General features: G+C 40.0%; 5 protein-coding genes, 2 long non-coding RNA genes and 1 pseudogene across 16 annotated transcripts; 4 read left to right on the top strand and 4 right to left on the bottom strand.

Moving 5' to 3' along the window:
• Nucleotides 1-5,208: 5,208 nt before the first annotated feature.
• On the top strand, nucleotides 5,209-21,697 carry atat1 (alpha tubulin acetyltransferase 1). 4 transcript variants are annotated; one of them, XM_034601213.1, is made up of 11 exons: nucleotides 5,212-5,592; nucleotides 5,885-5,945; nucleotides 6,407-6,498; nucleotides 6,751-6,808; nucleotides 6,940-7,053; nucleotides 9,698-9,799; nucleotides 12,320-12,365; nucleotides 17,014-17,088; nucleotides 17,844-18,057; nucleotides 19,684-19,773; nucleotides 21,658-21,697. In XM_034601213.1, exons 1-11 carry the CDS (start codon nucleotides 5,498-5,500, stop codon nucleotides 21,671-21,673), a joined length of 963 nt encoding a protein of 320 aa, XP_034457104.1. In that variant the 5' UTR covers nucleotides 5,212-5,497; the 3' UTR covers nucleotides 21,674-21,697. The 4 variants fall into 4 exon arrangements, 3 of the variants coding, with proteins under 3 accessions (XP_034457106.1, XP_034457104.1, XP_034457105.1); XR_004615511.1 differs by lacking the exons at nucleotides 19,684-19,773; nucleotides 21,658-21,697 and adding an exon at nucleotides 18,869-18,971 and having other exon boundaries at nucleotides 17,844-18,120; XM_034601214.1 differs by lacking the exons at nucleotides 19,684-19,773; nucleotides 21,658-21,697 and adding an exon at nucleotides 19,037-19,301.
• A 13,263-nt stretch (nucleotides 21,698-34,960) lies between these two features.
• On the bottom strand, nucleotides 34,961-36,349 carry LOC117771139 (annotated as a pseudogene).
• A 4,082-nt stretch (nucleotides 36,350-40,431) lies between these two features.
• On the bottom strand, nucleotides 40,432-50,723 carry ppp1r10 (protein phosphatase 1, regulatory subunit 10). Of its 5 annotated transcripts, none has more exons than XM_034601157.1 (19): nucleotides 50,707-50,723; nucleotides 50,265-50,545; nucleotides 46,830-46,938; nucleotides 46,650-46,736; nucleotides 46,236-46,371; nucleotides 46,100-46,151; nucleotides 45,919-46,008; nucleotides 45,698-45,826; nucleotides 45,497-45,602; nucleotides 45,162-45,265; nucleotides 44,947-45,074; nucleotides 44,474-44,633; nucleotides 44,199-44,342; nucleotides 43,834-44,080; nucleotides 43,646-43,720; nucleotides 43,309-43,531; nucleotides 42,585-42,699; nucleotides 42,111-42,476; nucleotides 40,432-41,723 (listed from the first exon to the last, which is right to left on the bottom strand). In XM_034601157.1, exons 3-19 carry the CDS (start codon nucleotides 46,934-46,936, stop codon nucleotides 41,572-41,574), a joined length of 2,421 nt encoding a protein of 806 aa, XP_034457048.1. In that variant the 5' UTR covers nucleotides 46,937-46,938; nucleotides 50,265-50,545; nucleotides 50,707-50,723; the 3' UTR covers nucleotides 40,432-41,571. The 5 variants fall into 5 exon arrangements, with proteins under 5 accessions (XP_034457048.1, XP_034457046.1, XP_034457049.1 ...); XM_034601160.1 differs by having other exon boundaries at nucleotides 40,962-41,723; nucleotides 43,309-43,527; nucleotides 43,645-43,720; XM_034601155.1 differs by lacking the exon at nucleotides 50,707-50,723 and having other exon boundaries at nucleotides 50,474-50,545.
• Nucleotides 50,724-50,807: 84 nt separating this feature from the next.
• On the top strand, nucleotides 50,808-56,135 carry mrps18b (mitochondrial ribosomal protein S18B). The gene is made up of 7 exons (XM_034601241.1): nucleotides 50,808-51,369; nucleotides 51,833-51,983; nucleotides 52,372-52,469; nucleotides 52,563-52,631; nucleotides 54,952-55,018; nucleotides 55,111-55,170; nucleotides 55,844-56,135. The coding sequence occupies exons 1-7, from the start codon at nucleotides 51,289-51,291 to the stop codon at nucleotides 56,038-56,040; spliced, it is 723 nt and encodes a 240-aa protein (XP_034457132.1). The 5' UTR covers nucleotides 50,808-51,288; the 3' UTR covers nucleotides 56,041-56,135.
• A 206-nt stretch (nucleotides 56,136-56,341) lies between these two features.
• Nucleotides 56,342-99,608, bottom strand: abcf1 (ATP-binding cassette, sub-family F (GCN20), member 1). 3 transcript variants are annotated; one of them, XM_034601162.1, is made up of 26 exons: nucleotides 99,420-99,608; nucleotides 98,548-98,594; nucleotides 98,344-98,420; nucleotides 96,257-96,378; nucleotides 96,145-96,171; nucleotides 95,962-96,045; nucleotides 92,282-92,368; nucleotides 88,413-88,472; nucleotides 88,238-88,315; nucleotides 88,064-88,159; nucleotides 87,776-87,898; nucleotides 87,529-87,629; nucleotides 81,974-82,059; nucleotides 81,744-81,883; nucleotides 72,254-72,402; nucleotides 72,080-72,163; nucleotides 68,466-68,590; nucleotides 66,997-67,109; nucleotides 63,170-63,344; nucleotides 62,623-62,697; nucleotides 61,488-61,558; nucleotides 60,232-60,264; nucleotides 57,713-57,881; nucleotides 57,569-57,633; nucleotides 57,423-57,495; nucleotides 56,342-56,550 (listed from the first exon to the last, which is right to left on the bottom strand). In XM_034601162.1, exons 4-26 carry the CDS (start codon nucleotides 96,263-96,265, stop codon nucleotides 56,384-56,386), a joined length of 2,190 nt encoding a protein of 729 aa, XP_034457053.1. In that variant the 5' UTR covers nucleotides 96,266-96,378; nucleotides 98,344-98,420; nucleotides 98,548-98,594; nucleotides 99,420-99,608; the 3' UTR covers nucleotides 56,342-56,383. The 3 variants fall into 3 exon arrangements, with proteins under 3 accessions (XP_034457053.1, XP_034457055.1, XP_034457054.1); XM_034601164.1 differs by lacking the exon at nucleotides 92,282-92,368; XM_034601163.1 differs by lacking the exons at nucleotides 98,344-98,420; nucleotides 98,548-98,594; nucleotides 99,420-99,608 and adding an exon at nucleotides 97,045-97,055.
• On the top strand, nucleotides 79,257-105,080 carry LOC117771163. The gene is made up of 3 exons (XR_004615524.1): nucleotides 79,257-79,268; nucleotides 89,456-89,465; nucleotides 104,935-105,080. It is a non-coding gene; the product is annotated as an uncharacterized LOC117771163 (long non-coding RNA).
• A 795-nt stretch (nucleotides 105,081-105,875) lies between these two features.
• On the bottom strand, nucleotides 105,876-106,051 carry LOC117771156. The gene is made up of 2 exons (XR_004615516.1): nucleotides 106,016-106,051; nucleotides 105,876-105,975 (listed from the first exon to the last, which is right to left on the bottom strand). It is a non-coding gene; the product is annotated as an uncharacterized LOC117771156 (long non-coding RNA).
• A 3,177-nt stretch (nucleotides 106,052-109,228) lies between these two features.
• On the top strand, nucleotides 109,229-113,599 carry agr2 (anterior gradient 2). Its single transcript, XM_034601245.1, is given in 10 exon segments — nucleotides 109,229-109,279; nucleotides 110,682-110,777; nucleotides 110,780-110,800; nucleotides 110,922-110,985; nucleotides 111,084-111,136; nucleotides 111,332-111,405; nucleotides 111,670-111,678; nucleotides 111,680-111,734; nucleotides 113,111-113,194; nucleotides 113,319-113,599. Coding segments are annotated over 9 exon segments (495 nt in total). The 5' UTR covers nucleotides 109,229-109,279; nucleotides 110,682-110,692; the 3' UTR covers nucleotides 113,369-113,599.
• The last annotated feature ends 2,980 nt before the right edge of the window (nucleotides 113,600-116,579 follow it).

Here is a 116,579-nt window from a genome sequence, read left to right as displayed (position 1 = left end):
ACCTGCTACAAATTTCTACTTCTTCTACAAATTTCATGGGATCGACCTGACATTTAATATATGAGACTTTCTGATTAAAAGTTATATAAAGTTTTTGTTAGGGGGCGTGGCCGTGGCGGCGAATTTTGATGATTTGCCAGAAAACAATAAGTGCTTATAACTACCATGTATATATTGTCCAACCTGCCTCAAACCACATATGTACAACAAAAGTCCTGACCCGAACAGCTCCATATGAAAATATTCAATAGTAGTCATAGCGCCCTAGCGTGATATTATGAAACTTAAACCTCTATGCTGAATGATGATGGCGTGCATCACCAACAAACAGGAAGTGGTTAACCCTTTACATCGAAACACAACGGCGTGCATTTCGATGGAAAGCAAACAAACGTCACTGCACATGCTCCAATCTTCCTCAAAATGGACATGTACTGTACAATGAGAGTCACTATGTGTCACTCTTTAGTGGAAACTAGAAGTTGTCACCCTGCTTCAAGAATCATTTGCATGACCTGAATTTTTCCCATCCGACTCCAGACATCGTAGCTGAATTGTGAGACTTGATCAGCGAGCATTCTCCGGCCCCACCCATTGGACATGGGGGCACGCTCTGGCATCCTTCCCCTCGATTCCCAAGCGAATGCCTCTTCCTGGGGATGATGGGGGGACGTGGTCGCCTCGGCCTGGTCGCGTCACTCCCCCATGGTCGTGAGGCTCGGAACAGCATCTTATTTGCTTGCAAGTCTAGTAAACTCCCGAGCACGACTGTACAAGGACCTATTGTTAAAGCTCTGGTTATTATTTTTCTTCGTTATTACAATTTTTGGCATATTGAAATGCTTTTTTGATAAATGCAACATACTCAAAAAGTCACCAAATTCCGCGGGCATGCCATGTCTGGTGAAAATGTACGTATTTTAATGTGGTCAAGAACGTGTGTCCAAAAATGGCTCAATAGTGCCCCCTACAAATTTTCAAGAAGAAAAACTAGGCTTGCAAGCAGCTACGATGCGGTCCCGAGCGTTGCGACTGCAGGGAAGCGATGCGACTGCAGGGAAGCGATGCGACTGCGGCGAGGCGGCCCTGTCCCCACAAAGAGGTGTTCGCTCGGGACTCGACGGGAAGGATGTCAGAGCGTGCCCCCGCGTCCACTAGGTGGCGCCGGAGAAAGCTCGCTGATCATGTCTCACGATTCAGCTTAGATTTTGAGTCGGCTGTGAAAAATTTAGGTTATTCCAATGAGGTTTGAACCACAGGGACTATATGGCATGATATACTGTACATGTGTGCTGATTTTTATAACTCTAGGCGAAAGTAAATGAATAGGAAGACCCTCATTGAAAATGTATAGGGGGCGCTATTGAGCTATTTTTGGACGCACATTCCAAGAGATTAAAAGATTAAAAATACGTACATTTTCATGAGACCTTATGCGCTTGTGGAATTTGGTGAGTTTTCGAGTATGATAAGTCCCCTAAAAAGGCATTACAATATGCAGAAGAAGAAGGTAATAACTACTGAAAACAATAGGTCCTTGCACTGTTGTGCTCGGGACTTAACTAGACTTGCGTGCAAGTACGATGCGGTCCCGAAGCCTTGCGACCGAGGGGAAGCCCAAAAAGTATTTTAATATGAAGAAAAACTAAGAAAAATAATAATCAGAGCGAAAACAATAGTTAATTTCACTTCGTGCTCCGGACCTAAATAAAAATCCTAGCAAAAACAATAGGTCCTTGCACTGTCGTGCTCGGGACCTAATGATCAACACAGATTCAATAGGGTCCTTGCACTGTCGTGCTCGGGCCCTAAAAAGAAAAACCGGACCAATTTCAATAGGGCCTTGGCATTGTCGGTGCTTGGGCCCTATTAATAATTATTCAAATTTAATTAGGGCTTTCACACTGTCAGTGCTCGGGCCCTAATTAACCCAATGCCTTTTGGCTGCGGCGCACTCGGAGAAGACAGGGGCTGCTCTTTGAGTTTAAGGGTCAGACAGTTGGCAATAACAGGTCCAGTTTTATGGCAATAAAACTCTTTTGAGTTGAGCAACCTGGATTTACTCTGCGGAGCCGGAGTATAACAAGGCTTTTTAACAGAGACTGACGGAAAAAAAGTCTTGTGAGTCAGCACATACTCATCGGCCAATACAGCAACGGAGGAGAGTGAATTTACCTTCTGCTCATTAATGTGCACCATAACACAATCAGGCAAGCAGTTCTTAAAGTCTTCCAACAATATTAACTCTCTAAGAGAACACAGATTATTTGCTTGGCATGTTGTGCTCCATTTATCAAAGAGTGTTCCCTTTTCCCTGGTGAACTCAACTTAAGTTTGATTTGTATTTTTTGGGGGGGTTTTGGAATTTTTGTTTGTATGCTGCGGGAACAAATTCATATGCCGTAAAATTGCTGCTTTAACAAAGTCATAATTAAGACTGTCCTCCACAGGGAACGCAGCTACAGCTTCTTGGGCTTTCCCGTGAATTTTGTATTGTAACAAAATAGGTCAAACTTCAGATGGCCACTGCATAGCTGTAGCGATGCATTCCAATGTGCCAAAAGTGGAATCTACCTCAGTTTCATGAAATATGGGGACTAAAGCAATGTGCTTGCCAATGTCAAATGTACTACGCGATAAAGTGGTGGAAGAGGAAGACATACTGTACCTAAGGCATCGGCAGATGCACTCAGCGCCTGAGTCTCCTATTTTTTGAGAACTCAATGCATACAAGGTCCAGCACACAAACAATGATAAAGTGACAGTGTATTGTTGGCCTGTTTGAGGTGAACTCAGTAATGCCAAGGAATAATTCTGAGGTAGGATCTTAAGCGTATCAAAGAAGCATCATTCTTAAAATTATAATAGACGTGCTATTTACAATATGGAAAGGAGAGATAAAACAGAGATTGTTAAGAGCATTTTATCTGTTCAATAATTCCAGAAATCTCTGTCCATCACAGATCTTTGTGGCACACGTTCAGGATTCTGTGCACCGAGTCCAGAATTTTTTTTTTATTTGCAGCCTTGTATATGTCCTGTTTACATTGTGTTTATTTTTGCTATTTTTACATTTCCTCATGTTTATATTGCATACTTACTTATTTATTTAATTTTTAACTGATGCTTTTTATTTTAACAATGTCTTTTTTATCTTATCTTGTCTAATGTTATGTTATCTTATGTTATCTTGTCTTGTCTTATTGTTAAAAAAAAAAGCTGCATTTGGGTGCAGTGAATCAATGTAAAAATAGTGAAGCTCTGCCGGAAAAGCTTCCTGCCGTCTTCATCCATATTACATTAAAACTAAATAAATTTCCATATCAAAAGTTGTAAAATAATTTAAGTCTTTTTTTATTATTTTATTTGAAGAGGACAGAGAGAGAGTACGGGTCAGACTCGAACCCAGGCCGCTACGGGTTTTTTCTGATATGCACATCAACGTAATGAGTTTTGTAGTTATTTACCAGATTTATGCCACTGTTTTATACACAAAGGTTAAATAACAAATGGCAAAACTATCAAAATTCATACAGATGGGGCCAGAGACCCTAAAGCTGTAAAATCAGGATTTGTATCCCATTCCAGTTCTACAATATATATATAAAAAATATATAGGTGCTTTGGTACTTCAGTGTAACAAAAGAACATTCTCATTCTGGGGGATAGGGAAGAATTCTTTCACACACATTACATTTTCTTTTACAGGTGCCCTTCCAAAAAGAGATCATCTGCCAGAAATTGATCCCCATCCGCAGGAGTGCGCATGCTGCCGGTTAAAGTTGTATCACCTTGTTTATATGCGTCTACAGCTGCTTTTATCTAAATCAAACTGTTATAATGTGCAAATACACATACGTTTATTTCCACGATGATATCGAAGGTATGTTTTTGTGAAACATTTAATGTTTATCGTAACCGAATAATCACAATTAAGGCCATAGAAGTTAATTGCATAGTCAGACATGACAGTATGGTAATCATAGACTACACTATAGTATATACTATAGTATATATACTATATACTATATATTTTCTATGATATTTAGATATCGTAGTATTTTCTACGCCTATTATACATGTTTACGCAATATTTGGAAACCAGACTGTAACTAACCAGATTTATGGATGGTTTACATGTAAAATAAAGAAATTCTCTTTTTTTTACCATAATCCCTATGACTATGACCTGCTCTGAGCCCAAATGATTAGCCAATCCTGTCTGTAGGAGCAAGTTATGGATGTTTGAAATACACTTCTTTTTTAAATATCCTTTTCCTCTTGCCAAGTAATTGCAGTACCTGGTTTGTAACTTTTTTCTGCCTTAAAATGGCTTGATTTCATTCATGAAAGCCAATATTACCTGCTGAAATACCTGAAAATGGCTTTCACAACACAACATTTATTTTTTCTCCTTTCCAAAAAATGATTGCAGCTCCTGGTTTCTAAGTAGAAGTGTTTTTCTGCCTTGATTTCATTCAAAATTGTGATCATTCGGTTACGATAAACGTAAAAAATTTCACAAATACATACATTCATTATCACCGCGGAAATAAACTTATGTGTATGTGCACGTTATGACACTTTGATTCCGGTAAAAGCAGCTGTAACACATATAAATGAGGTGATACAACTTTAACAAACAGCGCGCGCGCTCCCGCGGACGGCGAGCAGTTTCTGGAAGACGATCACTTTTTGGCACGACACCTGGAGGTGACTCACAACCAGGGTTGCCAGGTCAGCGATTTTATTTCCGCGAAATTGGCCTAATTCGTGTTGCTGCCGGTTGCCCTTCAGACACAGTATATTAATCATAAATAAACTCTGAGAATGTGGTGACAAATTGACTGAGTATACATATCTTTGCTATCATTACCCTTCCTCATCCACCCTGCCTGAATGACATGCATTTGCTGTTCATAGGTCTTATATATTAACTATAATTAATGCAATACCTTATTTCAACTGATTCATTGTGTCTAATTATACAAGGTTATTTTAGGACCTTGGATTAAGAACTGTTTCTGCTTTTTATGCTGGCACACTAAATATTTATGTTTTTCATGCTATCTTTGTAGATATTACAACACATTTGACAATAATAGAAATGCTGTTGTGTATGGTATAGCAGTGGCATATTTTGAGTTCTGGTATTGGGCTGTTGATTTTGAGTTCTTTTGATTGGCCACTGGGCTGGTTTTCTCAGACCTGGCAACCCTGCTCACTGCCACACGGACACAATGGAACTGCTGTGACAATATCTAGCAGACATCCCTTGTTGTAACAGAGTCGTGTCTCCGTCTGTCAGTGCAACGTTGAATAGGTGTTGTCTTTAGACTGCTAACAGCTAGCTTACTGTCATTTTTGCGTTAACGAATTAGCTTGGTGAGAGCGCTAATATTAGCTAGCTAAGCAGCTGCTTGAGCTCTGCTCCTTGGTTTGGTTATATTCCCTCAGATACATTATTGCTCTCCAACTAATCTGATTGAGAGGGATTATGGCGTTTCCTTTTGATATTAACCAGTTATTCCCCGAGAGGGTCACGCTCTTGGACCAGACTCTTGTTGCGGAAAATCGTAAATCAACAGAAAGGTGAGTTAGAAGATCCGATGTTCCTCTTTGTAATTAGTTTGTGTTTTACATAGTACCTACTGACATATAGTACTGTGTCTGGATCTCTTAAGTGGAGAGAATGTCACATCTAATTTCAGAAGTCTCAATTTAAGGTGTCATGCGGATGTAATTGAAACCTTTCCTATGTGTTTTCACATTATTCTCTCTGGCCATTGTCATACAAAAGATAATGTCTTAGCTGTTTTACAACAATGCCCAATTGCCTCTTCTTATTTTATCATATTTTGTTCTACCATGTTCACCTTTGCAGACCAGATCTTTTGGCACACATAGTAACGGTCATTGATGAACTTGGAAGAGCCTCAGCAAAGGTGAGTTTCTGTAGGTGTTTTTTATGATTTTATGTTTTTAAGTATGTTAAAGCACAGTTTATTTTGTAGAGATATATACTCAGTGACCACAGAAATAGAACACTTATTGCTGAGAACTGCCTTTTGCCCTGATAGTAATTCTTGACAGAATCATTAGCATTTCGTGTGTATAATCACACCCTTTCAAAGAGCAATGCACTTTTAATGAATATTCTGTATGACATTTGAATTAGAATGAATAATAATAAATAATATATAATAGCGGAAATACTAGATCTGTAACCACACCCATCGACAGTGATGTCAAGGTGTTCTGACATAACCTTGAGTTCAGTTCTTCATCGCCACAGCTAGGGCGCTTGATATTGTTGATAGTAGTTATTTCTAAAAAATGTCCAAGGTGATGTCAGCCCTTTATGCTGGGTAATGTACTCATCCGTGTGGTTCCTTGTTTTCCACAGGCCCAACAACTCACAACTCCAATAACAAGTGCTTCCAAACTACAGTCCCAGAAGCATCAGCTGTATCTGCTGAAGGACGTAGAAAGCAACAGGTATATCTTGTTTTGTCCCTCAGCTTTAACGTATTTCACACACACACACACACACACACACACACACACACACACACACACACACACACACACACACACACACACTCTAGTCTCTGGACTTACTTCTTCAGTCATACTCTGCATTTACTATAGTGAGAGAAATTATTCATAGCAGAGAGTCTTGATCACTGCACTTAACTGTACAACCCCCTCCATCCCTTTTGAATTTGCTAACCCTCCTTTCTCCTACAGAGGACATGGTATGGTTGTGGGATTTCTCAAGGTCGGCTACAAGAAGTTATTTCTTCTTGTGAGTCACCTATTTTCCTCTTTTTGTTAAAGAATTCTGTCTTTTCAGGCCAGCTATAACTCTACATGTTAATATCTGGTTGAACTTCCTTTATCAACTGTACAGTTATGCTTGTTGCTCTTCCTCCACAGGACCGACAGGGTGTGCACATAGAGGCAGAGCCACTGTGTGTTTTGGATTTCTACATTGCAGAGAACTTTCAGAGACATGGCTACGGATCAGAGCTGTTTGACTTCATGTTGCAGGTGAACCATTTCTCTCTTGGCCAAATTATTTGAACATCGACAGACAAGGTGTGATGGGACAAGACAACACAGATCTTGTTGATGGGAGATACTGCATGTTTTGTTATCTTGTAGGATAATTAGAAAATGGGAAAAGTGGAATCAGTGTTGACCGAACAGGTGACCAGGGGCCTCATTTATAACCGTTGTGTACGACTAAAAAGAAAGATGCGTACGCCACTTCTAACGCAACGTTGGGATCTATAAAAACAGCCTTTATGGGAGACTGTGCGCACTTGTGCCCTAACTCTGACCCATGCGTGTGAACATTTTGGAGACAGGAAAATAGTGATGCAGACGTAAGGTGGTGAACTAAAGTCGGATTATTGATCCAATTCATCATTAACATTAAAACCAACAGCGTTATTTGTGCTTGCAAGACATAACTGTTCTATAAGAACCTTCAATTGAAGAAGATATAAATCAACTTACAGCAAATTATGTTCAGATTCCATTAAACAGTGTAGTTGCAGAGCCAAGTCATTAATAGTTTTTAATATCTTCTAACACTGTGCGTGTATGTACAAGAAGGAGTGTGTGTAAAATCACTGCAGTGAACGTTACTGTGCCATCAGGCGCACAGAGCGCACTGGAGATTACTTACCAAAAAAAAATGATATCCCAAAGTGGAGGTTAGAATCCCACTTGTTGAGAAATTTTTGACCATCCTCACACATTACTGTATATGCCACTATATAATGTATATTTTATATTATATCTATACAGGAGAATAGCGCCTGTCTAATTCCACAGATACTCCCTTCTCTCTTTGAGCAGTACCCAAGGTCAGGTTATAGATAAAGGGCCAACCAACAATGCATTGTAGTGTCTACGTTAAGGGACTTTCATATCTAACTCAGATGCCCCAGATAGAGAGGCACCAACTTCAACTCTTTATCAGTAGCAAGACGTAAGGACACAATGTGATTTAGGAATGCATACTATAGGCTTATCTCTCCAATAGAATACAAACATCTACAGCAATTCTAGCCATTCATGGATGTGCTGTTAGAACGGGTGATGCAGCTGCTGCCTGAGTTCTCCTTTCACCAGCTTCCAGAAAACTTCCATAACACCACTGATGTGTGAAGTAACAAGTCCAATTGCTCTTGATATATAAATACTGCGGTGACACTCTGGCATAATGCACTGGCACTGATAGAGGAGTGCAGAGAGGATTAGGAGGAAACAAGTGCTCAGCGATCACAAAGATTTTTTGTCCCATGATGATGACTGACTAATCAGCTGATATAGATTCTATAGATCTGTGATCTTGGATCTTTGTGCTGAACTGAGTCCAGTATTACACAGATTGACCCGACAGAACCGAACCTGCACAAACACAAGTACTCACCACTCATTAGCCGACAGGTCTGTGTGTGGTATGATTAACACTGTATAATATTTACCTTTCTACGTAGAGCCTCTTTTAATCATTAAAAAAAAACCAATTCTGTTAAATTCTATAGAATGGGGATATCACAGCTGTCCCTGAATTTAATAATCCTTCAGTTTTGGATGATTAAAATATGCACAGGCAATACAACAAGTTCCCTCACATTCTAACAGTGCCAAGCGATTATTTTTTTGCCTCCATGTCAGACATACGCTTTTAGTATGTTTTATAAATGAGGCCCCTGGTGTTTTTTTAGGATTTAATGCAGTTTCCATGCAAGTTCTTCTAGATCCTTTATGTGCATTTGTTGATCTCTCCAATTTATTTGTGTTCAGTGTTTCCCAACACAGGAAAACAGAAATCTCATGGAACTTAACAAAACTATAGGTTGATAAGTCCTATTTTTTTCAACCATGGTGAATGGCTCAAAGTAAAATGAAACCAAGGTCCCAGTATGCTTTTAACAACCTCCTCAAGGGTGAAAAGCCTGCTGTTGAAGGTATTCAAAATGGCACACACCTTCATTCTCTTCATTCATTGCACTCGGTGACACACAAGAGGTGGCAGTAAAATTAATGATACAATTAAATTTGATGTTTATTTATGAGTTACATTGTTTTGATTTATTCATCTTTGATAATTACGGTAATTCAAAGTTCAAAGTTTAATGTCCATCCAAGCCTTGAATTTGCTTCATCTGTCAGTCACCTTCATTTTTGAAGTTGGAAATGAACAGGATGGTTGTGCTGGGAGACCCTGGGTGGCAAGGGACTTTGCCACAGTCGCACCCAACACAACCTGACGACAGCCACTTCTGACTAAGCATCTTTTATTAATGTAATCAAAAACATGAACTCATTAATCACTTACAATCACAACATAAATTGCCCAGGACGTAACCTCCTTGGCAGCACAGAGATCTACTCTGGCTCTGTGTTTCTCCAGTCCATGACACAGTCTCTCCAGGTGTGTCAGTCCCCTCTGTGTATCAGTCTCCATTTGTGGCAGCTCTCTGCTACATTTTAAACCAACTAGATTCAGCTGTGCCAATTGCCATCCCTTTTACAGCTGGAGGTGCTTTGATGAGCAACCTCCATGAATGCATTTTTTAAATTAGTTGAGAGAAATTAAAAAACTTTACCCTTAAACAAAGTTCATTGCTATGTGCTGTTTATCACTAATGGCATGTTTTCTCTTTCTCTACTTTAGCACAATAATTTAGAGCCGGTGCTGATGGCTTACGACAGGCCCTCGGCAAAATTTCTGTCGTTCCTGGCAAAGAATTACTGGCTGACACAAAGTGTCCCACAGGTATAATCTTCACTTTCCTATATATTATGAATGGGGTTAGGGTTAATGATTAGTTCTCTTTTCCAGTTCTACTAATGAGATATCTCTTCAATATCACTTTTCCCTAAGGGGGCACAAAGACAACAACATGCGCTTTAATCAGACTTTTTAATAGGGCAGTGCATAACCCAAGTGTCCTGCATGTTGACCTGCTGTTCAGGGGGGTTGCGGGAAGGGTGGGTCTACAAAGCAGCACTCAGTTTATGGTATAAATAACTCATAAAAACATTTTGTTCAATATATTGTGTATTATAGACTGAAATGCATGCTATGTTGTAACATGCGTCTACTGATGCACTTGGACACATCATCAGTGGTAGCACCTGGGGTCATCGGGTGTTACGGGTCTTTCAACTTCAGACACCCTTGCACATTGATCAGTTCCACTGTTTGTCCCTCATTGATCCACAACCATTGTGACACTGCCTCTGAAGCTCTCCCAATGGCTATACTAGGCTGAGACTACTAATTCACTAACCCTTCTCCTACTCTCTCTGTCAATGTAGAGTGTTGTTAATAGGGTTTACCGATGTTTTCTTTCCTTAATGGTACTGGTAGCATTTTTTTTTTTTTTTACCACCAAAACAAAGAAAAAAGAGGTTATTACCAATAATATGGTGGGCTTATACTCTGATTTGATTAAACCAAGACTGAACTGTTTGACCTCAATTCTTAGTGTCATGTGGAGTAAGCGAGGCAGTGGGCATCGCTTGCCCAATGCTATCCCAGCGATGGAGCATGGGGATAGCGGCATCATGTTCCACATTATGAGGGAGATTATTCAGGATTGAGTTTTTCCTTTTTTAATAAATGTGTGAAAATGTTTTAAGTTTTGTTTGTGCTATGTCATTATGGGATATTCGGTGTAGATTGACAAGAGCCAAATTTAATTATAACAGTTTTCAGCATATGGCTGCAACATAAGAAAATTTGTAAAGAGTAAAGTGGTCAAAATGCTCTGTCAGTAGCCCATGTCTGCTTTTATAGCCAATAATAATAATAATACAATTATTATTACACAACTCTCTAAATTACATTGGAAAGGACAGTAGGCCTTGTTAGCTATTAACCTGAAAACTGAAACATGTTTTTGTTGATCATTCCACCTGTTCATACTGGTTATTAAAGAATATCCTCTTGGTTTGCTTTCAATGTGAGTGATGGGGTCAGAATTCTCATACAACAGGCCGTCATATTAGAGTAAGATGAGTTTAAGAGCATATTTTATTCAGAATGAGGAGAGGACTTGTCCCAGTCAGTTATATAGAGTGTATTTTACGAATTTTAGTGCTGAAAAGTTGTATAAATGAAATAGCCTTGCCATGTAGCACAATGAAAAAAAAACAAGACATGACACACACGTAGAGAGGATGTCAAGAGAGTTAGTGGTGAAAGGAGCTGACACTGGTGTCTGTGAAAGAAAATCGGTCTGCTGCACCCAGCTGCTCCACCTCTCACCTGAAAAATGCGGGGGATTGATGTTGTTGTGAACGCGTCTTTGCAGAGAACCTCCGACTGTGTAGTGCTTGTGTGAAAGGCAAACTCTGGGTAAACGTCATAGCCAATGGGTCAGCAGTAGTGGCCAAATCACTGCCACTCTCCTACCGGTTTCCAGCTAATATCCTCTATTTTATGCCAGAGCCAAAAGGAGGCTCTCTCTGCCACTTCTCCCAACCTCTGAACAGCAGTTTTTCTCTTCTGCCCTCTTACTCCTACTTTTGTCATCAGATTCCACAATGATTGAGCTGCGAATCCATGACACCTTACCTCCACTGTAAACAGCCTTGTTGTCCACCCTTTGTCCCGACACTCATGGACCAGCTGTTGCTACTTTCATTTTTTTTCTCTTTGCTGCTTCCTCACAACCCTCCTCCCACTGGATTGTTAGCTCTAGCAAGATGACTTTCCTTCCCTCCTGAGACCACATGACGATATCTGGTCTCAGGGTTGTAGATAGCATCTCCTTTGGGAAGAGTTTTCTCCCCTGGGTGGACTGCAGAAGGGTTTTGTTTTGCTCCTCCTGGGCCAGCGGGCTTCTGACCCTTTTTCACGAAGTTGATGGTACTCAGCAGTGGTTTTGTTTTGGCTGGGAGTTTGTTTCATCTTCCCTGCTTCATGATGTCAGCAAGCGTTATCAACACTTATATTCTTATACTGTATATAGATTCTTGGTGTTCTGTGTTTGTACCCCCATGGTTCAATGCAATTATTGGAAGTCGCTTTGGATAAAAGTGTCAGCTAAATGATAAGTAATGTTAATGTAATGTAATGTAACACTTTATCATGGCGCCACCCAAAGCATATTTAAGTTTTGAAAGACAGAACCCCTCCCACAAGGATACAGGCAGACGAAAACTGAAGGTAAACTGAGTGTGTAATATTTGTATTTTGTATTTAAAAAATCTTGATCTACTTCTTCCCTTTTTTTATCAACCTTATATCAAGGCCCGTTTTTGTTGTCTTTCTGTTTATTCTATCCAGGTCAATAACTTTGTGGTGTTTGAGGGATTCTTCCTCAACAAAACAGGTAACATTTTCACTGAGTAATATGAGCTTAAAATTATATTATACAGTGTGTTGTCATTAAGTTCAGTTACATAACATTTGCAGCTTCAAACTTCCTTTGTCCAATAATTAGGTCTAAATTTATGTATGATGCTTGGTCTATAAAGAAGGGTCTACCTGCAGCTTGCTGTCTACAAAAATATGGCCAGTACAAAGCCAGTGGTAAAACTCCAACCCTGCAGAGACAGGCACACCCCCATGTTTTGTTTTTTAAGTACTGAAATTGGCAAAGCAGAAAAGACTAAAAAGGTGTCATGGTAATTTTTTTTTTAAATTAACAGCTAGCTAGAAATGTGTAAAATCCTGATGTCACATCAGCTCCTGTTCCATCAATTTTCTGACACTGTCTGAAACTTCTGAAATGCCTTTCTAGCAAAAAAAACATGATTCAAAGATAATGAGTATTTCTTTATAAATAGTTGCTGTTACAATTACAAACCTTCATGGTTTAATTTAAGTTGTTGTTTCTTCTGATATTTATCAACATCCTTAGAATATTATCTTCCCAGATTTCGAACTTCAATTTCGTATTATTAACATCATTAACATGCAAGCTTCGAGTTTTACATTAGAAGTTTCTCTTCTCAAGAGAGGACACTTGTTTTCCCTATTCCGCATGCTGAAGTGTTCTAGGGCAAGAAACTAAACCCCTAAATCGCCTATTCTAAAAAAGAAAGTGTTGCACAAGGGATGCACTGATGAAAAAAAAAAAAAGAACAGTACTGTAGGGCGCTTTGAGTGGTCATCAAGACCAGAACAGCACTATATAAATACAGACCATTAACCATTTATTCAAACTTGTTAACACTTAACTTGCCAGAACTAATGTCTGATTCACATCATTTAATAAATGAACACAAATATGATCATCCTATATTAATATATTTATTTCAAACTTTTTTATGTGAACCCAAATTCAAATCAAAGTTATTTGCATTTTTATTGCTTGTTTATTGGCTATTTTGTACCACCTTTTGAATGGGATATCAGCATGTTTTGTAGTAACATGGCCTAAGGTTTAGAAATGCAGTAGCAAATTGCAGAAAGACTAATGTATTCCAAACACGGGACAGGGTGTAAGGTCGCTAGTCAATGTCTAAATTTAAGAAACATTGGCATGGCTGGTGTAAGATTGAGGCTGCTTATAACTGTGAATTTTTTGAGAGAAAGTCAGGAGCTAGATATTTTGATGATACATAGTCTACACTTGGTTTCAAGTTAAAGTTTTAAATCTGCTTTGAGCAGTATGAGATTTCAAGACCAGTATGTAGATTGTGCCTTAGGGTGGATTCCCTTTATAAGATTTCACAAGCCTTGTCAGCCTTCTCCACCAGCTAATCTTAGGCAGTTCTCTTTCTTAGCATTCGTTACGATGTCTCACTATGGGATACGCCCCTCGCGCGTATTCACAGAAGCACTTATACCAATTCGCCAGCCCTGATTGGCTAGCAGTCATGACGTCCACATCAAGGTGCCTTAAATACGGTGGACGCGGCGTCACACGTCATTCAAACACCTCTTCTCGCTTCACAAACAAACTACTTTGATCTGCGTCGATGCTAACTAGCTGCTGTCCATAGACTAGTGGTAAGAAACGCCCATCCGACTGCCTTCACCATAGGTAGTAGTTTTATTTTTTTTATTGAAACCAGCTAACGCGTTAACTTCCTAGCAAGCTAATGGCACCGGGAGCCTGCGGTCACCACACTGCCTGCCACTGGAGCTAGCTAACAGAGATTATCACTCCAGATAATTTGATCCCCTTTAGCACACCAAGCTAAATGGACCAAGCTGTCAAGCTTCCCTCCACCTCGCAACTAGGCGATGGCCATCGCCTGTGCACCTGTGGAAATAAAATCTCGAGCAAAGACATACATCAGGTCTGCTCAGCGTGTCTCGGGCTGGAACATGCCCGCGCCGGGGCTCCACACTGGATATGCTGAACCCGCTAATGGAGCCACCCCTGTTGTTGGATTACGATGAGGAGGATGAGTCCGACGGCGAGGATTGATTTTCTGGTGTTGGATGGTGACGACGAGGATTATGAATCCTCCTTCGTACCACCTGCACAGGCTCTCAGCTCTCCAAGCCCGGCAAAGGGCTCGGGTGAGGCGATTATGCCCCAGCCTAGCGGCGATATGCACGATGTGTGTAAACGCGCCGCGGAGAGACTGAAGATTCCATGGCCCGCGGCCGTGGCGGACGCCACAAGGTCCCCCTACGAGGAGAAGAAATTACCCCAAGCTAAAAGGGCCGGGAAACAGCTTCTCCCGGTGTTCCCGGAGCTCCTGGAATAAGTTACCGTCTCATGGAAGAAAAACCCTTACTCCAGCAAAATCACCATTCAAGGTGCGTCTTCCCTGGATGTTGAAGGGATGGCATGCCATGGAGCCCCTGGTGGCAGCTCACCTTCACCAACGGCTGTCAGCTGCCTCATCCAGTGCCCCCACCCTCCCCACGAAAGCTTCCAATCCGCCATGACTGAGCAAGCGTATAAAGCGGCAGCTTTGACAGTGAGGGCTCTCAATGTCACCTCCATGTTGTCAGCTTACCAACCGGAGATGTCTGAATCTGACCAATCTGTCAGATAGAGAAAAGGAGAACATCCTGGACAAGCCTATCGTCCCCGAGGGCGTCTTTGGCTCCGCTCTCGCCTCAATGCAAAAGCGCTGCGGGGCGAAGAAAAAGGAGGATGAGGCTCTACAGCTCTGCCTTCCGAGGAAAACACCTGCCGCGGCGCAACCACCCCACCCGCAGACTTTCGCTCAGGTTGCCTCTAGGAGCGCCCCCCCTGCTTTCTGCATCCCGAAGCGCCCCAGGGCTCAATTACCGGGTGCGAGCACCAACGGCACCCCGGACACCAAGCCCGCTTGGCCTAAAAAGCCCTCTAGTCAACCCAGGCTGCTCAACCGGCTACAGGCTTCAATTCGCCACAATACCCCCCCCGTTTCAACAGTCTCATCGCTTCCCGTGGAGAGTCGGCCCAGGTGTTACGGGAAGAAATATCAGCTCTATTAAACAAAAGTGCCATACGAATAGTGACACACAAGCAGAGGCTGGAGGGTTTCTATTCAAGGTATTTCCTGGTCCCAAAGAAAGGGGGGACCTGTTTACGTCCCATCCTGGACTTTTGCATTTTGAACTTGTATCTCAGGAGATACAAGTTTCGCATGCTAACACACACAACGCTGATACGTTTGATACAGCCGGGGGACTTGTTCACATCAGTCGATCTGAAAGACGCATATTTTCACATTCCCATTTATCCTCCGCACAGGAAATATCTGAGGTTCGCTTTTCAGGACATAGTGTACGAGTACCTAGTACTCCCATTTGGCCTGTCACTGAGCCCGAGGGTGTTTGTGAAATGTGTCGACGCCGCTATAGCCCCCCTCAGGGAGCGGGGTATACGCTTGGCCACTTATCTGGACGACTGGCTGCTGCTGGCGCGCTCAGAGCAAGAGGCTGCGGTGCACACAGGCCTTGTGCTGACACACCTGGCCGATCTGGGTTTTGTGGTGAACAGGGAAAAGAGTGTGTTAACACCGAGACAGGACATTGCCTTTCTGGGTCTCACGTTAAATTCACTGACCTACACGGCTCGCCTATCAGCCGAGAGAGTGGACACTTTCAGGTCCACTCTCTCATTTTGCCATAACACGTCGGGTCACGTATGGACTGTGCCTCAGGTTACTGGGACTGATGGCCTCAACAATATTGGTGGTGAGGCTGGGCAGGCTGTACATGAGAGATTTCCAGCGTTGGGTTGCTTCTCTCAGACTGGATCTTGTGCGCCACAGACGCCGCAGGGTAACGGTGTGCGCGTCGTGCGTCCTCACGCTGCGACCCTGGCAACAGCTTTCTTTCTTGACAGCGGGGGTGCGCATGGGCGCAATATCTGCCAGAAAGGTAGTGACAACGGACGCCAGCCTGTCAGGCTGGGGCGGTGTGTTCGAGGGCAGATCCGCAAATGGGGTGTGGAGCACGGCTCTCCGACATAATCATATAAATTAGCTGGAGCTGATGGCAGTGTTTCTGACGCTGAAACGTTTTCTGCCGTTCCTCCGGGGACATCATGTCCCCTTTTGTCCAGGGGAAATCCTCTCTACGCGGAGTGGACACTTCATCCGGCTGTAGTAGATCAGATTTGGTCACGTTTCGGCCGCGCGACAGTGGATCTGTTCGCATCGAGGGGGAATGCACATTGCCCACTGTTCTTCTCCCTGCACGACCAGAGCGCATGGATGCGTTCGCTCATGAGTGGCCGCGCGTCCCGCTTTACACGTTTCCACCTCTGGCTTACCACCAGACTGCCCTTCTTGCTACTGGGGTGAAGCGAGAAGAGGTGTGCTTGTTTTGAATGAGCATATTTAAGGTGTGGCACCTTGAAGCGGATGTCACGACTGCCAGCCAATAAGGCTGGCGAATTGGTATAAGTGCTTCTGTGAATACGCGCGAGGGGCGTATCCCATAGTGAGACATCTCACTCATGCTACTCAGAGAACCGGGGTTACGACAGTAACCTAAAGTTTTGCAGGGTGGGGGGAAGGAGGGAGTGAGACTCTATCATGTTCTGTTTTTGGCCCTGCTGAGTGTGTTCTCCTCTACAGTTGCCCAGTTGAGAAAGGTTCCCCTGAAAAAACCAGACGGAGAGATCAAACCCTACTCTGTAATGGAGAGAGAAGGTACAATCATTTCACTCAGCCATACACAGAAATTAAACAAATGCATTCAACAGAAGGAAACATTGGTGTCTGAAAACCGTTCAGCCATGTTACCAGCAAGGCAAATCATAGTGACAGTATGTGAGAGCAAAAGATGAATGTATTGTACAAACCCATAACATAAATATTAATAATCAATTAAAATAGATTTATTTTTAATGAGGTTACCTATCGTGCCTTCTACCGTTTTGCATTCGGATTGCATTGTTATACTGTGGTCTAATTGGCCTCTGCACTATACCATGTAGATATAAGAGTTAATTATTTGTTATAGCTGTGCATTGCAAAAGCATGTCTAGTGTCAGACAAGATCTAACTTATGACCAGTTAAAAAATTAACTGAGAAAAGAACAATTCTTTTAGATATGAAGAACAACAATTAGATTAACACCCACACATTTTTGTGTCTTACAAACAATTGTAAAGGTTCAAACTAAATGCTGTTTTTAGATTTACAATTATTTTCCATTGTATTCACTGTTGTTTTTGTTATAAGTTAATTATACTTGATGGAAATTGATTGCACACCCTGCTCAGGTGGACGAGTAAAACATGTCTTAAAATTGTTACAAATTTGACTACAGCCTAGATCACTGAAGTCATGTGCCACAAACATATAAACAGATATATGCATCTTCTCCATGATAGAAACAGAAAAAGTTCTTTCATGTTTTCATATAAATGAATTTACTACATAGAAACACTTTACTGTACAGTTGTAAATCAGGAGCAGAGGGCTCTTCCTTGGCCATTCCCTCTGCCTCACTCCCCCCAGCGGTCAGTATCGTCCCAGAGCTCCAATTCCCTCAGTGTGGGATCCTCCCCCAGCAGGGTGCCCCTTCAAGTCACCTCAGCTTCTGCAGTTGCAGGCAACAGAGACAACAGCCCACAGTCCCCTCTCACTGAGCATTGCAGGGCAAGACGCACCAGGTAAGAAATGGCATACATCCCGTCCTTCCTAGGTACAATGTGATATGTTTTTGCTGGGAATCTTTTAAAATAATTCACATGTAACTCCAGGATAGATCGAGAGCGATAAATTCTGTGATTCTGTCATTAATTGCTTGTGGACTGTATCTAGCAAACTTCCTGCAGTTCTCAAATGCCTGCTGGATAGGCACTGCTGACAGACTCTAAAGTGATTTATCAGATTGGTAGTGTTGAAATTTGCAAATGTTTTCCCCCTTTCGGAACCTTGGCACATTTGTTGCAAATTGCAATCCTACAGTCACTCTCAGAAAGTGTGAAAAACTTCCACACCGGGGACACAGTTTTCAGTTCAGACCCTATGGTTCAGACGTAAAACCATCACGCTGGTATGGACAGGCCCGGATGTATGATGTCATGAGCGCGACCAGGCGCGCTGTGTTTATCGGATGTTTTATCGGCTCTAATTACCGATTCCGATAAATAAATAATAATATAAAATTCCCATTATTGAGCCCATAATATATCAGACCGATATATATTTTGCATCCCTCCACAAAAGTATTTTAAAACTGCAAACACACAGGATGGTGGTTTCAGTTTGATCCGGATCGAGACCATCCTTTTTGGAGGGACTCAATTTAATTATTTGGGTCTGGACTGTTGCCCGAGGCATCTGTTATTTTGGTTGTCACTAAACTGAAAAGTCAAAAGGTCTCGACCAAAAGTGTTTGAACCCTTATAAGGGTGATAACATTTCTCTAATAAATCACTTAATTGTGTCCAGCATAAAGAAGCAATACCTGCTCTCGCCTGTCTATTTATTCTACTATTCCACAACTTTCTAAACACTGTCTCTTTCTCTCTCTTCCCCTTCCCCATCATTGTGTTGTTAAACCATTCCACCCCATTTATCTGCTATTACCTCTTGATAAATGTTGTTATCTCAACCTAACACTGTCCTCATCAACCACTAATACAGTTCTCTTAATAGATCTAAACTGGACTTCCATTGATCAGCCACTGATTTGCACCATAGGATTCTTCCCTTTGAAGAATTGGTTCTGGTGTCTTAGTTTACTAGATAGCCTGTTTCTTTTATGTGGAGAAAGAGACTAATGTTGATTATTGGACCGAAATCAGGAGAAGCTCTCTTAGGCCTTTTAGAAACATACATGTACTCCCCTCCTAGCAGCAGAGGGGAACTTGATAGGTCTGTGTTATCTACTTACTTTTGTTTTTTTTTAGAACCAATTAAATCTTGTGCCACACAACTGCAATTGAGATTGCCTTTTGTCATACAACAATCATGTACATGCATTAACCATTGTTAGTAACCAAACAATACTAATTATTGTTAAATGATAGGGATTATTCCATTCTGTGGCTTTTTATTTTTTATGTTTGGTGGCATTGATACACCCTGAATGCATTGTTTTCTCTTTGTTTTGTAATTATGTCCTTTTTTTCCCATTCTTCACTTTTTTGTTTGCCGTTGTCTTACTTAACTGTCCTTTGGATTGCACTATTCTCCCTTCTTCTACTCTTGTCCTTTTTTTTTTACCATGTTCTCTATATTTTTGGTTTTCTTCTCATCCTCCTTGCTTGCTGTTGCCATCTCCCCTATAGCCAACAGGGTCTAGCTGCTAGATGCAGCCTGTACCATTGGCACTTGGACACCAGAGCTGTTGGACTGCTCGACAGACATACACATGCCAGGTAAGATTCAGTATAGATGTTAACTTCAGTCAAAAACCTTGTTAGACTCATACATGGAAGTCATACTGATGCTTGATTATTTGCATCCTGCCTTCAAATGCACCTCATAGTTACGATATTGGAAATTCATGTGGTTTAGTCGTGTAAAACAGTGCTGCAAGGCTACGGCAACATGGACACTGATGTTGCAAGCTGGCAGGCATGTAATGTAATGCAGGAAATGCAAAGGCATAATGATTGAGGGAAAAGATGAAGCTGTTGAAAATATATTGGGAAATATATATTCCTCATAGTGTTGTAAAATTTTGAAGGAAAACTCAATCCAACTAACATTGCTAAAATAATCATCCATACAACAAAAAAAGAACTTTGGCCTTTGCCATTTCTTTAAAACAAACATCGCACAACCTGTTCTGAGGTCTAAGGCTGTAAACACCACAAGGCGGGGGTGTTAATATGGACTCTGTGGTAAACATGACCCCATTTACATGTGGCAATATGCTTACTGTGTTATACTGGTCATCATGTTTTAGTATAACATGGTTCACGATTCTGCACACTTGATCGCTACACTTTATCAATGTAGCTCTCCTCAGATCCTCTTCAGATGTTCAAAGGACTGTAAAGCAGAACATTTTTTATAAAACGTAGAGTACAGTGTGCTCAGGATTCTTTGGTTTCCTCAGTCAAAATGCTTCAGTTCTACGCATTTCTCAATAAGACTAGGATGTTAGGCGGTATTTGAGTAACAACATAGCATCCTCGCCTGTGTTTATCTGGCTCTAATTTCCAACACTTCAAACTAATATTCCAAATTAATGGTAAACAGTTGCAGCATATTTAGCAGCTGTCAGTTAAAAATGTATTTAATGCCTGTTCACTCCCAGAAACAGTTTAATAGACCCAGAGGTATACGATTCTAATTTCAATGCTGGCCTCTAAGGTCCATCTAAAGGTTAGCCTACTTATTAAATATTATCTCTGCAACTAAAATTTCATATAGTATAATTTGAGGACCATATATGTGATTTTAAATCACCATATTGCAGAAATAGTGAATGATAACCTCAGTACTTCCAGGACAGTGGTCTAGGGCTGCACGATATTAGGAAAACATGCGATATGCGATAACCATGTTGAATATCGCAATGACGATATGACTTGCGAATTTCTCCACAGAGAAGGTGTACAGCCCGGCCGCAGCACCATCTAGTCCAGTGTCCACAGACACACAGGGAGCCATGCACAGCTCCATTAAGTCCACATACAGTGTTAATTTTTCATACATTGGATCGTGAAATGTTATTATTTTTACAGTTTTTAGCGGTTACATCAGTAATTTACTGCTCCTCTCTGTGTCTTTATCATTTGCGCTGCCCACTGCGACAAAAGCGTCAAAACAAACCAAGCATGCAATCGCAGTGTGTATGTGTGTGTGTGAATATTTAATTCGTCAATTATCTCTGTTATAAGGTGCTCAATCGCTTTATAATGATAGTTGTATATTTTTTTTTTGTCTACGTTTAATAATGATATTGGCCTATAATCCCCACAATATTCCGTGTCCCTTCCTTGTTTTGGAATAACTGTTGTTATTGCTTCCTTCCATCAATCAAATTGTATTTGCATAGCCCATATTCACAAATCACAATTTGTCTCATAGGGCTTTAACAAGATGTAACATCCTCTGCCCTTAACCCTCAACAAGAGTAAGGAAAAACAAAAAACAAGAAAAGAAGTGCAATAGATGACATGTGTAATGGAGCACATCAGAAAGATAAGGGTATTTACAGCATTGGCTAGAATAAACAGTTTGTAGCATAATGGAAGGTAAATGAATTGTTAGTAATGGTCGAGTATCTGAGTAGACATATTGTATATCAGGCATGTCTTGTTGTAATCATAGTCCATGGTCAGCAGCCACCACGATCAGGATCCACCATCAAGATCGGATGCCTCTATAGTCCACAATCATGATCCACTGCTGCCATCAGGATCCACCATCAGCTGCCACCTCGATCGTGGTCCACCACCATTATCAGATGCCAACAAGATACAGGATCCGCAACTGTTATCACGATCAGCCAGCACGATGCAGGGTCCGCCAATATGATCACGATCCACCATCATAATCCACGATGTGGCCGCAGCCGCGGTCCTGGGTCTGCGGACGATAAGGCATAAGGACACCGAGGAAGAAGTCAAGTCAGTAACATGTATTGATGAGACATTAATTTCTTTGATGTGATAAGGAGGGAGAAGATGAAAGAGAAGCTGGAAAGAGAAGCTCCGTGTGTCATGTGTCCCCCGACCTTCTAGACCTATAGCAGCATAACTAAGAGCAGATCTAAGACAAGCCTGGACCGGCTCTAACTATAAGCTTTATCGTAAAGGAAGGTTTTAAGCCTACTCTTAAACGTACAGATGGTGTCTGCCTCCCGAACTGAAAGTGGGAGATGATTCCACAGGAGAGGAGCTTGATAGCTGAAAGCTCTGGCTCCTACTCTACTTTTAGAGACTTTAGGGACGACAAGTAAGCCTGAATTCTGGGAGCTCAGTGCTCTAGTGGGGTGATAAGGTACTATCAGCTCTTTGAGGTATAATGGTGCCATATTATTAAGGGCCTTGAAGGTGAGGAGGAGAATTTAAAATTCTATCTCCAGATTTAACTGGAAGCCAGTGTAGCGAAGCTAATACAGGAGAAATGTGTTCTCTTTTCCTGGTTCTTGTCAGGACACGTGCTGCAGCATTTTGGACAAGCTGCAGAGTCTTTAACGACTTACTGCTGGAGCCTGATAATAAGGAATTACAATAATCAAGTCTGGATGTAACAAAGGAGTGAACTAGTTTTTCTGCATCTTTTTGAGATTGGACATGTCTGATTTTTTAGATGTTACGCAAGTGAAAGAAGGCGGACCTAGAAATTAGTTTTAAGTGAGAATTATAGGACAAATCGGGATCGAAGATGATTCCCAAGTTCCTGACTGTTTCATTGGAAGCAAGGGCAATGTCATCTAGCGCAGCTATATCATTAGATAATGTATCTCTAAGGTGATTAGGGCCAAGTATTAGAACCTCTGTTTTACCTGAGTTTAATAAGAGAAAATTGCGGGTCATCCAGGTTTTTATGTCCTTGAGACATGCTTGGAGTTTAGTTAATTGAGAATAAAATTGGGCCGAGCACAGAACCCTGTGGAACACCGTGGTTAACTTTGGTGCACTTAGATGACTCATCATTAATTTGCACAAATTGGAATTGATCTGAAAAATATGATTTAAACCAGTTTGGGGCGGTTCCTTTAATGCCAATTAACTTTTCTAGTCTCTGTAATAATATTTGATGGTCAAGAGTGTTGAATGCTCCTCGATCCAACAGAACGAGGACAGACACAAATCCCTGATCTGAAGCTATTAGAAGGTCATTAGTGACTTTTGCCAGGGCTGTCTCCGTGCTGTGATTGGCTCTAAACCCCGACTGAAAGTCTTCATATCAATACTTTCCTGGAGAAACTCACACAGCTGATTGGATACAAACTACTCAAGGATTTTACTGTAGACAGGAAGAGGAGGTTGGATATCGGTCTGTAGTTTGCTAAAACCTCTGGGTCCAGAGTGTGTTTTTTGAGAAGGGGTTTGATTACAGCTAGTTTAAAGGACTGTGGTACATATCCTGATGATAAGGAGAGATTCATTGTGTTCAGTAACGTACTATCAATTAGGGGCAGAATTTCTTTAAGTAATTTTGTAGGAATGGGATCTAAGATACAAGTTGTGGGTTGAGAAGATGAGATTATTTTAGTCAGCTGATCCAGGGTGATCAGAGAGAATCTGTCTAAATAATTGGTTTCTCAGCTGTTTCTGAGATTTCTGTTCTTGATGGGGTATTAGTGCCAACTGAGGGCAGGAGATGGTTGATTTTATTTCTAATAGTTAGAATTTTATCATTAAAGAAGGTCATAAAGATATTGCTATTCAGGGATTGAGGGACACTGGGTTCGGTGGAGCTGTGACTCTCTGTCAGCCTGGCTACAGTGCTGAAGAGAAACTTGGGGTTGTTTTTATTTTCTTCTATTAATGTGGAGTAGTAGGCAGCTCTATGAAGAATCTCTTATTAAAAGGAACACCTAACCCCAAGACCAATTAGCTTAATGGGATGTGACACAAAAATCCTTTGTAAAGCGCTTTCTAGAACACGTTTGAAAGTAGCAGTGAAATTGTTTGAAAAAAATATAGAAGTTTTTATTATATTTATTTAACTTCCCAATCTCAGATGGTATTATATGGCTGCCCAGCTGACCTCAGCATCATATTATTTCTGTATAACAGAGCCGCAGAATGTACATAACTCCTGTCAAGCTCCATCATATGCTAATATTCCAGATGTTTGTACAAAATGTTTAGATGAGAAAGGTACTTTATTTCATTATATATGTGAATGTCCAAAGATCAAAAACTTCTGGAAAGTTGTTTTAAAACTTGTGTCAGAAATGTTTAATATCAAAGTCCCTTTAAATGTCAAACTCTGTGTACTTGTTATTTATCTTAAGGACTTTATATAAACATCGAAACAGACCAAACCTCTGGACTTTGGAATTATTCAAGCCAGGAGAACTATTGCACTCTGTTGGAAGAGTGTGGATGCACCATCATTGAGAATGTTTATACAGGAGCTTTCGGACTGTATCAGTCTGGAAAGACTAACTTGCATTGCTAAGGGCAAGCGGAAACACTTTGTTCAGCTCTGGGAACCATACATGAACATCATGATAGATGGAAGTCTAGGCTTTACCTGGAAGTAAATTGTAAACAAAGTAGGGAAATACTGTATTTCATCTTATTTGTATTCTATCTGGTATCGATGCAGGGTGAATGTGCGTGTGAGTTTGGATATGTATGTCTATGTCTTGTACTTACTTCTGGTCTCAAATTGTTGTTGATGTATGTTTTTAATGTGATGTTATAAGAAAATGACAATAAACATTGTGGGGGGAAAAAACAGTAACTCATTTAATTGTTTCAGTAAGGATGAGCAAATTTGTTACTGGAAAGCTACAAAGGTTGAAAAGTTTGCTCTGTTGTAGTATTAGGTTGGAATGAAAACCTGCATCCTCTGCAGCTTTCCAGGAACATGTCTTATCACGTTTAGTTTGCACTAAGGGCAAGCTTTTTTTATTTCAACCACATCATGTCTTTGTCAACCAGCTACGTACCACAAGCTTTTAAGGAAGCAGTAATTAAACCTCTGCTTAAATAGTCCACTCTTGATCTTTAGCTAATTATAAACCCATATCAAACCTGCCCTTCATTTCCAAAATCCTTGAAAAAGCTGTTGCTAACCAGCTGTGTTATTACTTAGTTAGTGATGGTTTGTTGGAAGACTTTCAGTCAGTTTTTTAGAATCCATCACAGCAAGGAAATAGCACTATTAAAAGTTACTAATGACCTTTTCATGGCATCAGATAATGGACTTGTCTCTATACTCGTCCTGTTAGATCTTATTGCAGCATTTGACACCATAGATCATAAGATTGTGGAACAACATGTAGAGATTAAAGGAACGGCATTAGGCTGGTTTAAATCATATTTATCAGATAGATTTGAATTTGTTAATGTTAACACTGACTCCTCCATGCATACACAAGTTAGTCACAGAGTTCCACAAGGTTCTGTCCTTGGACCGATATATGCTCCCTTTAGACAACATCATCAGAAAGCACCACGTATACTTCCATTGTTACGCAGACGACACTCAGCTGTACATATCTATGAAGCCTGATGAATCTAATCACATAGTTCAACTTCAGGAAAGTCTCAAGAACATTAAGGCCTGGATGACCCAAAACTTCTTACTTCTAAATTCAGACAAAACTGAGGTCATTGTTATTGGCCCTAAACATCAGAGAAACACTGTCTGACCAGGTAGTCACCTTGGATGTATTAGTTTGGCCCCTAGCTCCACTGTGGAGTTATGTTTGACCAGGACATCTCATTTGACCCACATATAAAACAAGTCTCTCGGACAGCTTTCTTCCACCTGCGCAATGTTCTGTCTCAGAAGCATGCTGAGAAACTTGTCCACGCATTTGTTACCTCTAGACTAGATTACTGTAATTCTTTATTATCAGAATGTCACAGTAGGTTTGTGAAAATCCTCCAAGATTGTTTTCATTATAACTAGTCAGAGCTGAAACCTGATGGTGCACAAGTGTTCCTGGTCTCTCTCTCCTCTCTCTCAACAGCACCAAAAGGGTCCTCTGGAAGTTTTGCAGGACACCCTTCTTTAGCCAGTTCATGATAGGAAAGTGAGTAGTGAGATTTAAGGGGTTACAGTTAGGTGATAATAATTCAAAAAGAAAAGTTGCCAAAATTTGTGTTTTAAAAGCACAGACTTTCAGCTTTAATTTGAGGGTACTTGCATGCTATTGTCAGTCACTTAATTAACAAGTCATGCTTGTAATGTAGCTATTATAATGAAATCAATTTGACCAGGGATCCGGTGTGTGCGTTCCATGGCTCTGTGACATTTTTTTGACCATCTGGCATGTCAGATTTGACACACAATACTTTGATGTGTTGTCCTCCATGTTCAGTTCTTTCTAGTCCACCAGCTGTACCAAAGCTGTCTTCAAGGGGTAATTGACTCAGGCATTCACCTCAGACCACACATGGTTCTGTGTAGGTTTAAAAAATAGTAAGTCTCTTTGCCGCAGTCAACTCCGACCAGGTTCCCATAGACCATAGGTTGTAACGAGCCAGCACACTCCTGTCGCCATGGTAACGCTCCGGTCTCTGTTAAACAACGCCACACAGCGTTACATGGCGTCTTCCTGCAAACGCTCACCGGAGTCAGAGGGTGTGAGATGTGTCGGCAAAATAGTCCGCAAACCGCGTTAAAGTGAGAAAGTCGAAGTTGTTTAGTCCCTCTCAATTCTCCACGAGTGACGGATGATAACCGGAATGATTAAACTGGACGTGAGTGATGTACAGTTTGCTGGCTGTGACTCAACCTACTGCTCACTGTTGACTGATGCGATTGCCGTGTGACTTTTAACGCTGGTTCAGGAGTACTCTTCTCTCCTCACAAAAACGGGAAATCAGGGGTTCAAACATGACTATTTGTGTTGCTGATGAACAAAAAAAGTTACACAGGATGTTATTTATATACTGTTTGTTTATTAACTGAAAAATGTACTCTTAATACCACCAAAGTGGAAATTGCTTTGTTATTTGTTAAGTTGAAAGTGTCTTGGTTCCCAATCAGTGCGGAGGAGAAAACAACTGACATGCAGGTATGGCTGGAATTGCCCACAGCCAGCAGCTCACGATGGGTGACAGGGCCCGACTGAAGTAGGGAGCCCCCACCCCCACATTCCTGGCATCAGTGTCCACGATGAAAGGCTTTTGGGCATTGGGGGTGGGCCAGACTGGGGCTTCAGTTAGGGTTGCCTTGATCGGGTGAAGGCTGCAGCACATGCATCATCCCAGTCGAATGGTTATCCCTTTTCAGTCAGGCGGTGAAGTTGGCTGGTGATGGTGGCAAAGTCTTGGACGAAGCGGGGGTAGTATGAAGCCAGGCCCATAAAGCTCTGCAGTTCAGAGTGCTGACAACATGGCCCAGGAACTACTTTGCAGGGTTCAACTGCAGCCCAGCCTGGCAGATGGGGGTGAAGTCTCCACGCAAGTTGGACAGGGCTCCTTTTAAGTTGGCATGCATCAGCAGGTCGTCAAGGTACACAACACAACGGCTCCAGGGCACATCCATCAACACCCTCTGCATCAACCTCTCAAACGTCTCTGGTGCGTTCCAGAGCCCGAAGGCATGACCAGGAAGTGCCACAGCCCCTGTCCGGCCGCCAGGAGCCAACTCCACCTGCCGGTAGCCACTTCGCAGATCAAGGGAGCTGAACCAGCTGGATCCTGCGATGTAGTCAATGGCATCATCAATATGAGGAAGTGGATAAGAGTCCTTCTTTGTGACAGTATTCAATCGCCGATAATCCACACAGAAACCAGCTGTCATCCTTCTTCCTCACCAAGACTGCATGAGCTGCCCATGGGCTATTGGAAGGCTAAATCACCACAGCCACAGCTATCTCACTGATCTCGTCCTCAGCTGCCTGTCGTATAGCAAGGGCCAGCTAATGGGGGCGTAGGCAGATGGGCTTGGCGGAGCCCGTCTCTATACTGTGCTGGACCAGCCCAGTCTGCTTGCAGTCTACATCTCTTGCAGAGAGGATACACATGTAGTCATCGAGGAGGCCTTTCAGCTGGTGGCGCTGTTCGGGGTCTAGGCCGTCACTGCTGCGTTGGCATAGGTTATGTATTGTTACATGGAGAGAATGTGGTCGGAGGTTCATTACCCTTGAAGACAGCTTTGGTACAGCTGGTGGACCAGGAAGAAGAACAAAACAACAAAACAACATGATTTTTTTTACATTCAAATTATGCATTTGTATTTTTTTCAGTCTTCAAATTTTCAATATGAGTTTTTCACTTTTATTTTTCAATGTTCACAAATTTAGAATCAAAAATTTGTTTTTTAAATTCTAAGTATATACATTCAACTGCTAAAATTAATTTGCAAAAATTCAGATTAAACATCCGGGATATCACGCAAAAGCAATCGATTATCTCACATCGAACCAATACTTCGGTCAATCAGGTCATGTTTCAGTGGTCATGTGACTGCGCCATACTGTCAGCTATGCTACGCCAGCAATGGCAACAAACCAGCATGATGGTGCGTTTGAGAGTGTATTAACTCTTTTATTTGGCTTTTGTGTCATTTGTTTGTAAGATTCATTAACAGGTACCTAACACTATTGCCACATCCAGACTCAGTTAAATCGGATTTTGCTGTTACTTTTTCATCAGTTCAGCGCACCTGCAGAGCACCTACTGCCCCACACTTAACCCAGCAAACCATGGAGTTGCTCCTGTGGGCTGCTCTGGCAGCCTGCAGAACGGGAGCTGAGAGCACTGCTGCAGAATTCCCTTTCTATCACCTTTCATGGCTTCCACAAATATATTGGGTTTTGAAGGCCTATTATGATGAAAATGATCAACTCTTGACTTAAATGGAACGTGCTGAGAGTATGTAGTACAGTGCAAGGTTTTTCTATATTTATCAATGTCATGCAAGACAATCTTCAAATATGCCTCTCCTAACATTATAATATTTGTGTGTAATTAGAACAAACAGATAATGTGATAGTAGTGATAGTTCATGTTTTAACACTCTTTATTTTCTATTGGTCCTGTCCAGGTATTTTTACCAAGGGCAAAGGGAAAAGGCACTTTCCTGCTGCAAATCTTGTTCCTGCAAAGAGACTTAAACCACTTGAAGTGGTTATCTATTTGCTGCCAAAGTAGTGTGAGAAAACTGTCTATATGCAGGCAGGGCTGGGCCATAGGACTGCTCATTTAGATGAGAGCACAACACATGAAGATGTAATCTCATGAAATGATTATGTTAATTAATTATGACCACACATGAACACACCTCAAATAGGTTGGGGGGACAGTCATGGTTACTTTAGTAAAATGAACAAAACTATGGGTTAGGGTTTTATGAAATAGGATAGGCCTCTGTTCAGAGCTTCTCTTTTATTTGACGTTAGTTTTTTTACACAGATTACGGTCAGGTGGTGCTTCATACGTGTTTCAGAGTATTAAGCTTTAATAAAAATAAATGTAAAATTGTTTATATTTACTTTGTCATGTGTGTGATACACGCTATTTTTGATATTGATGATTTAAATGTTTTGAGCTTACATTGTGTACTCTTTTGCTTAGAGTTATGTGATGCACTCAACATTAACAGCAGTGTTAATGTTGCACATTCTTAAAAAAGTGCAGAAACTGACTGCACTTTGTGCAATGCACATTGTTACTTTATTTTAACAGATTATACCGAAATAAAACCTTGAAAGATTATAGTCAAATCTCTGTACATTTATTGTTAAGCCTATCTATATTGACAATAAACATTTTGGTGAACATTTATTAGGTCATGTCTTACTGTAAATCAGCAACTGCACACTAATTGTTTAATTTAAAAGTCAAGTCAAACAACTTGGACTTCTTGTTTTGTCTTCAAAACTCATTTAGATGACCTCTTAAGTCTGGACTGTAATCAGTCAAGAGGTCTGGTTGCTTTGACTTAACTTCTAGGAATAATTTATACCTGATAAACTGTTAAAAGTTTGTATCTAATTTTCGTCTGCATTATTTTCCACAGCCGGATGGGGTAGCCGAAAACTCTGTCTTGTGGCTCCTAATGATACTGGCTATACAGGCAGGATCTTAAAGGCTGCAAGTCGTGGGGGTCAAAATCTGTTCATAGCCCCTGCTCAAGAAGAACTCAGCACAAATGCTAATGAAGCATTCAGAAGCATGCCAAAAGCCACATGTCAGAAGTATGGAATAGCAATTCCCCAGCAGCTCCTGACGGAACACATCAAGTATTGTGTTGTCATAATGTTGACCGTGTCTATAACCTGGGTAATGTGGAAAGTGGTGAGCCTGAAGAGTGAGAAAGTAAGAATATCGCTTTTTTTTAGCATATAATATAGTATTAAGCAACAGAAGAAATTCAGAGACAGTTTGTTTGAAAACGACACTGTTGCTCTTGTTTGAAACTTCAATTTTTCAACAGCAGCTATGCAGCAATGTTCTGTCTGTTCATATACTGTACATATACTAAACTGTATATATAATGAATAAATTGATTTTATTTTGTTATGCTCAAATAAGGGTTGATGGCTTTAACTTGTGATTTGAATCTTTATGTTTAAGTTATTTTTGTATTAATTCAGGCTGGTTAACTATCAGTGACACTACCAAGGCCATATCTCAGTGTGTGATTCATTTTCTCCCTATTCATGAAATGGAGAGTCCCTTACTTCTCAGCATGGACATCAGAACAACTCCTGCTAAATAGGACTTGGCCCTTATCTCCTTCTACAAGCGGCCTAATGTGGAATGGGCAAGACCCCTAAATTGCAGACTTGAAAGTAGCTCCAAGTTACAGTTAGTCAAAAAATAATTAAAGTATTTCCTTTTTCTTTATTCTGTCAAACCTTAAATTATGCTACAGGAGATGCTGCCATTGGACAGGTTGTAAATCACTTTTTCTTCATAACAAAATGGAAATCTGAAGTACACGACTTTGGCCATCTATTCCCGTCAGCCTCTTGTCAGTTGTCTTGTCATGTTGTTTTTTTATGCACAATGACTCATACTTTTTTATTGTATCCACCATCCTTGATGGGTCATAGAGTGACATTTATATATGGCCAGCTCAACTTTGTCAAATGAAGAGGAAGTGAATCCGATTTGTGATACACAAATAATCCTGATTGTACAGCCACTTAAATGCCAATAATCTGTAAATAAAATTGAGGGTGGAGTGTTATATTCAGCACTTTTTACAAGTGTACATAGTATCTAGCATTACACATTTTGTTCTATCTAATTTGCTTCCCTCTGTCTTGAAGCTTGAAGGTGAATCCAGACTCTCAGATAAGGACAAAGTAAGTGTCCAGGACTTGGCCTTTGCCTGGGACCTTCCCTAACTGAGAACAACAGGAGATGGTTATTTGAGAAGCTGTTGATCCATGCTGTGAGTGAATGTTTGCAAAAATTGATTTCCTAAAGTAGAAGTGGCAATTCTTTTTATTAATTGTGTGATATACTCCCAGCAAAGTTTATCAAAAATTGGTTTGAAAACATTAAATTATTCCACTATTCTGGTTCGTCTATTCCAAAGGGGAAAATAATCATGGTCAATGATTTGAAATGCATCGCTTCCTATATGCCAAATTATTTTCTTGGAAACATAAAAGATTGTGGGTGGTTTGTTATACTGCAAATGCAAGGAGTTACAGGTTTTTTTTAGCAAGAGAATAGGATCAGTATTACCTTATTCACCAGTGGATAGGAAAACAAATTATTTAAATGCCTCAACAAATTTCAGTGCTTGGAAATATGTACTTGAAAATATTCCTTTTCTAATATACTACTCATACTGTTCGAGCTTGCTTTATATTAAGGGATGCTATGTGTTCTACCTTCTCTGTCTTATTACTATCAAAAGGTAATTGGATGTGTCACAAAACAAATTAAGCAGCTGAAACAAGGTCTTAAAGAAACCCCAATATGGACAGTGCTGACCCAAACACCTGACACAGTTGGCTTACTTTTTCCAGAAGAGGGAGCAGGGAATTTTAGCCCTGAGGTAATTTTTAATTACTCTGATCTTATAATGTTTTTTTCTTAGTATGCCTTTGTCGAATACTAGTAAATATTAGAACTCATACCTGGTCAGCATCCATTATGGTCCATTTTCAATCTTATTCTTGTTATTTCTGTCTTCCTACATACTAGTGATATGTGATCAAAGAACGACAGAAGATTACATAAGTCAGGGGTCTTCAACGTTTTTCAGGCCAAGGACCCCAAACTGATGGAGAGATGGAGCAGGGACCCCCTACTATATAAATTGTATAAAATTGTGCTTTATATTAAACTGGGCCTAGTGCCATGTATAAACATAGCTACCCTGTTATTGTGCATTCAAATAATACACAGGTTCATATATTCATGTTTTTATTATTGTGTGTCGCTGAATGTGTGCATTACTGACTGAAAGAGAACGTCTTCTGCCTCCATTTATCCGTTCGCTACAATATGTTGGATTCATGTTAATGTGTATTTAAAGACATTTAAATTTGTGGGAAAAAAATTGGTTGGAAAAAAAATAAAAAATTAAGAAAATATAAAAATTGTCTAATCAACCAACAATTTCGCGACCCCCCTGCAGTACCTCCGCGGACCCCCTGTTGAAGACCTCTGACATAAGTGATATGCAATAAAAGAATGTTAAGGTGGAAAATTATTCAAGCCTTTCTCATGCTTTTTTCCAATTAACATACTCTTTCAGCGAATCACCTGGCCATGTGAGGATGATGACGATGCTGATGATTGTTCAGTTTTAACCAAATGCTGCATGTTTGGCTATCTTTGACAACTTATTGCTAAAGGTAGGTAAATGGAGTACACTTGGATGTTCTATTTAAATATTATTTGCCAGTTAGCGACATAAGTTACATAACTGTTAAAATATTCAATATAAACTTCACGTCGGGATGTATTTTATTTATTATAAATGTTGTCATGTTGCAGTTTTCAGTTTAATAGTCGTCTAACTGGTCTCATTCTAAAAAATTACTTCGACCAACTTATCTCAAGGGTTACACTAATCTTCTATTGAGTGTAAAATGTTAGTGCAATAGTTGGTCATTTATGCTGATGACTAGTAAAGTCAAATTAGTTTAAAATTTAAGTTTTCTTGTTAATAATTTGATGTACCCATTTATGTAATCAATTTTAATCTATTCCATAGCAGCACCAACTGAACTGACCAGTCTTGTCAAATTCTGGACTGGATGGGAGATTCTATCACCAAGTTTCTCTGTAGAGGTAGTCGAGGGCAGATACCCAACAGCCTCCACCTGATTTGAGACCTTGCGCATCCCAGGGCATTACAAGAATTACACATCTTTTAAGAGTGACATCCTTGCCTGTATAAGCACTTAACAGACAAGATAAGTTCATGCACTAGAAATATTGTAATGTTTTGTTGGTAAATAAAAAGTCAAAGACTGGGCCCGACTTCCTATCTAACACATATATTCTATTACTACTGGAGTCTTCAGTTGTTGGTCGAAATAATTCTCTGGAGATGGTCATAGTTCAATGCAGTAGAGTTTATTATTTTACAAGCAATAACCCCGAGCAGGCTCCTGAACCTAACCAAAGACCGATCTTCAAACCTTTTGTTTTATATGTTTCATTGCCTGTTCGGTTGGAGCTTTTTCCCACTCCTTCCTCGTTTATAGCTTCTGATTCGTCCTGAATCTAACGGTGTCACCCTTTCATTGTAGATTTTTGGCTTTAGATCACTCAGTCATGGGCAGTGGTGTATAAAGTACTTGAAAGCCATACTTGAGTAAAAGTACAGATATCTTACCTGAAAGTGACACCGGTAAAAGTAAAAGTCACCCGTAAGAAAATGACTTGAGTAAAAGTCTTACAGTAGCTCATATTAAATGTACTTAAGTATCAAAAGTATCTGGTGTTGAAATGTACTTAAGTATCAAAAGTAAAAGTACAAGTACCAAACTTAAAAATGCAAAGTGCTTTTTATAGTAGGCCTATACAGACACAAAACAACCCAAAATTGTTCTCTTCAGGCTTTATTTCTACTGACTGAAAAATTATAACAAAAATATACATATAATGTATAATTTTACAAATTTTGAACACTCAGTAAGTTCAGTAATAAAAAAATAATTCTCAGAACATTTTGCCAAGCAGCTTTGTTGAACTCACAGTGCTAATGTAATGCAAATACTTTTTTCATACCTGTCAATGTTTGAACTATGAATTCAATATGAACAAGAACAATACAACAACTTGGTGGAAGGATGTGAAAAAGAGAACCCATTACATTTTGTTACAGATCCATGATTTTCTTCATCTCTTCATTGAACACTGTGAGACAAGAGGTTTTTCGACATATTTACAGATTTCGCAAATAATAATTCATGGATCTTGAGAAAGAAAAAGAATCAGGCAAACAGACTGATATCTATGAGTGTGTAAAATTTGGTGCAGCCTGATTTAATTTAATTGGACTGAATACCTGCACGTCTGGAGACAGTGGTCCCAACACGGTAAGGTCTCAAAACAAAGGTGGGGACTCGATGAAAAGTCGACTCTGTCTCTGTCGTCACTACAGTGTTTTGTTTACCAGGCATCAGTGCTGAGACTCATTGAATGTTGGAGCAGACGCTGTGTTTGACTGAGCTGCACACTGCAGAATTTATCTTTATTGCAACACTTGTTTTCCACAAGACTTGAGCTGAAGCCTCAGTTTCAATTTAGGCTCTTGATGCAGGAAGTGGTGAATCTGTCTGGTTGGCATCAGTCTGGTTGAAGCACTCAATAATGTCCCTTTGGCGATTTGCTTTCATGATAAACACATGTCTCTCCTGTTTAGATTTCAAAATAAAATCAACTTGGCCTGTTTTACTGCAGCAGAAGCAGAAATTTCCCTCGTATCACCTCACATAGAATTGATTAACATGGTCGCAAATGCAAAATCCTTCACAGCCGGTGCTCATTAAATGTCAGACTTCTTCATCGTCTTTTTGATCCAGCTAAGTTGTTCCTCTGTGAGATACATGTACACTCCTGGCTTGTCAATCAGGCCACACCCGATTCCGAAAGAAGTGACTCCAACCAGAACCTCCGCTGCACATCAGTGGGCCTCCTGAATCCCCCTACAGAGAAAACCACGATCACTGAAAGGCAGTCCAGAAACTGACAGGAGGGACGGCAGTTAAATCCCTGCAAACAAACATTCACCGTTACTTACCTGACAGGTGTCAGCTCTATTTTTCCCATCTGAACCGGCACATATCATGTCGCTGGTGATCACGGGTTTGCTGTTGTAATATTCAAGAGAGTTGCACTTCACTCTGTCGACCACAGTCACATTGACGGACATCAAGACGTCGGACACATACTCGTTGTTTGTTCGGCCCCATCCTGCCACCATGCAGCTGGTCCCAGCTGCCGGATCACCCAACTTAAGATACTTCACCGTCTTGGTTTCCTTCACAGATTTGTCAAGCTGAAATAAGAAAAGAACAAAATGTATTAATAAATAGACACCAGTGAAGTTATGATAAGTAAACATAAGATACTTGTAAGTGCAAGGAAACACAAATGAACTAGTTTGTAAACAGAATATATACAGTGGGAGAGTATATGCCTCATTAGATTGATTGTATTACAGTGATCATGTGCGTCCAGTATGATAAAGTAACTGTGATTAAGTCATAATTAGTTTATGCATTCAGATCATGTTAACATATTATTGTATCCAACACATTTGCATCGGCAAATAAATCTGAAAGAAACATAATGCTGCATTTTCTATAACCACATAAAATTTCTTAGATTTTAACCAGTACATAATGTCTTTTATGCTGTCCATTGGAAATGAAGATTATTGTTGGCGCATGTTCTGAAATGTTGTAATTATGGTAACGCACACTTCACAGCGGGCAGCGGTCAGGACCCATGATTTATCGATTAGTATCCCTCCACAGACTGGTATGGGTTTCTCAAGCAGAGCCATGTACGGCAGCGAGTGGGGCTTCACTTCTTTCCCATCGATAATCTCAGAGCCATCACCTAAAACCAAAATTCAGATGATACATTTGAAAAAAAAAAGAAAGAAAAAGTAGTAGCTGAAATATTTAAATCAGAAATATTCTACTCACTTGAGTGGACGATGAGGAGGACCATGCAGGAGAGGAGACCGGTGAAAGCCCCCAGGCAGGACATGTCTTCTTTTCTCTCTCTTTGATGTGATGGTGAGATGCACTGAAGCCCCCCTCAGTGCTCACACTCGTCTTTATGTCCTGAAGTCAAAGGATGTGGTCTGACCATGGAAACTCACGAGTCAGCGTATTGGACGCAATCTTCCCATGAGATCTGATGTCCACTATCTCTGTGCAGAAGTCTGTGGTAACCGCTGTTATCATTTACCGCTCATCTGGTCGGGTGGAGACCATAAGTGATGCGTTTTTTTAATCAGTACAAAATGTAAAACAGGCACATAACACTAACAGCTAGTAAACTGTGGGATAGCAACCAAATATGAAAAACTAATCAGTGAGCATTAGGCATGGTTCCTATAGTCTTTATACTGGATACGATAATTAGCAGCTGACTGAAGCTTCACCTTTATTGTACAGGTAAGAGAGTGGTAATACTTTCACTAACTCTCTGTCAGAAAGAAAATGAGCATCATGTTCTTTAATAATCTTCAAATGAACAGAACACATCAATCAAGTCATCAATCTTACTGCATTAGTTAATTCTTACTGACACAGTTTGCCACCACAGACACTAACAAATTGCTTTCTGATTACACCATACCTACACATCGTCAGGTATGACGGGGGAAACAGCTTTTAGTGTAAGTGTAGGTCTTAGAGAGTGAATATAACTCTGGTACAGTACATTTCTACTTGGAGAGGTTCTAGAACAGGGGTCTTCAACTAAAATTGCAAGAGGTCCAGACATCAACCCTCCTCCCCTTCTGGGATCCGGATAATTAGAGACATACAAATATGGGCTCTGACTAAATCAGCTTAATTAACATTTTTATTGCACGAGGTTGCTTTTGTAACGATACAAAATCAAACACAAACTGGCAAAAATACAATGCCTATTCTGAACAAACATGAAACAAAGTGCAATAAACATTCTGTCTTGGAATTTGCATATAGGCCTACATTCCTTTTAACCATCAAAGATGTAACATCCTCAAAGACACATAAAGTGCTTTAGGTTGAACTGAGTTTAACAACCACTTAAAGATTGAAGCAAAAACTTCTTAGAAAAAGTAACAATAAATCATTTTCATAGGTTCATTCACATGTCGCCTATTGTCTGTAGGCCTACTTCCCTAATTCAGTGGGAGAAATTGGCTTTAGCTTTCTCTGCTAGTATTTTGAACCTCGGGAGGAATGGGGTCAGTGTCATTCTCAAACAGGAATGTAAATGTAAAAGAATGTCATTCTTGAACGGTATTTGGTCTTGCGTTGAGAATGCGGATTCGCAACTGTATGTGGAGCCAAACATTGTCAAGGTGTGTACTGCCACTTTCATGAGACCAGGGAAAACTTTCTCAGGTACAGTCTGTAGCCAGAAGCTGGCAGCATCACTAACTCCACACTGCTCTTTCAGCACTACATTTGCTTGCAGGTCAACAAGTTCCATCTGTAGAGATGCCATATCTACCCACTTGAGGGTAATTTTAGCCTCCTGTGAAAACGTGGTCACATTTTTTACTAGAAAAGGATTCTGAATGAAAAGAAGGACCTGTTCTTCCAGGCTGAAGTCATCAAAACGATCACTGAAGTTTCCAATCAGTTTTTCTAATGAACTCAACGTGAGAGGAAATATCTCTCTCACCCTGAATTTGCTTCATTGCTGGAAAATGTGTAAAGTTCTCTTGGAGATCCACTTTGAAAATCTCCAACTTCCGCTGGAAAGACTGGACAGCTGCTACCAAATCACACACAGAGTTGATCTTGCCCTGCAGTTTTAAGTTGAGGTCATTTAGGTTCTGAGGTTATGTCAACTAAGAAGGCCATACAATCTTTTTTTCTCTCATCTTCCAAAAACTGAGCAATCTGTCTGGCCTTATGATTCTTCTGTTGTTCCAGGAACATTTTTATTTCATTTCTAATGGCCCAAACGCGTGCTAGAACTCTGCCTTGGCTCAACCATCTCACATTGCAGTGCAGCAGTAGGTCATTTGAATTTACATCAACTTCCGTCAGGAATTCTCGAAGGAGGCGATGTTTATGTGATGACGATGCCCTGAGAAAGTTGATAAGTTTCATCACAGTATTCATAACCTCTGCATACTCTTCTGAAAGAGTAGAACACAGAACAGACTGATGGATAATGTGATAGGAGGAGAGGTCTGGGTTGTCCTCTCTCACTCGAGTTACTGCCCCTTTTTTTTTACCCATCATTGAGGGAGCTCCATCGGTGGTGATGGACACATCTTTCATACTGATACCTCTGTGTGTTAACATTTCTTTTATAGCTAAGTATATGTCTTCCCCTCTGGTGTGTGTTGTTACTGCTGTGATGCCTAAAATGTCCTCATGCGGGTCCGAGTCTTCAAAGTGTCTTCTTTGGTTTCATAATGGCGTTTTAAATTGCCGCTTTTGACAACCGCAACAGACTCAGAGCAAATGAGACGCACCGGTCTTGTTGAGCTCACTGCAGAAAGAACAAACACATACTTTTCTGTCCACTCTGCTCGAAAGACTCGGTTTTAAACGTCAACTTTCCCTAACTTTTGATAACGCCATATTTCGCCTTCATCTCCGTCTGCGTGCTTCTCTCTGCCTAGCAACCCGGCTACACAGTATATGATAGCAACACATAGGACCAAAGCGGCTCCACTGGGCTGGCGTCATTATGCCTGATTAAAAGTCTCTTAAATGTCAAACAAGGCCGCCGATGTATTTATACTTTTTTTTTTTTAATGGAGAGTCGCGGTCCGGATGGAAACCTCTCGCGGTCCGGATTTGGACCGGAGTCGGAAGTAAAACTCTTAACAAAGTTTCTGAAGGTGAACCTGCGGAGGGATCATTACCAGTACAGCCTGCTCGACCCCGGTCTACCAAGGCAACCCGACCAACCTCCGGACGCTCAGGGTCTCGCGCTGCCCCCAGAAGACAAACGCGCCGCGCGCCGTGCGCAAACCTCCGCTGCTCAAGTAACGAGACAGTTTTGATAATATAAGAAGTAGAAAGTACAGAAATTTGTGTTCAAATGTATCGAGTAAAGTAAAAAGTCGTCAGGAAAATAAATACTCAAGTAGATTTTTCACACATCTGTACTTTACTTAAGTACAGTAACGAAGTATTTGTACTTCGTTACCTCCCACCACTGAGGAAAAGTGGTTCAGAAAGAATTGAAGGCCACAATGTACAGTGCCTCTTCTTACCACAAGGTTAATTATGTTTCACAGTTTGATTATTTTCCAATGGTTGATGAACACAATGATCGGTTAGGCACAGCTCTTTTTTTCATGACACTGGATTTGATCATGGGCTACTGGCAGACTCCTTTGTCACCAGATTCCAAGAAAAAGATGGTTTTCTTAACTTTGCATACCAATTTGGGCCAATTCCATTTGGGTTCTTTAGTGCACCAGCCACCTCATGTGCTTCCTCATGCTGCATATACTGACGCCAACTTGGATGACATCATCATGCACAGTGACAGCTGAACATTTCATGTGCAGTGTGTGGCGGCAGTGCTCGAGTCACTGAGGCTGGTAAGACTCACAGGCAACCTGAAGAAGTGTCCAGTTGAATGGCGGGACATACGATATCTACGATACAACTTTTGACTAGCAATTGCTGCCTGCCCGAGGGCCAAGACCAGAAAAAAGGTGGGATGGTTCTTGGGGCTGGCCAGTTATTAATGCTAGTTCATTCCGGCTTTCATGGATCTGACCAGCCATAAGATCTCAACCATAAGGGTTCCTCTGTCCAGTGAATGGAGCGGTGCCAGCTGGCGTTTGAGAGGATGAAACAAAGCCTCTATTGGGACCCACACCCTCAAACACCTTATTTATGGCTCCCTTTCATTTTGCAGATCGATGCCTCAATCAGGAAGCAGAGGGTGGTTCTGTCTCAGCAGGGGGAGGTTGTTGAGTGGCCTGTGCTTTACATCAGCTGGATACTTTTGGAGAGGGAGTCTCGTTACAGCACGATTGAGGTGGGCCTGGTGATCCGGTGGGCAGTTGACGCCCATTGACCCTATTTTCTGACCATGCTCCCTTTCAGTCCCGTTAGTAGCTGGCTTTATAGTCACAGGCCAGGGGCACAGATGGCCTTGGCTGACTTCCTCCTGGATGCAAAATAGCCAAGAAGTTGAATCTAAACCTTTGGCTCCCATTGTTGACAACTGAGTTGAAATTAGATTGGATCACTTTGTGGCCAGTGTGAAGAGGAGGAGTGATTGAAAACACTGAACACAGCAACATTTATATTTGGGCATTTATTCAATACACTGTGTACAAAAGATTTCAACTGAATATATGATTTAAAAAACATGGAGGGTGGAGAGCAACAAAAACATGCTATTCTTACTGTCCCACAAGAGACTTTAAGGTCATTGTTTTCACTGAAAACATTTAAAATAGATGAACTAGAAAGCATTTTACCATCATCTGACTCTAACACTGACACGTAAACCCCTTCTAAGTTCAGATGGGAGTACAGAAGACACAGCCAGCAGCTTTCCCAACCAGGGAGAAGCTGCTTTTATGACAGGTCACAGCATGTTTGAACATGACTGTCGCACTACACAACACATCAAGCTGATGGTCAGACTGCAAGCTGCTGAGCCAGAGTGCACATTATATACAAGCTGCTGTAAGAAAAGGAAAAAACGCAAGACCCTCCCTATCAGCTTAGCAGAGTTCATTTCCTACATTTTTCTCAAGACTGAGTGAAGTGAAGCAGGTGAAATTGCATGTAGCTCTTTTTCAGTCCTTGTTTTAATAAATCATTGCTGTTACTAAATTATGTTGGCCTTTATCCTCATAAAGTGCTTAATTTTTTTTGTCAAACATTTAAGAATCATGAAAATGGAACACATAACAGAACTGGGACAAACAAAAAGTAATATGAAAGCAACATCAAACGTAGGTGCACAGTACAACAGCAACAATGAAAAGGTAATTCAAGCATGGAAATTCAGTCGTGTGGAAAGCTTTCTGCTGAGTAGGAGTTCCCCTTGGTCAACCATGTTCATGGTGTGGAAAGTAACAGCACACAGGCAGCTAGCTGCAGCAACTCAGACATAGTGGTCAAGTGTGGAGGCTTGTTTTAGTCTCAGTTAAAAATTATCACATTAAAAAACAGCCCCATTAGTGATTAAACAGCGTCAGTCCCTCTTGTTCAGGTTGTTCTTGTTCTTAGATGAGGCAAAGCTCACTGCTTGCGGTCAGTCACCAGCAGAATGACTTCAGACCCTACAGACTGTGGGACACTGCATCCTTCTCTTTCTATGCTTGTGTAGTAAACTGCGGCGCCCACATCCGGCAGGGGTTTAATCAAAGGATGGCTCTTCTAAAGGTTCACAGTTGACAGAGAGTTTATCCCATGGCAGCAGTGTCACCTAGTGTCCATGCTGTGGATGCTGGTTGTTAGCAGGGTGGTTTGGAGGCAGCGGTGGTCCGTTTACGCCAGGGTGGTAGAAAGCACAGTTGCTCTCATACCTGCAGCTTCCTTTCATCATGAAGTGACGACACACAGGCCTCTTGGACATGTCTGATATGAGAAGATATAGTAGCATTAACCCCACATGACACAGACATGGAGATCTTTAAATTCTTAACTGTAGAGAGGGGTCTTTATTTTGAAAGACAATTAAGTAGTAGTAAACTCTGTAATTAATTGAATAAAAATGAAAATCACATAAACTGTTTTTATTGTTTAAGACATTTTACTCCACATCTCAGTGTCAACTTTACACTTGTTATGGAGCTTTCTACTGAACTGCAATCATCATTGACAGAATGCTCTACTACAAGTAATATAACTGGATCTGTGTTAAAAAGAGAAAGTGTGAGCAGAGTGAAGACTATGACACGACTGTCGTTGTACTTTGATATTTAGAAAATTGTGGGTAACTCCCAAACTTAATGTTTAATGTACCGTTCATGTTGTTGTGTCCTCCTCTGGGCCCTCCTCGTCCTCGTCCCCTGAAGCCTGGGTCTCCTCCTCTCCCCCGTCCTCCTCGGTGGAAGTGACCCCCTCTGTGGGGCCCTCCTCTCATGGAGTCGTCTCCCCAGTAATTGCCATTGTCTCCTCGGCCCTGGCCTGGTGGCGGCCCCATCATGCGAGGGCCTACACTGGCATTAAAAGGTGGTCCGTGGTTGTGAGGGGGTGGGGGGTGGTTGAAGCGGGGAACACCGGGTGGGTTGTTGGGTGGGTAGCCACCATTCATGGGCATCTGCATGTGCATGTTCATGTTGTTCATATTGTTCATGCCTGGACCGTGGCCTAGTAAACCCTGGTTGACTAGATATAGAGGAAAAACTGGCTTAAAACGAGTAACACAAGAAAGAGAACATGTGGACTTCAGCAGGAGACCTGTAGTTCTACAATAAAATAAAATGTTGAGGTTACCTGGTGGAGGTCCGCCCTGGTTCTGGTTCTGCAGGGAGCCAAGTAGTTGTTTAATCTTGTCTGAGAAGTCAGGCTGCTTGATCAAGTCTTCAGTAGACTGGTTACCAGAAGCACCCTAATGAAAGACAGATGGTATAAGCTACACATTATAACTACAAACAACATCCAACTGCTGAGATATAAAACAAAGGAATAGTAGGGTCCAAGCAAAAAACTAAATAGATAAAAATGTGTCACTAGTATATTCAATGTAGTGATATATCAACTAACGTAAAAGTTATTTGTAGCCATTTGTTGACAAACATTCTGTGTTACCCTCAAAGCCCCCTTGATTTTCCTATTTGGCCAACTTACTATTGAAATTGAAAAGCCCAGATCAAGGTGTTGGGCTTACTGTAGCTACATGACCAGTGAACAACCTTGTTAGGTCAAACATTGTATTTTATAATAGACACAGTCAGCACAGCACAGTCTGATTGCTACTTTTTGATCGTTACGGAGTAATGGAGCTGTCTGATAAATGTATTATATTAAAACAATTTCTTAATGTATCCAGGATGTAATTACGGTATAAGTTACAAAAGTTAAATGGTGTGTAAAAGAAGAAACTGTTATTAGTAGATGCTCTGTCTTTGTTAAACTGTTAATGTATAATCTATCAGTTCCACCAGTTTTTATGTATTGGTATCAACCCCAACATAACTATATTATCCGATATATCTACCATGATGGATGAGAGCAGCTCCTGTACATTGACAGAGGGAGCAACCGGGTTGTTGACTGTGTTTGTAGTTTGCGGGCTGCGAGTGGTGTTGCTTAGGTTGACCATGAGGTTGGCCAGGACAGGCGGCAACTTGGAGCTCTCATTCTGAGCCACAGCAGAGCCCTGCTGTGAAGTGGAGTCCATGGGCTCAACAAAACTGTCGTCCAGCATGGAAGAGTCCTGCGGGAAGAAAGGACTGATAGCTTAGCCGGCAAGGAAAGGTATTACACACACATAAACAATATGAGAGAATATAGGAATATATAAGAGAGAGACAGACAGTGAGTGCGTGTTCACCTCGTCCAGTGGAATGAGACGGGGAGGCATAGGTTCATATGGCTCTGGGTCTGGCTCATGTGGACTGTCAGGCACACTAGTGATAAGTAAGAATAGAAAAACATTCAGTACAGGCCCTCAGTAAGGGTGAAATTCTAGGAAGCTTACACACTACCGAATATACACCAGTTTTTCCCCCAAGAATTCTACCTCTCTTTGCTGAGGAAGATCTCCTGCAGAATGCCCATCTCGCGATCTCTCTGGGTAAGTTTCTCTGTGCTGTTAGCCCCAGTGATGACCAGGCTACCAACTAGTGTCAAGGGCCTTGGGGGTGTCCAGGGAACCCTCTCTTCCATAGTGTCATGGGAGAGCCGACGCGCCATCTCAAACGTCTGCCTGTCCATCATTAGCTCTCGTTTGGCAGCCTCACCAAAGTCTTTGATCTTGTTGACGTTGACTGTGAGTTAATTTAAATAATAAAATTAATAATTCATATTTTTTACAGACCATCTGGTGTCAGGGAAAAATAAACATCCAACTTAGACACGTTTGATATTTACAAACACATGCCATACCTCTCTCTGTCTCATCCAGATCAAAGTAGAAGTAATGTTTAAGCTGCTCCTCCTCAGCCCAGTGAACTGTCTTCTTCTTCTTTCCCTTTTTGGTCATGCTTTCTTCTTCTCCACGTGGTTCTGACAGAGCATTAGGCTTCTCACCTACAAATAACAAAAGAATGTAATATGTTAAGAGAATGGAAATTTGTTAAGAGACCGAGATACTAAATTTCAAACTACAAAAACACATACATAAGAAATGTACTGTCACATCATCAAGAAGTAGATCTTACTGTTGTCAGAGGCCTCAAGATCCTCAGAGGGAATAGGGGTCCCAGGCTGCTCCGGCTCCTGATTTTCATCAGTGGGAGTGGTGGAGGCAGCGGTTTCGGGAGATGATGGTTTCGCAGTAGATGAAGAATACGTAGAAGTTTTGCTTTCAAATGGACTTGCCTGAGAACAAAAAAAGATCACGAGTAAGCATTTGATAAGTAGAAAGACAAATATACTGAAAACTAATGCTTCCTTATTCTCAAAAAGTCTTGGATGAGGAGCTAAGGCCAATGCTCTGATTCAGCCAATTTCTTAATTATTTACAACAGTTATTGACATCATTAGCATCAGTACATCATGTTTTACTGTTTAACACAATTTGATTGATTATGAGGATATGGGTGAAACTCATTGATGATTAAAATCCAAATGAGGACATTTTGGATTGACAATAATACATACTGATACTAGGTCCAAATAAATCAGTCATTACCTTGTTGGATGTAGGGGAGACAGCCTTGGTATTTGTTGTAGTACAGGTACTTTGTTTTTTCTTCTTTATCTTAATCCCTGGCACTGGGGCAGAGTTCAGAGCATCTAAAAACCCAGTTCCCTCCATCGCTGAAGTGAGGATAAAAGACAGACATGAGTACTACAGCACCCACAGCACTTCCATTTCTTTGAAATATGATGTATGTTTGAACTCACGCTGTGCTGGAATAATTTTGACTTTTATTTCTTTGGCAGAGTTGGTGGGGGTATTAAGAGGTTTGTATTTTTTCTCCTGAGGTGGAGCATCTGATGGGCCAGAGCTGTCGAGTGAAAATGAGGATAAAATTAAATGTGACTATTATCAGCCACCTGATAGCAGCAATGAGCAAACTGCATGACTATACCACATGGAAGCTATGGTTTCTGTTGGAAGGGTGAGAACATGTGAAGTTAACCTAATTAGTACACAAACGATTGCAATGTGATCATATGCCAGGGGGGCAGGAGGTCAGAGTCTGAGGATATATGTACTGATGGGAAAGGTACAGTACCTAGGCCTCTTTAGAACTGGTGGCTTAATGTTGTACTTGTCACCCAGCTGCGGGGCAATGGGTGCCTTCTTAGCAGGGGCTGGGTTGGTCATGTCCATCTCCAATCCTACCCAACACAAAACATAGTTATTATTTCATACAGTACTTGACATACGGATCCAAAAACATCACTCCATCATCAGTCTGTCCATTAAGGTTTACCTATGGAGCGAATCTTTGTGTGGCTGGGTGCATAGGCTTTAGGTTTCTCCTTCTTCTTATCCTCATCTCCACTCTTTTCTTTCAAATCGCGGACGGGCAACTTACTCTCCTCTTTCTTCTTTTTCTTATCTAGCAGATTAATATATATTGTGTTACAAACTGCTGCAAGGAAAGCCACAGTAAAACAGAGAATTGTTTAAAGTAAAACAATGAGCTTGTACCTGCAGGTGAGTTGCCACTGCTTGAGACACTCTGGGACCGTATTGTTGCCATCCAGCCATCTACGAGCACCGATGCCAACTTCCTGAGGTCTAATAAATAAATAAGAAACAATAATATTAGTGGGATATACAGCGCAGCCTGCCCATTGAGTATGGATTTTTGATGTAAAAGCCAACCGACCATCAGTCTCTGCGCTCCTGGTCAGCTGCTTCACCAGCTTGGCTGTGTTGTTCTAGAATAATATGAAAGCAGATAGAATTGCTAAAGTTGCCTGTATAATGTTGCATAAGTGTGTTTTGGTGGATAAACTGAGTACCTGTTTGAGGTGGTCCACTTTAAGAGGCAGCTTCTGCAGGATGAGAAGAATGAGCTGCAACAGAGGGCTATTGTTGGTAGTTTTGGAGTAGGTGAGCCAGGAGTTGAGCAGCCTGTAGCCACCGACTCTGATAAAACTGGATAAAGGAGGGAACAACCAATATATAATGAGGGAGGCCTGGAGTGAAGGCTTTTGTCTGTGCTAAAGAAATTATCCGAAGCACAGAGGTTCAAGACTTAGCAGTCTTTGAATAAAAATACAATACTTGTTAGGACACATTAGAGTTTAGACCTAGTAGAGCATTTCAAAGTACACTAAGGTAAATAGTGTACTTTACAGGTGACTATGACTATTTATTAATACATACATTGAGACAAAATAATACAACAGTTGTACTATCATATTCAAGCTTACCGGTTAAGAACATCGTGAGATTTCGTCTGCAGCAGAATGTTCAGGTACATACATCTGCTGACCATCTTGGTAGAAGCTTTCATGAGGCTGCATTGAAAGATATGAGCCATGAGTGAACTGTTAAATAAAAGGTTTAACAATTAGGGCACACAAATGTCATGTTTAGTTTCATTTCCTCACCTAAACACCTTTGGGACTCCCTCCAGGCTGCGTAGTTCTCCATCCTTCCCCAGCAGAGCCTCCACACCCTTCAAAATCTCTCTGGGGTCCATTGGTCCATCTGCCATATCTGAAACATATACCTCAAGAGTTAATACACATGCCAAGCAGACAAAATTATTTGCTGGTGTGTACAGCAGTATTTGCTCTTTGTTAATAGAAATCAAACTGCTGTTTATGGCTGGCTATTTGCTTGCAAACTAGAAATGATACAAAAATCCACCCAGGTTCTCACGCCAAAAAATCCATTAAGGCTCAAAAGCAGGTTCACATCAAACATACAAATAAAGTGCATAAAGCCAAAAAAACAAGGCTAATCAGAGTCAGGATCACCTCACCACCAAGCACCATCCATATTTCATTTTGAATCATATCACATTAGTGACTCTGTGAAAAACTGCACCAGTCTGTTTATATCAAAGTCATCTGACACAATTCACACAAATAAATCAGGAAATCAACACCAAGAGGTGGACATGGTCTCATCAGATTTACATTGGGTTTGAGCATCAGTTGTTCATCAAACTGCCAAACACACCTATTTACAAATGAATGAAAATGCCATCCTGAGTTCTTGTCAGCAAGGCATTTTCAGTGACATTAGTGTAACTAATAAGTGACCACTAGTCTTGATGAGTGGCCATCAAGACTTGAAAAGCGCAATATAAATACAGACCATTTACATGTTCAAACATATTACTAACACTTCCGACAATAGTGTTTTCTTCCAGCCACACTTTACTTTTTGCTCTGGTCGAAAAACATCCTCAGTGTATTGTGGCTTCTGTGTGCTGCCTCAAAATTCTCATTTTTCTGGACCGTTTCATAGGGCCAACTTGACACCAGTTGAACAGGAATATGCGGGGTGGGGGGTGGGGTGTTTACTTGCAGGAGAAGGCAAACGGGGAAAAGTCTGTTATGTTCGCCTTGGGTGAGGTACAGTTCGTTCCACTTCAGGCTATATTTAAGAGACAGCAGCAATGCAGAAAATGAAACTGCACGTTTACAAATTGATGCACACTATGTTACACTTTTAATTTGAGCTATTTACCTAATCATTCTTTCTAACCATTTTCCAACTAGTAGTGCATATTATAGATAACTATTAATTAACAACTCCATTTATTTTACGCTTAATAAAAACAAGGGGAAAGGTCAAAGTTTTATAGGAAAAAGAAAGCCAAAAAAGAAATTTATGCAAGTTACTAATCATTACTTATCAACTTTTTAATAGCATACATCTATCACAATAATTGCCAAAGTACAAATTCAGGTTATACACTCCAGCAAATTAAAACAGGATTGGCAACAGTATGAAATGCTTATAACTGCAGTTAGTTAGTCAAATATTTATCAGTGTCCTTTCAAATGCAATCATCAGACTGAAGGCATCTCTATACTGAGGTCGTGGTAGTAATGGCATCGCTGTCATATCGGACAGCCACAGGTTACAGATCAGGTCACTTAATGCCACCTACAGGCTAGTTCAGTGCCACACTGACTCTACATGAGAGCATTAGAAGTTATTTCGACTTTTCTGCAGCATCACAACAATGGTGTGATCTGCGACAGTTATCTGACTGCAAAACAAACTTGTGACTTATAGACACTGGATTTTTCATGATTTTATAAAATGGTTTAAAGTCATAGTATCTTTGACATGTCTAACCTGATCCAAAAGAACTACATATTCTGCGCTCTATGAATGCCTTTACGTTTATGGATTTTTAAAATGATCATGACAAAAGGTTTTATGAATAACCTTCAAATTGTTCATTGTATAATTTCTTGGCTGAACCCTGTAACCATGCACTCTTTTCCATGTTTCTGCATTCACTAATGAAACCATTTTTGTATCCGTCCATCAATTCATGTACAGAATCTGCAATTCTGGTGGAAATCAATCCACTGGAAATGTTACAATGTGAGGAATCAGTCAAGTCTTACCCGGGTAACTGCAGTAGAAGTTTTATATAGTCTCAGACCTCCACAACACTGCAAATAACCAACACTCCTGTAAATGTCAATTGTCACACATGACCCTGGTTTAGTGGGGGAAGAAGATTACTTGTGCAGTCAAACAAGTCTAGTTACATATTACTAGTGAATCATGGCAAAACAATTCGACAGTACTCGACGACCAAGCCTCACTTAAAACAAAAATTACCTACCTACCTATACATATGTATGTATGTATGTATGTATGTATGTATGTATATATATATATATATATATATATATACACACACACACATATATATATATATATATATACACATATACATATATATATACACAGACACACACACACACATATATATACATATATATATATATATGTGTGTGTGTGTGTGCTTGTTGAAGGTGAGAAAGAAATGTGTGTAACCAGGAACACACAGATCCAATCAACTTACAGTTTAACACTCCTTCAATTTTATAAGTGCAAAGCAAGCAGCCTACAAAAGGTCTGACATTTGTCATAGCTGAGTTCAGGCCTGCTGCTGTGGCTTAACTGTCCGACAAAGGGGGAGGGAGGTGGGTTCTGACTGCTAATCAGGTCCCTCCCCGTTAACCACTTCGACGACGGCACAGCGACTATTCAAAACAACAATGGCCATCTGAGCAACGGCCGTGTTGGTTGATAAAAAACAAGGCGACCCAGCACCACTTGCATGTTTAATCATATGCGTAAACCAGACAGTGCGATGAACATCAGTCTGCACATGTTCAGCACATGAATTACGTACAAACCAGAAATCCCAAATGTTACTTCGAAAACAATGCTAATCCCCAGAGCTATCCGAGGACGAAAAGCAAACCGCAACTAGTCCATCACATTTGCAAAATCCCGACTGTTTTTGCTTCGGAGGATCTAGTCATCCTGCAATCTTTATCCACAGATTGCCGAGCACATGATGCGGATTTCCGGAAAATCACTGTGCTAAAATTGTCAACACTTCAACATAGTTTCAGGAAATACGTCCGCAATCCTCAAACTAATGCAATCTTTATGTGCAGATTGCGGTGAATGATAATTCCGTAGAGCAGCCCTTACAAAAACTAGCAGGCGAAAAATCCGACTACATGCTCTGGAATTTTTTCTCTATGCCTACGGCAATCTTTATGATTAGATTGCTTATAGTTCTGCGATTATTTATTATCTCTATTTATTAAATTAGCCCATTTCGTCTCACACACAAAGAAACGGAGCTTTGTGTCTCCGTTCACTTTCACGTGTGAGCTCATACTACAATAATGATCTTTTCAAATTGTTTGCCAAGAACCAAGTTAACTCACGGTCCCTGCTAGCAAGCTACCAATAGCTAGCATATTATTTACGATTCTCTTTTCTCATTTGATGAATTTCGAGTCAATTTAACTTCAAAATCAACTTACTATATATTTCATAGATCCAAGCGTCTCGGGAATATGATAACGTGCTTTTCTGGCATTTATACAACTTATTTAATAAATTTTATGTCGTCAACCTTCATGGTTTTAATATAAACTTAAAGACTTCGTATGGGTGGGGCTGTGGTAGGTAAAAGCTAGCCTTTCCTTCAGGAACACACTGGAGGCAAAAATAGTAATCAAATGTCCATTACTTGAAGAAAAAATGTGAATTTGAGTTGTTGAAAGTCCCCGATGGTTCAGTCTTCGGCAAACCGTATTCATACCTGTAATCACACAAAAAAACATACATTTAATGTCGATTCATATAAATTCCTAAGACTTTAGTCTGTATTAAAGTCTTTTGTTGGTTTCTGAATACATTAGTTATGTATTTCGCATTTAACATGGTGAAAACAAGCCTCGACGTATTTCCAACCGGACTTACCTCTGACAAAATCCAGGAATGAGCTCTAGGGGTGGGACTGTGCTTTTATACTATGTGACGGTTTTTACGTCACGGACAGCGTTTTTTCTCTGTTGTAACAAACAAAATGGAGGAAAGCTGACCTTCGGTGCATATTCAAAGGGCAAAATGGCGTATGTCGTATTTTGAAAACTATCATTCTGAATTTCTGAATGGAATCGCAATTAACACTCCAACTTGTGTTATTTATGGCGAGATACTAATGTATACTAACTCATTTAAGTGATGTACGTGTATTTTTCTCATTTTTTACGTCTGAATTTAGATTTTTTTAAAGTTCCTCAAAATGGCGCATGGTCTCTGTTATGGGGTGATCACATGCTCCAGTCCGAGATAATGTTGTATTGCAATAATCATGTACAATCATGGTGGATTTAAATGAAAACGAAGTTCGTGTATTTTTTATTTTTACTCTATTATGTTTCAGTTTACACGCAATGTGAAGATTGCTGTTGATTAAACTTTGATATGTAATGTGACGCTGGACTTAGCTACAGCGTCACTCGACCTATTACCTTCACCCTACAACCTCACGACAGCAAAATGGCTACCGCCATCCAACGCATCGCGAAGGATTTGTGCAGTCTGTCGCCTTCGATTTTTCATCCACTACGACAGATTCAGGTATGACATTAAATTGTGCTGTTGCCCACCGCCCGTTTAGTTTCCTTGTTACCCCTTAGCAAGAAGTGCTTCATATATTGAAGCCACAAGAGAGCCGGGTCGGTACATGTTTTTTTTAGGCTGGAGCTGTTTAACCAAGAGTGTCAGAATGGTTATAACTTTGTTTGATATATAAGTTTGATAAGTTATCGGCGCGACTACACGCTCGATAGAATACATGAGTATTATGAGAGAGTCTCATGAGTTAATAAGGCGCTGTTAGAGTCCGTACATTCTCAAACAGCATGTGGCAGTAAATATCAATAGTGTCACAATAGTGACGGGGCCCGAAAAGCAGGCAAATTGTATCGGACCGCAATTCATAAATATATACATGGGCATTATACGTGAATGTGGTGGATATAGTTCTGAGACTGTCAGAGGGATGTTGAAGTGATTCTTTTGCATTCTGTTTATTCTACAGAGGCTCCCGCGTAGACTGGTCCCCTCGCCATACTTACCTCACAGTCATTTTTTCTGCAAAGCGGCATCACCCCAGAATGAGGACTCTACCCAGGCTGCTGAGGCTCTATCCCGCTACAATGACAGACCCTGGGATTATCTGGAGAGTGAAGGTGTCTTATCTTAAACCCTCACACGTTTTAACGGGCGGCTGTGGTCGTCCACTAACCAGAATGTCAATGGTTGATCCCTGGCTCCTCCAGCCTGCCCAAGTGTTCTTGGTCAAGATACTGAACCCCAACATTGCCCCTTCTTATCTATGCACATAGATGCACTTTATGAATGTGTGTGAATGGCAAAAACTTTGCTGTAAATTGCTTTGAGTTATACAAGACCATTTAAAGCACATTGAGTGATGGATAAGACAGGGAAAACACTATATATATATGTATATGTGTGTGTGCATATATATATATATATATATATATATATATATATATATATATATATATATGTGTATATGTATATGTGTTTTTACAATCTATCTATTTACCCTGATAGAGTACATTGAGAGGTATGGAGCCAGTCCAGTGTGGGAAGGCTACAGGAGGAACCACAAAGGAGGCATTCCCCCACAGAAGACACGCAAGACCTGCATTGTAAAGTTTCTATTTGAATCCACCAGAGATACCTTACATTAGATACAGATATATCATCTGTAATTTACAATAACATTAACTCTTTTTCTATAGAGAGGAGACAAGATATGTGGCAACCCCTGTCCAATTTGTCGGGATCCAAACACTGTTATTCACCATCAGGTTAGTTAGCATCTCAGTCCCTGTGATTGTCTCACAGCACACAAAACATAAACTTTAGGGTTATAGTACACTCTAGTCCCCTATCATGCATTACTTTTCAGTCTCTTGTCACCAACATCAAGAGTCTGGATATTTTCACACATGCACAATACAGTTCAGTTCAATTTTATTTGTATAGCGCCTAATCATAATATACATTATTTCAAGGCACTTTACATATAAGGTTAAGACCTTTAACATTTTTAGAGAAACCCAACAGTTCCCACAATGAGCAAGCAATTTGGTGACTGCGGAGAGAAAAGAACTGCAGAACCAGACTCGATGTGGGCCGCCATCTGCCTTGAGCGGTTGGGGTGAGCAGAGAAAAATGGGGAAGAGGTGGTTGGAAAAGAGGGGAGAGAAGAATGAGACCAGGAATAGCATCAGGTTTCAGCTAGTTGTTATAATGAAAACAATGAGTGATAATTATGGATGTAAAGATTTTATTAATGAGAGCAGTAACAATTTGTATAATAGTAATAATAATAATTGTCTGAATCCTGCAGTTCTGGAGTCAGAGATACCTGCAAAGAGAGAGAGACTATGGGAGGGAAAAAACACAAAGTTAGTGACATGTAGTAAAATAAATGTGGGGGTAGAGAGACAGAAAGAAGGGGAGAAGTGCTCAGTGCATGATGGGAATTCCCCCAGCAGTCTAGACCTATAGCAGCATTACTAAGGGATGGTTCAGGACTCACCTGATCCTTTGTTATCACATCGACTTCTGCAGACTTTATACTAGGGGGCCAGGTGGAGAATGTCCGTAGAAATTCAGGAGGCTCTCCCTGTAACATTTGCGTTCACACATAAACCAGCTCTGGAGAAACTGCGAAGAATCTCCGGAGTTTAGTGCATGTCTGAAAGCATCTTAATTCTTACTAAACCGTAAACAAACTACTTTTTTTTTACTGCAAAAAGCCCCACAATTCTAGACATAATTATAGATAATTCTTTGCAAAATGCTCAGGAGTAGTGCCGATTTCTTTTAGTTAATCTCGGCAAGTCTTTTTTTTTTGTTAATCACGTTTGTGCCTCTGATTTTGGTTCATTGTTTAAAAAGAGAAACTAGAGTCTGTCACACTCAAGAAGGGGTATGATGGAGTATTTTAGTTTTTTGTCTGATGACTATCAAACTATTAAGAACATGTGATGCAGATACAAATTTTAGCGTTGTCAGACTGTTTCAAATCACTGTGCTGTGTTCAGCTCTACAATAAAATAGAAATAAACAGATGAAAAAATTCAAAATCTAATTGTGGTGACTAGTTTTAATATCATGGTGGTGGCCCCAATTAACAAAACTGTAGAGGTCAGAGGATGTCAGCTGAGAAGGCCCATACTACTGATAACAGATGTTTTCCTTGACAAATTACGCATTCTACAATTTTAACACAACCTTGCATTAAAAAACAGATGGGTAAGAGTTTCTGGCTTGATACAAGGAATATCTAAGAAAACTGTTGTTTCATGGACTGATTAGTGTTGAAAATTATCACATGAAGTCACCAAGTACGGACAGAAAACCCCCAAAATCCTGAAGAAAACACAGAACTAGAATTACCGCCCTGCAGTTGCATGCCTCCGCCAACCAGTGCTTTTTTTCCAGACTCATAAGGTCACTGACCTTTAGCCACTGAAAACGTGTCAGTTAATCTTTGAGTCCTTGTGTCAAATTTTAAAGAAATTCCCTTAAGGCAGACTTGAGATATGATTAAGAAGCCAAAAACACGTTTTATGAGGCCACTTTGACTACCCAAATCTAAATGATTAGAACATCTTTCAAGACAAGTTACTGTTTGTACCAAATTTGAAGCTGTTCTTGAGATATAACGTTCACAAGAATGAAATGTACATGTATGTACATCAGCACGGAAAACCCAATGCCTCTGGCCCCTGGCTGTCGCTAGTGCAGAAGCATAAAAAGGTCTAATGAATATTGGAAGCATCATCTTTGGTCAGATGCAACCAAAATTAATTTTGTTAAAAGTACACGACTCATTAAAAATCGAATAATGTTAAGTTTGTTTTATTGGTGCTTTGACTCAATCTGAACATGTTTTACACCACTGTTGTATGGTTTAGCTCAATAGTTGCCTTTCACTCCTGCAGTGCTCCTATATGTGGCTTGATAAGAACACTAATCTTGAATAATGTAAATGTTATGAGTTCATGATTAATATTTGATGTAATTAAAATATTGGCAGATAATAATTTGCTGTCTTGTAATTAACTGATCAGATTAATTCTGTATGTATGCTAACAAATTTACATTCTTTTGTAGAATGTGAAATTATTGCAGCAGTTCATTAGTCCCCATACTGGAATCGTGTATGATTCCACTCAAACCGGTAAGTAATCTGAGTGAGGACAAGTATTGATGCATGAAGCGTGTCCAGTAATATAACAATGTGGCTTGTGCTGATAGTTCTACTGTCTGCAGGTTTGTGTATGAAACAGCAGAAGAAGCTAAATGAGGCCATCAGCACAGCACAAGATCTTGGTAGGTAACGCAGTCAAGACTTAACCCTAACCCTTTGAAATCAGAGTCCCTGACTATAAGCTCAGCCCCTTCCATTTATATCCTTTTCAACACTAATATATGTACATATTACTTCATAAGATACAAAAATGTGGCAAGTTAGTTTCGGTCAATATGACATAGTTGCCATACCATCTAATGGAAGCAGAAAAGTACAACTTTTATCTTTATAAATCTAGATTGGTTTTTGACTTAAAGCCTCACTGCAGGTTAAATAACTGTTTCAGTGTCAAAGTGTTAAAATCAGCCACTGATGTAACAGGAAGATTTGGCATCAAGTAGCACTTGCAGATCCCTACTGGTATTTTTTTTTTTGTAAAGAACCCCAAAAATATGATTTATGAATGCCAGCCCATTACCTTTAATCTAGTATTTTCATAAATCATGGGAAAGTACATAACTGAACATCTGTTTGGATTATACCCCAAAAGCATTTAGGATGTTCCTGATTTCATTCTTGACATATTTAGAGTAGAAAAACTAATACCCATCTCAGAGTACTGGCTCATGTGGCACTTCAGTGCACCATTAGTAGTCACGCTGCTTCTTTAGGAAAAGCAATTTGTTGAATGTGTGGTATGTTTTTGGTAATAACAGTAATTAGTCATCAACAACGTGTTGTGTCCTTTCTCAGGCTTACTACGCTTTCAGATTCCATATGTGAAATTTACAGGAGAAGACTTCAACAGTTCTCATGATGCTGTGGGGTCCACACCACCTCACCCGTCCTTAACCTCTGGCGACACCTGGTATAAATGGTACAGTGAAATAATACCTGAGGGGAAAGAAGTGGCTAAAGTCAAGAAGGCATACAAGGCTTATTTAAAGTGACAGAGACCACTTTAATTATCACTTAAGTTTCCTTTGATGTGCTATGTTGAAGTCTTGTGGACCATGTGCATTTCCACCCTGTTTCATGTCCCACAGTATGAGCATGAAAAATAAAACACAATGAAAACTGTATTTGTTTTATTGTTAACTTTAGTAGATCTCAAAGACATTTTTCTCTATATATTTTGGAAAATTAATGTTAGATGAACACTCCAGCCTGTTGGAAGATGTTACAGTTCAGAAGGGAATACCTATAAACACCCCAACAAATCAATTTTTACTGTCAGTGCTGCTTTGAGAGACAAGCCAGCTGATCCAGGTGGAGGGACAGCAGTGTGTTCGATCATACATTGACCTTGTTGACCATGGTCTCTCCCAGGGACTCCAACACCTCCCGCTTGTAATCATCAAAGTCTCCATCGATCTGGTTGATTGTACTGTCCTCCACCACCCACATTTGACACTTGGACTCTGTGATGAGCCGGGCATCGTGACTCACAATGATCACAGCTGGACACAAAGGAACAATGTGTTAGTTCAGTAGTGAAGATTACCATGTGTTTTGAAGATGTGGACACAGATCATTTGAATGTAGTCTTAGTTCAAAAGTGTGTTTCTTTCCAGGAATCACCAATTGTCAGTCAGACATATAACCTAGAGCCTGATCTATATAACACAGACCAATATAACCTGGGGCCTCATTTATAAAACTGCATAGGAGTCACTTACGATTTACAAATGCACAATGTTCCCCCAAGGCAGTTTCCTTTATAAATCAGTCTACCTAGAAACTTGAGTATGTGGATCTGCCTCATAACCTGCCCTCTACACCATCAACCATATATGGTCAATACAAATCACTTGAATGTTAAATGACCCTGATGATCACTGAGTTTCTGTGGGTGAGCTTGTGAGTGAGGTGAAGGTGTTGCCACAGCAGTGATATCCCCAATAAAATAAAATTCACAAGAGTGGTGAGGTGTTGCTGCTGCAGTTAATGCAGTGAGTAAGAGTGATTTGACAGAGATGACAGTTCCTGAAATAAGAAGTGGTCGGATTTCAGATTTACACATCCATTTACACTTTACCCACATTGCAACTCTACCACTGACAGCTGTGGAGGTTGAGGTGCAATATATTGTAGGCAGCAGAGATTACATGGCTGCACAGGTATAGAAAGCTCACCTTTTTCTAACTCCACACTTTTTCTTTTCAAACTTTGAATTTTCAAGACCAACCAAATGAAAAACATCTGTGCCTTAGCACCGAAACTCTGGGGTTTGGAGTTTCTTTTTAAGCTCATGAATTTTAAATTATTTTATCTCTGATGGACACCTTGTGTATAAAATGCACAATGAGCATAATTACAGAAACACTCTTACCTCCTTTGTATTCATTGATGGCCTCTGATAAGGCATCAATTGACTCGATGTCTAAATTGTTGGTGGGTTCATCCTATGAGAGAAAAAGACAGTTAGATATATAATTTTTTGTGTACACTATAGATAAAAGGCTCAGTGGCTCTTACCAAAATCAGTACATCAGGCTGACGACATGCCAGTTCAGCAAATACTACTCTAGCTTTCTGACCACCTGTTGAGATAAATCCAGACAGTGTTAGAAAATGTCTGTCTCGACAGTTGAAAGTAAACAGGACAGATCATTCTGGTACCGGAGAGTTTGGAGATCTGAATGGTGTGGGCATGGCTCTCCATGCCAAAACGTCCCAGGCACTTTCTGCTATCCTGATAGGGAAGGTTGAAATTCCTCATCAGGTACTCTGTAGCTGCTTCCTCCATGTTCAATTGATCAGCATACTGCTGGTTGAAGAAGCCCACTTTCTATAGGCACACAAAACATCCATGTTACAGCTTTTCTTCATGTAAATTACCCTGCACCACTTCAAATAGAAAATGTATGTGATGTGTAAAATGTGATATTTCATGCAAAGACCTCATGTACAGAGTTTAGATATCTGCTTTGGGACTTTTATTCTGCTCAGCAAACTTTTGCAGATAAGACTGTTTTCTGTTGAAAGGAGTTGGCAACTCTGTCAATAAGTTCCCGGCTCACTAGTTTTCAACACTCCTAATTAGGGCTGCAACTAACGATTATTTTGATAATCGATTAATCGATTATTAATCCGATAAAATGACAAATGCTACATTTTAACCTCTCCTGCAGTTTTTTGCAGAAGTTTTTTTATGAATTAGACATATCTGCAACGTAATTATGAGGATAATTACAGTTTCAGATATCTACAATATAATTCTGACTATTTATATTGCAAGTTCATTATATCTACAACACCATTCTGACAAGTTGCTGACAACTTAATTCAATGCATCTCATATTGAGTCGAATTAAAGATATCTTGAGCTGGAATTTAATATTATAATATGATATAATACACTGTTAAAAAGAATTAACACTTAATCGTTACAGTATAACACCAAGTCAGTTAAACTTCAGGGATATTAATCTTTCCATTTAGAAAGCAAAGGTGATTGTGAATTAATTTCACCTGCTTTGGTGCAAATGAAAGTAAAAACAGGTGCAATTGACAGGCAAAAGCAAGATTGAAGGAGTGGTTTTACATGTGGTGGCCACAGACAATTGCTCTCTCCTTATCCTTCCTGACTGATTCTTCTCTAGTTTTGTGTTCTGCTAGTGTCCTTGCCACTACAGGTTGCACAGGTAGTCCAGCTCCTCCAGGATGCCACATCCATACGTGTGGTCGCAAGGTTTGCTATGTCTCCCAGCACTGTCCCAAGAACATGGAGGAGATACCAGGAGACCGGCCGATACACAAGGAGAGCTGGACAGGGGAGTAGAAGGGCATCAACCCAGCAGCAGGATCGGTATCTGAGAGAGCCCTACAAAATTACCTCCAGCAGGCTACTGGTGTGCATGTCTGTTTCTGACCAAACTGTCAGAAACAGACTCCATGAGGGTGGCATGGGGGCCCGACGTCCTCTAGTGGGACCTGTGCTCACACCCCAGCATCGTGCGGCTCGATTAGCGTTCGCCAGAGAACACCGGAATTGGCAGGTCCGCCACTGGCGACCCATTCTCTTCACAGATGGGAGCAGGTTCACACCGAGAACATGTGACAGGCTTGAAAGAGTCTGGAGACGCCATTGTGAATGTTATGCTGCCTGTAACATCATCCAGCATGACTGGTTTGGCGGTGGGTCAGTGATGGTCTGGTGAGGCATATACTTGGAGGGTCGCAGAGACCTCCGTGCCAACGGTACCCTGACTGCTGTTCGGTACCGGGATGAAATCGTCAGAGCGATTGTTAGACCTTATGTTGCTGCAGTAGGCCCTGGGTTCCCCCTGGTGCAGGATAATGCCCGGCCTCATGTGGCAAGAGTGTGTAGGCAGTTCGGGGATGATGCCATTGACTGGTGTTCCATATGACATCAGCTTTACACAGTTTGTAGTTAACGGTCTTCTTGGAAGGCTTAAATGTAAAGTATTCCCACACTTTTGACAACTTATCTCCGCTGTATCATGAGCGGTGTTTGTCTCCAGCATTTTTCAAACGTTGACTCCAGAGAGGAGATGGTGTCGTCACGTGAGGAAAACAAGGCACAGGATTGGCTGGTTTACTGCCCCCATCTCAGGAGACGCTGCCACAGTGTGCACAGTGCATTATAACAGACCCGACTACTGACTACTAAATTAGTTGCCAGCTATTCTTATAATCGATTAAAACATTTAGTTGTTGCAGCCCTACTACTCCTACTTGGAAATGCTCTTAGATTTTGAATCCCACTATGCATTTTATCTGAACTTCTATACTGTGGCTCAGGGGTTAGAGTGGTCATCCTCTAACCAGAAGGCGGTTTGATCCCAGTCTTAGCTATTCTGCATGCCTAAGTGTCCTTGGGCAAGATACTGAACCCCAAATTGCCCCTTCTCATAGAGAAAGTGATGCAAAATAAATGCACTGTATGAATGTGTGTGTGTGTGGGTTGGTGAATGTAAAACTGCAGCACTTAAGAGTGGTCATCAAGATGAGAAAAGCGCTTTATAAATACAGACCACTGACCATAGACAAACTGTACATAAACAAGGCTGGTCTTAGCAGCAGAAGCGCAATTCAGAGACAGTGAGCATTTAGTTTATGGTTGCAGTTTGAAGTTAGTTATTTTAAGATTCAAACATCAAAAGTAAGTTACTCACCAAACGATGATTCTTTCTCATCTCACCTTTAGTCTAAGAAAAGAAACATCAATTAGTGACATTAAGCATTCTATTCAGTGAACCTTTGGAATAACCTGGTTTTCCTGATTAACTGGTCCTAAAATGTGACAAGATCTTTGTCGAAGTCACAAGTTAGGCGTAGGCGATATATCGAATATACTTGATGTATCGCGGCTGGTACCATGTGCGATGTATACAATACCATCGAGTATAAATTGTCACATGAATGTTTTAAGCCGTCAGCATAAAATAGTCTTTCAGTTTTGCTTCTCTCTTCTCATGCCCCTCTCACAGCAGACAGCTGACTCCCCCGCCATTCCAGTAAACTGCGTGCATGCATATTTTTGTATCAGGAGGAGAAGGAGGAGACTCAGAGAGCATGGAGAGAGAAAGTGAAGAGTCCCTGCGAGTGAACGAGAGTTTAGAGTTTGTTCATATTCTTTGTGAACGCTGAACCGAACAAATCAATTTACAAATGATGAACGTGAACCTGAGTGGCATTCACTCCAGCGAGAGTGGACAATTGTGCGTTTGCTCGAAGAGAGTTGGAGTTTATACACACACACAACCCCCCACCCCACCCGGGTCTCTGCCCCTACTCACTCACTGGGCCTCATTCACTAACATGAGCGCAGAAATGTTCTTACTCTCTGCAGAAAATAAGTGCGTGCGCGAAAGTCGCCGCAGGATTCATGACACAGTGCACCAGCTGATTTTGTTCTCACCACCATGCGTATGATTATGAATCAGAATCATTCTAAATTGACAGGCGCGTATCCGCTCTCTGCAATTAGCATACTGCCACGTCTCCATTTCTTCATATAAGGACATCGGTTTGTCATGAAGAGATTGGGTGTGCTGAACAGGTGAAGTTGTGATAGACGGCCCCAAAAGGTAAAAAACGGAACAATTTCACAAAAGCAGAAATTAAAGGCGTCGGAGGTGGAAGACACACTCTGAGGGTAAATAGTCTGAATGCTTGTGTCAATTTAATATTTGGTTTTTTTGTTTAGTAATTTGTTTTTTCGCTTTATGGGTATTCGGTATAGATTGATGGACAACATGTATTCAAACAATTTAACCACAAGGCTGCAACAAAACAAAATGATGAAGTAAAGGGGTCTGAATACTTTTTGAATGCACTGCACATAAATGCAGATCATTCCAAAGGGTTCACTTACCTTTGCCGGTGGGTATTTAAAAACATTTAAAGCTTTAAACATCTACTCACTTACAGGATTTAGTTTCCCAGTGAGAAGCAGCAGCAGGGTACTCTTCCCAACACCATTGGGTCCAACTATACAAACTACAGAAGAAAGAAGAAAGTAATGTCAGAGTATAAATAAACAGTGGGCACACTTCTTTGAGATGAGAAGGTCAGCTGCAGACTGACCAAAACTCAACATGATCGACAAGGGTGGTACTGCTGCTTTTTGGGCCATGATCTCATCATTAACAATATAGTAACCTCCTTGTACACCTCCATGTTTAGTTCTGTTTACATGGCAAAATTAGAGAAATAAGAAGAAATATATTTGTGGCACGCAAAGTTGCTACCGGGGTATCCTAACGACAGCCAGTGACTTTATTTAGCTAACAGGAGCAAACATAAATTCAAACAAAACAATAAATTGCCCGCACAACCTTTTCAGGTCCAGGCTCCTCAGCCTCTCATGGCAGCTCTCTTCGCTGCCTTTTAAACTATAGAGCAGAGGTCTTCAACAGGGGGGGCGCGGAATTTTTGGTTGATTAGACAATTGATATTTTTTAATTTTTAATTTTTTTTCCAACCAATTTTGTTCCCACAAATTTAAATGTCTTTAAATACACATTAACATGAATCCAACATATTGTAGTGAACGGATAAATGGAGGCAGAAGACGTTCTCTTTCAGTCAGCAATGCACACATAACAACAAAGTGCTGCTTATAGATGCACTGTATGAATGTGTGTGAATGGGTGAATGTAAAACTGTACTGTAAAGAGCTTTGAGTGGTCATCAAGACTAGAAAAGCGCTATATAAATACTAAACCATTTACCATTTACACATTCAGCGACACACAATAATAAAAACATGAATATATGAACCTGTGTATTATTTGAATAGCTTAGTATTGAATGCACAATAACAGGGTAGCTATGTTTATACATGGCACTAGGCCCAGTTTAATATAAAACAGAATTTTATAAAATTTATATAGTAGGGGGTCCCTGCTCCATCTCTCCATCAGTTTGGGGTCCTTGGCCTGAAAAACGTTGAAGACCCCTGCTCTAGAGAGTTATCAGCTAACAGCCACCACCCCGAGGTACGGATTCACCTCCCATCATCCACTGACACAAGTACACAGGCAAAGAGGCAGCAATCTTACTCCTGGAGTCCATGTCAATTCCAAAGTCCACGTTTTTGAATAAAGACTTCTGACCATCATATCCAAAGTCAACACCTGGATAGAAAAACAATGGAGTCAAAATGTTTTCATAGTGTTTAAGACAATGTGAAAATATGAATATATTACATTACATGTCATTTAGCTGATGCTTTTATCGAAAGAGACTTCCAATTAGTGCATTCAACATCTATGAGGGGCCATTAGGGGTTCAGCATCTTGCCCAAGGACACTTTTGCATGGGCTGGGATTCGTGCTGCCGACCTTTTAGTTGGAGGACGACCACTCTACCCCTCAGCCACATCCCCCCCGGTATATATACTATAGTTTAATAATATATTAAACAAGCAACATTTACTATGGTATCTTATGGCTTTTCATTCCTGAGACTGTTGTCCTAAACATGACTGAAAGGTTTTATGTTATCAATCCTCACTTGTCACTTCTCACCTCCTGTAACATCTAAAAAACTAAAAGTGACAGGTGCCCTGAGCAGTAAGCTGTACCAGCAGTGTTTAAATGTACTTACTATGTAGTCCCAGTATGGGTGGTGAAAGTGGAGGTGGGTTGGGGAAAGTAAACTTGACAGTGTATTCTTTAGGCCTCTTCAGCAGCTCCGTGGCGTCCTGGCTTTCCTCCTCCTGACCTCCTTTCTTCTTGCCTCTCTGCTGCTTTCTGGTCAGTGCCTCCTTAGTCTGCTTCTCCTGAGGGGAACATTTTAAAGAAAACTTAAACCAGCTGCTAAAAATATGAGACCGAATAGATGGATAAGGCACTTGTGTCAATTGGGAATGGCAAGATGTTGAATCTATAGCTCTGCTTAAGTTTGGCGGGTAATGTTGTCCCCAAAATGTTAAAGAGTAGTTGATGTGATAATGAAGCAACACATTTGTAAAAACTGTGTGTGTGTGTGTGTGCGCGCACAAACATTATTGATCCCAAACTATATATCCACTGCTGCAAAAAATTAAGGGAACACTTAATTGTCACAGCATAGGCCCCAAAAAGGGAATGGTTTTGCATGTGGTGGCCACAGACAATTGCTCTCCCCTTATCCTTCCGGACTGATTTTTCTCTAGTTCTCTTCCCGTTCCCTTCACAGATGGAAGCAGGTTCACACTGAGCACATGTGACAGGTGTAAAAGAGTCCTGTCACCATTTTGCTAGATGCGCACAGACACGCTCCCTGCGCACTGGACATTTAACTGCCTTGGCGCAAAAAATAGGTCCCTATGTTTTCATTGACTAGTAATTTCAAACTGCACAAAAAATTAGTATCCATCTGGCCTCAGTGATGCACCCGGCTGCATTGAATGATTGCTCCTTGCAGCGCTCCTTGCAGGAATGCACAAGATTCTCTTTCTTTGTCATTACCCTCGCTGTACCAGGGGGGTAATTAGCGCAGCTGATAGCTATTGGCTGATTACTTCCCTGGTTATATAGGCAACAGTTAGCTGCCACATAGGAGAGACACAGATACAAAGACTGAGGACTGTTACATGTGAAGAGAAGAGACTGAGCTGAGCTATGACATCTGGAAAAGATTATGTGCCAGGCAATTTATGTTCATTTATTTTGAGTTTATATTAATAATGGATAATGAGCAGTGAATCTCTGTTGTCTGGTTGTGTTGGGAGACCCTGGGTGGCAGGGGACCTCATTTACGTTTTAGCGAATTTTACACATTAATGATGTATTATGCCTATTTCACCCACCAAAACCCATCCACTATTCATCAGAAATGTAAATCTTTACGACCCTACCCACCCGACAAGCAGATCAACCGTGCACTGTTTTATAAATGAGGCCCCAGGTATTTCTGGGAATCCATGATGCCAGTTTCACCGATAAGATTGCCACTTCATTCAGCAGTAAAACATCCCCACATCAGCAATGACCCCCCCGTGGGGATGGTATCCTTCTCATGCCAGACATACCGCTAGTCCATGTGTCCAAACAGTTCCAGTTTCATCAGTCACCAAAAACTGCAGTTTTTTGCAATTCCCCCTAGCATATTCTCGTCATGACATAAGTCCTTGTTTTTATTTATTTATTCTCTCACACACACACACACACACACACACACACACACACACACACACACACACACACACACACACACACACACACACACACACACACACACACACACACACACACACACACACACACACACACACACACACACACACACACCACCACCACCACCACCACCACCACCACCACCACCACCACCACCACCACCACCACCACCACCACCACCCCTGCTGCTGGACAACAACCACTCCTCAGAGTTGGGGAACATTGTCAGAGCAGAAGGAAGCAAGTTTTCTTCCAGGACAACTTTGTACTTGGCTTGATTCATGCGTCCTTCACAAAGACAAATCCGCCCAATTCCAGCCTTGCTGAAGCACCCCCAGATCATCACCGATCCTCCTCCAAATTTCACAGTAGGTGCGAGACACTATGGCTTGTAGGCCTCTCCAGGTCTCCATCTAACCATTAGACGACCAGGTGTTGGGCAAAGCTGAAAATTGGACTCATCAGAGAAGATGACCTTACTCCAGTCCTCTATGGCCCAATCCTTATGGTCTTTTGCAAACCTGCTCTTCTTCGCTTCTCATTGATGAAGGGCTTTTTTCTAGCTTTGCACGACTTCAGCCCTGCCCCTAGGAGCCTGTTTCTAACCATCCTCGCCATGCACTTCCCCCCAGCTGCTGTTTGCCATTCTTTTTGGAGGTCACTTGATGTCATCCTACGGTTGTTGAGTGACATTCAAATGAGTTGGCGGTCATCCCGGTGAGTGGAGTCGTTTTTGTCCTCTGCCGGTCTGTAGCTTTGTTGTCCCTAATGTCTGCTGCTTGACCTTGTTCTTATGAACCGCCGTCTTTGAAATTTTAAGGATGGAAGCAACCTGACGCTCACTATATCCTTCTGCCAGTAAAACCAGAATTGAACCCTTCTTTTCCTCATTCAAAACTTTTCTTTTTAACTCTTTTGGCATGGTCAAATTTTTTTATTCCAATTACCTTTGAGGTACTACTAGCACTGTTTCTGCCATCCAGCTGGTCCTATTGCAAGAGGATAGTGATGACCACAGCACTGGTTATTATACTTTTCTTCATTGAATAAGATTTGGTTCAGGTGATCACCTAATCAGTACCTCATTAAGTAGAATCAGGTCTGCCTGTATTGGAATTCAACAGACACTGGAATGGAATGGCTGCCATACACGTAGAGATGCTGATTTAAGAAAAATTTGGAGTGGTCTCTTAATTTATTCCAGAGCTGTATATATACACACGACTAGGGCTGTCAAAATTAACACGTTAACGCGGGATGATTAATTTGTGGAATTAACGTGTTAATTTTTTTTAACGCATGCGCAGAATGACCCGCTCCATGTACCCATACCCGCCCCACTCACTCGCTCAGAGCGACACATGCAGTGAGATCAGAGCTCGTTCACGTTAAGCAGCCGGTCAGTGACTTTGTAGAAGGACCGTGATACAGAGTTTCTCTGGTCACAGCTGATCAGTGATCAGCTGCGTCATGATCAGAGCAGAAGCTGCAGTTGGTTTGTACTGAGCTGGAGTCTCTGTGTCCTCCTCCACTCTGCTCTCACTTGAACTAATAAACACTCATCACTAGTTATCAGGACCTGATCAGTACATGAAGTAACTTAGTGTTTGTTTGATTCGCTCCAGAGTTTTAGGCTGCATTTAAACATCATGAAAATGACTCGTCAACATGTTGTGCTCAGTACAACACGAGACGTGATGCTCACCTAAATCATCCCAATAGAAAATTAACTATGAACGTGAACTAGTTCATTTTCATCTGCATGAACTGAACTTGGAACTCGATCTCGAAGTGTGAACTGGCTAAACACTGCTTCTAAAGATGGGCTCAGATTCAGATTCCACATTTAATTGTGTAAAAGTTCGGTTGTTTGTTTGATTTAAAAAAGAAAATTCTATTCAACAATCCTACATTTGCAAAAAAAAAAAAAAAAAGAGCAAAGGCTATGTCATAAACATGTTCTTAATAACATCATCCTATGTTTGATCAGAGACATAGCAAAGAGACAGACAAATTTAATAATGGTTTGGTATGTTTTAGTTTGATTTTATTTTCAATCTTAACTATCGTTTGGACCGCCTTCTATCATTTATCTTTCCGTTCCCACAACAATATATAGAGAAAATGGGGATTTTCCGGGCATTTAGAAATGGTGATTAATCGTGATTAATCACAACTACCCTGTGATTAATCTGATTAAAATTTGTATCGTTTGACAGCCATAATATATACATATATATACTTGCATACATATATATTTCACTTCTTACTTACAGCCTGTTTTGTGGACTTTCCACCGGCCTTCAGCTCTTTCAGTTTCTTCTCCTGCTTGTCGTACAGCTTCTGTAGTTCTTTCTGCTTCTGCACATACATCTTCTTGAAGGTCACTGAAGGAAAAGCAAAATCATTCATGTAAAGCAGTATTTCCAAGATCCTTTTTCAGCCAACTATCAAACAAACTTGAAACACTAGGCTGCTGTAACGTATCAATTCTTTGTATTTAAACACAGTAATAATTCAGCCTATTTCAGCTGTAAGAGTGCCACAGAAATGACATGAGTGTGCAATACCGATAATGGCTAGAGCGTCCACACCTAATATATTCTGTAGGCCTACATTGATTGTCAGAGGCCTGATTATATATGATATGGTAATGGCCTTCCATCTTTATTTTATTATGTTTTTTTTCCTCTTCGACAATTAAAGGGGAAAGGGATGCCCCTCAAGGAGCGCGCATGCAGTTGATGGGCCAGTGACCTTAGTCAAGCAGCAGATCCTGATGAAAGCACAATGAGGGATTATTTCCAGAACTAGATTATAACCTTGGAGAACTTTCAGGAATGACTGTGACTCTTCCTCTGGGTGGTCGGTGGTGGTGAGATTGGAATACTCTCTCGGCAACCACACCTGCATAAAACTTTTGTCTTGGGACTTTTACATTATGGGACTGAGTTAAACTGACTATATAAGTTTTTAGACTAAGGGCATTGGGGTTTGGGGGGGGGGGGGGGGGGGGTAATTTAGTTTGTATTGTTTAGGTTGATGTGTTGTGGTTGCCTCCCGACCTTTGTTTGCATTATGCCTTCCAGGTGGGACATGTGATTATTAAATTTTCTTCAATACAAGCTATATTAGATATTATATTAGATATTAGCAAGACATCTTTGTCAATTGTTAATATACATTTTTGTTCATTTGTTGGTGGGATAAAGTACAGGATTTCTGGTCTAATTTTGTATATTTGTATTATTGTAAGCAGGTCAACTGGCGGCATCCGTACACAGCATGTCAGATCCACCCATTCCCTTAAATATAGTGTTTGATTTTTCACTCATGTTTTTCAAGTAAGGTGAAACAATTACACGTATAGCCATGCTTTCATTCAGCACTAGCACCAGCGCTAGCACTCGGTTCACTTTGGTGGAAAAGTGGTAACAGAACATCACCCGTCTGGGATTGCATGGAGAAAAAGACACTGAGGCAGCCAACTATAAATCTACAGAAGTTCTCCAAGGTGATCTGAACAACCTTCCTTCCATGTTCCTGAAACACTGTGTGCAGGTGTACTGAGGAGAACTGAGACGGTTTTAAGGCAAAAGAGGGTCACAACAAATATTCAAAATATTCATGGGATAATGTTTGAAAGAATCCTTACTATACTTTTAGTACCTAAAACTTTTGCACAGTACTGTATTTTCAGGATCATGTTAACTGAAAGATCTTGAAATAAATGGGATACTTACAGTAATTCCCTCTGTAATAGTAGAGTTTCTCGTTGTCTAAGTGGATGATATCCGTACACACATCATCAAGGAAACTCTGATCGTGGGAAACTATGAGAAGAGTCTTCTTCCAGCCTTGAAGGTAGCTGAAGTGACAAGGAGAACACACTTAATAAATGACCAACACCTATGTTTTCTTGAAATATAATAGAACGACATTATGGCTGCAACAACTAATCAATTTAATTGATTATAAAAATAGTTGGCAACTCTTTTAGTAATGGATTAGTCGGGTCTGTTGATGCACAACACGGCACACACTGCAGCAGCATCTCCTGAGGTGGGAGCAGTACACCAGCAAATCCTGTGCCTTGTTTAGCTCACTTGACAACATCGTCTACTCTCTAGAGCGGAGGTACTGCAGGGGGGTCGCAAAATCTTTGGTTGATTAGACAGTTTTTTATATATATATATATATATTTTTTTTCAACCAATTTTTTCCCCACAAATTTAAATGTCTTTAAATACACATTAACATGAATCAGTGAATTATTTTAATAGCTCAGTGTTGTATGCAAGATGTATGTTTATAAATGGCAGTGGCACGGCCACCCTGTACCTTGCACATGTTTAAAATAAAAACATGAATATATGAACCTGTGTATTATTTAAATAGCTTAGTATTGAATGCACAATAACAGGGTGTATACATGGAACTAGGCCCAGTTTAATATAAAACACAATTTTATACAATATATATAGTAGGGGGTCCCTGCTCCATCTCTCCATCAGTTTGGGGGTCCTTGGCCTGAAAAACGTTGAAGGCCCCTGCTCTAGAGTCAACGTTTGAAAAATGCCAGAGATAAATTTTGCTAACAATGCAGTAGAAGTCTGCAAAAGTATAACAACACTTTACATTAATGCCTTCAGAGACGTTTGCTGCAAACTGTGTAAAGCTGATTTCACACTGAATAGTAGCACAACATCACTGTGGTATGAGCCTGAAGAGAAAACATGTTGGAGAAAATGTAGCTTTTGTCTTTTTATCCAATTGAGAAGCAAAATTGTCAACAGATTAATCGTTTATCAAAATAATAGTGAGTTGCAGTCCTGAACAACATCTTTACCAACATTGCAGCCAAATGACCAAATTTAAAGGCTAACCCAACTCTAAAGGGAATGTCTGAAAAGTAGGGACAAAGAGGTCATTACTGGAAGTAAAAAATAGATACACAGGGTCAATCTACCGTATAACCAGTGTGCCAGCTGTGCTGTGTGTAAAGCAGATTGCAGCTAATTCAGCTGTAGTAATAGTTTTTTCTTTATCACATAAGGCTAGTTTAAATGTTTTACCTGATGGCTGTTTTATCCTGTCCAAGGATTTAGCTTAATCTGTTTCTATATAAAATGTCATTATCTTATTTTGTCCTAAATAGTCAGCTACATTTTTTTATGTAAAATGTTAGTGTGTTTTCATTTATTTTGTGTATCAATGTGACAGCTATCAAAGAGAATGTACTCTTCCTCTCATCATCATGCATATCAAAATGGAAGGATCTCTGTCTGGATTTCAATTTGCTCAAAAACAACTCAGTTGTATTGCTGAGGACCTACTGAAGTGCGCTGCTTAAGTTTTTGGGATAAACGGTTCTTGAGAAAATGTCGAACATCACTTTTCTACATGTTAGCTGGAGAACCTACACTATAGATGCTTTCAGAAATGCACTGAATTCCAGAGATCCTCTGCAGTTCACGGAGGAGGTGTATGTGTGAAATCAAATGTCCGAGTCAGAGCCTGTAGAGTTTCTGTGGACTCTTTGCCTGGCCCCCCTAGTTTAAAGTCTGCAGAAGGTCTGCAGAAGTGATATGAGAACACAGCAGGAGATCCCCCCCGCTGGATTCACTGCGAGCGAGTGGGGGGTTGATGGCGCTTTATATTGATGTAATTTATATAATATATGACCTTATATTATTATATTATATGACCTATATCCTTAGCGTACAGCGCTTGCTGCTTGCACCCTCTCAAAGTCTAGTCTTTGTTGCAAACTGACCGTGTTTCTGTGGGTCCCTCCATGTTGTATGAACGGTTCATCAAAACGGGATGGACGTACAGTGGACTTTTCCTTTTTAAACAGCCAACCACAGATCAGCTGTTCTTACGATGCGAGAGGCTGTAACCTAGGGCAACAGAGGGCTGTGTGCGTCCTGTTGATTTATTATTTGATGGTTTGTATGCAAAGAATCTTAATTTGTAAACTAAAGCTAGATAGAGAATAATAGTGCAGTAAAAAAGTACAATATTTGCCTCTGATATCTAATGGAGTAGTAAAGTAACATAAAATTGCAACACTCAAGTAAGGTAGCCCCTCAAATTTGTATACAGTTATTGAGTAAATTAGGTACTTAATTATATTCAATCACCGTTTACCCCACACCAGTACAAATAAATAATAATAAATTGCTGATTTACTGGTCTATATGATTTGATTTCAGTTGTTCTAGTCTCCTAGTCTACATATAGTCTCGTATATGGGTGACTACAGTTCATCCACCTTTTTAATAACGGCTTATTAAAGGGACCAACTTCTACGCTTTTGCATATTTCACCAGTGTCAAGATGTAAGGACAGCGTGATTTAGGATTACATACTTTCGGCTTAACTATCCAATAGGATGCGAACACCTACATTTAACAGAGAGTGACAGCAATTCTAGCCATTCATGGATGTTCTGTTAGAATGGGTGATGCAAGTGGAGGAAGATATATAAATGCAGATGCTGTGGGAGACATCTTCAGACAACTGCTGATGTTACTCTGTTAGCGTTTGTATATTGTTCCACCTTCTGGTCTTGATGCATCATTATGCTACATTAAAATCTTCTGCATAAGACACCAGCTGCTGCCTGAGTTCTCCTTTCCCCAGCTTCCAGAAAACTTCCAAAACAATGTCGATGTGCTGTAAATAAAATCACGTGATCTCTGCAGCGGAATTAATATTTTAAATCCTGCTACACCACCCCTAGCTCTAATCCTCCAGAGGATTTGTTGTTGTTGTGAATCCGTCTAAGCAGAGAACCTCCCGCTTCGTTGTGCATGTGTGAAAGGCAAACTGCGGAGAAAGTCCGGACCCAATCCTCCGCAGGACATGAAAACGGCTTATGAGGTCAATGCAGCACAGCACCCAAGGAATTTATTCACCAATGGTCAATTACAAAGTCCACCTCTCTACTTCTTCCATAATCATTTGTCCACAAATCCAATAATTTGTTCAAATATAAAGAAATTATGTCACAGATTGTTGAGAACTCAAATTAAATATCAAAGGTTTTGATATGTTTGAAACACAGGCTGAGAGTCGGAGGTAAATACCTGAAACCTCCCATTAGTCAGTTAGAATTGAAGACCTTGGATGGGGGGTGAAATGTCTTCAAAAATCACAAGCAAGTCCAGTTGCCTATGTACACTTGTACAACTTCTGATGATACCATGATTGAATGAGTGAGAATCTTCACAGATTCCCTCATCCATACACCAAAATGTATTAACTCAAATAGTCCATCCCATTTTTAATTCTAAATAAAAACTATAATAAAATGATTCAGGGAAATGCATTAAAATTAAATGCTTTATACTTATTGAGCCAAATGACAGCGTTCAGGTCCAGGTGGTTTGTGGGTTCATCCAGCATCAGCAGTGTGGGTTCCATGAACAGAGCTCTGTGGGTACAGAAGGATAAGAGTGAGTGAAACATCGTCTGACAGGTTAACATTGGTTCTGTTCCATCCATGAAGTTTGTCATGGTGTACCTGGCAAGTGAGACTCTCATTCTCCAACCTCCAGAGAACCTCTTGGTGGGTCTGTTTTGCATCTCAGGGGTAAAGGACAGACCAGCCAGAATCCTTCTGGCTTTGGCCTCAGCTGCTGCAGCTCCAATCACCCTCAGCTCTTCATAGACCTGATAAGGAGGAGAAACAGAAGCATTTACATGATTACACACAGAGTAATCAGGTTAATCCAGATTATCATATTTTTGGAAGTCAAATTTAAAGTGAGTTCCCCTGAAATGTCACTAATAATCTTTAATTGGACAGGAAACATGGGCAATTATAGCTAGTATAGTGCAGTAATGAACGATGTCAGTCAGTAAACCAGACATAGACCAGGATGCCACCAGCCTGCCCACATTGCTTACAAACCACACAGCCAACTTTGTTGGTAGGCACATACAGTGCATCCAGAAGGTTTTCAGAACCTTTCAAGTTTTCAACATTTTGTTATGTTTCAGACTCATCTTAAAATGTATTCAATTCACTTTTTTCCTCATAAATCTACACACAATACTCCACAATGACAAAGCAAAATCAAGTTTTTTCAAGATCAACCAGGTTGGATGGGGAGCGTCAGTGCACAGCCATTTTCAGGTCTCTCCAGAGATGCTCTATTGGGTTCAGGTCTGAACTCTGGCTGGGCCACACAAGGACTTTCACCGAGTTTTCCTGAAGACACTCCTGTGTTTTCTTGGCGGTATGCTGCGGGTCGTTGTCTTGTTGAAATGTAAACCTTCGCCCCAGCGCACTCTGGAAAAGGTTTTCACTCAGGATAGCTCTATATTTTTCAGCATCCATCTTTCCCTCTATCCTGACAAGTCTCCCAGTCCCTGTTGCAGGAAAGCATCCCCTCAGCATGATGCTGCCACCACCATGTTTGACTGTAGGTATGGTATTAATGAAGCGATGCTCAGTGCAATTTTTGTTTCATCAGACCAGAGGATTTTGCTTCTTGTGGTCTTAAGAGTCATTTAGATGCTTTTTGGCAAACTCCCAGGGGGCTGCCATGTGCCTTTTAGTAAGGAATGGCTTACGTCTGGTCACTCTCCCATAAAAGGCCTGATTGATGGAGGGCTGCACTGATGGTTGTCCTTCTGTAAGGTTCTCCCATCTGCACAAAGGAACTCTGGATCTTCTTCATAGTGAGCATTGGGTTCTTGGTTACCCGTCTGACCAAGGCCCTTCATCCCCAATTGCTCAGTTTGGCTGGGCGGCAAGATCTAGGAAGACTGTTGGTGGTTCCAAATCTCTTCCATTTGAGAATGATGGAGGCTACAGTACTCTAGGGCACTTTCAATGCTGCAGAGCTGTTCTTGTATCCTTCCCCAGATCTGTGTCCTGACACAATTCTGTTTTGCAGGTCTACAGACAATTCTCTTGGCTTCATGGCTTCATGGCTTGGCTTTCACTCTGACATACTGTATTCCATGACTGTGAGACCTTATATAGACAGGTGTATGCCTTTCCCAATTATGTCCAATGGATTAAATTAGGCATAGGAGGACTCCAATCAAAATGTAGAAGCATCTCAAGGACCATTGATAGAAGCAGGATGCACCAGAGTTCAGTTGCAAGTGTCAAAACAAAGGGTCTGAATACATATGTAAATGTGATATTTCACTCTTCTATTTTTAATAAATTTACAAAACACTCCAAAAAAACAGTTTTTGCTTTGTCATTGTGGAGTATTGTGTGTAGATTTGTGAGGAAAAAAAGTGAATTGAATCCATTATAAGATGAGTTTGAAACATAACAAAATGTGGAAAACTTGAAAGGGTCTGAAAACTTTCCGGATGCACTGTATAGGATGACCAGGTATAAGAACATGCCTCTGGAGATTATAGCCTCCAGAGGCATATGATCAAGAAATAACATCTTACTCATTCGCGCAGTGTCCAATGTTATCAACAGCACAAAGCTGACAACTAGTGTCCTGCCTGTACCATCGACACGTGATGCATTGATGTAATCGACATCATTGATAACGTAAATACGTCGATTTGCGGAACGTGTGTCGATGCATCGTAAGGAAGGTGGCTGCGCACAGTCAAAGCATGGACTCACCTGAAAAGCAACCTGAAGCGAAAAAAATCATCCACAATCATCTAGCATAGGTCACCAATAGGTGGGCCGCGGCCCGGACCCAGACACTGTTCTATACGGACCCAGACACTGTTCTATACGGACCTAGACCTGTTATTAGTCTGTGACTGACCGTTTCTTTTTTAACCTGCGCTGCTTTTTCTGTCTTAACGGTAGTAAATCCTGGCAGCACACGGTAGAGTTTACTTCTCTCACTGAACAAGAGAAAGGGGGAACAAAGAGAAAAGTTAAAGCTGTATAGTTGTTAATAATTGTTGAGATTGTTTATATGTGTAATGTAGTTATATATTGAGAAAGGAGAAAAAGCAAAACTCAAACTACATCTTTTTATTATTTATTTCTAAAATTAACCACTATATTTTTAGATGCCTTTTTCAAAAGTTCTTTATTTTGTTTTTAAATGCTGAAACAAGAAAAGAACATTTTATTATTAGAGTACCATCCAGTTCAGTGTGAAAATTAATAATAAACATTGTTGAAATACTATTGAATTATAATTACTTTATTTTATTAGACAGTTAGTTTTTGACTTCATACAGCATTTATACTTAGTTATGCCTTAACTACTAGGCTACTTCAAGATCATTTTTTTGACAGACTGCTAAACTTGAATTTACACAGTGTTTTGATATTCCTCCAGAAAGGTAAATTCATTATTATATTAATCGAATAAGAAAAAATAACGATTAATCAACAAAATAATAAGATTAATTTATAAAAAAATAATTGATTGATGCAGACAAGATTTTATTGTATGTGGTTTATTTAGCCTAATAGAAATTTATTCAAAGTTTAACTGGGTATTTTTAGCTGGATATTTTACACGTGGCATCTATTGCACTTCTGTCTGTCCTGGGAGAGGGATCCCTCACATATGGCTCTCTCTGAGGTTTCTACGTTTTTTGGTAATTTTTCAATACTCTTGTTGAGGGTTAAGGGCAGAAGATGTTGCACCTTGTTAAGCCCGATGAGACAAATTGCATTGTTAAATATACAAATATGTTAAAATCACCATCGACAACTCTTTGGTACCCCCCACGCAGATCACTAGGAACCTGGGTGTGACACTCAACAGTCAATGCAGCAGCTCGACTGGTCTTCACCCTACCTAAGTTCACTCACACTTCTCCGCTCCCTTGACTGGTTACCAGTGGCTGCCCGCATACTGTCCCTCACTGTGAGGGACAGCTAGCCACTCAACAAATCACGACTGTTTACTGTCCTGGCTCCTAAATGATGAAACAATCTCCCCATTGACATCAGGACAGCAGGAGGTCTACAGTGACACATGACCAGGCCTATCACCGGTCTCATTCTGGCGCATTTGACGATCTCTCTGGTAAACACAGCTGAAAGTCACGCTATGTTTGGATACCGCTATAGAAGACCAGCCACATATTTACAGTCGGTTACAAAAGGATGTTTCCGAACAGTAAGTTACACCGTCCTCATGTTTGTTCAAGTTTTAGCAGGACAGTCGGCCAATGTAGGAGTATCGTCCCGAGTTCGGATGCTGGACTGGTACCTGCTGGTTGGGGCTGAGTGACGAGTGCGAACCCATATGACTCATACGGGGGAGGAAGACATATTTCTTAGAATGGACTGAGTGAAAAAGTCAGCGGAGTGACTGTTTTCATACTTTGAGGGTCCCTACTGAGCCCCTGTAAGGAATTATGAATAGTAAAAGCCCAGATAATGTGTTTTACACAATATGGGCACTTTAAAAAGAAAACTGATGGAAAAATATTTTCCTGGATAAATGGGGCATTGCTTCTTCTGCAACAATGAAGTTAAAACACAGCGCTGCGTCATAATCTGCAGTGTGTGTCTGTGTCTGCTCGTCTCTGTCCCTCTTCACACACAAACTGATAATCACAGGTATTTAGTAATTAATCGAGGATGTCGGATCATGACTCCGGATTGTTTCGGTCACTTATACCCTGATGCCCTCACTGTGTGCGTCACGTTTCATGCTGTGTAGCAGGTTTAAACATGTTTCTCATAAACTCTGGAGCATTCAAACAAACAAAGTAAACGTCAGTACTGTACGTGTTCTAATAACTTCTGATCAGTGATGACGTTTATTATAAAGTGAGCACACACAGGACGTCGTGATCCTGGGGCACGTTCTAAAACAAAGAACATAGTGGAAAACATGAATCGATTATGTTCAGTCACTGCATCGATGCAGAGTCGTCATCCTTTATGCAGTAGGCCAAACATTAGCATGTGTGCTGCTGCTGCTCCTACACTGTTCTGTGTGCGTCAAGGGTGAGGTCCTAACTTGACGTGGGTTTAAGTCTATTCCAGCCACATGATTGGTTCTGCGCGGTGCTATTCTCATTATCATTGGCAGCGATCATATCATTCATTTCATTGGTTGACCAGTGGTCAACACCTCACCTGGCATTCTATTGGTTGGGGAATTTGGACAGGGTTGTTGCCAAAGAAAATCCAAGAGCAGAGGAGAAATCTGAGAGCAGACGATTCACGAGCGCGCAGAAAGCAGCCAGAGTGCGGAGAAGGGCTGAAACTTGGAGCACAGGAAATCCGTGTGAGCAAGAATATATCTGAGTGCAAGCACACAGTTTGAGCAGAAGCAGAGCAAATTTAAGTGCAAACAGGGGCAATTTGAGTGCAAGGGCAGGGTTTTGATGGAAAGTCATACACGATCTGAACATAAATTCAACAATTCATGCGCTCAAACTGAAAGACCACGCTCTTGAATAAAGATAGGAAAAAAGCTCCATACAGCTCTGAATCAAAATCACGTGTCAGACTAACATAACAGCTGTTTTGGGGTTGCACAGAGGAGCTGCCTTGGACCTTTATTATTCTCACTTTACATGCTGCCACTAGGTGACATCATAAGCGCACAATGTTTGTTTCGATAGTTATAGTAGATGAGTGAATTTTAATTTTTGGGTGAAATATCCCTTTCTGAACTACTCCGTTATTCTTTTTCCTTATCTTGTTACCTTGTAGGGCTGTATTTTTTTAAATGGGGAAATTAGTTTGGTTGTAATGTTGAGTTAACTTGCAAAATAGTCTTTGATATTGACACCAACATGAAAAAAAAAATCGTAATAAGATCTTTGATCGTGATCCTGCCTGAAAAAAATCATATGATATTTTTGCCAAATCGCCCACCCCTTATATCATTACATCTGACAAATGAGAAGAAAACTATGCTATGGAGACTAAATTCAAATTAACTTAAAAAGACATGATGAATTAAATTCAGATGTATATAGGTAACAATGATCATGGTGAGGTGTCCCCATCCGTGCTGTAGGACAAACAGAGAGCATAAAGATAAATTGGATAAGAAAATAAATCAGGAAATATATACATAGAAAGTAAAAAAAATTGATTAAGGAGATTCAAAAGAAACTAATGTACATGAAACAAAGATATTATGAAGGTGGAACTAAATCTGCTAATTTAAACTGCTGTCATACAGGTTGAGAGAGCAGCAGGCACACAATAGTATTTACAAAATAAGGGGTGCCTATAATAATCATAAATAAAAACTGAGGATATCCCCCCCAAAAATATATATATATATATATATATTATTATTAAAATTAATATTCTTAACCAGTTGTAAATATCAGAGTCCAGGTGAAGTGGAGTTCTTAAATTTACCATGTGTATCTGAGGAATACAAGGCTCTGACAAGAGAGGAAATATACAGACATTTTCTAATTAAAAACAAACAAATCCCTGGATGCGGATGAGTACACCTCAGAGTGATAAAAATCTGTAAAGAGAAGCATTAATCCTTTTGATACAAAACTGTGTGCTGAAGGAGGGATATGAACATTTATTTTATTATTTTATTATTAGAGTACTCTCCAGTAAAGTGTGAAAAATTATAATAAACATTGTTAAAATACTATTAAATATTACTTTCTTTATTTTATTTGACAGTTTTGACTTAATACAGACATTGATACAACTACTAGGCTACTCGAAAGATATGGGACTGTAAAAGGCAGATTAGAAATTCAGATTGGGCTATTTTTTGTTGTGGAATAATGCCTTGCAGTGCATATTTTGTTTTTTTCAGATTTATTTGTATTTAAGAGAAGATGATTAAATAAATATAAAGAATATTTTTTTTAAATATTTTTTTGGATAAATTCATTATTATATTAATCGAGTAATACAAAATAATCATTCGATTAATCAAAATATTAGTCGTTAGATAATCGATAAAAAAATAAATAGGTGCAGCCCTAACGAGTAATGAATTATTTCCCTAACCCCCCTACAGACACAGGACGACCGGACCTTTAATGTGCATCTGATCGACAGGTGATGACATGTTTAGCCGCATGTTGTCTTTTAACCGCTGGCTGTCGAGGTGGTGTCCTGTAAACGGTGTGGGCTTTGTAGATAATTGGCAAACGTTTTGGAGGAAACCTGGTCTTGTTAGGAGAGACGGCGTTCATCCCACTTGGGATGGGGCAGCTCTCATCTAGGAATATTACTCAGTCTAAAAAATGACAACCCAGAGTTGGGACCAGGAAGCAGAGCTGCAGTGCTACACACTTCTCTGCGCTCCCTCTGGATCAGTCACACAACCACAACCCCATAGAGATTGTGTCTGTCCACCGTCCCATTAAATTATTTAAATCAAACATTAACAGAGGGAGAATTCTGCACAAAAAACTTCTAAAAATTAACCTCTGCAACAACTCAACAAACAAAGACTTTTAAATGTGGACTTTTAGACATAAGTTCACTATCATCAAAGGCTATTTTATTAAATGAACTAGTCTCAGATCAAAAAATAGATTTATTGTCCCTCACTGAGACGTGGCTGCATCCCGATGAATATGTCAGCCTAAATGAATTTACTCCCACCAGTCACGTAAATTCACATGTTCCCAGAGAATTTGGCCGAGGTGGTGGAGTTGCTGCTATTTTTAACTCCAGTCTATCAATTAATCCTAAACCTAAACTAAGCTACAACTCATTTGAAAGTCTTGTTCTTAGTCTTCCACACCCATCCAAGAAATACCAACAGCCAATCATATTTGCTGTAGTTTACCGTGATCCTGGGGCTTATTCAGAATTTTTTACGGAATTACCTGAGTTTTTATCAAACCTAGTCCTAAAAACAGATAAAATTATTATTGTCGGTGACTTTAATATTCATGTTGACAATAATAATGATAGCCTTAGCGTAGCATTTATTTCAGTATTAGACTCAATTGGTTTCAGTCAGTGTGTACACCAACCTACTCATTGTTGTAACCACACACTTGACCTTGTATTATCATACGGTGTCAAAACTGAACATCTTATAGTATTTCCACGTAATCCGATTCTATCAGACCATCATTTAATAACCTTCGATTTCTCACTATCAGAATATATGCCACTAATAAAAAACTCCTTTTCTAGATGTCTACCTGATAGTGCTGTAGCTAAATTTAAGGAAATAATTCCAATTACATTTAAACCTGTATTATCCGTCGATATAACCAACGAATTCTTTAAATACCCTAGCTCCACTGAGATTGACCATCTTGTCGATAGCTCTGTAAACTCATTACGATTAACATTAGACTCCATAGCGCTTCTAAAAAAGAAACGTGTAAAACATAGTAAATTAGCTCCGTGGTATAATTCCAACAAACATGAATTAAAACAAGCGTCAAGAAAACTAGAAAGTAAATGGCGCTCCAGCAACCATGTTGAAAATCACGTAGCCTGGAAAAATTGTGTTATGACCCTCTTTAATGATAAAATTCTAACTATTAGAAATACAATCAACCATCTCCTTCCCTCAGTTGGCAGAAAAACTAGTTCACTCCTTTGTTACATCCAGACTTGATTATTGTAATTCCTTATTATCAGGCTCCAGCAGTAAGTCGTTAAAGACTCTGCAGCTTGTCCAAAATGCCGCAGCACGTGTCCTGACAAGAACCAGGAAAAGAGAACACATTTCTCCTGTATTAGCTTCACTACACTGGCTTCCGGTTATATCTAGAATAGAATTAAAAATTCTCCTCCTCACCTTCAAGGCCCTTAATAATATGGCACCATTATACCTCAAAGAGCTGTTAGTACCATATCAACCCACTAGAGCACTGCGCTCCCAGAATTCAGGCTTGCTTGTCGTCCCTAAAGTCTCTAAAAGTAGAGTAGGAGCCAGAGCTTTCAGCTATCAAGCTCCTCTCCTGTGGAATCATCTCCCACTTTCAGTTCGGGAGGCAGACACCATCTGTACATTTAAGAGTAGGCTTAAAACCTTCCTTTATGATAAAGCTTATAGTTAGAGCCGGTCCAGGCTTGTCCAAGACCTGCTCTTAGTTATGCTGCTATAGGTCTAGAATGTCGGGGGACACATGACACACGGAGCTTCTCTTCCAGCTTCTCCTTCCTCTTCTCAATCGTATCACATCAACAGAAAATGAATGTCTCATCAATACATGTTACTGACTTGACTTCTTCCCCGGAGAGTCCCTTTGCCTTATCGTCCACAGATACCAGGCCGCGGACTGAGGGCCACATCGTGGATATGATGGTTGGATCGCGTATCAGAGATCGTAATGGTGGATCCTGTATCGTGTTGGCTGATCGTGATAAAGGCGGATCCTATACCTAGCTGGCTGATTGTGATAATAATGGTGGATCATGATCGTGGTGGCTGCTGACCATAGACTATGATTACAACAAGACTGCTTGATATAAAATATTTCTCCTCAGATACTCAACCATTACTGACAATAATCCATCAATTCATTCACCTTCAGTTATGCTTCAAAATGTTTATTCTATCAATGCTGCTAATACCCTTATCTTTCTGATGTTCTCCTTTACACGTGACATCTATTGCACTTCTGTCCGTCGTAGGAGAGGGATCCCTCACATGTGGCTCTCTCTGAGGTTTCTACGTTCTTTTTATCCCGTTAAAATGGATTTTTAGTAGTTTTTCCTTACTCTTGTTGAGGGTTAAGGGCAGAGGATGTCACACCTTGTTAAAGCCCTATGAGACAAATTGTGATTTGTGAATATGGACTATACAAATAAAATTTGATTGATTGATTCTGAAGCAGCAGTGTTATAAATATTCAGTGGAGTCCACATCGCGATGCATCTAAGAGAAATGTCCAAAGCTCCCATTGAGACTAGAACTACCACTGACATGTAAGGCAGCAAAATAAGTAATAAGTAATAAATAAGTATGTATATGGATAGAAGTGCATGGGTGGATATGGAGATATGTTGTTTTATTTATTTATTATTTTTACACAGCTATTTTTCTAATTGTTCATGTGTGAAATAAAGAAAAAGGAAAATGTTGATGTGAAAGACAAGTGAAATGTGTAATGTCAAAGAGAGCATTCACCTTTTCCAGCCGCTCAGCGACACTGTCCTCTCCCTTTTCGAGACGAACCTGGAGCCGTTTCTCCTCCTCCAGAAGCTTCAGACGGCGAGTGTCTGCTTTCAGCACAGCCTGCACTGCCGGCGTGTCATCAGCTACCACCTCTAACATAAACAAAGTAAACATAGTCAGTGGAAATAAGAGCATTGAAAGAGACAGAAATGATGGAAGGCACATTGTAGCAGGTAACTTACCCTGTTCACACAGTAGCACATCAATGTTGGGTGGAATACTGAGAGCTCTGTTAGCTATGTGTTTTAGTAATGTGGTCTTTCCTTTGCTGAAAAAAAGAGAACACTTAATCACACTTCAATTATCATTCATGCACAAGTGGACAATAAGCAAGACATCAGCCATCACTACAAGCCATAGTTTCTTGGCTACTTGTCATCACACAAAGAAACCAGTGGCTACTCAGAGTGGCAGAACAGGCAGAATCTTTAAGAGACCAAGGGAGACCAAGCTTCTTCAAAATGGTCAAGTAATAGTTATGGTTAAACTTTATATAAAGCTTCAGCAAGACTAGTCTTAATGATGTATGTAAGTTAATTAGACTAGTCTTGGATTATTAACAGATTTTGACTTGTATTCATGTGTTAACAGATATTATTTTGGTGAGAGAGCATGATTAAGCAAGAAAGACAGCTGAGACAAACAAGAAAGCTGTTGTTTTCTCATGACTAGCACAAGCAGATCTATTATTTTCCTTATGTTGAAATTTGGACGTTTAATCACACGAAGCCGTGCAAAGCAAGTTTGTATCTCGATGGAAAACAGACATCTCAGAACCACATCTGTTAACAGTGCAATCTCACTACTCAACTACTCAACAATACTTGCAGCAAATGTGCAGGAATATACATGAAACGTATAAATTTGTCCTGTAGCAATTCTCAAACTGAGACCGAAGTCTCAGTCCAAACATCTATGGTTTTGTGTCGTGATTCCAGAAGACAGAACCGCAACATGCCACCCTGCCCCACCCCACATGGGACATACTGGATGCGGCTGTGCCGCAGATCAACTGAATGTTGCGGTTATCTGTTCTTCACACTAGCAGTGTGTCTGCAGCAGTGCTGCTATTGCCAGTGCTATGTTTTTACTTAGGGTTTCCCTAGAAAATGGCCATAAATGTGTGAGTGTGTCAGTGAGAGCAAGCAAGTGCAGGAGCAGAAGATGCACGGCTTCATACTGTATAGTACTGGTATTTATTTGAGAATCTAGGACTACTTTAAACAAGGAAATATAGTAGTCATACCAGAAACCTCACAAAGGCTGTATTTATATGAAGAATTAACTTAAAGAACGTTCCAGTCCCAGCAGAGCCGGGGGGTTAGGAGGCTGTGCCACCACCTTTTCATGACCCTAGGGGGAGTCCTGATGCCGTCTCCAAAGGAGCCTGCCGGTGCTGCCGGGCTGCATCCCATCAACTGCTTCCCTTCCTCTCTCTCCCCCCACTCCCACACAGAGAGTTCACAAAGTTCTCAGAGCGCACCAAGTCACTGACGAAAGCGGCGGAGCCAGAGGGTCCATTGACGCCTCAGCCTTGCCTAATGCCAGCAAAGGCAGGTATTAGCTTTCTTCGCCCACTCCCCATCTCAACTGCACCCCATGTAAAAGCCTTCACAATGAGGCGGTCTATTTAAACGGTCGGAGCTCCATCCCTCCTGCTTGGTCCTCCTTCATGATGCTGCTGAGCTAGCTGTTTCGCTAATTTGCTAAAGACTAGCATGCTAACCACCTATTAGCAGGCTTGGGTCGAGCTAGCACCATCAGCTAGCTATTAGCTGGCCAACTGAAACAAACTCCACTTCGATTTGGGGGCACTTTGGAAGGGATTGCTGCTGCTTCACTTCAAAAATAATACATTTATTTATACAGCACCTTTCATACATAAAATGCAGCTCAAAGAGCTTTACAATAAAATCAATAAAATCAAAGACTGCTTCCCCAAACTTTTTATAGTTTGTTTTTGGGATATAGAGCAAGCTTGGCCGGCCCGGCAGGTAGACGACCTGAGGGAACAGTTTGGAACATACTCCGATAAACAATCAGAGATGTACGAGGGTGCTGTACCATTAAGAGACTTAAAAATAAGTAAAATAATTTTAAAATCAATCCTCAGGAAGCTAGTGTAAAGACACTAAAACCGGACTAATGTGATCTCTTCCCATTTCTCATTAAAACCCTGGCTGCTGAATTTTGTACAAGTTGTAGTCGATCAATGGATTTTTTCAGTAATCCTGAATCCAGTGCATTACTGTAGTCCAGGCGAGAAAGTATAAAAGCATGAGTCACCTTTTTGGCATCTTCCAGAGTGAGGTACGGTCTTACGCTTGCAGGGTTTCTTAAACGATAAAAGGCAATCTTTGTGACATTGTTTGTGTGTGAATTAAAATCTAGTTCTGAGTCAAATGTAACAACCAGGTTCTTTACTTTTGATTTATTGTGATGCGCCAGACTTCCATGTTTGCTAATAATGTTTCGTCTCTGATCATCAGTACCAATTACAAGAATTTCAGTTTTATCTTTGTTTAATTTGAGAAAATTGTTGCTCATCCATTTTTCCACGCTGAAGAGGCAATTTATAACTTGGTTTGGAGCATCAGATTCATCTGGTGCTACGGATATATATAATTGAGTATCATCAGCATAACAATGATAGCTGACACCATGGTCACTAATAATTTTTCCCAGTGGTATCATATATAGGCAAAATAACAATGGACCAAGAATGGAACGCTGTGGAATGCTGAAAAGGCTGGGGCGTCATAAGGAAGGTGGCTGCGCATAGCCAAAGCATGGACTCACCTGAAGAGTAAGCTGAAGTGAAAAATAATTGCCCACGATCATCTAGCATAGGTCACGAATAGGCAAAAAAAATATGTCCTGCCAGTAAGTTATGTTTTTAACCAGTTTAGAACTGTGCCTGTGATACCAATCCAACTTTCCAGTCCTTTCTAAAACCAGACTGAAATCATTGTGTATATGATTCATGAATAGGAATTCATCTAACTGTTTAGATATGGCCTTTTTAGAACTTTGCTAATGAAAGGCAGTTTGGAAATGGGTCTGTATTTGTTTAGCATAGAGGAATCAAGATTTGTGTTTTTAAGAAGGGGATTTACCAGAGCTATTTCCAGTGAACAATTTAAAATGACTAAAAGATTGAGAATAAAACTGTCTAAAACCTCTTTTTAAAAAAATCTAGTTGGGATTGCATCCAGTGAGCATGTGGAAGACTTCAGTTGTGCAATAATTTTACAAAGTTCCGCTTCACTGATCAAAATCTGTGAAGCGGAACTTTGTAAAATTATTGTGTGAGAAAATTATTGTCTGGGAAGAGGTTGGGGTTGAGTTATTTGAGTTGGGGTTGAGTTATTTAATGTATCTATTTGATGTATCTATGGTGTTTACAATACTGGCATGGATATTTATTATCTTTTTTTCCATAAATTCTGCAAACTCTTCACATTTTATCGTGAGGCAGGTCATGTATATTCCGAGCGCTGCGACGGATTTGAAAGGTGATTTATTTTTGAAAATAATTTCTATTTTCATTTAATACTTTAGAGAAATATGCCTGTCTCACAGTGCACAGCTTTGTTGTAGGTGAGGAGGGATCTTGTGAGAATCTCTATGTGGGTTGTCAATTTTCTTTTTCTCCACATTCTCTCAGCTCTACGGCATTCCCTCTTTAGCAGACGTATTCTCATTTTTCCAATGGCATTAGTTTAGTATGTGATTTCTTTTTTGATTTCTCAGGTGCCACACTGTCAAGAGCTGATCTTAATTTAGAGTTAAAATGATTTACTATTTCATGTATAGATTTAAAATTCCTCTGCAGAGCTTGATTTAGCATGTCGGGACAGAACTCGGCAGCTGAGGATTAACATAGATAGCGTTTCTTAAAGAGATATTCTGTTCCATTTTGTCTCCTGCCATATATGATCACATCAAAAAACAAACAATAGTGATCTGACAGGTTAATATCAAAAATCTTGTTAAAAAAATATCTACACTTTTGGAGATCACTAAATCTAGTGTGTGGCCTTGGTTATGAGTAGGCCTGGCAATATGTTGAGTAAAATCCAAAGAGTTTAGAAGTCCGAGGTGTCATCAATATGCAGATTAAAATCACCAGTTATGATTATCCTGTCATTCTTAATTAAACAGAGCTCAGACATTTCTGGTAAAAATTAAGCTACGGGTTTTGGAGGGCGATAAATATACTTTCCAATCTAAAAGCTTGATATTAAAAAAAAAAAGAAAAAAAAAAAGGCACCTAGACTGACACTGCATTTAAAAGCGTTTCAAAAATATAGTTGCTAGACCTACCCCTTTCTTTCCCTCACGTATTGTGTGTATATAGCTAAAGTTTGGGGGGGAAGCTTTGTTTAAGAGAGCAGCTCCATCTGAATTGAGCCATGATTCAGTCAGGAAAATAAAATCAAGTTTATGTACAGTGATAAAATCATTTATGATGAAAGTCTTATTAGTAAGTGCACAGATGTTTAAAAGAGCCATTTTTACCTTCTGTCCATGTCTGAGCTTTTCGGCTGGGCTATGATTTTTCATTTGTACGGTAATTAGGCTAGACCACCTCCTCAACTGCCTTTTTGCTTTTCTTTGTTCATCACAAATAAAGTCCAATCTGGGAGTAATCCTGACAGGAATATCAGAGGCTGTGGGTGATGGTGTAACGAAGGCAGTACTAGGATTTATCCACAAGGGGGAGCTAGTGGCAGTATGGGGAGCATGACTGTTTAAAGTGGCAGAAGAAGAGCAGGGGGTGACAGGTGATGTAAATAGTCAGTCACGAGGGGTAAATAGTACAGTTCGCTGCAGATTACCTGCAAGCATGAGACTACCCTGCAAGCTTGGATGCAGACCGTCTCGTGCAAACAAGGGAGAGCGATATCAGATAAAATTTAAGTTGTGAATGAACCCAATGTTGTGAGTGGAGCATTTGGACTGGAGCCAGGTGTGGAGGCTGAGGATCCTAGTAAAACGGCCAATTACGCGACCCAGTGTGGGAATTGGACCCAAGATGAAAGCAGACATTCCTGTGCTGTTCAGCAGGTCAAACAGACGGATGAAGTCGGCTTTTGTCAGCTCTGACTGCTGGCGACTTGTATCATTTGATCCGACGTGGACTATTACTCTTTTAATAGACATTGGGAGTGAGGTGATGAGTCCGGCTCCTCCATTCCGCATACCCAAGTGTACTTGGGCAAGACACTGAACCCCAAACTGCTCTTAACGGCTGTGCCGGCTTTGTGTGAGTGATCTGAATAGAGAAAGTGCTGTACATAGATGTGTGTGTAAATGGGCGAATGGAAAAAACTGCAGTGGTCGTCAATACTCGAAAATACAGAACATTTAAAGCACATACCTTCGTTAAGCCCCAACGATGTCCTTGTGAAACAACAAATAAATTCAATAGATCCAGATTTATATTTGGATTGTTCATAAATATCAGTCTCCAAAACATGCCAGATTTTTTTCATCAGGATCCATGAATTATCCTCTGAGAAATCAACGCAAATGTTGAAAAAAGCTCTCTTACAGTGAAAAAATTGCCAGATTCACTATGATACAGATCCGCACCAAAATTCAAGGGGTTTGTTCCTTCAGCATTTTTTCTCCAAGTTCCGTGATACGTTTTTGCATAATCCTGCTAACTAACAGACAGACAGCCGTAGAAGAAAACATTATCTCCTTGGTGGAGGTAAGAAAATATATTTACCCATTTGGTCCAACCAAACCATATCTTCTCCCTGCTACAATCAGAAGGTCAGCATTGATGAAAAGCTCCTTGCCATGAGCAGATATGCTGAACCGTTCCAGCTGAAGTACACAAAAGAGAACTTCACTAACCATTGTTTATGTAGCACATACAGCTAATTAAAGCATCTTTAGAATGAAAATGATGAAAAAGAACAGATTTGTAAACATTAGTTTAAATACATTTTGTTATAATTAAACTTAATAACCTTAATATCAGAGGCATTCTCCAGCATTGCCTGTCTGGAGGACATCTCCGCCTGGGAAATGGAGAAATCGCCCTCCAAGGCATTCTGAGCCCTAACACTGGCCACTTGACGCTCGTACTCCATCTACAACAAAGGACAGGAAGCAGCGGGACAACTCTGTAGGGTTAAGATTACACCAAACAACAGCAGCTTATTGTGTGACATGAAAAATAATTATAATAACAGGGGGAATATAAAGTCTGCCACATTAAAACTAAGGACATACAATTAATGGACCATAGTGATCACCTGTTTCTTTTTCTTCTTCTTCTCCTTTTTACTAAGATTAGCATTTGGGTCCTCTTCCTGTGGTTTGGCCTGTTCTGCAATGGCATCCTCAGCACTCTTAATGGTTAGAGGCAGAGATGAGTTAACACAGTGATCCAAAGCAACAAAGAAGAGCTTTGTGGAGGACAAGCATACCATCATCATGTCACCTCCGTCACTATCCTCCTCATCATCTTCATACTCGCTGCATGATCGCTCAGCAGGCTTTCCTTTCTACATAGACAGGAATATCACATAATGGTTACCTGAAAGTTGTTGAAGAAGAGATTAAAACAAAAAAGCAAAACCAAAATCGGTGCTTTTTACTTACCTTGTATTGTTCTATCTTCCCCTTCTTTCGTTTCACTTCTGTTTCATAAATATCAGGTGACTACAGGAAGAGATTAAAAAAATTCATCAAAACCAGATAAAAAAATAAGATGACAAAATTCAGAGAAAGCTATTTTCTGTCAACAGTATATTTAACAAAATGTCTTCTCTTAACCGAAGTACACTGCTCAGAAAAATTAAGGGAACACTTAATTGTTAAAGTATAACACCAAGTCAGTTAAACTTCAGGGATATCAATCTGTCCATATAGGAGCCCAATCAGGTTGTACAGGTAATCCAGCTCTTCCAGGATGGCACATCCATACGTGTGGTCGCAAGAAGGTTTGCCGTGTCTCCCAGCACAGACTCAAGAGGATGGAGGAGATACCAGGAGACCGGCTGTTACACGTTGAGAGCTGGAAAGGGCCGTAGAAGGTCAACAACCCAGGAGCAGGACCGGTATCTGCTCCTTTGTGGAGGAACAGGAGAAGCACTGCCAGGGGCCTACAAAATGACCACCAGTGGGATGGAATCCTCAATTGTCAGACCTTACGCTGGTGCAGTGGGCCCTGGATACCACCTGGTGCAGGACAATGCCCGGCCTCATGTGTGTAGGCACTTCCTGAATGACAAAGGCATTGATGCTATTGACTGCCACTCTCGTTCCCCAGGCCTGAATCCAATTGAGCACCTATGGGCCATGCACACTACTTCACAAGTTGTTGGGATGAAAATTGTCTGATAGGGCTGTGAGAAAAATGTTCACTTTGATTTCGGTGTGACTTTGAATCCAGCCCTCTGGTTTTGGTTTCCATTGACCCTTCTTACGTTATTTTGTTGTCAATGAATAACACAATGTATATCAGTTAATATTTTCAACATGAATATTTTGTTCATTGAGATCCTATGGGTGATTTAAGTGTTCCCTTAATTTTTTTGAGCAGTGTATTTCTGAGTCTGCTGTGCGATGAGTAAATTAGGAAAGAAATGGATAAATTCTATAGGCCTATGTGGGCTTCTTTCTATATGCCATTCTCTAAATAGGTTTGTATAGGTAGGCAGACACTGTACCATTTATTTGGTATTTTGCATTAATTCAATCTAACCCATGACTATTCTGCCTTCCTTCGAGGCCAAACTGTATAACTTCAATATTCGCACCTAACAGACGGATTGATAGAACCCTGAAACTTCCTGTATTAAGCCTCGAAGAATCCCACTGAAAATTTATCAAGGACTAGAAATACTCCTACCTCATAATGGGACTTGTATTTATGAAGCCTCCTATGCTGATAGCTCACATCAAGAGAGTATCTTATTGTAATAATTAATGTAGTTGCAGTCTGGAGCATTAGACAATGGAAAACTTTTTTTTGTTGGCTCTATGTATAAAGTTGAATTATATCTAAAATGCTTGGATTTAGTTACCGTTTCTTTGAGGCCCCCTCCCAATAAAGTATAGTTTGCCATGATTGGCCATCTGGCTAGGGTTGGGTATCGTTTCAATTTTATCGATTCTGATTCCGCTTATCAATTGCGGTTCTTATCAATTCCCCATTTTGATTCCAAAATCTTTATTAGACTGGACCGATGCACAGTAGCTGTGCTTCATGTTACACCGGGGCAGCAGCAGTAACGCCTTGTGGTAGACAGGCAACATTACAAAAGAAAACCCACACAAGTCATCTCAGAGCCTAATCAGACATGCTCAATGTCTTTAACCCAACTGTTAAAATTAGCAGTAACTGAGATAGAGGCAATGTTGAAACTTTTTGCCTTAAAAACCCTGGTGTTTAAATTAACAAAACACCACAATGTATTTGTGGATAATTAGTAGAAGAAAATGTTCCAATTGTCCCTGTAAACTAATGTTACATCAATAAATGAATATTAATCTCTCATATATTCCATAACAGTGGAAATCGGTAGCAGTTGAGCCATTTGTGGATAATAACGTTTGGAGCTGCTTGTTGTACGTCTTATTTATAGGAAGTCTACTGACATAAATCATACAAGTCATGTTAGTCAACTTTTCCTTGAATGCCGGCGAGAACGATGAGTCGCTGTCGTCGCTGCTCACTTTCGCCCGAGCTCTACTGGAGGTGCTTGCAAGGTGATACTAGCGCTAACTGAAGATGACACACTCGAGGCCGCAGGACAAATATCACTGTTTGTAAAATGCAGTGGATGTTAGACTTTGTTAGCTATGGCCAGAGATTACTAACAGTTCTCCTACTGTTACAGCACCCATCTGCCTGCCACTCCTTACACAATTTTTATAACACACAACAAATGCTGCGCCTGGTTGTTGGAGACTTGCTGACTTTGGTTGATGCTGAACCATATCAACCTAATCATCACAGTACAGCAGGGCTCCAGACTGCAACCATTTAGTCGCATATTGTGAGACAGTGCAACTACATTTTATGACTAGGCGCACCAGTGCAACTTGCAAATATGCCCCCCATTTTTTAAAAATCATCATTTGACATACCAGGAGCAATCGAGAATTTGTTCACACAAAGTGACAGTTGTTTTTTACCCTGCTGGAGTTTCCTGTGTCTCCCTCCACACTGCTGACCTGCCCTCACTTTAACTCATAAACACCAACACTCGTCAAACGTTATTAAGACCTGATCAGTACATGACGTTTACTTGGCGTTTGTTTGATTCGCTCGAGAGTTTACGAAGCTTCAATTTACACATAATGAAAAATTAGTCATTATGTACGCTCAGTACAACATGAAATGTGAAACGCATAGCCAGGACTCAGTGTTAAAGTAATGTTATGTGAAGTAATGGTCTGCTTTTATATATCGATTAATAACTAAATACATGACCGTAAGTGAGTCATCTAAATCCTAACGATCCCATCCTGTTTACATATAACCTGCTCCAAATGTTTAATATTTATTCAAGAGAATTTTTTTGTTAAGAGTCAGAGTCAATTATATTGTATTTATTCAAACATAAACATACTTTGTGAGGCTACCATGACCTTAACCTTTGGCTACCAAAATCATATCAGTTAATCCTTGAGTGCAAGTGGCACATGTGAAGGGTTTTCCCTCATGGCGTTCAAGATATGGCATTCACAAGGCAAAATATGTGCTTTGTGAGGTCAGTGACTTTAGCTGTTGACATTTGATAACACTTTCTGTATGTGTCTCAAAATCCAGCAATTCTGTTGACCGAATCCATTCTTTTGTTTAAAAAAAAAAAAAGGTTATTTTATTGTGAAATATTTGCAGGAGCGGAAGATGCACTGCTTCATACTTTATTATACTTGTAATTATTTTAGTACACTGGAATATTTTTATATGAGGAAATAGATAAAAGTTGCACAACTGCCTTTTTTTATATAGTTATGCTTGTACATTGAGCCTTTAACAGAAATTGCAAAAATAAAATATTACCCTCCTAAGTGTTTTTTTTGCAAAAAATAACTGTTCAGGGTAAGGCTTTCAAGGTTCAGTGTGTAGGATTTAGGCGAAAGGGATTATTGGCAGAAATTGAATATAAAATAATACTGATGTTTTCACTAGTGTGTTTCATCTAAATTGTAGTTTTTTACCCTAGAATGAGCCCTATATATTTAAATACTTTATATTTTACAGTCGTCCAAACTGGACAAACTAAACACATTTTCAGTTTTTATGACAACTGAATGCTACCACAGGTTCTCTTTCATGTTTGGAACCAGAGGGTGAGGTGAGCGGTAATTAGCTGCAACATTCAACTTCACCACTAGATGTCACTAAATTCTACACTGAACCTTTAACAAACACCCAATTCAGAGTAAAATCCTGCTTAATCCATACAGTGTTCACCTCATATTTTAATAGTATTTAGGGTCATACAAGCACCCACCTTGGACTTGGCTTCAGCCCTCTTGGTCTTTGTAGTTTTCTCTTCAGCATCTTCTTTCTCTGCCTCATCCTCCTCATCAGATACAATCTGTTAATTTGATAAACAAATCACTGTGAGCAAATTAGTTGTAAATCTGAAATATCTATATCTAACATGTGCGCATGTTAAAATACACATACAGACAGGGTTGGAAACTATCATGTGGCTGGAACATGGTTGACCCCACATCAGGTTAGACTCAGGATAGTCACACTGCACAGAGTGTAGGAGAACAGCAGCACAGGTGCTAATGTTTGGGCTTCTGTACAGAGGTGGACGACTCTGCATCGATGCAGTGACAAAACAAAATAATGTTTTCTGCTACGTTCATTGTTTTAGCGGGTTTCCACCGCTGAATAATTTTAACCACCACTGTTTCAGGATGAGGACAGACGCTCATTAAAAGGTCCGGTCTTCCTGAGTCAGTCTCTGTCCGAGTTTCCTCCTCATTCCCCCGCTGCCCTGCACTCAATTTACACTTAAACAATAAACACCATCAATGATCACAAGTTATTAGGACACATACAGGACTGACTCACTTTACTTTGTGTTTGTTTGATTCACTCTAGAGTTTATGAGACACATTTAGAACTACTACACAACACGAGAGGTAACGTGACGCACACAGACAGGAGGACAGGACAGATCAGGGTTGAAGTGATCGGAACGATCCACAGTCATGATCGGACATCGATTAATAACTATTTTAGAATATAGGACTAGATGGTGAATATCCATGTGATTATCACTTGTGCGTGAAGGACAGAGACACGCAGACACACACAAACACCTGCAGACAGAGGTTCTTCCCGCAGATTATAAACACAGCCACAGTGTTTTCAACTTCTTTGTTGCAGAAGAAGCGACGCCCCTGTTTATTTTGGACGTAAATATGAATTCAGCAGTTTGTATAAAGATAAGTTCAAAGTGTGAGTGATTATAAAACATTAGAGGAGCAGAGTCTGTTGTTGACCAGCGGAGTGATGCACCTCAGTGCAGTGGAACTGATTTAAGTTAAGATCAGATAAAACATAGGCTCTTATCACCACAAACTCTCTTGACATCTTTGTCAGAGTCTAATACGCATGTCACCGCTTTTTAAATTTTTGAGTCTGTCGCGCGTTAGAAGCGTCATTAACCCCCCCCACTCCCTTGCGGTGAATCCAGCAATCGCCTTCTCCTAGATTTCTACAGACTTAAAACTAGGAGGCCAGGTGGATAAAGTCAGAAGAAAGTGCGGAGTGTCTCACTCTGACATTTGCGTTCACACATGCACCTCCTTCAGAGAAAATATGGAGGGACTGTTGAGTCAAGCACATGTTTGAAAGCAGCTTTAGACTTAGGTCTGTTTCGTCTTGTAGCCAAGCAAATCAAGAACAACTGTAATGTGTTTCAGCTTGTTGGTGTCAGATATATATATATATATAATTTTCAGTCTGGCTTTTGTAAATGAGACATTTAAGATTTAGATATTAAATAAATTTGAAAACTAATTTACTTTTTTTATTCATTGGGATAATACATGTAGCAAATTGACAGTTTTATTCATTCAAAAATAAATTACTACAAAATGTTTTGAAAAAAGGTGAAAAGGCGAATACTTTCAAAAGCCACTGCATTAAAACATTTTAAGTGTTATAATAAAAAAAATGTAAGATACATGGGTTAGCTCTGAATTGGTTTCACAGTGAACTTTCAATGACAAATAAAAAATTGAATCACAACAAAGTTAAGAAATCAGCATAGACCTGCCCAAACTAAATGCAATGTACTGTCATTAGTTTTTATGAGGAAATGCAGGGAAACAGATGAAACCCATCATTGTTGAGGCCCAATAAGAAAAACAATCAACTGTAAATGCATAACGCCTCTTCACTTTGTTTACTGTGTTGTGATCTGATTTGACTAGGAAGTTGTATTCTTAACATTGTTTTTATTCAATCATGTCACAGTAAATGAATACATGAAAATACATAAATATGACAATTTATTCTGTACTTCACTTCATATATACTTGAATTGTTTTTATTTAGGGATTTAAATCTTCTGTATTTGTAGGGTGAACGGTGAGGACAAATGTAGACAGAAGCTGTCGAACTTCACTAAACCCAGCTAAAAAAAATGTCAAAGCTGCAATTTGTAAACAGCATCATTTCAATTCTGAGAAGAACGACATCCAGAGACAAAATTAGAACACCACTTTTGTTTAGTGGTATTTTATACTACAGTGGAATCTAGGGCTGCAGCCATCGATTAATTAGTAATGGAGTATTCTATCGATCATTGCCATCGATTAATCAGATAAGAAATACTTTTTGCGTGTGTGAGTGAGAGAGTTTGGGTGTGCGAGTTGAGCCAAACATCGTGATGCCCCCCCTCCTCCTGTTAGACACTGACAGACGGCTGTAGCCTGCCAAACACAGACTATATATATGACAGTGTCTACTATAACATAGAAAAATATGTTTTATTACTTGTTTGTAGGGATTTCCCCAAAAGCCTTACTTCCCTCTCCACAGATCAACAGTAACTAGTGGCGGAGCTAGAGCATGCACAGAAGCACACATTCAGGTAATGAGTCCAGGTATGACAGGACAAAGGAAGCTGTGAACGGACGACGCTGCAATTAAACAACACTGATGAATATTGTGAATTATAAAAGGGTAATCAATTGTTAAAAAAAAACTATAAACAGCCCGCTTATGCTTTAGCAAATGGGCAAACTGTGTACACTAGGAGACTGTAGCTCGGTTGTACTCTATTAAGTTTTGGGGGGTTTCGACGGCAACACCAAAAACGAACTTATGGGGTAAATGTCGTTTGCATTGTAAACTATGCTTTCTGTCGTCATGGTTCCTTTGTAATGCACGGGGAAGAAAAATAAGAAGAAATGGTGGTGAAAAAAAACGACTGTCAACTTTTGGGGGTACTCTGCCCTCTAAACACGCTCCGTTGTGTAATAGTCATCCATGTGAAAACACACTCAGCAGTATGAGAGCCCTTCCAGACATTCGCCGGCAGTATATGGATTAAATGAAGCTTTGAAGAAGAATTTCATCGATGATTTTTAGTAATCGATTTACCCGAGGAATCGTTTCAGCCTTAGTGGAAACCGCTTATAAGGATCACGGATATACGTGATCAAACTGTTTATATGGATCAAAAAGCTTGGGACAGATTTGTTCCAATACAAATGCGGTTTAAATAATTGAGTTATTGTGATCAAGTTATCCGCCTGCAGTGTTCATTTTTGGGTATTGCATAGTTTTTACCAGCTCTGTCAGTCATTTACTGCTCTTCTCTGTGTCTTTATGATTCGCGTTGTGCACTGCCAACCAAATCGAACACGCACCTGCCATGTCCTCCGGCTCTCCATACATTGTCTAGGTTTACAAATTCAGTTATTTTAACCAGTCTGAGTTTACAACGTGTCCGATGACACCGCTGTCTATGTGACCTGTGTGTGTCTGTGTCAGCGCACACAAGAGAGTGGAAGCGCAGCTATAAAGACAGATTTGACTCATTATAGAAAAGTATCAATTATTATGTGGTGATCAGTGTTATATTGTGGCGTCATTTCAAACAAAGACAGAGAGCGAGAAATAAACGGTATCCACTGTATTTGAAATACAATACTGTACTTTTTTTGCTGGTTTATCTTCTTCATCCATATCAGGCATCCTATCACTCTGGCCCTGACTGAGAGCAGCGTAGATGTTTCCACCCTGAAAGACATCATAGATAGTATGCTTTACCAAGCCGAGCATGTAGAGTCAGAAGGTAAAAGGTGAAACACAAAGTTTCAGTGTAGACTAATACACAAACTTGTTTCCTTCACTGGTGGCAAATGACTGTGGAAAGGAAGGCAGGCACAATGAATAATGAAATAATATAACAAAATTATTAATTGTGGTCATCAATCATGAAACATTATACCTGGTTCATCTTCTCATAACTTGCTTGCACTGAGAGCTTTTTTCAGCTTCAGCATGACGTTTGCATCATCATCCTCATTTGCATCTCCACCTTTTCCTTTCCGTCGATCTTTTTTCCTTTTTCTAAAAGGGGGAAAGTTTCAAATTATGTCCCAGGTAGGCAAGACAAAAAACTGATATTGATATCATTTATCTGAAATGAACCAATCCAATACCGGGAAAATATGGTTAAGATATCTGTAGACAAGAAATTAAGGACAAACTATCAAGATAAAGAGCGCATCCTGCGGTTTCGTGGTCCACAAGATATCTCTCTATCCGGATTACAGTGCATCTCTGGCCCGGAGACGGGCAGCTTTCAACGACCGTTAAAACTAAAACTATACAAGGAAATGTCCACTAGGGCTTCTCCATCCTGCTCGCATCTGTGTGTGATTATGATGGACAAACTTTGTATGTTTTCTATGACTCACACTGGCAGGAAGACTGAAGATGTATGTAATATGTGAACAAATAAACGAGGAAACCTCTCAAGGTAAACCAAGACACAAGTGACTCATTCATGTTCAGAGCTGCAAACAGTTAAACATTTATACCCTTATTATCACCATGCTCTTTTGTTCACAATCAAGTTCATCTGTAAGCCACTCTTTGATGGTTGCTCGGTTGGTTTGCGATTAGGGCTGACCTACGTTATGCCTACACACTCTAGAGAACCTCTATGTAAATTACATATCAGAGCGTCACTTTGTTTTTCCATTTTAATATCAAATAAGTACCTAATGTCACTCTTTTTTCCCCTTTCACTCATTCCTGGTTTAGCAACTCGTTGACTTTATTTTTTGCTATTAACTAGCATGAGTGAGACAGCTACTCAGTCCTGGTTTCGTACATTAAAACTTTGATGCTCTGGTGCAAACAGAGTTTGATTACACCTGTTGACTAAATGTTTGACCTACGTGTAGACATAAGATCTGCTACTTTACTTTTTGCTTACCCTTAATCTATTTAGTATATTATATTAGTGTCTTCAACTATATATATATATATATATATATATATATATAAATTTAAGATTGTGTTTATTGTTTTTTTCACCATACTGTCAAAATGCATTACATGAAAAAACACCCCTCTGTATACACACCCACACCCATTCACAGACCGACATTTGCAAACATGACACTCATCTACAAATACATGACACTCATCTACAAAAAATAAATATATATATATATATATATATATATTTTTTTTTTAAAACTGAAAACATTCATACGTTTTTTACACAAAAAGAACATACAAAAATAAAAATAAAAACTGTACAGAAAATAATTTGTGCATTATTTCATTTATAAAACCACTGTAAAATTGGTAGTCACTCTCAATCCAAAGTAAATGAAGTCAACAAGCACCCACAGAACCCGCCCGACATTTTCAATAGAAAAAATACTCTTGCCGTACGACATTCCACTGACCCTCGCTACTCTACGTCTATTTCCATTTTTTTCATGACATTTCTATGGGCTGACGATGCACGTATTTTAAAAAGTGTATGGTTTTTGAAGATTTTAGCCAGGAATTGTCCTTTTTTCAATATTGAAGATTTGATGCTCCACACCATGGTTTCAGATGAGTTTTGAAATGGTTTGAGAATGACATTTTAGCTAATTTTGGGTTGACTTATTGATAATGAGCTGATTAAACTATGGACAAACAGACACATGTTCTCAATTGACTAACCAAATGTTAAATCCATCTATTACACCCTTTGTCACAGAACATAGTTTATTTGTAAAAACAAATAGTCCTGATTAACTTTTTTTTTTTATGATTTGTATTGTTTTTTTAATGCGTTGAAATGCGTGTGGTGTGAATTTATAACTGTCTTGAGTTTAACTCACTTTGTGGTAAAATGTTTTTAATGTTTTTTTCTTTTTTGTTTACATAAAAAAAAAAAAATATATAATATATATATATATATATATATATATATCTTTTTTTTTGTATATGTATGTATATATATATATATTAGCCGTAGTAGTGTCATCTCCTTAGGTAAAGACCTACTATGAGAATAAAGATTACCTGTTTCCCGGTGTGTCTTTTCCAGCCACCTCATGTACCTTTTCAGGTTTGCAATCTGTGGTGAGCTCCTCAAAGAACTGGAGAAAAACATTAAAACGGACAAATCCAATGAGACACACTGTGCCATTGAGGTAAAGCATCAGCTAGGATACCTTCCTATTTGATACTTAAAAACTAGTCAAATGAGCCATTGCAAATACTCACAGTCTTTTCCCCTTTTTATCTTTTCTTCCCTTTTTTCACAGTCTTTTCTGTTTAAAGAGAACAGATTTTTTATTTCACAAAAAACATCAGAGGGGACTAGTGGGACATGTACAGTACTGTCAGACATTATGAAGACATTGTTTGACTTGTCAGGTCTGTATACCACCATAATGTTTCAAAATAAACAATGACTGATGTCAAGTGCTGACTCAACTTAAATTTGAGGCCACTTTTCAAAAAGGGCTAATAGTCGAACACGTTCTTTATGAATGTCATTGTCCTTCAATATGGGCCAGATGGGACAGGATAAACTACATGTAAATACAGTAATAATTTTCAATATTTAGTGTCAAGCTGCAATATGTGTAGACGGGAGTGCTGAAGCTGTTTTAGAGGCCTGTGTGGAACAACATCTAAGAGCTTAGTGGTTCAAAGCACACGACAACACCATTAACATGAGTCAACAGCTTTATCCTCTTAGTCATTGTTCGATTTTCACTTTAAATCATACAGTTAAAGAAAGCAAATGGGGGAGAAAGTAACAACCGGAGTCACCGGTTTTACTTACAAACTGTGAGTTAACTGTCATCTTAATTTCACGAACCTGCCTCGTCGAGGCTAACGTTAGCTGAAGCCTTCTCTGTTGAAGTCATAGTCAATACGAGGCTGTTCACTTTTCCATTTTGTTTTCCCATCTTCTCTAAAAATGAGGCTTGATGCTGAGTGGGTTATGCTGACCGTAAACACATTTGCTGGAGATTTCTAGTGAAGAACAATTGGCACCGTTTGTCCGGACTACTGCTAGATTAACGTTGACTGTGACGCTACTTAGCCTGCTGCTAGCTGCTCAACAAACATTAACATTATCTCACCAGCTGCCGCTGCGACTTCATCGTCCACCCACTCCAATCCCTCCTTCGTTTTCCTGGGCATTTCTTACTCAACTGTACCTTAAACAACGTAACTAAAACGGTATCCTCTTCAACCCCGTGTTCTTAGCCAGCCTCATTCACATGTCATGCGGCCCAACTACGTGATGATGATGCTCAGATGCCCGGTCACGAACAAACTTTCTTCTTCCTTTGGTTTAATGACGGGTTACCGCCACCTTCTGTACCGGAGTATGTAGTAGAAGTGATCCCCAGATTACTTTGCAGGGAAATTAGATTGTCATAGCAACCATGGCATATCAAAAAACAATAAAATGCAAAGTAAAAATACACAAAAAAGAAAATGTTATACACAAGGTACAATGGAAGTCCAAATACAAGTTTAAAATCTGACAAAATGAAAGATAAAATAAATAAGGTGCAAAGGGATTTGCTTTGATACTGCCTGTGACAGACTGGTGGTAATAAATGATCACTGATTGTAATCACTGGAAGCTGATGAAAGGAGAAATCAGGCAGCAGCTGATGTCTTATGCAGAAGATTTTAATGTAGACTCGATGCATCAAGGAGACCAGAAGGTGGAACAATATACAAACACTACACAGAGTAACATGAGTAATTGTCACCCCAAGCCTGAAGATGTCTCACACAGCATCTGCATATCTTCCTCTACTTGCGTCACCCATTTCCAACGCTACAATTGCTGTCACTCTCTATGTTACATGTAGTTGTTCGCATCCCATTGGACAGTAAAGCCTAAAGTATGCATTCCTAAATCACGTTGTGTCCTAATGTCTTTCCACTGATGTAATCAGAAACAAATATTTGTAATTGTTGTTACTTTGGCAACAGTTTGAGAAAGAAAATATGAATTACTATATACTATCTTATGTGCTCTTTCTTGTGTTTTTGTCAGGCTCTTTATAATTTTGTTTCTAGTTTTAATATTTCTCCCCCTTGTGGTTGTTTGAGAGTAATGCACTATTCTTACGTTTTTATTTGCTATTTTCTTTTCATTGGTTGTTTTAGTCATTGTGACACAGCCAGGTCAAAACGCAGAGATGAGAAACAAGAAATCCTGCCTGAAAAGAAATACATGATACTCTGAGTGCAGATTTGTGCATTGAGTTTAAGTCCTACAGAAGCACATTCAAGTGTTCCTCCATGGCTCTTTAATGAATTTTAAATTTACCTCAGTCTGTTGGAAGATAAGAAGAATGAAGGAGTGGACCGGTACAAAGTGGAATGGTATATGAAGGAAAAATATGATGGTCATATTTATGTGTATACAGATGTCTCAAGTAAACAACTACAGACCCATCTCTCTTCTTCCTTTTCTCTCCAAAGCACTTGAGTGTGCTATCTTTAATAAACAACTCTCTTTCCTATCTTCACCAAAACAACCTTCTTGATCCTCACTAGTCCGGTTTCAAGGCAGGCAACTCAACTGAGACTGCCCTCCTTGCTGTCACTGAGCAACTTCACACTGCTAGAGTAGCCTCTCTCTCCTTTGTGGTCATCTTTCTGAACCTTTCTGCTGTGTTTGACACGGTGAACCACCAGATACTTATTTCCTCCCTTCAGGATCTGGCTGTCTCGGGCTCTGCTCTCTCCCTGCTCCACATCCCTACCTCAAAGACCGTACCTACCGGATAACTTGGAGAGGATCTTGGTCAGAACCTTGTCACTCAGTACTGGGGTCCCTCAAGGTTCCGTCCTGGGTTCCCCTCCCTTTTTCCCCCTTAGACCAACTCTCTTGGCTCTGTTATTCCATCACATGACTTTTCCTAACACAGCTACGCAGGATGGACACCCAAACTAATTCTCTCTTTTACCCAGTCTGAAACACAGGTAGCAGCACAAATATCTTCGCTTGTCTGATTGACATCTCTCATGTGGATGTCCACACACTAATTAAAGACCAACCTGACAAGATCAAGCTACTTTTCCTGCCAGGGAAGGGCTCTCCCCACCCATGACCTTACTATCACCATTGGACATCTCTGTGAAAGAATCGGGCCCGGTCTACATCAGGACATGGTTAAATCTTGCACCCCAGCCCGTCCAATCTGCCTCTGCATCTGCCAATCGGCTTGCTGCCCTCTCACTGCGAGGGGATACCTAGCCACTCAACAAAATCAAGACTGTTTGCTGTCCTGGCTCCCAAATGGTGGAACAAGCTTCCCATGGGGAGACAGCAGAAAATCTACACATCTTCCACCGCAGGCTAAAAAACACATCTCTTCAGACTACACCTTGGATAAGATGGTGATGGTCTAATAACCATCATCAACAAAGAAAAAAAAGTTAGTTGCACTTATATATTGCACCTACATGTAGCACTTTGTAGTTTGGGTTTTTTAAAGCTAATGTACTAACAGATCTTGCTGTTCTGGGTTTGTACCCTCATGGTTGAATGCACTTATTGTAAGTCGCTTTGGATAAAATCATCATGGCTAAATGATATGTAATGTGATGTAATGTAAAGATGCATGAAAAGGTCCTGATAAGAGAGTAGGAGTTGCTTATACCAAAGTTATATATAATTGCTTCTAAACTAATTAATAATGATTTACCTGTGTATACAGCAGAAATAGTTGTGATATGGTTGGCAGTAATATGTATTGAAGGTGACAGACCTAAAAGTATAGTATTTGCTTCTGATTCATCCTCAGCTTTGTTAAGTATTAAGATCATTCAATCAGAATCTAGACAGGATATTGTCTTAGATATAGTTCAATTGGTAAACAATCTGCAGAATTCAGAGTGAATGAGTTTCTTAAAGACATTTCACCTCTCATCCACGCGGCTTCTTCAGTTCTAAATGGCTGCTGGGAGTCCCAGATATTTAACTTGTATGGTTGTTAGGAGTCGTTGAGGTTACCAGAGAGGCTGGAACCACCCTGATGTTGGTTTCACTGGGAGTCCTTGAAAGTCGTTGACCCACCCGCCGCCTGTGAATCATGTGTCCTAAGATGTGAATTGTAGTGAAACCTCCTGGGGATTGAAGTCAAGACTGTATTGATTGTGGCTGATAGGTTGTGTTTTAAACCTCCTCCTCTGTTCAGAGATGGTTTTCTAGTTTGGCACACATGGCTTCCTCTTCCTCTTCCGCCACTCCTCTTTCAAACAATCTGTCTTCATGGACAAAATGTGGACATCGTTGTCTTCAAATGAATGTCCCTTGTCCTGACCAAAAAAGCCCAGCAGAGGATGTACTTTCAACCTGCTGAAGCAGATGATGGTGAACTTGTATGTTTTGCACAATCCCTCCCGCTTATAGTATTTTTTTATTTTGTTTATTGTATTTTTTTATTCTTTATTTTTTTATACAATTTTTGTTTCCTATTTTATATACTTTATATTTATAATTGCACAAGCACACCACAGCAAATTCCTTGTATGTGTAAACCTGCTTGGCAATAAAACGATTCTGATTCTTAAGATGTAGGTGGACTGCTGAGTCCTGACCTGAGGAGCTGGCTCTCCTTTGCTGTGCCATGTGTTTGTGTAGCAGTTGTTTAGTTTCCCCAATGTACAGGTCTGTGCATTCCTCACTACATTCAACTGCATGTACTACATTGTTCTGCTTATGTCTGGGTGTTTTGTCTTTGGGATGGACCAATTTCTGCCCGCTGGCTTGGTACGTGAAATGTACTGGAATGTGGTGTTTGTTGAAAATCCTTTGTTTTTCACATACTCCAGCAATACAGGTATTTCTAGCAATTAGTAAGAAGAAATAATGAGGAAATTGATATATTGATATAAATATCCTTTTATAATTATTAACATAGAAATTTGGGTTCTATTTTTAATTTGAGTAAATAAAAAACACTTGTAAACTGAACATCCTTGTAGTTTAAATATTACGTCACTGTAGGCCCACTATAACTAGAAAAAATTTACTTGTCTCTGGCATACCCCGCTTTAGAAGCCTCATCCGCTAAGTGTAATGGAAAATTATAAGATCATACTATACAATGTATTATCTCTGCTTATGCATTCCATATGTAACCACACTATTACCTCTGCTTATGTGCTTATGCGTACCTCTGCTGATTATTACCTCTGCTTATGTGCTTATGGGTATGTGTGACCTGCCAAGATGACCATTAGTGACCTGCCTTATGGGAGTTATCTGGTAACTAACCCTTAGTTGCCAGATTTACTAGGTATCAGTCTCTGCAGAGGTCCGGACGTCACGGAGCCACCGGGACTCACTGTAATCATCTCCTCCATAGAGACCTTGGAGAGGCCCTAAGCGGTGTCTGTGACTTACACACACACACATCACCTCTTAACCAAATCTGCATGAAAGAGCATGCATGAAGATGTGTCTTTCAAATTTTCACATGTCCGCATGCTGTAAGATCTGTTTGACCTTCTTTGACAAAGAATAAACGTGCACTTAAAAGAACATTATACTCAGTTCTTTTTATTTCAGAAGTCTCGCCAAGTCAAATTTCTGCCACACTATTTAACCCGAGTAATGTTAGCAGCCCTCACAGTTCATGTTACCTTGCCACTGTCAGCCTATGTTAAGTTTTTGTCAGTTGTGCACAGGAAAAAACTATAAAGCGTTACAGAGTTGTTGTAAAATATTACTTTGTAATGCCACAAGATGGTTTAAAACTCATTGTCATTAACCACGTTGTGCTGCAAAGGCTTAAAAAAAAAAGGTTGTTATCTCATCCACCACTGGTATTTGCTGTAGCTCACAACTTCTCTAAGTCCAAGTGTGTAACTTAGTGGGGACTGTTTTGTGTTTGGTGAGAAATGTTTTAATAAATCTTCTTACAAGACTGTGACTGTGTATTTATCCTCTAACTTTTCAATATATGTGTATGTGTGAGAACCACATTTAATAAAGCTTACCTGGTGTAAAAACCAATGGCACAGAGTCAGCAACCACAGTGTTATTCAGCTCCAAACAAGCAATCTACATACAGACAGAGAGTAGAAGAATTACTATCTAAAGTAATGCCTAGAAACACAGTTAAGTTACTATATTTGCACACAAGAGTCTGCAACCCTCAGAACACATGCCAGCAATGCTCATGGTGAAAATACAGGCTACTGACCATCGCAAAAAATATTTTTAAAACATTAAACACAGAAATACTGACTGCAGCCTTGCTCAGATGCACGTACCTCCGGCTCAGAATTGTTTTTCTTCACTGAGGCACGTACAGTGCCTGGAGAGGAACACTGCAGGTGCAGTTGCGCCATTGACCAACTAGATGGCTCTAAAACCATTCACACAGCAAGTGACAAGGATATCAATTTTTGAGATGTTTATAATAGAGGTTATTGCTAACCCTGTTTCGACAACCCCCACTGAAAATTTAAGATAGGAAAACATAACATTCGCTATAACACTCCAACTTGAAAATTATTCCCAGAGAGATGACGTGGAAAGAGAGTGGCACAAAACTCTACCCAGCTACTGGAAGTAGGATGCAGTCTACACCCCACACAAACCATATCCCATACCAGGGCCGGCCCTGGCAATGTTGGCGCCCTAGGCGAGATTTCAGATTGGCGCCCCCCAACATACACACACAAATTGTCATGCATCCCCAAGAACTTTTGGACTGTATACAGATGCACACACAGGCAGACAAAATTGTAGGCTATAAAAATAATAAAAATATATAATAAAAATATAAAAAGAGTCTGAAAATCTGCTGTACTGACAGCATATCATGTCATGTCGACAAAAATAAACATTAATGATGTCACAATCGGGGTGATTCCCACCTCTATATTGTTCTTTTTTCTCCTCCTCTACTTTGCAGCGCTTTCTGAATCGTTGCACCTGATAATTTATCCTTTTTTGACTCATCTTTGAACTCTAACCGCAGTCTAACACGCAGCGTGACAACGTCGGGAGAACCCGAGGCGGAAGCGCCAATTCTCGTGCGAGCAGCCGCCTGGCTGTTCACCAGGAAGGCGATTTCTCCTCGCTGGTTCAGGGGTAAATGATGATGGTCGTCACAGGTGACTGACCTACGCAAGCCTATAGCCGCCACCCCCCACAAGAGATTATGTGCTTGTGTGTGTCTGTCTGTTTAGACCCAACTGACAAATGTGTGGATTAAGTACATAATTAAAGATGGGGAAATTTCATCATGTGGGGGCAAAAATCGGGGAAATTGAAACTCCAGGAGAACAGCGGGGAAATCTAAAGTATGGGATGCATATTTAATCATTTATATAATATATAATATATCACTTATATCGTTTAAAATCGATTTTCAGTGTGTTTTCCGGCCCGATTTGCTCGCGGCGAGCGAAAAAAATAGAACAGACCCCGAAACCATCGCTGCAGATCGCGAGCCGGCCGCGGCGCTTCCCGGCACTACGCTGCCGGTGCGAACAGCCCAATTATTTAACATGGGCGCGGAAAGGAGGCGCACAGCTTTTCGTGGTGTTTCGCGGCGCTTCTACCTCCGGTGCGTCCCCGGGGTTAGAGGATGATGGTGTGACGTTAATGCATTGGTTTACATTGCATGTGTCACGTCATGATAAATCAGTCTCTTGTGCCGCCCTCTCGGCATTTTGCGCCCTAGACAACCGCCTATGTCGCCTATGCCAGGAGCCGCCCCTGTCCATACATAGAAAAAAAGTCCATAAACCTTCAGAGCTAGTCATGGCAATGCAATACAATACAATGTTGATGTTGAAAATATATATATTGAGGAGGTGGGAGGTTGCATGCTTACTACCACAAAAAGGAGGTTTTTAGCTGTCAAGACTAGAAAAGCGCTATATAAATATAAAACCAAAACTATCATTGAAATAACATTGTTGAAATCTTAAATAAACCAATGCTATTGCTTGCAGTTACTAAAGTGACAAACCTATAGTATTTTAATAACATCTATTCTAATGCATGTGAATGAATGACAGTTGCCAATCATCCAATGGAAATTGAAAAGCTTGGATACCCGGCATTATTTCGTGTATAAATAAAAAGCTCACTGCTTCAGGCTGCTGTGGTCTGTATGCAACCCTGCCAGGATGCGTTGTTATAAGAGGAGCAGTTAAGTTCAGTAACATCACTGCTATACGCTGATTAAATCAAGTGCATTTTTTGTGACATCAGACTGACTTAGTCAGGCAACCATATCTGCCAACATAATTAACAGCTTTATTATAGGCCATATAATATTATCCTCAGCATTTCAAATATGATTCTGTGTAACCTACTTTGGCCCCAGGAATACAGCCGGGGACGTTAAATTCCCTGTGTCACTAAAATCACTCGAGTCGCTGACATTATAAAATAATTAAGAGTTACAATGAACCAAAATGAAGAAGTCAATGCAGTGTTCAAATAAGTAGAACATAAAAAATACTATCTTTTCTGAAAACAGATGTTGCAATATCACAATAGTAGTGATAGATGCAAAAGAGAAAATTTGCCTTAAAAGACAAAGTGATGAAAAGTGAAGCAGTGAATTGGTGTGTCTGATAAAAGACTGTTGAGTTAGTTAACTCAATACGAGTGTTAGTATTTCTCAGCTTTATCTGAGGTGGGTTCAGGTTGTTCATGAGCTGCTGCATTGTGCTTCTCTTAACACCAGGTAGTTGCATCCTATTCAAGTGGACAACCAGTCGCCAACAGATCCGTGTTATCAGGGCGGGGCTGGATATGCAGCTTGCTGAATGTAAAGTGGTAATAGGTGCAGCCTTTAACCCTACCCTTTTGTTTAAATATTGACCAAGGTGCTGTGACAACCACAGTGTCGGAGAGAGGAAGTCATGTAGTGAGAGTCGTACAGCAAGAGCGAGGGTTAAGGACACCTCAGCACTAAACTGTTCCCATATCCTGGTTACAAACCAGCAGTACTACGAACATAGCATCAAAAACAATTGTGACATTTGGCTTGTCAAACATGTTATTCTGAACAATGTAATGGAGATTTGATGAATAGTAACACATGGAATTCCTATATATTATATAAATCATGAACGTCATATAAAGACTCAGGTCAAATATTCACTAATGATGTTTGTAGCCCACATTAAACATGACTTTATTGCTTTTATTAAACCTACTGTTAACTTATTGTCCTCTAACAAGTTCTTTATTAAACATTACAGACAGGAATCTGCGTTACATTCCATACCATTCTATTCCTTCATTTGTTCCTGTCAGTGAAAATGCCAATTTAAAAAGCAAAACAATTAACTGCATTTTTCTTCTTTGAACCATTACATGATGTAGGTCAACACTTTTATCAAAGGCAAGGGAAATCTCTCTTGACTATCTCTGACACAAACCGTTTTAACCGGTGCCCTATCAGAAGTGATATCATGAGTTTAATCACTAAAACTTTTAACAAGAAGCACAACTTCTGGTCATCTCATTAGTATGACCAGAGATATCACAAATTATTGGTTCCATTAATTTTTTTAAACACAAATCAAAATTTATGGCACATAATTGTAAACATGAATAAACATAATTTGCTGTTTATTAGTATTTGGGATATTCTCTTGTATTATATATTTTGTTTGATGGTTTTATTTCTTGTGTCTGATTATTTTTCTTTTTACAATATGTTTTCTGGGTAAAGTGTAACTTTATCAAAAATGCAATTCATTGTTGAAGGCAAAAAACAAGAACACACAAAAGGCTGTCTAGTGTCAGAGATCAGATTATATTTTGCACTTTTAAAAGCAGCAGTTCAGGTTGAGTGTGTGTGGAGGAGAGGTTGAGGTGTGGACTGTTTAAGAAGTGGCTGTTTCAGGATGCAGGAAGCACTGCAGTGAAAAGGACCGATTCAGTTACAGAAAGCAAATAGATTGTCAGGAGATGCAGACCAAAATCCCTGCTGCAGGACCCGGGACACTGTTGAGATGCCTCAAGAAATAACACGTAACCTTCCAATCTAAATACGTTCATGGCCGTTCTTAATCTCTAGTTCAAAAAATTGGTTTTGTATCTCAAAGGCTGAAATAACAAAAAAAAATACAGGATTTCACCAATTTCAATGATAACTCTATAAATGTTAGGGTCATATCACCTAGAACTGTCTGTGCCCACTCCTGGGCTGTGGTTATAAAACCTGGATCGCAAACACAATTCATTCTTCATGTTAATGACTGAATCAATATGTTTACCTTGTAGGAAAGGCCCATTCATTCATTCACTTCTGTCTTGAACCAATCACATAAAGACTAATCAGCATTCAGCCCTCTTGTATTCATCACTTATACAGACTGTCCTTGAAGCCCAAACATATCTCACCAATCAACACAAAATATGAATAAAATAATTATAATTATAATAAATTCTTATTTATCATGTGTCCACATTGCAACAAATTCAATAATGATATGGGCTAGAATTTAAATCCATTCAAGGACATGCAAAGTAATGTTTGTGAGAAAATGTCGCCATTCTTTAAGCTATGAAGAGAACTGAATGAAAAAACACACAAACTTCACTGAAGAAACATAACAATAAGGGGCTCAACAAAAGTTATATTAATGATAGCTCTAGCTGTTTTGGATAGTTATTTCTATCATAATGTAAAAAGTATAAATTCATGGATATCTCCAGGATATCTTTAGAAAAACTCAAACGCAAACTTAAAATAAGCATTTTCCTTAAGGGACTTTGCCAACATAAACCTTAACGAAGAGGTTTGTTACAAGCATTCCAGTACAGAAAAGGTGCGTGGGAGGGTGGGAAGAGGGTGGGAAGAGGGTGGGAAGAGGGCGGACCGCAGAGGAGTATGCACTTAAATACGGGATAGGTGAGAGTGGAGTTACAGGTGTTGCTGGAACTGCGGTACATCTACCTTCTCAGCTGACCAGGCCAGAACAGGTAAGATACAGGCCTACCCTCATAGACATAACAAATTGAACTTCAAACTACTAGGTTAACTCTTTTTAGTCTTCATACTGAATAGCTTAACTGATTGTTTAAACTAGATCAGAAAATAAAAGACATTTAGTGGGGCTGCCATACAGTTTAATTAAAGTCAATCTGTTTTGCAGATGATCACTGTCCCATTACAGACTTTTTAAATATATTTTTTGTTTAAAGGAGACCTATTATGCTCGTTTTTGGGTTCATAATTTTAATTTAGGGCTCTACGTGAAAAGGTTTAAAGGCTCCAATCTTCAGAAAACGCTTTAGTTTCTTTATTCTATTCATTGCTGCAGCAGCAGGATACTCAGCCGGATTCAGCTCCAACGCCCCGTCGCTAGAAAGTCAAGTCTGCTGTGATTGGCCAGCTGGTGTTGAGTTCAGGTACTTCAGGACGAAAGGCAGATGGAAACAGACCTCGCTGCAATTAAACACAACAATGACGATTCTTTTTAATTATACAGATGTAATTAGTGAATTAGTGAATTAGTGAATAGTGTAATTAGTGAATTAGTTCGCCTATTTACTAAAGCTGTGCTTTAGTAAATAGGCGAACTGTGTACACTGGGAGACTTTACCTTGGTTGTACTCTGCGTAGCGTTTGATTTTCCGACAGCACATGAACGCAGCACCAAAAAACACTTTGGACTCTTATTCCAAAAGCCGCTCCCTCCTCCTCTCGGCCCAGTTTCGATTGCGCTTTGCCGTCTTAGTTGGGGGCTTGTCCGGCGAGCCGCCGGGCGTGTATTATGCTATTGATCACCATCTTGACGTAGAGCTGGGGTGGAAGTATTACAAAACTCCGCTAGGAGCCGTTTCACCAACATCTGGAAAAGTGTTTAAGAGAATAGCTCCCTCTGCTGCTGACTTTGGGATTTTGAACCATCCACACTGTATACATTCACAAACAACATATACAACCCACTAGAAGACTGGGAAAGACTGAAAAAGCACAATAGGTCCCCTTTAGAGGTCTGTATGTAGTTCCTAACCAAAAAGTAAAGTGGGATTCTTACTCTTTCTATGCTATAATTCCTTTTAACAACCTGGAAGATGCATATATAGCCACAGTGCATGGTTACATTACACCCAGGGATCTGTGTACATGTCTAAACCTCTCTTACGTCAATTATTACCTGTCAGTGAAAATGCTAATTAAGTAGCAAAACTAAATAATTTCAGATTGTTCTGTGGTAAGTACCACTAGATGGTGTAGGTCAACACTTTTCCTTCTTAAAAGCAAGGGAATTATCTGAGTTAAAGTTTCTTCCATGTTTGTCCTAAGGTCAAACAGTTTGAATATATTAAGGTTTGTGATTTGTCTTTACCCTGCCTTTGTCTGTTCCTCACTTTCCAGTAAGCCCGAAGATGATCAAAGTGGTGTTGTTGTTAGTCTTGGTCCTAGTGGCCATGTCCTCAACCTTTGGAAATACATCCCAAAGACTGCAAGAGGATCCCCCCAGACTCTGTCTCGAGGTCTGTGACAATCGATTGCACCTCTAAGGCTGAATGATTGAAACTAAATGTTTTTTGTTATTAACACTGAGATAAAGCAGGAGTCTGCCATTGCGTTTTAATGGAGTCCATGTCTGTCCAGGTTGGGGTGATCAGCTGATCTGGGCTCAGACTTATGAGGAGGCTCTCTACTGGTCCAGGTCAAGGTAAGAAAAAAGTTTTAACACACCAATCCATAAAACCTTAACAGTGACCTATATTGTAGTTCATGATTAAATGTAAATGAGGCTGATTTGTATTTTAGGAATAAGCCTCTGATGGTAATCTTTCACCTTGAGGACTGCCCACACAGCCAGGGTAAGTCTGAAAAAACCCCTGCCATTTGAGTTGTTGAGTTACTCATGCAGAGAAAAAATGTTCTGTTGAATAAAGAGAGAACCCTATTTGAAGAGCATGTGTTTTTCTCAAGTTTGATGTCACCTCACACATATGGCCTCATGTAATAACAAACACTGAACTGAGTTACACAGTTAAAAACTGTTTCTCCTGCAGCACTAAGGAAGGTCTTCTCAGATAACGAGGTCCAGAAAACTCTTGACGAAGACTTCATCATCCTCAATCTGGTTGTAAGTTTAGTTTTCAAAACTAATGGCTTGAAAATTCTTAATTAATTTCGCTCATTGATTCCTTTTGAATATTGTTAATCTGTGTACAGAAGTATGTGACCTTTTCCAGACTCACCCAATTAAAACCAGCAATTGGCTGAATTTGACAGGAAATGTTGTGTTTATGTAGGACCTCAAAGTAATAAGTAGGTTTTATTATTATTATTTGAAACTAAATCTTTGTTTTATATGTTTAATAAAAAGGATACAATTTTTTTTTCTCAGTATGAAACCCACCGACAAACATCTCTCGCAGGATGGACAGTATGTTCCCAGAATCATCTTTGTCGGTAAGCCACACAGCTATTCCTATAGGCCTGTCACTAGTCCCTGTCATAGATTACATTACTTACCTTCAATGGAAAAAGTGCAGTGGTTAGCACTGTCACCTCACACCAAGAAGGCTCTGGACTTGAACTATGTTTGTGATTGTATTCAAGCATTTTTTTAGTTGTCCCAGTTTATCAAACATGATTGATAACGTGGGACTACCAGTCATTGAAGTTATCTTAATGGGGGAAATATGCATTTAGGGACTTACTGAAGTAAAAAAAAAAAAAAAATAGAGAAACTTAAGAGATTTAGCATATGGTCTGCAGTTTTCAGACAGGAGTTATGGTAAATACAGTCTGTCCCTGTCTGTTTAAAATGATAACTAGCACATAATCAGTTAGCTCTCTAGGACAGAGCAGCCATGTGTTTCACGAAACATGTGGAGAAGACAATGGGGTGATCGATGATGATGGGTCTCGCACCTGCAAGGGACTGTTTGTTCCCTGAGTAGCCCCCATAGAAATGGTGATTGCAGAATCAATAAACTGTTATTTTGACTGCTTGTTGATTGAATTTTCATAGATTTAAAAAAAATGTATACACCTTTTATAGAAAGTTTTAAATTAATTTACAATTTCTTTATTTAGGCTAGGGTTCTTTATGAAAAAATTATTACATTTACATGTTGATATGAATTAAGGACATTTCTATGAATAACACAAATTTTCTTATTAATTTTCTTACTCATTTATAATGCTTTTAAAAAATTGGTAATATTGAGTTTGACATGCATAACGCAAGGTGATTTAGGCTTTTTTAAAGCCTAATAAAAGTGGACGAGATTACCAAGTGATCTGTCCCAGATTATATTTTGGCATAAAGAACACTGTGTGCCATGTCTCCTCTGATTATAATATCTACATTCTTCTTCTGGTGTGGTTAGAAAACATCTTAAGGATTAAAGAAATGTATAATATGTTGATCTAATGTGTAAAACAGATATCGGAGTCATAGAAATTAAAATGCGAAAAAATCCCAAAACACCCCAAATTCACTCTTCATAGTTGTGAACCATAAAGTGACAAGTGACATTATATTCTAATGTAAATATTTACTTTACAGACATACAAATAGTCTGAGATCATGTTCACATGAGCGGTCTTTTGGACCCCACAATAAAACTAGCTGTGTTTGGTAATTAAAAATACTCAGCGGCAAATGTAATATCCAAATACAAACCATGTATCAGAAAGTTTAATTGTTGACATTAAGATACTCACAATTCAAGTTAAAAAAACTGCAGCACCAGTAGATGCACAAAGGTCCTGCCTGCTCCAAGGTTACACCTGATTTAAATCTTTTTAATCACCCCGTACCTTAAATGTCTCCACAGACCCAGCAATGACAGTGAGAGGGGATATTGTTGGTCCCTATGCCAATCGCATGTATGCCTATGAACCAAATGACCTCAAAGTCTGTAAGTGCTTCAGCTAACACACACTGATGTTAACACAAATCTTATCTTCTGGCAGCAGTGTCTTTTTGTGTCCATGCAACACATACTGATTATTAATTATGAATGTGTCCTGCCTCTTCCTCAGTGCTGAGCAACATGCAGAAAGCTAAGAAACTCCTGAAGTCTGAGCTGTGAACACAAGGACAAGACACATGCTCAACTTCCAACCCCGATCCACACTTTATCATTTCAGATTCCCATTTCATGCTGTCACTACAGTTTACATAGAAAACTAAGCACTGTAAAGTTTTCCTCAAATCACCTTCATTTTACATGTTTCTGTTTGTGTCGGATTCTTACTTTTTTCATTGTTGATCTACATCCAGAATGTCTTTTAAATAAATGTGGAACTGTTCATATATCCAAGATGTATACGCTGCCTTTTTATTAGCTAGGAGATTACAGGAAATCATAATACAGAAAACCCATTACAAATGTACAAACAAAAGAGTAACCCTTCAGTGTTAAACCACTCATGCCTCTGCTGTTATCAGAAATACGGGTAGTGATAAAGCATAATAATTAATTGGAACAATAAATAACTGGATAAAAAATGTTAAGCTTCTGTATAGAGCAGGCTATTTTAAGTGCGGGAGCTCTAATCCCTCAGTTAGATAGGCACGGCATATTGACCTCCTACAATGTTACCGGTAATGTATCTGGTTAGCCGGCCTATACATATAGTCTAATTTTGCTGAATATTTGCATACTTTAAAAACAACTGTGGTCTCAATAACTCAATATTTTGGAGTTAATAAAGACAATTGGTTAGTTATTATATCAGGATGCAGACTGCACTCTACAACTGGTTTGCCAAGGTTATCAAAATTATAGCAGATAACTATTAAACACAAGAGTCTGTTTACTCTTTATAAATGGTAAATACTTAACATTGAATTGAAAACAACATGCAAGTTGTAATTTAATACTGATTTCAGCATTGTCTCTGCACTGTTTTGGTCTCCACTAAAAATTCTGGATATTTCAAAGCTGCTATGACAACGGGGAAAGTGAAAAAAGATCTGGGGGAAACCTGGTGAGGTGATAACTCTTTCAGTTCATCACTACAAGCAAATACGTTTTCCTAGAGCTATCTGGAAATCCCACATCTCATATAAGCTCTAAACAGGTGTAGCCAATCCATTAATTGAGGTGGGCGGGGCCAAGCAAACCTGACAGAAGCAGGCCACATTAGATACTGACACATGTCCCCAGGCCATTGTCATAAGTGTGTGAGGTTCTCTTTATGTGATACCAGCAACAAAAGTGAATTCCACTGTTAAAGAAATGAAGCACCACAGGAGGTCCTTTAAAAATATTTATTGAAGGCCAATAAAATATCCAGAATAAAAACAAAAAGGTGTTAAGCTAAAACAAGTAAAATACAGCCACTTAAAAACAATTAAAAACTCAAGGGTTGAATCACAAAGGTTTAAGAAAACAAATATTAAAGTGTCTAAAATCACTCAAATGTACCCCGGGAGATAACAACCAGCTTCACTTTATCTACACACAAATGATTGTTCCTACAGTGACGGTATTAAGATTCAATGGGCCTCATTTACTAACAGTGAAAACGCACGATTTAAGCACAGATTTGTGCGTACGCACTGTTAGTAAATAAGGCCCATTGAATCTTAATTGACACACGAATCTGGGATTCATCAAAATGTTTGTACCTAAATTAGTAGTAGTCTGCGCACAAATTTAGAACTTCCTCAGACCATGCGTACGCACAAATGATGAAGGCCCGGCTGTCTTAAAAAATGTAAACACACACCCTTTTAACTAAATGCAAAGTATATTAAAACTCTATTTATTAATTAAAAAAAAATAGTAGACAGTTTACTAATGCATTGACCAAATGTATTAAAAAACGATGAAATTGTCGCCCTTTCAACCTCATCATCTATAAAAACCTGCTGAATTCATATTTATGTTTCTTGATAAACGGGGCATCGCTTCTTCTGCAACAATGAATTTAAAACACTGCGGTAAATCGTAATCTGCGGGAGGAACTCTTCTGTCTGCAGGAGTGTGTGTGTGTGTGTGTGTGTGTGTGTGTGTGTGTGTGTGTGTGTGATCGTCTCTGTCCCTCTTCACAGACGAACTGATAATCACATGTATTAGTTATTAATCGATGATGTCGGATCATGACTCTGGATCGTTCCCCTTACTTTAACCCTGATTGCCCGACTGCGTGTCACGTTACGTCTCGTGGTGTGTAGCAGGTTTAATGAAAACTCTAAAGCGAATCAAACAAACACGAAGAAAATGTCAGTCCTGTACGTGTCCTAATAACTTAGCCATGGTGTTTAATGTCAAAGTGTAAAGTGAGCGCAGGTCATAGGAGTGAGCAGGGCCGGCCCTGGCAATGTTGGCGCCCTAGGCGAGATTTCAGATTGGCGCCCCCCAACATACACACGCAAATTGTCATGCATCCCCAAGAACTTTTGGACTGTATACAGATGCACACACAGGCAGACAAAATTGTAGGCTATAAAAAATAATAAAAATATATAATAAAAAATATAAAAAGAGTCTGAAATCTGCTGTACTGACAGCATATCATGTCGACAAAAATAAACATTAATGATGTCCACAATCGGGGTGATTCCCACCTCTATATTGTTCTTTTTTCTCCTCCTCTACTTTGCAGCGCTTTCTGAATCGTGCACCTGATAATTTAATCCTTTTTTGACTCATCTTTGACTCTAACCGCAGTCTAACACCGCAGCGTGAACGTCGGGGAGAACCCGAGGCGGAAGCGCCAATTCTCGTGCGAGCAGCCGCCTGGCTGTTCACACAGGAAGCGCATTTCTCCTCGCTGGTTCAGGGGTAAATGATGATGGTCGTCACAGGTGACTGACCTACGCAAGCCTATAGCCGCCACCCCCCACAAGAGATTATGTGCTTGTGTGTGTCTGTCTGTTTAGACCCAACTGACAAATGTGTGGATTAAGTACATAATTAAAGATGGGGAAATTTCATCATGTGGGGGCAAAAATCGGGGAAATTGAAACTCCAGGAGAACAGCGGGGAAATCTAAAGTATGGGATGCATATTTAATCATTTATATAATATATAATATATCACTTATATCGTTTAAAATCGATTTTCAGTGTGTTTTCCGGCCCGATTTGCTCGCGGCGAGCGAAAAAAATAGAACAGACCCCGAAACCATCGCTGCAGATCGCGAGCCGGCCGCGGCGCTTCCCGGCACTACGCTGCCGGTGCGAACAGCCCAATTATTTAACATGGGCGCGGAAAGGAGGCGCACAGCTTTTCGTGGTGTTTCGCGGCGCTTCTACCTCCGGTGCGTCCCCGGGTTAGAGGATGATGGTGT

This window comes from Hippoglossus hippoglossus, chromosome 11 (assembly GCF_009819705.1).
Source record: "Hippoglossus hippoglossus isolate fHipHip1 chromosome 11, fHipHip1.pri, whole genome shotgun sequence".
Classification (NCBI taxonomy): Eukaryota; Metazoa; Chordata; class Actinopteri; order Pleuronectiformes; family Pleuronectidae; genus Hippoglossus; species Hippoglossus hippoglossus.
Note: the sequence above shows the minus strand (reverse complement) of the source record. Positions and strands in the feature narration are given on the sequence as shown.

Excerpts from the sequence above, each read along its gene's own strand:
- atat1 (XM_034601213.1), top strand. The coding sequence starts at position 5,498 with ATGGCGTTTCCTTTTGATATTAACCAGTTATTCCCCGAGAGGGTCACG. Across the intron at positions 5,593-5,884 it reads AATCGTAAATCAACAGAAAG|ACCAGATCTTTTGGCACACA; the intron begins GTGAGTTAGAAG and ends TCACCTTTGCAG. Across the intron at positions 7,054-9,697 it reads TGTTTGACTTCATGTTGCAG|CACAATAATTTAGAGCCGGT; the intron begins GTGAACCATTTC and ends TCTCTACTTTAG.
- ppp1r10 (XM_034601155.1), bottom strand. The coding sequence starts at position 50,543 with ATGAATACGGTTTGCCGAAGACTGAACCATCGGGGACTTTCAACAACT. Across the intron at positions 43,721-43,833 it reads ATCTTCCTCAGCAAAGAGAG|TGTGCCTGACAGTCCACATG; the intron begins GTAGAATTCTTG and ends ACTTATCACTAG. Across the intron at positions 41,724-42,110 it reads AGGACACAACAACATGAACG|ACATGTCCAAGAGGCCTGTG; the intron begins GTACATTAAACA and ends TTCTCATATCAG.
- mrps18b (XM_034601241.1), top strand. The coding sequence starts at position 51,289 with ATGGCTACCGCCATCCAACGCATCGCGAAGGATTTGTGCAGTCTGTCG. Across the intron at positions 51,984-52,371 it reads GGATTATCTGGAGAGTGAAG|AGTACATTGAGAGGTATGGA; the intron begins GTGTCTTATCTT and ends TTACCCTGATAG. Across the intron at positions 52,632-54,951 it reads ACACTGTTATTCACCATCAG|AATGTGAAATTATTGCAGCA; the intron begins GTTAGTTAGCAT and ends ATTCTTTTGTAG.
- abcf1 (XM_034601162.1), bottom strand. Across the intron at positions 92,369-95,961 it reads AAGATAAACCAGCAAAAAAA|ATTGTATCTGATGAGGAGGA; the intron begins GTACAGTATTGT and ends TCAAATTAACAG. Across the intron at positions 60,265-61,487 it reads TCACTGGGAAACTAAATCCT|ACTAAAGGTGAGATGAGAAA; the intron begins GTAAGTGAGTAG and ends TTCTTTTCTTAG.